The sequence below is a fragment of the Nelumbo nucifera genome, chromosome 8 (assembly GCF_055504915.1).
Source record: "Nelumbo nucifera cultivar China Antique chromosome 8, China Antique-T2T, whole genome shotgun sequence".
In the NCBI taxonomy this organism is placed as follows: domain Eukaryota; kingdom Viridiplantae; phylum Streptophyta; class Magnoliopsida; order Proteales; family Nelumbonaceae; genus Nelumbo; species Nelumbo nucifera.
The window spans coordinates 48685295-48806968 of NC_142656.1; the positions used below are offsets into that span (position 1 = coordinate 48685295).

The 121674-nt window shown below is 40.5% G+C and overlaps 10 protein-coding genes, 1 long non-coding RNA gene, 2 other non-coding genes and 1 pseudogene across 13 annotated transcripts; 10 read left to right on the forward strand and 4 right to left on the reverse strand.

Annotated features, from left to right (window-relative positions):
* The first annotated feature begins 12209 nt into the window (after positions 1-12209).
* Positions 12210-13136, forward strand: LOC104611759 (uncharacterized). Its single transcript, XM_010278957.1, has one exon. It carries the CDS (start codon positions 12210-12212, stop codon positions 13134-13136), a length of 927 nt encoding a protein of 308 aa, XP_010277259.1.
* A 3374-nt stretch (positions 13137-16510) lies between these two features.
* Positions 16511-17143, forward strand: LOC104611758 (uncharacterized). Its single transcript, XM_010278956.1, has one exon. The coding sequence runs from the start codon at positions 16511-16513 to the stop codon at positions 17141-17143; it is 633 nt and encodes a 210-aa protein (XP_010277258.1).
* A 9009-nt stretch (positions 17144-26152) lies between these two features.
* LOC148789986 (uncharacterized) lies at positions 26153-26665 on the forward strand. The gene has a single exon (XM_088893836.1). It carries the CDS (start codon positions 26153-26155, stop codon positions 26663-26665), a length of 513 nt encoding a protein of 170 aa, XP_088749962.1.
* A 3308-nt stretch (positions 26666-29973) lies between these two features.
* LOC104611755 (uncharacterized) lies at positions 29974-30897 on the forward strand. The gene is made up of 2 exons (XM_010278954.2): positions 29974-30467; positions 30531-30897. The coding sequence occupies exons 1-2, from the start codon at positions 29974-29976 to the stop codon at positions 30895-30897; spliced, it is 861 nt and encodes a 286-aa protein (XP_010277256.2).
* Positions 30898-47570: 16673 nt separating this feature from the next.
* LOC104611753 (uncharacterized) lies at positions 47571-48887 on the forward strand. Its single transcript, XM_010278952.2, has one exon. It carries the CDS (start codon positions 47892-47894, stop codon positions 48798-48800), a length of 909 nt encoding a protein of 302 aa, XP_010277254.1. The 5' UTR covers positions 47571-47891; the 3' UTR covers positions 48801-48887.
* Positions 48888-50015: 1128 nt separating this feature from the next.
* LOC109115786 (uncharacterized) lies at positions 50016-54133 on the forward strand. The gene is made up of 4 exons (XM_088893837.1): positions 50016-51050; positions 53431-53618; positions 53816-53870; positions 53978-54133. Exons 1-4 carry the CDS (start codon positions 50157-50159, stop codon positions 54131-54133), a joined length of 1293 nt encoding a protein of 430 aa, XP_088749963.1. The 5' UTR covers positions 50016-50156.
* Positions 54134-57509: 3376 nt separating this feature from the next.
* Positions 57510-58439, forward strand: LOC104611751 (uncharacterized). Its single transcript, XM_010278950.1, has one exon. The coding sequence runs from the start codon at positions 57510-57512 to the stop codon at positions 58437-58439; it is 930 nt and encodes a 309-aa protein (XP_010277252.1).
* Positions 58440-75000: 16561 nt separating this feature from the next.
* Positions 75001-75072, forward strand: TRNAQ-UUG (transfer RNA glutamine (anticodon UUG)). The gene has a single exon. It is a non-coding gene; the product is annotated as a tRNA-Gln (tRNA).
* Positions 75073-75494: 422 nt separating this feature from the next.
* LOC148789987 (uncharacterized) lies at positions 75495-77500 on the forward strand. The gene is made up of 3 exons (XR_016079875.1): positions 75495-75630; positions 75707-75902; positions 77160-77500. It is a non-coding gene; the product is annotated as an uncharacterized LOC148789987 (long non-coding RNA).
* A 3501-nt stretch (positions 77501-81001) lies between these two features.
* Positions 81002-83526, reverse strand: LOC148789988 (protein FAR1-RELATED SEQUENCE 5-like; annotated as a pseudogene).
* A 2879-nt stretch (positions 83527-86405) lies between these two features.
* On the forward strand, positions 86406-87326 carry LOC104611750 (uncharacterized). Its single transcript, XM_010278949.1, has one exon. It carries the CDS (start codon positions 86406-86408, stop codon positions 87324-87326), a length of 921 nt encoding a protein of 306 aa, XP_010277251.1.
* Positions 87327-91324: 3998 nt separating this feature from the next.
* Positions 91325-92167, reverse strand: LOC148789989 (uncharacterized). Its single transcript, XM_088893838.1, has one exon. It carries the CDS (start codon positions 92165-92167, stop codon positions 91325-91327), a length of 843 nt encoding a protein of 280 aa, XP_088749964.1.
* A 1168-nt stretch (positions 92168-93335) lies between these two features.
* On the reverse strand, positions 93336-93407 carry TRNAQ-UUG (transfer RNA glutamine (anticodon UUG)). The gene has a single exon. It is a non-coding gene; the product is annotated as a tRNA-Gln (tRNA).
* A 13984-nt stretch (positions 93408-107391) lies between these two features.
* LOC104611748 (uncharacterized) lies at positions 107392-108312 on the reverse strand. Its single transcript, XM_010278946.1, has one exon. It carries the CDS (start codon positions 108310-108312, stop codon positions 107392-107394), a length of 921 nt encoding a protein of 306 aa, XP_010277248.1.
* Positions 108313-121674: the final 13362 nt, after the last annotated feature.

Below are 121674 nucleotides of genomic sequence, written 5' to 3' on the forward strand. Positions count from 1 at the left end.
AAGAGCCCCAACAATACTTTGATACTTAGTAGGATCAATAGGAGGAGAACCATCCTGTCGAGTGAGCTTGGGATGATCTGCCATAGGTGAGGAAATAGGTTTTGCAGCATCCATGTGAGACTAATGCTAAAAATCAGTGATGTATTGGCATTGACTGAGGAATAACCCCATTAGAATGTCGAGTAAACTGAATACCAAGGAAGAAGGCAGTAGGACCCAGATTCTTAAGAGAGAAATGTCGAGAGAGCTGCTGAATGCTGCTATGGATAGCACTTTGGGAGTTCCCAATAAGTAAGACATCATCCACATAAATAAGCATATACAGAGTAACGTTCTTGGAACAGAACACAAAGAGAGAAGTACCAGTTGTAGAGGCTCTAAAACCCATTTGTGCTAACTAGTGAGTGAGACGAGCATACCAAGCCCGTGGTGCTTGTCGAAGTCCATAAAGAGCTTTGTGCAATTTGCACACATTGGTTGGCCTAGAGGGATCTTCAAACTCCTTGGGCTGTTTGATATAGATATCCTCACGAAGTACCCCATTCAAGAAAGCATTATAAAAACCAATCTGATGTATACACCACTGATTCATCACAGCAAGAGAGAGAATGGTACGGATGGTTACAGGTTTTACAACCAGGCTAAAAGTAGCTATAAAGTCAACCCCAGGGATTTGAGTAAAACCATGTGCTACCAATCATCCTTATATCTGTCAATAGTACCATTTGCCTTCTGTTTTACCTTATAGACCCATTTGCTCCCTACCACATTCATGTCAGACGAGTAGGGAGCAAGACTCTAAGTACCATTAGAAATAAGTGCATTAAATTCCTTAATCATGGCATCATGCCAATGAGCAGATTTTACTACTTGTGAATAACTGGAGGGTTCTGTAGTATCATCTTGGGACAGAACTAATAGTGATTGTGGTAAGGGATACCTGGTCATGAAATGAGAACGGGGAGGAAGAGATCCATCCATGGAACGAGTGACCATAGGATGTTGGCGAGAATGATGAGAAGCAACTAGGACTCTTGCAGCAAGAATGTCCTGCATAGGACGTGTCCCACGAGGTCCAACTTCAGGAGAAGACATACTTGTGGAGGAAGTTGCCGAATGGTGGGGCCTGTCAGTCGGTGGTGGAAGATTTGAATTATCCTATATCAGGGAGGTGGAAGCTGGGGAATCTGTAATGGAAGCCAAAGGTGTAGCTGGAGGTGCAGGCGGCAGTTGCAGATAAACCCCAGTTGGCTGAACTGATTCGGTGGAAGCAGTCACTAAGTATTCAAGGAAATGATGCTCATCAAAGATAACATGTTTGGAGATGTATTCTTTCCCAGTTTCAGGGTGCAGATGGCGATACCCTTTTTGTTTGTCGCTATAGCCAAGAAAGAGCATTTCAGGGAACGAAAATCAAACTTGTGCCGATTGTACGGACAAAGTAGTGGATAGCAAGCACACTCAAAAATTTTGAGGAACCTGTAATCTGGAGACTTGTTTCGGAGAGTAGCAGTAGGAAGCCGATTAATTAGGTAAACTGCTGTAAGGGCAGCATCTACCCAGAAGGAGAAGGGGAGCGATGATATGACAATGTTTCCGTTTAGCACAACCATTCTGTTCATGTGTGTGAGGACAGGCGAGTCGAGGAGCAATGCCAACGGAGTCCAGGTAAGAAGAAAGTTTCTGATATTCTTCACCTCAATCAGATTGCAGAGCCTTGATTTTGGGATTAAATAAATTTTCAACATGATGCTTAAAGGATAAAAATACATCAAAAACATCTAATTTCCATTGCAATGGAAATAACCAAGAAAATCTACTATAAGCATCAATGAAAAATACATAATATCGAAACCCTGCATTAGATAAAATTGGGGCTGGTCCCCATACATCTGAAAATATCAAATCTAGTGGACGAGAAACAACTGAAGAAGACAAGGGAAGAGGTAACCTATGACTCTTACTGACTTGACATGACTCACAAAGTAAATTAGAGCTAAAACAAAATTGACCTTCATAAGGTAGACCGAATTGAGTGACAACTTGCTTCACAATTCGCATGGTTGGATGCCCAAGACATTTGTGCCAATCATCAACAGAAGCATTTTCGCCGATCAATGCAGAAGACTGATTTGTATTGATCACCTCGCCCAGAAACTGATACAACCCGTCTCTACTGGTTCCTCATAATAGGATGTTCCCCGTATAATCCTTCACAAGAAAATAATCGCCATGAAATTCAAATAATAATTTGTTATCCCGAGCAAATTTCTGAATAGATAATAGATTTTTGGAGAGCTCTGGTACATGAAAAATATTATTTAAAGAAAACTGACGAGTAGCTGTATGCAGAATTGAAGAACCAATATTCTTAATTTCCAAACCTGAACTGTTACCAACTTTGACTTGATCTGACCCACCATATTCAAATCGAGTTTGCAGATTGTCGACATCAGGCGTCATGTGATGTGTTGCACCACTGTCTGGGTACCAGGTTGGATTGGACGTAGATTGAGAGGGAACAATATTGTTGTTGTAGGCTACGAGTTTTGCCTCCTCATTCTTGTAGTTGAGGTCATATCGTCAGCGACATTTAATCACCCCATGTCATGGCTTATTGCACAACTGACAGATAATTGTATTTCCACGTCCTCTACCACCATTATTCATGCGGTTTTCTAAAGAACCACACCCCCTGCCTCTCCTGTGGGTGTTCCCGGAAGGGGAGTCTGATTATTATTTTTAAAATTAGCCATATTGGCCACAGGGGGTGAATCAACTGTGGTAGCATTCTATTCTAACCAGCCCTCATGGCCAAGAAGAATGCCTAAAACATCATCAATATTGAGGTCCTCTATATCGAACCTATTAGTAATGGCAGTAACAACAAATTCTTATTTGGATTCTAATCCAGCCACTATATAAAGAATCAAATCACTCATCTTTACCGGTTCTACAGCTGCAAGGCTATCGGCTATGGATTTAGCTTTTCGAACATATTAAAAAATAGAGACATACCTCCTTTTTTGAGACTCTGAAGTTGTCTTCTGTATTGCATCAGCCTGGACCATGAGTAATTTGTAAAGGATTTCGCCAGAGCATTCCAGACGTCACCAAAAGATCAATGTCCTACAACTTGAGCAAACACATTCTCCGTGAGCGATGTAATGATTTAGGATAAAACCAGTTGATCTTTCTCAAACCACTCAATATCTGTTGGATTGAGAATCATCCGACTTCTATCTATCGGATCTAGTATATAATGAGGAGGTGCAATGATGGAACCATCTATGTACCCCATCAGTCTATTGGTGTTGAGAACTAGTAGCAACTATGCCTTCCAGAGCAGGTAGTTGTCGTTGGTGAGCTTGATAGGAAGATAATGAATCCCACTATGGGGAACTGAATTTGAATCTACTGTGTTGTTGGAGGCTGATGCGCCTGTTGATTGTTGTAACACAGAACTGAAGCCTCTGGAAGCCACAGAATCGATAGAGCTCTAATACTAAGTTAAAATCAAAGAACACAAATAATGTTTGGGCATAGTGAATTGGCCATTGGCCTTGAACTGTATTTATAATAGAAGAGTTCTACAATGAGGAAACTCTATCTTAGATAAAGTCCTAGATAACAATAAACAAAGATAGCAAACAGATCTAATCTCATTAGGATAACAATTACCCTAACCCTCTAAGGATAATTGTTATCCTAAGGATGAAGTCCTAAGGATATAAACAACTGGGTATATAGGATATATCTAATAACCTCCAAGAAATCTTCTATGAGACAACAATAATTTGGATTGAGAGAGACAAATATGGAGAAAATTTTCTGCATGTATTGTGCGTTCTATGCAAAAGAACAGTTCTTATTACTTTTAGTCCTCATTTGCTTTCTGGTATCTCGCTCATGGAGGTAAATTGGTCAACTGGGTAATTGAGCAACTTCCTCCTGTTGTCATACCACTATAATGGGGTTCATGGAAGACAAATTTTTTGGAGAGTGTCAATTACCCACCCGATACTCTCTTACCCACCTGCTGAAAACATTAATCCTCTCCCTCTTCTGTCTTTACCGGGGTAAGTAGAACCGCGATGGAATGCTGGCACCGAAAGTTATTTTGGCAATTATAATTTGCAACACAAAATTCTTAATCTACAATGTTTGCGATTTAGGCTCCATTTGGAAAGAGTACAAATATAAATATGTAGAACGCAGAACCTTGTATTTTGTATTATTTTATATGTATTTGTACTGTACATATTTATATTTGTACTCCTTCCAAATTAGCCTTAAAATATTTTTCGCTTTTCAATAAGGAGGTCTATCATTACGAAAGAGATGAAACTGAGTTTACAGATGGCAATACATGATTTGAGTCATGTAGTTGGCCTACCTACTTGGTCTTAATTTCCAGGTTGAATGATCCGGTCGCATTCACTACAAGAAAAGCTGCCGCTAGAGTTTTTACCGGCAGTCGGTAAACTGCCGCTAAAAGAACTGTTGCTAAAACGTTCTAGTGGCAGTTATAATGGCTGCCGGTATAAATGCTCAACTACCGCTAAAAAGGTATTCGGTTGCCGCTAAAAGTATATTATTTTAGTGGCAGCCGCAACTGCCGCTAAAAGTATTTTTGTTTTACAAATAACCAATTTCTTTTTACTAATTTTTTCAAACTACCTGTTTCTCTATATTCATTTACACCAAAATAAAATACAAAAAATAAAAAAAAACATCAATTACAAGATAGTTTGATCAACATCAGAATTCACCCCAAAAATTTTTCATTAATAAATATGAAAAATAATTTATTGATTGATGTTTGTATTGGGGAGATTTTCTCCTTGGTCATGTACAAAAGTAAATTTATATATGCATTGGAGTGGCAAAGTAGATGCTTAATTTGCAAATTGATCGAGTTGAAGAGATTGATTCAATGTCAATGTGCTTTCCCTGCAGGCTGCTTTGAAAACCAGAGATTTTAAGCTTGAATACTAGTCCTTTCTCCCTTCAACGGCTTTGAAATATATTTTGCCTTCCCACTTCTTTGTAACCACTAATCAGCAGTGTGAATTAATTTAGACTTGGGATCTGGCGATGTTGCAGCAGAGAATGTCAACCAAGCTGCAGATCTGTTAATTCGATCTCTTGATTGACCTCTTCAATTGATTTGAGGCTCCTGCATTCCTCTCCTCTCATGACCACTAGCCACTCAAATTGATCTTCATTGCAAGCTGCAGATCTTCAATTGATTTGAGGCTCCCGCATTCCCCTCCTCTCCTCTCATGATCACATGCCCCCAGAAAAATGAAGCCATTATCGAGACAAAGGTATACTGCTCTCTGACATTACCTGATGTGCAATATTTTCCAAATAAACAACCAATGTAAGCATTAAACCTTTCCATAAGAACAAAACCCACAAAGAGAATAAGTTAGGTAGGACATGCTAGAGCAGGAATAAGTATGCTGATGGAAGGTTGTGGAGTGGCTGAGGTGAATCACTAATTGTTTTTTTTATTTTTTTTTGGTGAATAAGTGATTAAGGAGATTGTGAGCTCCTTAATTATTTTACCCACTATAAGATAAACAAAATTATTTCAACCACTTCAGTCATTATCAACAGTAAGAAAAAACATGACGACAAACAAAATTATTTAGGAAACCTCACTCCATGACTCAAAAAAACAAAAAAGAAATATAAGACTAAGTTTTTCTAGGAAATGCATTATGCTTGCCAGTCATCTCTTATCTCTCTCATCAGCACTCTCTCTCTCTCCTCCCTTCTATCAACCACGACTCAAATCTAAGGTTCTAACTAATGATGGCTCCAGCCATTCTTGGGCTTGGGAGGGGTAGATTGGATATGGACCAAACTTTTGGCATTTTATGTACAAAGTGGTCCCTCACAACAGAGAAATGATAGAGATGGATTAATGAATCTATTATTTATCTATTTATTCAATGATTATTGGTTACATCAAATTCTACTGTTCTATTAATCTTTAATTAGGTTCAGATTTGGATTTTTCTTTTTGGGTAAATCAATCTTTTGTGGTAAAGGGTCCATACCTGACAGCCTGATTTAAGTGTTGGGAGAGTACAAGAATTACAGAAACAGTGACAAATATCAGTTCTCATAGGTAGACAAAAATTACATCATCATCATCATCATGTTCGGAAAATTATCAATTCTCTAGACATGGATTAGTGACTAGTCAACATGCCAGGTCCACAGTATATGTTGTCTTCTACAAGATGCAGCTGGATGGTTGTCATCTCCATTGAACATTCAAATCAATCTCTGAACAAGTTATATCTCTGTACTCAAAATAATTGAGGATATTTTGATCCTGAAATCCTTTCATGAACATCACCTGAAAAGAGAGAAAAAAAAAGAAACATTCATGGCTGAATTCCCATAGAAGTTTACATTCTTTTCCAAGAATGTAACTGAAGATTGATTGGAATTATTCTCTTTTGGGCAGTGAAAAGCTCAACTCCATGATCTCAAAGATGCAGGAACTGGGGCTACTAATCAGGAAAATGATCTTCCAGAGCTTGGGCTTGGAAATGTACTATGATTCACATGCGGAAAGCAGCAATGGCCTGGGATGTCTAATGGAAAATGAATCACTGATTGCCACATAATTCTCTAATCAACTTGCCACATAAATCATCTGAAACACCACCTGATGGTTGCTTTGGCATTTTATAAGAAAAATGGCACTCATTGTGTACATTATCTGTTCATATCAGTGCAAATGCAACCAAACACAGCCTAAGGAGAAAAAGAAAAACGTCTCATAGAAAGTGTCATTCAAGAATCCACCAAGTGCTCAAGTCCAACATATACATTTCATTCATTTGTAAGAGTTCATGTTAACTATACTAGAATCTATCCCCCTGATCCAATTGAGCAGCCCCGCCCCTTGTTCCACCAACTTTTAGTCTAGCCAAGCTCTTGCCAAGCCAGATAGGAAAAGAATAAGAATTAACAAACACTCCAACAATATATTGAAAGTATGCATGAACTCTATGTTATCAACCAGGGTGGGATCTGTACCTTTCCTATGTCATTAATAAACAATATACTACAATTTTTGAAAATTTGGGTGACATCTTTACAACTAAAATATATACAATTTCAGGGATATTTATAGCAGTTTTCACATAGAAGCCATTAGAAGGATTCATTATGCTGATATGGAGAGGAGCCTTGTTGAAAAAAATCAGCCTAGGAAGAGTTGGAAAAAGGATTTCATTTATTTAAATCTAAACTTACTTAAGGAGTTCATAGGCCACTTCCGAGATAACTACTACAGCTGCAGACAACCAAGATAAGTTAACTGTGCAACTGACTGTTCAAGAAAAGAGCCACTCAGTTAGAACAAAGGAATCCTGTCCTGGAGCCCACCTTTTTCCATAATGGAATTGCTTCCTGAAGATATGTCAAGGAGAACTGTACCATGTGATGACCTTAACAGTTGAAAATAAAATGACTGCTTTTTGTTTATAACAATTACTACAATAGGTAAAGAATTAAATGTATTCTCATTTGTATGATCTCTATGTTACAAGAGAATCAAAGTGGGATTAGATAGATGATTACCATGGCTACAAAAATACTGGCTGTTCCTAGAACTCTAAAGGAGAATCTTACCTCTGTTAGAAATCCAATGATAAATATAGAAAATCCCACTATTGTGGATGATAATGACTTGCTTACAAAAGTTGATAACATGAAGGCAAAACCAATCTAGCATCAGAAGTAATGAGTTAATTCCAAAAAAGAAAAAAGAATCTTATGGTTGGGCTTGCTTGATAAACGACAACATTGATAACCGCAATTTAGAAAGCATAGAAAAACTAACCATATTGAATTGGAAAAGAACTGTGAAAATTGATGAAAGAACTACAATCAAGGAATCCCAAGTGAGCCATGACAACCAGTAGGCTGATTCATAGAGACCTATCAAAGATGGCAAAGTTTGAGTTCTTTGTCAGTGATCAAAGAACTAATCTAGAAGACAAAACCGAACATGGCAATTGCAAGAAAAAATGTTGGTCTAGCTGTCCCTACAGTAGAGAAAACTTCAACAGTAGGGTGTGCAAATTCCTTAAGCCCCATAACCGAGCTAAAATTTGGATCTGTACATAAATTGATGTCCAAAAGTGTTAGAGTCAGAGATAGAAGGAAGAGAGGACATGCTATGGGATCATTTCTGAGGAAAAAAAGAAAAAAAAAAAACATAGAATGGTATGGAATAGGTACCTCCAATTAGTAACCTGGCAATTTCATGCTCTACAGAAATTTGAAGTGGAACATAGTCCTAGTCAGCAATGTGCAAGACCTGAAGAATAGAACCTAGTCCTAGTCAGCAACCAATAAAACAATAGTGGTTTAATAATTTAAATTACAAACTGAGAGAACAGTTGAAATTGTTGGGTATGATCTATGAAGAAGGTATGCACATCCCTTGCACCTATATTTCTTTGAAGAAATACGAGGAGAAAGAGGCACGAGAGAGAAAAACCATCTCCAATTCACGAGCGAAACCAATGTTTCTAGTGGCAGTTGCCTTTTATTCATTTCAAAAACTGCCACTATAAATGATATTTCCTGTAGTGGATGACAAACTGAGCATGGGGTAGATGAAATATAGGATAGACAAAGCCAGAATACCTACATAGATCAAACCAACAAGTATAAGGATTCACAAACCAACTTTTTCTTCGTCCAAAGTGTATCCAAGAATTCACAAACCAATAAGTAAAAGTGACACCAGATAGTTAATACTTATATGCATGATGGGATCACTAGTTTCTTCAGTTGAGGGTGGAATCAAATAGACACGCCACATTCTGAAAAGAAAATTTTGGCAGAAAAATACAAATTCATGGGTATAAAACATGATTTAGATTTATGAAATGAAACTTTTAAACCAAGTTTATATCATATACAGGATTCGTTTTAGCAAGCAAGATGTATGAACATGTCCTTTCCTTTCCCAAAAATTACCATGGTGATGTAATAGTTTTGATAACTTGTGAAACTTAATGTGCACAATTTGGATATATTACCATAATTTATTGGTAGACAACAATATGATAGTATTATCATTTTCTTTTATAAATGCTAATTTACGAGAAAAAAGTGGAAGAAATACATTCATGCTACAAGCAAATACATTTTACTATGGAAGGTGGCAGTCTTCTTCAATTGATTTAAATACATACATAACACTCTTATGCTGCTATGTATTGAAGAAGGTAAAGTATAAGTATTAAATTAGAAAAGAAGAGAAAGTGATGTAACATAGGCAAGCCTCGATCACAAGAGAATCAAGCCCAAAAAGTCAATAACCGGGCAATCAGCTGAGTAAACCAAAATAAACCAAAGGATACACCACCGAAAAACAGAGACCAAAGGAACCAAGGAGCAATATGATTCTCCCCTTTCAGATAATAAACTTTCTAGCTCACCCACGAACTTCTTCTTGGCCAAGATTTGAGCTTGTTGATCATCCAACAATTTGGTTCCCAACAATTCTTAGGCAGTTTCCTCTCCATTTGGGAAGGAGATTCCCAATGGCTTCTCTAAGCAGAGAAGAAAATCCACAATTTTGACATAATTAAACTGTTATCAAATATGATAGATGTCTTCAACATCAATTTCTACCCTATTTTTCTCCAAAACCAAATTGTGATGTCTCCTACTATTATTATAAGAGATTTTTTTGTCAACATTAATATAAAATTGAAAGCAGTCTTTTGAGATACAATGGTCATTTTTTTTCAAATTCTTAAAATCAGGAGAAATAACCACCCTCTATTTAACTTGTAAGTTCCATTGATAACCTTTTTTTATGACAAAGCTAGTGCAATTGGTGCAATAGACTTGTATTATTTTTCTAAATTAAACCATCTTTTTGAAACTTTAATTCTAACCAACAATATAATTGAGCAATGAAACATGAAAGAGCCTAACCTGCAAGCATTACTTGAGAAAGATTGCACTAGGCATGTGCATTTGGAACTTCTCTATCTGTCAATCACATGCTTTGGCAATGCACACGTCGGTAGGACAGTTGATAGGGCAACTAATGCTAAACTGTAAGATGTGGTTTAGCGTGGAACTTGCATGTATATAAGGAATATTTGAAATGAAACAAATCATCTAGAGAAAGTAAACATGAAGCCATAGCCAGAATTTTTTTCCCTGTAAATAAATTGAAATGAAGAAGATCAAGAAAGTAGGAGTTTTACTCACTCAAAAAATCTGGAGTAGTCGTATGAAGATGGTAGATTTTTCATGCAAGGAGACATCTGCTGCTTAACGTTCGTTTTCCAACAATGAAATTCTGATAATTTCACAGAGGGAATTTTTACTTCAACTGGTGGATATATATAATTGGCTTCGCACAAGATTGTTCCATCTCCATCGATCTATTTGATTTCTTGTTGTGATCTACAGAATCAAAAGCTCAAGATTTCTTTATATTGTTCCTGCCCCAACAAATCATCGAGCTTCAGTTTGGGGCAACCATCAATACGTAATGTTGTGAGATGCAACATAATCTCCACTACTAACCTCGAATCAAATGACTCCAAGTTGTTCATGTCAGAAATCGTTAGCAGCTTCAAGTTGGGGAAAAGTACCCAACTCCCACTCCCACCCACTCGATCAACACTACCACCATCTTCAATTCCGTAAAACTCAATACCCATACATTTCACCTCATCCATTTTCCAAATGTGAAGTTCTTCAAGTGATACTAAAGACAACTGTGTACATTGTACAGCAAGAGAAATTCCTAATTAATAGTTTAAGTTGAACATATACCAACTTTACTAGCTCCAACAACAAGTTTTCAGATTTTCGATGTACATACACAAAGAGAGAGATTTACCTGCGGATGTGCCAGAGAGAGATCGCGAGGGAGATAGAGGGATTTGTTGATATGCGACTGCGATCGAGTGAGAGAGAGAGAGACGACTGAGCGAGAGAGAGCGAGCGAAAGAGGGACAACTGAGAGAGAGAAGGAGAGAGACGACTGAGTGAGAGAGAGAGAGCAAGAGAGGGACGATTGAGAGAGAGAGAGACGATAGAGAGGGACAACAAAGATTGGGCAGGAAGAGGTGCGAATGAGAAAAAGTGAAAGTAATACCCGCGCCTTGTAACTAGCAGCAGTTGAGTGATTTTAACGGCAGTTTTCATTGACTGCCCCTAAAAATCAATATTTCTAGCGGCAATCGCCAAATAGCCAAATCCAAAACTGCCGCTAAAAATCTATTTTCTTGTAGTGATTGTAAATGGGCATTTTATCATAAAGAAATTACTTCAGCTGACCTTAAACTACGAAGTGGAGACTTCAACCCTTATAATTTTGACTAACTTACAAAATGACAATACATGACCAAAGATCATTACAGATGAGTAGTTATTTAGTTGAATAGATTATATATTCTGAATCGCAATTTATACATAATTTTTGTTAATTAGCATCCATTACTGCATATATAGGTCCTAATTAATCATGAGTCTAATTGTATGTTGAAGTATTCTTCTATGTTTTGGCCAATGACCATATGGACCAAGACAAGCTCAAGACATGCCAGACTTGCACAATCAATCTCACCCATGATCTTGAATATTATTCCATTTATCTCAAAGCTTTCGGATCTTGTTTCCCATGTGGCCAAAGTTGTTTAATTTAATTGTTCATTGTTGTTGATGGCCTACTGGTCCTCTAGGTTGAGACAAATATATAGAAAGCCACATTTTGTTAGATTGGGAAATTAATGGCATTAGGTCGACCCCAACAGCAAGAATAATAAAGTAGCTGGGAACGGTGGACTGTTGGGAGACAAGGGGATGGTATACCAGTTAATAATAAGCTTACTGTGCATATACAAAGTGTCCTTCAATCACGTACCCACAGGAATGAAAGAACTAAAATAAGGCTGAAACTAGGGAATTGTAAGCCAGAAATGTGACATGCGTACTGATATCACATGCTCGTTATATGGACAGGATGATTCCAAGTCAGAAGGATTCTCCTTGTCTCTCCTCTTATAATCCTTGTATGTGTATCTATAAATAGTTCAAAGGGTCTAGAGAGAAACATCAATCCTTTCCCCAATCTAAAGAGATTCTCTCTAAAGAACCTCTACGCAGTGGATCTGTTGCAGAGAAAGAAGTAAAAGATGGCCGATTCTACTGCAACAACTGAAAGTCGTTGTCATGTTCGCTCCATTAGCATGCCCTCCCGATCCCATCCTACTGCAACCAACATTGAAGAAGAGCTTAACAGGCTTAGAGCCTTAGAGTCTTTGTCATCAACAGCACAATCAGGATCTCCATTGAAGGAAGAGTCGATCAGTGTTGCACTATTTGGTCTTGTTGAGTTGTACAAATGTGTGGAGTCTTTTCTTCAGATGCCCCAAACACAGCAGATCATGGTCCAACATCAACTGGAAGCATTGGTGGATGAGTTGATAGAGGGACCAGTCACATTGCTGGATATAGGCGGCACTACAAAGGATATTTTGCTTCAAATGAAGGAAAATGTCCTTGATCTTCACTCAGCACTTCGCAGAAGAAAATTTGAGGAGATGCTGGGGAACAAGGTCGGTACATACATTTCCTTCAAGAAAAGGGTGAAGAAGGATGTTAGCAGCTGCCTTAAAATGCTGAAACGTCTGGAAGAGAAGTGTGTAGTCTGTCCTCTCTTAGATCTTGATCATGACTCAGCAATGGTGGTTAGGGTCTTAAGAGAAGTCAACAGTGTTGCAATTTCTGTCTTCCGGGCTATCTTGTCATTCTTGTCAACGCCAATGTCAAAGCCAAAGGTCGGTAGGTGGCATTTGGTGTCAAAGCTGATGCACAGAGGAGTAGTAGCTTGTGACAGACATGAGGAGAGCATGAATGAGGTGGAATCTGTTGATGTTGTACTCTTTGCCTTGACTCGCTGCAATCCAAGCAAAGATGCCGAGGTTGAAAGTTCACAAATGGTAGAGAAAAGGTTGAAGGATCTGGAAGATAGCGTTGAAAGCCTCGAAGAAGGATTGAACTTCCTTTTTAGGCGTCTGATACAGACCAGAGTTTCTCTGCTCAACATCCTCACCAACTGAAGATTTTTAACTATTTTGACCACTCAAAATTAACATGGGCAACCACATTTTTAGGGTTTGCTTATGTAATTACAGTATATAAGAATCCAAATGTACAGGTTACAATGTTATACATGATAAAGAGTAAAATAATTTTATTCACGTTTTTCTTGTCATTCTTTATTGTCTAAATTTTGGGTTTTTGGTTCTGTTGATAAATAGGTCATTTGCAATTGATCTAACCCTTTAGCAAAGACAATGCAAATATTTGCCAATACTCCCACATATCAGACCTCATTGTGGTGGACACATGTTTCATTATTGGATGCAATTCTTTTAGATGGTAGAAGTTTGTGTTGTTCAAAACCCAGAAATATAGATACAAATGTCACAAAAAAATGAATGAAAAATAGAGATAAAGAGAAGCAAGCAAAGGGGACACACAAATTTATGTGGTTCGGCTTATAGCCTATGTCCATGGGCGAAGGAGCAGAGATCCACTTTGTAATCTGTAATGGTAAGGAATATAGAGCTGTGCACTCACAACTACCTCACTCATAGAAAACCTTAAACGGCAAATACACCAAAAGTCTTACTCTTTTCTCACAAACCAAAGACTAAGTATACGAGAAGAAAGCCCCCAAAATATATAACTCTTTGTATTCAATTAGGACCCATAAATTGAAAATAGATCAGGTCCGTACCACCGTGGGGGTTCTGCCCTTGCACCCCCAACGTTGATTTGCAGTGGAAGTGTTGGGTTTGGGCCAAGTGGCCTATGGTTCCACCATAAATCACTATGCAATTTTGCCTTTGGGTTTTTCTTAACTTAATTCAAAATGGGTTCATGAAGCCAATCGCAACAAAGAATTCAAGGTGGAATCATAACAAATCTCCACTTTGACCTAAATTCTCTCAAGCATCACAAAATGGAAATCTCCCTTCATCTTCTACAACAAAATCCCCAAAGGGAAAACTCAAATGCTGCAAACACCATTCAACCATTCAAGTCCAAGCAATGCTTGAACTTAGCCATACGAAAATGACTTTTAGTGGCAGTCAAAACTGCCACTAAAGGTGCCTAAAACTGTCTCTAGTGACTTTATCGCTAGCCGGCAATCTGTGGCTAAAAGAACTGTCGTTAGACGTTCTAGCGGCAGTTTTCTCAGTTGCCGGTACAAATGTAAAATTGCCGCTAAAAATGTTTTGAGCAGTGCGACTGTTGCTAATTTTGAAACAGCTGCCGCTATAAGTTTGGCGCACTTTTGTTTTAGCGGCAGCCGCGGACTTCTTTAGTAGCAGTCACTGCTAAATCTTTCTTTTTTCATAGAACCCATTTTTTTTTTTGAATTACTCCTTTGCTTCAAATAACTAGTTTTGTCTACATTCATCTAAATTAAAATGAAGTACATTTGAGTCACAAAATACTTTCCATTCAAAATATTTTTCTACCAAAAGAAATAATACATTTGAATCACAATTTAATACATCTTAGATTCAAATTGATACATTCTCTAATACAAATTTCATCATCCATTCTCTAATACAAATACATCTAATACATCTGAATCCACCCATATTTATCCAGTCAACAATATAGCTTGGGGACAATAGCCCTTTGTGTCCTCACCAAGATGTACATCATTGGGCACAAGTGTGGCCCCATTCTCTCCAAGCGCATATGGATGCCAAAGGCCTCTGATCTTAAGTACAAGTGCTCCAATATCCTGGAAAGCTGTCACAGATCTAGAATTAGCAGGCAAGACAACAGGTTTATTCATAATTCTGGTTCGGTAAGCTTGATGAACATAGCTTACAAATAAAACCAGATGGAAATAAGCAACAAAGTTTATGGAGTAGTAAGTACCATAGAGGATTGTTGGGGAACCTGCAAGATCACGCACTTGATGTTGTAGCTGGTTATCCATCTTTTAGTCTCATTGGGTCAACTGCATGAAAAGAATTTCTCCTCAAGGTTTGTGTCCGCTTGCATCTTTACCTTAAACCTGGCAAGATCGGTAATTTTCCCCATCATGAGCAAGTCATTGGTTTGAGTGGGGCAAGCAATTCAAGAGCAAGCTATGCAATCTGCATTGTATTACTTATGCATATTGACAAAGCAATTAAGGAATAGAATTTGACCCCACTCTCTTCTCTCTATGTTATAAGAAACTCTACTCAATAATTTGTATAACCTCCTTTTTAATTAGATCATTTTGAGGTTCACGTTCTAGTGCTAGTTACAATTTAAAGTGGTATGTCCATAGACTCATGAAACCTCTATAGATAATCAATATACTAAAAAGAAGATAAGAATGACTCTGGTCGATTGACTTTCTGAAAATGTCGGCCAATTTCCAGTCTGGTTTGGCTTAGTTAATGGACAACACATGTAATAAAACTTGATCAAATCTTTCTGAAAATGCCTCTTCTTCCTTCTGCAGTTGTGGTTGTATTTCATTTCGGTTTTCTTGTTTATGTTTGGTTTGAAGGAAAAGGTAGGGAAAGGAAGGGAAATATAGGGAAACCTTTATAAAACTTGTATAGGTTTCCCTGGTTTTCCCTTCCTTTCCCTACTTTATCCTTCAAACCAAACACAACTTTAGGGGATTTGCTAGTAGCCGATTGTGGGATGCCATCTCATCACCTTTAACCAGCCATATCTCTTTTTCATCTTAGACAAAAGTTTCTTTCACTTGTTATCACAACAAACATTTGCATTTTTTAGAGAATGACAAAGAGAAATCTCACACATGATATCTTGATCCCCATCTATACCAAAATATTTAGATCTTGTTCCCTTTGATCATGTATGCCAAAGTTGGTTAAATTTTGTTTATTACGTATGGTTGGTCGGTTAATGGTCCTCTGGATTGAGACAAAATATGGAAATAATCAACATTTTATTAGATTGGAAAATTGGAATAGTTTCCAACACCAAGAACAACAAAGTAGCTGGAACGGAGGTGTGTTGGGAGACAAGGGGATGGTATACCAGTAAATAATGAATAAGCCACTATATACATAAGGATTATACAGAAGTGTTCATCACATAGGCACATGAATGAATGAAATAAAATAAGTTTAATTGTAACTTTAGAATTAATTTGTAAGCCAAAAATGTCGGTGAAAGCAACCAGACTGATATCACATGGTTGTTTTGTATACATGATGATTCCAAGCCAGCAAGGTTCTCCTTGTCTAGCTCTCTCTTATTGTCCTCGTATGTGTGTCTTTAAATAAGATCGATCAACTAAATTAAGGGTTTGTAGAGAACCATACTTCCTCTAATCTGGAGTGTTCCTCTCTAAAGAATCGTTATCATCAAATCTGAAGAAAAAATGGCAGATTAAAATGCAATTCATGAGAATCGTTATCATGTTCGCTCCATTAGCATGACCTCAAATTCTTATCCTACTGCTACTAGTATTGAACAAGAGCTGAGCAGGCTTAGAGCCTTAGAGTTGTCAACAGTACCAGGATTCCCATTGAAGGCAGAATCAATCTGTGTTGCTGTGTTGGGTCTTGTTGAATTGTACAAATGTGTAGAGAATTTTCTTCAGATGCCACAAACGCAGCAGATCCAGGTCCACCATCAACCAGAGGGTTGGGTGGATGAGTTGATAGAGGGGTCAGTGACATTATTAGATATAGGTGGGACTGCAAGGGACATCTTGTTGCAGATGAAGGAAAATGTAAAAGATCTTCAATCAGCATTTCACAGAAGAAAATTTGAAGAGAAGGTGTTGGGTAACATGGTTGCCTCATACACTTCCTTTAAGAAAAGGGTAAAGAAGGATGCTGGCACCTGCCTTAAAACATTGAAACGACTGGAACAGAAATATGTAGCCTGTCTTCTCTTAGATCATGATTATGACTCAGCAGTGGTGGTTAGGGTCTTAAGAGAAGTAAGTAGTGTTGCAATTTCTATCTTTCGCGCTCTGTTGTTGTTCTTGTCCACACCGGTGTCAAAGCCAAAGGTCGGTAGATGGAGTTTGGTGCCCAAGTTGATGCAAAGGGGGGAGTAGTAGCTTCTGAAAACCAAGTAGATGTTTGTATGAATGAGTTGGAATCTGTTGATGTTGCACTTTTCGTCTTGTCTCGTTGCAATCCAAGCAAAGATGCTGAGGTTGATTGTTCACAACTAGCACAAAAGAGGTTGAAGGATCTGGAGGTTAGCCTTCGATTCCTCGAAGAAGGATTGGGCTTCCTTTTTAGGCGCCTGATTCAGAGCAGAGTTTCTTTACTTAGCATCCTCACGAATTGAAGATTCTCTAATAGTTTTGATTACTCAGACCCAACATGGGTGACCACAATTTTGTATTGTTTGTACATTATACATGAATCCAAATGTACAGATTGCAATTTTGTACAAGATGAAATTGATTTTGAATCAATCAACTGAAGTTCTTATTATTATTTGTCCAAAATTATTGGGTACTGGTTCCCTTGACTAAAAAAGTTCATTAGAATAGTATACTAGTCCTTTAACAAAGAATATGCAAACATTTACCAAAGTCCCACTTATCAGACCTCAATAAACTGATACCAGTTTCATTTGGATTCATATGTTTGTTTCACAACGATTTCTTTTATTTTATCTAAATCGGAATATAGAATGCTAGAGATAAATCCATGTCATCAGCTGGATAACAATAATAAATTGTTATCTGTAGACTTATCAACCCCAGATAACCATTATCTTGTTGTACTTATCAATTTATTTGTACACATTTGATTTTGAATTTTTAAATTCTTTATCTTTATATATATAAACCTCTGTAAACTCAGCAAATTCTTCAATGATAATTACCTCTTCAATTGAGTCTCACATGGTATAATAGCGTTAAAAGACTAACGTCATGTCTACCCAAATCTCTTCAATCAAGTCTCAAGGTGAGTCCTCTTCGAGAGTTAATGGATTGGTTACTCTATCTATTTTCATGAATGTTATCACAGTTCGTCTAGATAGATACAATTATATTCTATGGTCCATGCAAATTCTCCCTGCATTCAATGGGTATTGCCTCATTGAATATATCGATGGATCTCTGCCATGTCCATCAATGTTTATGTAGCCTGAACAAATGATCAACAGGTGAACCCCAAATTCGTTTCCTAGTATGAACAGGATCAGCTCATATCGAGCTGGCTTCTTTCTTCTCTCTCAAAACATGTTCTTGCGCAAATTGTAGGCTGCAAAACTTCTAAGGAAGTATGGGATCGGCTCAGTTGCTTATTTTCCTCCACTAATAAATCTAGAATCCATGATTTGAAGCTGGAGCTAGCACATATAAAAAAAGGCAACCTATCAATTGCAGACTATATTCAGAAAATTATAGGCATTTCTAATGCACTTGCTTCTTCTATTTATTTTTTATCAGATTCAGACCTTATTCACTATCTTCTCGATGGTTTACCACTAGAATATGATACCTTCGTTATCACAGTTACTGCCCGATTGGAAAATTTGGCCATGCCAGATGTGCAAAGTCTGCTTCTTACCTTTGAGAAGCGATTAGCTCAGCATGCTATTTCTATTGATTCTCCCTCTGCTCATTTTGCAAGCAAAAACGGGGGGAATACCACTATACAGTCATAACAACATTACTCAAATAAGCCGCGATAGTCTTCTTCCCTAGACAATAAGAAACATCCTAACAACGGTTCTAAATGACCCAATGGTAAGGATACTCCTGTTATTTGTCAGATTTGTATATATGTTGGACACACTACTGCCACTTGGAGGAAATATCTGGAGCTTCTAGGTGTCAAGAAGTTTTCCAACAAGAATGCCAATGTTGCCTCTCGCACTACCTCATCTGCTAGTTCTTTTCATGACTCCATCTAGTATCCAGATTCTGGGGCTACAAATCATCTCACTACAGATCTCAATAACTTATCCTTGCATAATCCATATAATGGTTCTCAAGAAGTCACTGTTGGTAATGGTATGCATTTACCCATCTCTTATATTGGCTCTTCCACTATTCACACCTCTTCTAGATCATTCGATTTACATAACATTTTACATGTGCCTCGGATCACTAAAAAACATTTTACATTGCCCAAGGTGACGCTGAAGAAACACTTCCTAGGGTTCAACTTTATGTTGTACTTCCTAAGTACTACATAGGTCTCACTAAGGTCCGAGGTGTGCTGGTCGGCTTGCAAGCTCTTCACTACCATGTCTTCAACATAGGCCTAAACCTTTCTTCCCATCTGGAAATTGAATACTTTGTTCACCAGTCGTTGGTAGGTCACTCTAGCATTCTTTAGTCCAAAGGACATGACCTTGTAGTAGTAGGTGTCATGCTTAGTGATGAACGAGGTATTTTCCACGTCCTTGGGCTGCATCTTGATCTGATTATATCTGGAGAAGGCGTCCATGAAGCTTAACAACTCGTACCCTGTAGTAGTCTATCATTGGCAAAGGAAAGTTGTGTTTGGGACAGGCTTCGTTGAGGTTTGTGAAGTCAATATAGATCTAGCATTTCCCGTTAGCCTTCTTAACCATGACCACATTGGACAACCAGTTAGGGTAGTGTACCTCTCGGATGAAGCTGATGTCGAGTATTTTGTCTACCTCCTCTCTGATGGCTTTCCAACGCTCTTGTGCAAAATTCATCTTTTCTACCGAATTGGCCTATAGCTCGGGACCACGCTGATCCTGTGAGTAATGACTGAGGGGTCAATTCCTACCATGTCAGCACCAGACCAAGCAAAGACGTCAACATTAGTTTTGAGGAAGCTTACCAATTCGAAAAGTGTGTCTAGAGGAAGGTGGGACCCATCACGCACTATCTTCTTAGGCTCAGCCTTGTCCAGGGGGACCGAAAGGAGGTCCTCAGCTGGCTGGCCTTGGCTCATTAGTTCGACCCTAAGGTCAAGCCCTTCCAATGGGAAAGCTTCATTATTTGTTGGTTCCCCCAGATGACTCTAGCACCACGCTTAGTGGAGAACTTCATGGCAAGGTGATATGATGAAATGGCCATCGTGAGTGGATGAAGGGTCGGCCTCCCAATGATGGCATTGTAAGGGTAGCCTATCTTCACGACCAAAAGCTCGACCATCCTAGTCACCTGCCGAGACTTTGTCCCTATCGTGACTAGTAGGGTGATTCTTCCTTCTAGTTTAACGACAGCTCCGAAAAAGTCGACCAATGGCACGTTAATTGGCTGCAGCTCATCTGGTGTTAGGTTCATCTTCTCAAAGGTGTTGTAAAAGAGAATGTCTGTCGAAGAACCGATGTCAATGAGTATCCTCTTCACCATGTAGTTGGTGATGGTCATGGCAACCACCAGCGTGTCATCGTGGGGCACTGAGACCCATTTAAGTCATCATTCGAGAAGGAGATGATGTCGTCTCGCTTTGATTTCTTGGTTGTCGGACCTTGGATTCTATGCTACCTGGCATATGCCTTTCAGGTTGAGACTGTGCCCTTGGCGATGACATCAACAACCCTTGCCAGGGTGTGATACTACAGATGTTATTGTGAGGACGAGGCGTTAGCGTCACCCCCCACAAACTTCTTCAAGTAACCTCGACAAATGAGGGACTCGATCTCATTCTTGAGCTCGTAGCAGTCCTCGGTGTCGTGGCCAATGTCGTAGTGGTACTTGCAATATTTCTTTGGATTACCCCTCTTGAGGTTTCTCTTCATTTTGGTTGGCCACTTCACGTATTCCTCCTTCCCTACTTGCATGACGGTATGCGTTCGGGTGGAGTTGAGTAGCGTATACTTGCTAAAGGAAGGGGTCGGCGGCTTCTTGTCAGCGTTCTTGTGGCTATGGTTGTCGTTGTGGCCATCTCTATCCTTTCTCTTCTTTCCAAGTTTCCTCGTCTGGGATCAGCCTCGTGTTCTTGGAGGCGCTCGCCGGCCGAGGCCTCCTCGGCGGCAATGTACTTTTACGTCTCCTTCAGGAATTCCACCTTGTTCTTGGGCGGTGTTATGGAGATGGACCACTTGAGGGGTCCGAGTTGGAGGATGTTGATGGCGGCGTGCATGAAGACCGAGGGGTGGAGTGTCTCAGACTTCGAGCTCTTCCTTTTTGAAGCGATCAATGTAAGCTTGAAAGCTCTTTTTGCTCCTTTGTTTGATCCACAAGGGTGATATGATGGTCTTCTAGCTCTGTCGGTTGCTCATGAAGTAGGAGAGGAAGAGGTTGACAAATTGCTCCCATGAATTGATGGACCAAAGAGGAAGCATGGAGAACCATTTGCGCGCCCCTCCCTTGAAGGTTGCATGGAAAGCTCGTCACGTTAGGGCATCGGAGTACTCGTATAGGAACATGAGTGCTTGGTAAAGTGGTAATTCGGGTCGGTGCTTCCATCATATATTTCCAATGTGGGAGCCTTGAAATGAGTTGGGAGAGGCTAGCCAAGGATCTGGAGGTTAGCCTTGAAAGCCTCAAAGAAGGATTGGACTTCCTTTTTAGGTGTTTGATACAGACCAGAGTTTCTCTACTCAGCATCCTCACCAGCTAAAGACTTTTAACTGTTTTGTCCACTCAAAATTAACAAGGGCAACCACATTTTTAGGGTTTTCTTATGTAATTACAATATACAAGAATCAAAATGTACAGATTACAATTTTATACATTAGAAAGAGGATAATAAGTTTATTCACATTTTTCTTGTTATTCTTTACCGTCTAAATTTGGGTTATTGATTCTCTTGATAAATAGGTCTATTACAATTAATCTAATCCTTTAACAAAGACAATGCAATTATATGCCAATAGTCCCACATATTAGACCTCATTGTGGTGGACACAAGTTTCATTATTGGATGCAATTCTTTTACATGGTAGAAGTTTGTGTTGTTCAAAACCGAAAAATACATATACGAATGACACCCAAAAATGAAAGAAAAATAAAGATAAAGAGAAGCAAGCAAAGAGGACACACAAATTTATGTGGTTCAGCTTATAGTCTACGTCCATGGGAGAAGGAGTAGAAATTCACTATGTAATCTGTATGGAAAGGAATATAGAATTGTGCACTCACAACCTCACTCATAGAAAATCTTGAACCATAAATATACCAAAAGTCTCACTCTTGTCTCACAAAACAAATACAGTATACAAGAGAGAAAGCCCCCAAAATACATAACTCTTTGTATTCAATTAGGACCCATAAATTGAATATGGATCAAGTCCATACCACCGTGGGGGTTTTGCCCCTGCACCCCCAATGTTGATTTGTGGTGGAAGTGTAGGACTTGGGCCACCCATAAATTGATTTGTGGTGGCCCATGCCCTACTCTTCCATCAAAAACCACTATGTAATTTTGCCTTTGGGTTTTTCTCAACTTACTCCAAAATGGGTTCATGAAGCCAATCTCACAAAGAAGGTGGATTTTAACTCCACCTTTACTAAACTTTGTGTTTTATCTATGTCACAAGAAATGGAAGACTTCTTTTTGAGGTGAAGCCGTGGTTTTAAAAGGTGACTGAGGCGAGGCGAGAGGCATATGCCTCAAGGCGAGGCAGCCAAATTTTGCCTACCCTCAGTAGCCTCCTTTTGAGAGCAAAGGGCGTAAGCCTCAGTTTGGTGAGGTGTAGGCCTTTGGCCTTTCACCTCAATTTACATGAGGCGGTAGCTAGCCTAAAGTTAAAGGGGTTTTGGGTGGGGAAAATTGGATTTTAGTATGGGCAATTTTGGAAAAAAGTAAAAGAAAAAGTAAAAACCCCAAAATGAAGGGTTTCTAGTGACCAAACTCTAATTTCTCTATTTTTATTTTTCTATCAAACTCAGGAAGAACAAACTCTTTTTTCTTCTACTACTCTCTGTTCTATCTTCTATATTCTACTTCTCAAGCCAAACTCTAGATTCAAGAAGACAAGAATATTGGATGAAATCAAATATGTGACTGCATACTCCTCCTTTTCCTCCTCCTCCTCCTCTTTCTTCTTCTTCTTCTTGAATCTTGCGTACAGGTTCTCCTCCTCCTTTTCAATTTTTTCTTTCTTATTTGTCTCAAACTATCAGCTAGGTGGAGTGGCAGATTTGTGGGAGGTTAGAGACTCAGAGGTGCTGGCATGCTACTTAAGTGTAACTGATGAGATGCTTGATACATGTTGCCATGTTGTCATAGACTCATAATATATATTGAATCTGGATCCATTTTGTCATCTTCCATAAACAACTCTTGTCACAACTATCAATGAAGTTTTATCATGACATTCATGGAAATGATTCTAATTCATTTCAAGATTTGTCTAAAACTTTTCGAAAAGATTTTAATAATCAATAATACAATTGTTGAACAATCTGGAAAAGATCTAATTCATAGTTCATACAAGTAATCTTGAAAAGATTTGAACAATCAACAATTGTTGAACCAATGATACATCAAGTGACAAATAATTATATAAAACTTCAATTATTCATTTTTTCATAATTTTTAAGTTTTTAATTTGAGGCTTACACCTCACCTCTTTAGCACCCAACTGCCTCACCTTCACCATTAACCTTTTAAAACCTTTGATGAAGCATAGCATATTCATAAAAAACAACATCTTTGCAAACTATAAATTTTGGTAATTTAGGATCAGGACACCACAACCTATATCCCTTCACACCTAAAATATAACCAAGAAATATACACTTCTTGGCCCTAGGCTCAAGCTTGCCTTTATTAATATGTGCATATGATGGACAACCAAATATTTTCAAATATGAATAATCAGGAGGGTTACCACACCATACATCTTCTAGAGTGTTACACTCAATGGCAGTAGATGGAGATTGATTTATCAAGTGACAAGCTATATTAACAACTTCTTCCCAAAATTCATTGAAAAGACTAGTGCTTGACAACATGCACCTTGCTCTCTCTAGTAGAGTTATGTTCATACGTTCTCTAGTTCCATTCTACTGTGGTGTTTTGACAATAGTACAATGCCTTATAGTGCCTTCATTTTTGTAGAACTCATTAAATTCATTGTCACAAACTCTAAACCATTATTTGTACTTAGCCACTTGACCTACTTTCTTGTTTGCTTCTCAAGCAAGGTTTTCCACTGTTTAAAAGTCACAAATACATCATTCTTATGCTTCATAAAATAAACGCATACCTTCCTGGAGTAGTCATGAATGATAGTAAGGAGATAATGAACGCCACCCTTTGATGGAAATTGTGAAAGTTCCCAAAGGGTTGAGTGAACATAATCCTAAGTACCCTTCATTTTGTGAACAACAACTATATTGAAACTAGTTCTTTTCTATTTCCTGAAAACACAATGTTCACAAAAATTAAGCTTTCATGTACTTTGGCCACAAAGAAGACCACTCTTGCTTAATACAGTTAGTCCATTTTAACTCATATGTCCTAGCCTCATGTGCCATAACTTGGTGGTGTCAGACTCAGATAGTGATGATGTAGAAATTGCAACTGAATTTGTGATATTTGTACCCTATAACACATACAAATTTCATGTTTCCATGCCTTTCATCATAACAAGAACACCCTTACAGATTTTTAGAACTCTACCTTCAGCTAAATATTTACACCCATTTGCATCTAGAGTGCCAAGAGATGGGATTTTTAATTAACTCCGATACATGTCGTATATTTGTTAATGTTCTCAAAACACCACCATGCATTCTGATTTGAACTATTTCTTTTCCCACAATTTTACAAGAGGCACTACACGTACAACTCTACCATCAACTGACTCATAGGTAGAGAACTAGTCCCTATTAGGACAAATATGGTAGGAACAACCCGAATCTAGAATTCGTTCTCCTTGGATCTAGTTCTCATCCCTTGCTACACTAGCCTCTATAAAGTTATTTTTTTGCTTCTGATCTTTCTTCTTTTCATTCTAGTTTTTGCTTTTTAGCTTATAGCATTCTGACTTAATGTGCTCTTTCTTGTGACAATAGTTGTAGGTCTAGTTCTTATTTCTCGATTTTGATCTAGACTTTGGTTTACTATTTGAGACCTTATCCTTAAACTTCCCTCTTCATGATAACATGTTAATCTAAATGGATCAATTAATTGAGTTACTTCATTGGATAATAGAAGCATCATAGACTAGTGGGATGTGCCTATCATACAATGGAAGACTCTTCCATAGTACCTTAAGGATTTCGATATGACGGGTAAGCACTTACCGATTAGAAATGTTTAACCTAAAATGGCTATGAACCTTTTCTAATGGAGGCCAAAGAGGAAGGTCCCGAGACAAGCATGGGTAGATTCATGATCCTTCACAAAAAGTGATGGGGTTATGCAGCTGAAACATTTTGCCCCATGCACCTGTGTAATTCCTCACATTTCTAGAGTCATGAATAATGTCTTCATCCCAGAGATAGAGAGAAATCTCAGAGATGAACAAATGCAAATGAAACATAGATAAGATTCCATTCTATGGTATATAACATGAAACAATAATTAGTTTGTAGACTAATTACTCGTTCTATTTGTCAGAAATGACACATAGACCATTCACTAAATTGCTAGATGATAACAAACTCAAAGGCTACATAGACAGGATTTGCAACCTTAACTTGGTGCTCACATCCAAGAAACTACATAAAATTGTCATTGAAAAGGCACCGGAACATTCCAATGGAATATATTTTGAGGCTAGAAAGAAGGAATGTTAGGAATGGAAAGATAAGAACTCTCTTACCCATTGTTACATCATCGTATCACTAGACAACTCTATTTAGAGACAATTTGATAAAATAACAATATGTAAAGAAATTCTGGATAGCATGAAGGCCATGTATGAGGAATACAATCGTTCTACATGATAAAAGGTCTTCAAATTGTTGATGACCACTAGGATGTCTGAGAACCAACCAGTTCATGACTATGCCATGAAGATAATAGGGTTCAAATATGAACTATAGGCTCTTGGCTCCAAATTAGATGATGATATAAAAACAGATGCCAAAGAACAACAAAACAGACCCTTGTCCACCATCAACTAGATGGATGGGTGGACGAGTTGATAGAGGGATCGGCCACCTTATTGGATATAGGTAGCTCTGCAAGGGACATCTTGTCTCAAATGAAGGAAAATGTGCAAGATCTTCAATCTGCACTTCATAGAAGAAAATGTGAAGAAGGATGCTAGAAGCCTTAAAACGTTGAAACAATTGGAAGAGAAGTGTGTAGCCTGTCCTCTCTTAGATCTTGATAATAACTCAGCAGTGGTGGTTAAAGTCTTTAGGGAAGTAAACAATGTTGCAATTTCTATCTTCCGGGCTCTCTTGTCATTCTTGTCCACACCAGTGTCAAAGCCAAAGGTCGGTAAATGGCATTTGGTGTCAAAGCTGATGCATAAAGGAGTAGTAGGTTGTGACAGCCAAGAGGAGATCCTGAATGAGGTGGAATCTTTTGATGTTGCACTCTTGGCCCTGTCTCGCTGCAATTCAAGCAAAGATGTTGAGGTTCAGAGTTCACAAATGGCACAAAACAGGTTGAAGGATCTGAAGGTTAGCCCTATTGAAAGCCTTGAAAAAGGATTGGACTTCCTTTTTATGCGGCTGACAGAGACAAGAGTTTCTTTGCTTAACATCCCTATCCACTAGAGATTCTTCAATAGTTTTTACCACTCAAACTCAACATGGACAACTACATTTTTAAGGGTTTGCTTATATAAACATTATACAAGAATTGAAATGTATAGAGATCAAAATATTATACATGATGAAGTGGATCACAAATTTGTTTACATTCTTCTTGTTATTCTTTGAGATCTAAATTTTGTTTTTTTATTTTTTTTTTCATTTGAACAATTTGCTTATTAGAACTTATTAGTCCATTGACAATGGGTATATACGCACTATTTTGGAAACTTCCGCTTTCCAATTCTCATTGCTTTTGTTTTTGTTTTGAAAAACAAAATCAATTTGTCGAACCACCCCTTAGATTCATCTTAGAATTGGCATTCTTTGTAAATGGTTTGAAGATTGTTGCCCATATAATTGAATTGGGAAGTCTTTGCAATAAATATCAGTGTTTGACTATGATAACGGAAATATCATGTGTTTCTGATAGGTAAGGCCTTTTCTACTTTTTGGATGTTTTAATTTTTAGGACTGTTATTTGGGATATCTAATTGGGTTAAGCCCAATATAACCAAAGGATGTTCCAAAGTTCCCTAAACCTTATCAGAAACCACATTAATACATAATGAAACGGTTTGGTCTTGTTTGATTTACATGTCAAGTGGTTTGCTTTGATTTGGGAATTTTTCAAACTATAATTTATTAGTTTGGTCTGAAATTAATCTTCTCTAAGCCGCACTGAGTGAGACCGAGAACACCCGTAATCCTGAATAGGGGTGTGCTCACTGTGTGTTTACAATGATTTTGGATCTCCCACCCACAAATTCATTCCACATGCCTACCCATAGGACACTACTGCATGCGTTAAAAAATATTTTCCTTGTTATTCATGAGGTTGCCAACATATGGAGATGATGTCTTTTGGGTAGGGATGTGAAAAGATTTTGTGGGTAGGAGATCTGGAGTGATATAGGATAGACTAACTCAATCAAGAATGAACTCACCAGTCATCCATACAAGCCACAACAAAATACCAACAAAATAGTCCAAACCACAACAAAATACCCACCAAACAATACATAGACCACACAAGCCAAATACAAACTAGAACTCGAGCCACTAAATGTTTGAGCAGGGATACCACCCATACTCGGGTTTGAAAAAGAATGCAACACTACACAACCTCTACCTTGAGTGCTGCTTCTCCCTCGATTCCGAGGCTTCACTACAACACCATCTTATAGATCTATTAGCTTCTTCCCTCTTTGGCATTCCGGAAGACAATCTTAACTATCAAAGCACACCATTCTGAATCATCACCACTTATATATCGAGTCTAGAGTTGCCTCCTGCTCCTGTTGGGATTCTAGGGAATTCACTCCTATCCATATCCTAGCCTGTCCCTGGTTGGGTATCACTATCAACCACCATCCCCGACCTAATGGGATGGGAAAATTTCCATTCCTAAATACATGTTTTAGTGTTTGCATCACAAAATTCACATTCTACAATGTTTGCATTTTAAAAATTTTTCTTATTTTCAAGGAGCTCTATTATTAGAAAAGGATGCAAACTAGGTTGAGGGATGGAAATTCATGATGAGTCATGTGAATGGCCTACCTTTTAGTCTTTCTAGGTTGAATGATCAGGTCGATTGGAAATGAGCATCTAATCATAGGGGTGAGCATTCGGTTTTTGCAGTTCAAAACTGAACCAGAAAAACCGAAATTTTCAAAACCAATTTAACAAGATGGCAAACCGAACCAAAACCGAAATATGTAAAAACCAATTAAATCGAATTGAAATTTTTTTCAGTTATTTCAGATATTTCGGTTAAAACTAAAATTAAGTCAAGCCTTTTGTGTTCTATCGAAAATAGAGAAGAAGAAGAAGAAGAAGATGCCCTCAGCGGTAGCTGGCAGCCGACAGGGGCAACTGGTAGAGGCAAAGCAGATGCAGAAGCAGCCGGCAGCCATCACACTCGGCGGTGAGTAGTTACTCAACAGGGCAGGGAAGAAGACGCCCTCAGCTGGTCAGCCCCTCACCTAGCAAGCAGCAGCATCACAGTAGGCTAGCGGCCAACCTATTCTTTCTAAATACAGAGAGATTAGAGTCTTTAGAGAGAAACTAGAGAGACTGAGAGAGTCAGAGAGATATAGTAAGAGAGAGAGACGATTGAGGAAGGAAGATGCTTAGACTTCGGTGCCAGCCAATGCCCAATAGTTTACTTGTCGTTCACTCTTTTGAGTTTTGCTTTTCTTTACTGGTCTATCACTTTTTTAAGTTTTACTTTTTTTATTGGAAACTTGGCATTAAATGAAGTTATGATGTATATTGCATAATATCTTAAATATTGAATATAAAAATATAAATTATAATATAAATAATATTAAAAATATATAGCTATACAATTAAATCAGTTTTTTCGCTTAACCAATTTATTAACTATGATAACCAAAACCAAAAACCAAAATACAAAATAACCAAATAATAAAACCGAAACTAACCGAAAAACCAATTAGACCGAACTAATTAAACCAAAACCAAAATTTTATTTCGGTTTTTCGATTTTAACCGAATTATGCTCACCGCTATCAAATCATAAAGAAATTACTTCATTTAACCTTCATCCATAAACTACACAAAATGTCGACTTCAACCGTTATAATTTTGACTAACTTACAAAATGACAATTCCGGACTGCCAATAAAGGTATTCCGGACTTGATTACAAAATCAATCTAACCCATGATCTTGATCCCATTTATTTCAAATTAAAATTTTTGATCTTGTTTCCCATGTGGCCAAAGTTGCTTAATTTGCTTATTGGTGTTAATGGTCTGCTGGTCCTTTGGGTTGAGACAAATATAGAAAGACACATTTTATTAGATTGGAAAATTAGTGGCATTAGGTCGATTTCCAACAGCAAGAATAATAAAGTAGCTGGGAACGGTGGTGTGTTGGGAGACATGGGGATGGTCTACCAGTTAATGAATAAGCTTACTGATCACATAGAAGTGTCCATCAATCACGTAGCCACATGAATGAATGAACTAAAATATGGTTGAAATTTGGGAATAGTAAGCCAGAAATGTGACAACATCACCGAGTATAGGAACAATTATATTGATATCACATGCCCATTATATGGACATGGTGATTCCAAGTCAGCAAGATGCTCCTTGTCTCTTCTCTCATGATCCTTGTATGTGTTGCGTTATAAATAGTTCCAAGGGCCTAGAGAGAAACATCAGTCCTTTCTCCAATCTAAAGATCTTCTCTCTGAAGAACATCTACCCAGTCGATCTGTTGCAGAGAAAGAAGTAAAAGATGGCTGATGCAACTGAAATACCCGAAAGTCGTTATCATGTTCGCTCCATTAGCATGCCCTCCCGATCCCATCCTACTGCAACCGACATTGAAGAAGAGCTGAACAGGCTTAGAGCCTTAGAGTCTTTGTCAACAGCACAATCGGGATCTCCATTGAAGGGAGAGTCGATCAGTGTTGCACTATTGGGCCTTGTTGAGTTGTACAAATGTGTGGAGTCTATTCTTCAGATGCCCCAAACACCGCAGACCTTGGTCCACCATCAACTGGATGGATGGGTGGATGAGTTGATAGAGGGATCAGTCACATTGCTGGATATAGGCAGCACTACAAAGGATATTTTGCTTCAAATGAAGGAAAATGTCCTTGATATTCACTCAGCACTTCGCAGAAGAAAATTTGAGGAGATGCTGGGGAACAAGATCGCAACATACATTTCCTTCAAGAAAAGGGTGAAGAAGGATGTTAGCTGCTGCCTTAAAATGCTGAAACGTCTGTAAGAGAAGTGTGTAGCCTGTCCTCTCTTAGATCATGATCATGACTCAGCAATGGTGGTTAGGGTCTTAAGAGAAGTCTGCAGTGTTGCAATTTCTGTCTTCCGGGCTATCTTGTCATTGTTGTCAACACCAATGTCAAAGCCAAAGGTCGGTCGATGGGATTTGGTGTCAAAGCTGATGCATAGAGGAGTAGTAGTTTGTGACAGACATGAGGAGAGCATGAATGAGGTGGAATCTGTTGATGTTGTACTCTTCGCCTTGTCTCGCTGCAATCCAAGCAAAGATGCCGAGCTTGAAAGTTCACATTTGACAGAGAAAAGGTTGAAGGATCTGGAGGTTAGCCTTGAAAGCCTCGAAGAAGGATTGGACTTCCTTTTTAGGCGTCTGATACAGACCAGAGTTTCTCTACTCAACGTCCTCACCAGCTAAAGATTTTTACCTGTTTTGACGACTCAAAATTAGCATGGGCAACCACATTTTTAGGGTTTGCTTATGTAATTACAGTATACAATAATCAAAATGTATAGATTACAATTTTATACATGATAAAGAGGATAATAATTTTATTCACATTTTTCTTGTGCCAATCAATGGAAACATAGAGTTTTTTGTCTATCTTGTGCCTTTTCCTACTTTTTTCTTTCTTACTTTTTCTTTTTTGTTGTGCTAGGGGCTGATGCCCCTCCCCCCCTCGATAAGTCGCAAGTAGTAGAAAAAACTCGTTGTTTCTTACTTAGCTGCTCGCTTTGGGATTCAAGATAAGGAAGTTAGGTTTAAGGCCAATTTTCACCACCGAGGGCTCGAGGACCCTTTCCTTAGCAAGAGGGAAAGGGAGGCAATTGCCTTAGCTCACTTGGTTGATTCTTCATCCCATCGTGGTAGTTAGGCCAAGGCCAAGTGATAACTCTGCATTTTGATGCCTTAAGGGCATCAATTCAGGGGTATTTTCGACCTTAGAATAGTCAATATGTGTCATTTTCCCAATTAAATGCAATATTATGGCCTCTAAGGGACTTTGTGCAAATTCTGGGGAAAACTGAGAAGTTTTTATGTCTGAAATGCAGATTTTGGGAATCTGGTGTGAAGTCCAGCTGAGAGAGGGGGTGTTTTTGTGAAAAACTGAAAGTAGAAGGTCGCCTCCTAGCTGCTAAACCCAATTTGGCGCCCCTCCAACTATATTACCATGCTCCCCATGCCTTAGCAAACTTTAGGGCACCTTTTAACCCATTCTTTTCACTCTTAACAAACCCTAGCCGCCCCTAACTGTTAAATCCTCACCTTCCATCCCTTCTATTCTCCACCATCCATTCTAGGGCACTCCCTTTTTAGCATTCTAACCCTAGGAGCCACATCACTTCTAATCTTCACCATTCAGTCTTTAGCCATTAAATATCAGCCATACATAATATTGGGTGCTTTCTCCTTTTCATCTCAACCTTAGGATCACCCTAAAACCATCCTCATCCTCCATTAAAAACCCTAGGGTGCCCATATCTTTGCTCAAACCCAACTACCACCCCATCTTTCTCTCTAATCCTAGTTGTATCCACTCTTCTCTATAAAAAGGACCCAAGGGCTCATAAGAAAGGGTTGGATTTTGCCCCCAGGTAAGACGGAAGCCTGATCTTCAGAAGTTCAAGGTTAGAGGAAGAGGAGAACGCCCAGGCAAGAGGAGGGGTTCCTACTTGTAGTTCGCCAACACCACTACTGCCACCTCTGGAATCGGATCCCAAGCACTTTTACTTTATTTTAGTTTTAATTTTTGTTCTTTCGATTGCAGTTTTGTTATTTACTTTCTACAATTTATTTCCATTCCGTTTGATTTTCGTTTTGTTTTCTATAGATATGCAATTCGGCCAGGTAAGATGGAAGGCCTAGCTCAAGAAGTTCGAGTCTCAAAGAAGAGATCCGGAGACTGCTACCTCTGACCGGATTACAGATTTTTATTTCGTTACTTTTTGTTTATTTATTTATGTTGTACACTTTTAACTTTCAATACTGATCGAATTCTATATTTTTCTTAGTTTAATTAATTAATTTTTATATTTTTTGCACTTCCCTCTTGTGTTCTATTGTCCGGATTTGAGTGTATATTAATTTTTCCCCCGCTTCCCTATGGATACGACCCATTCTCACCCATTTATTGCGTTAGTATTTGTTTGAGAGTCAGATAATATTATAAATGTTTAAACTGATGTTCCGAAGTGGTTAATGGCACGCTTTGGATCACACCAAGTTTTTGGCACCGCTACCGATGAAGCACGGAGAACAATTTTTATTTACTTTTTTCGGATCTATTTCATTATTTTTTACTTTTCGTTTGATTACTTGATCCATTATCTCATTTTAATTCTTGTTTCTCTTTGATTCTGCATGATGGAATAGCGAAAGGTGGGGTACCGGAGCATTGCGGGACTGCGGGACGGAAGAGAAGAGAAGAGAAATTGGATTGCGGTTCAAGTGTAGTCGTTCCATTTTATTTTTAATTTTCTTATTTTTATTTCCAAACTCTTTTTTGGTAGAATAGTGATTTTTTAATTTTTAATTATTTTTTGTTTAAAAAAAATCTGATTTATTTATTTTTATTTTATTTTCTATCATTTTGGCTGATAATTATTGAAGTGCTTCATCTATATATTTTGAACTATAAAATATGCAAAAAAATATGTATATTTTTTTAATAAATCACTAAATAATGTTGATATTTGAGCTTACGCCTTTTTAAACCTCACACGTTGAAGCTTGAGGCTTACACCTCATTCTAACAAAGGATTAAGCCTCAAACCAAAGTTTTGAGGCTTAAGCCTTAAGGAAAAACCTGTGTATGTTGCCTCAAGGCATACACCTCACGCTTCAAGGCTTAAGCATTTTAAAACAAAACACATAAGTGCCACTTCTACAAAAAGAGTGGGTATTAGAAAAACAATTATTCTCGGTATATGGACTCCTTAAATAAGAAGAAAAATGTATATTCGAAACTCTTGTCATTTATACTAGTATGTTGGTAACTTTTGCATCCTAATGTATTAACCTTGGACCCTCTACTCATGTATGTAATACTTTGTAGGAGTTCAAAGAAAGTAGAAAATTATGTGATGATGTGGTCATTCTTTACATGGGAACATTTGCAACTCTTGTAACTGTTACTATATGAACAATAGCCTTAGGATTTAGGGTAAGAATTTTAACACTTAAAGATTGTCTTTAGGTACCCTTGTATAGGAGAAATTTAATTTCAGTCTCTAAGTTATGTAAGGATGATTATTCTAGATTGTTCAATAATAAAGTCACTATTAAATAGTTATTACATATCTTCACTAATCCTTTAAATCCATAGTTACATGATGACTCCTTGCCCGTCGTTCACCTAATTTGATGTAGGGATGGAAATTTTCCCCATTTCCCCAATCCTTATGGGGATCCCACCTAAACAGGGTGGGAGTGGGGAAATTTTCAACCCCATTGGTGGAGATGGGGAGAGCACTCCCTACTTCGTGGGGACCTTGATCCTTGCCCCGTGGGATCCCCATTAATATATATCTATATATGTATGCATAAATTTATATATGTATACATGTACACATGTTTATATATTAATATTTTAAAAAATATGGTTGAATATGTTTAAATCTTTTTTAATAGAACTATAAATTTTAATTATTTTATTTTAATTTTTTTAAATAAAATAAAAAACAAAAATCTAATGATTGACATTATGAAAAATCATGGGAAATGGGGATCTCCCTGGGGGCGGGGATGGGGATAACCTTATTCCCATTAGCGGGGAAGGGGATGTGGATGGAGAGAGCCTCATTTTCCCCACCCTGCCCCGTTGCCATTCCTAATTTGGTGATATTAGGCTTTTCTCATACCTTTATTTACAATATGTTCTTCATATACCCAACTTCAAGTTTAATGTCCTTTTTATTAATAAATTAATACACTTTATTTCCTAATCAATGAGTTTTATAAAACCTTTCAACAATGATGAAGATTGGTTGGGGTAATCAACATGGCAGGTCATACTACTTGTTGGTCGATCTACCATATGCCTCATTCCTCACAATCTTCGTAAATATGGAATTTTTGTCTTGGCCATCCTTCTGACATACAACCTTCACTTTAATCCTCCATCATCATGCCCTTCCTCCCTATACGCCCTCCATCACTTCTTATTATATCAACGAGTACAACCATCCCTTATGGCCTTTTTAAGGTCCATTCACAACTGTCTATAACAAAAATCATTATCAACCACTATGAAGGATCCAAAGTGGGGAGACGCCATGGCTATTCAGATCTGAGCTCTTGAATAGATGGTACTTAGACCATAATTGATGTCCCACCTAGAAAATGACTGATAAGTTGTAAGTGGGTGTATAAACTTAAATACAAATCTGGTGGCTATGTGGAACAGTACAAAGCGTGCCGTGTTGTAAAAGGTTTCACTCAACTATATAGAGGGACAAGACTGCAATGAAACTTTTTGTTCTAATCGGCAAACTAACTATGGTGTGTGCTTTACTTGATATTGTTGTAGACTTTGGCTGGTTTCTTTATCAAATGAACATAAATAATGTGTTCTTCCATGGTTATTTTGATGGGGAAATGTAGATATACATTCCACTTGGTTTTGCCAAAGAGGGGGAACAAAGTATGCAAACTTCACAAGTCTCCTTATGTTACCTAGGCACCTAGAAATTGGTTTGTGATGTTGTTCGATCCGAGGTGGTGTACGAACCGAGGTTGTAGTCAGATAGTCCTTGCCAACAGGGCGGAGCCGAGGTGGAAGGACGGAGCCGCACTTCAAGACCTGTGATCAAGAGAAGGATGTCAAAGGCCCGAGGAGTTATCCCTAGGTAGATACTCCAATGCTCAAGTCAGTAGAAGGTGGTGGATGGCCGGGCCAAGCAATGAGGGTGTTGGTTCGAGCAAAGTAACAGTATGGGTGCCAGAAGTTGGAATCCCTTACCTTGAACGGGAGATACCTCTTTATAGCTGAAGGTCCATATCCTGATCAGATTAAGCCTCCGGGGGTATCGGGATGAGGTTAACTGCCGAGCTCTTAGGGATAGAGTCCTGATCCCTAGTGGAGTTGTCCCCATCCCTTCTCCTATTCTTGGTCGTGCTTATCCGTATTATGTGGAACTGACGTGGCTGAGAGGATAAGGTGGGGGCTATGGAAGTAGCGTAGAGCGGTCGTGGCCGTGGAGACGGTGTATGTCGCAGAGCTGGCAGGGCGATGCTGATGTGGCCGAGGTGACTAGGCAGTGACTGGGCGGCCATGTGGCATTTAAGGCTAGCTCAACCATGAACACCACTCCCCCATTTCTAAAGTCGAGGAATGAAGTGCTCGGCTGAAGTGTAGTGCGGGAGAGTTGCTTTAGTCCTCGACTGAGAAACTCGAAGTTGAAGTCTGGTTGAGCGTCTAGTGCACTTAGTATTCATCGGCGCTTGTTAGAGCTTGGAGTCCGCACAATGCGGGATGCAGCTGAAGAGTTCTTTGATCATCGGCTATGGAACTTTGAGAATTATAATTTCGGAATCCGAACACCAGTCCCCCAGTTCCGGAGTTGAGGAGAGGAGTGCTCGGCCGAGGCACTGTGCAGTCGTTTAGTTTGGTTAGGCACTGAGGAGCTTTTAGTTGGTCTTCGGAGTCTGAGCTTCTCTAGTGCTCGGTTGTGCTACGTCACGGAAGGGCTCTTCGTTCTTTGGTTGAGTAATTTAGACTCGAAATTTCGGAATCCGAACACCACTCCCTCAATTTTGAAGTTGAAGGGAGGAGTGCCCGATCAGGGTGCAATGTGGGCTCTTCGGTCGGGGGCCGAGGTCTGTCGAATTCGTTGTTGGGTGCATCGAGGAGGTCTAAAGGCATGATTGGACCAGTGCTCTTGGGCAGACCAAGGAGGTCTGTGGATTTGGTTGGACCGGTGCTTTGGGATGAACCAGTGTAGTTAATACTTGTACCATTGCTTGTCAGGAGCGTTGCTTCGGTTCCCGAGGTTTCACGCGTGCGGTGACAGTCACATCGATTGGTCTTCCCGAGCTTCATTAGAGGGGCACTTGATCTCTACTGTTAATCTGGCTTCAATTTGCGCCTCTGGAGGCAATAAAAGAGGAGGAAGGGCATTTCTCCTTCGTCATTTGCGAGAGAGATTGCTTAGGGAGCTCGGCAAGGGGTTGTTGGCATTGTTCAGTTTCTCCTCTAATTCCGCGGCTTCAAGTTCAGTAAGATGTCTTCCTCGTCTTCCTGTTCTTCTTCTTCTTCTTCTGTTTCTTCGTCTAGTTCTAGTGGTACCAATTATGAGTCTGAGGCCAAGGAATTTGAGGGGGTAGAGTTGGGAGGATCCGTCGAAGTCAAGAAGTCCGAGGTTGGTCCTTCGAGCGTGGAGATAGAGCTTCCCGTGCGGGCTGGTCGTCGGTTTAGGACCACCCCTTGCAGTCTGACTCCCGAGAATATGGCTAGGATCCGAGCCCTGTACAACATTCCCGAAGAGTTTGAGATGAAGTGTCCGTAGGCCGACAAAAAGCCTACGGATGCTTGGCCGAGCGAGGTGTGTATACACTTGATCATGGGTTGCCAAATGTACACTTGGTCATGGGTTGTTTTTCCCTTATACTAATGATCTCACTCTCCAAGCTATTATAACTCCGTCTAGGGTGGTTGCACTACTTGACACATCTCCAATCTCATGGAAATCCAATAAACAGGCCACGGTATCCTGTTCTTTTGTCGAGGCTGAATATCGTTCCATGTCCTTTGTTACGTGCAAAATACAATGGCTAGTCTATCTCCTAATGATCTTGGCATTGGCATCGGTCCTCCCTCAGTTACACTGCATTGTGACAATCATGTCAATAATCCCATTATCATAGAAATTCGGTCTTTCACAAATGCACAAAACATATATAAATAGATTGCCACTTGGTTTGTAAGAAGATGCATTCTAGACTCATCATCTCGTGCTACACTCCTCGTCAAATTTACGGTTGGCCGATGTGTTCACAAACGGTTTGGTTTAAAGATACTTTTCATCAGCAACATACACCCAAGTTGGTTCATACGATTAATTCTCCAACTTTAGGGGGAGTATTAGATTTCTATGCGCATGAGAGATTCACGTGCATGAATTTCCTATTCATACCCAACATTTATTTGTACATTAGTTAAAGTAATAGAAAAAAAAACAAAATGCAAACACATTCTTGTAGAGATTACATGACAAGTGTAAGAGTTACATGATAGACTTAAACACTATCCAGGAGAGGTTGGATAGATTCAAACCTCTTTTGACTTATCCTGGCCGATCTGAAGTAGGAGTCGTAATACGCCTCCTCAAACTGAACGGGGCAACGTGAAGCTTGGTTTTGGTTTGTAGAAGCTCAAACTAGTTGGTAGATAGAGACATTGTAAGGCATCAACAATTTGATCATTGGAGGGAATGTACTGAATTTGAAGTTGCTTCTTTGTAGATAATTCTCTAAGAAAATTATCACACCAATGTTATCACACCAAGCAACTAGAGTAGAGATCAAATAACCCAAATCACGAAGAAGTGACTGAATCCAAAGGACTTCAGTGATAAAGTTAACTAAGGCACGATATTCAGATTCCATTCTTGAATGGGCAATCATTGCTTGTTTCTTCGAACTACAGGCAATCGGATTAGAGCCGAGATCAACAGTAGCATTGACGCAGTATGCGTTTGACAACACTCCAATGCTCCTCAGTTGGATAATGTAAGAACTGGCAGACTTTGTTAATTGGAAAAGTGACATCTGGCCTAGTTAATGTGACTTACTAAAGTGCACTGACAACACTCTTATACTCCATAGGATCGACAAGAGGAGAGATAGAGAACTTGGGATGTTTGAGAGATGTTACCATAGGAATGGACATAGGCTTAGTGCCATCAAGATGAGGGTGGCGCAAGAGTTCAGCTATATATCGTTGCTGAGAGAGAAAGAGGCTAGTGGAAGAAAAATGCGCTATAATACCTAAGAAGTAGTGTAGCGGTCCAAGATCTTTCAACAGGAAAATAGTGGATAGAGAAACAAGAAATTTATCAATGGCAGTAGCAGAGTTCCCAGTGAGAATCAAGTCATCAACATAAATAAGCATAAATAATTTGACACCACCAAGATCATAGGTCAAAAGAGTGGGATCAATAGTTGAGCGACGGAAACCCATATCGGTGAGACAACCACTAAGCTGGGAATACTGAGTTCGAGGAGCATGCCAAAGGCCATAGATAGAGCTGTAATCAGATTGGATTCAGATCAAATGTAGCAAAATCCGTATCCGATCCGATTGTTGAGAAATTCATCTGAATCCGATATAAAATCCCCTCAGATTTAAAGAGTTGGATTCAAATTCGAATCCTAACAGACTCGGATCAGATTTAGATTTAATCCAACTCTGCTCTAAATTTTCTAAAATACCAGAAAAATTAAAAATTTATTTATTTTTCTACTTATATATATAATAAATTAATATAAATATAAAATACTAAATTTATTACATATATCAATTCATATATAATATAATATATAGAATAGATTTTTATAATTTTTAAATATAATTATATAAAATTTATATATTAAAATTAATAAATAATATAATATAATCGGATTCGAATTTTAATAAGATCAGATGGGGTCAAATCCGAATCTGATTCGATTAATAATCGGATGTAGATTGTAACACCTTAATCCGATTTAATTACATAAATACATCATTCAAATCCGAGATAATTAGATCGGGCCTCGGATTTCCAGGTACCACTGACAGGCCTAGCCATAGAGTGTCTTATGAATCTTGCAGACATAGTCCAACTGAGAGGGATCCTTAAAACCCCTTGGTTGTCGAACATAAATATCCTCATCAAGAAATCCATGTAAAAATGCATTATTAATATCTAACTGCCAAATGGACCATTAGCAAGAGAGGCAAGAGCCAATATAGTGTGAATAGTCACCGGTTTCACAATTGGACTAAATGTATCAAAGAAAATCATAGCCTGGGATTTGATGAAAGCCTTGAGCAAAAAAAATGCATGACAGAGATTTGAACATGAATTTGTGATTATTGTAAGGCCAGAGAAATGGATAATAGGCACAACTGAAGCACTTCAGCATAGAGTAATCTGACGTATGCTAAAATAATAGTTCATAAGGAGATTGACTGTTGAGTGTGGAAGTGGGCAGTTTGTTAATCAAATATACTATTGTCTTAGCCACATCATCCTAGAAGGAAAAGGGGAATTTGGAGGAGGCCAATAGAGAGAGGGTTGATTCAATTTTGTCTGTGCTTACATTCCACGGTACCATATATTCTGCTCATGAGTGTAAGGGTAGATTACTCGATGGGTGATTCCCTATGAGAGTAGGTACTTTGACAACTATCTGTATTCTCCTCCCCAAGTAGATTGGAAGGATCAAATTTTAGTGTTGAATAAAACTTCAACATTCCTTTTAAATTTTAGGAAAATATCAAAAACATTAGATTTGCAAGCCATAAAGTAAATCCAAGAGAATTTTGAATAATCGTAAAAAAATAAAACATAATATGAATGTCCACTATTTGATTGAACAAGGGCTGGTCCCCACACATCTGAGAAAATCAAACCTAGAGGACGCTTGGACTAAAAAGAAGATGACTATAAAGAAACCCTATGACTCTTATTCATCTAAAATGATTCACAAATCAAATTACCAGACTTATTTGAACTAAAGGGAAGATCATACTATGAGATAATCTCTCTCATGATGCGAAGTGCTACATGCCCCAACTAGGTATGCCAACTTTTTACTGAAGTTCGTTCGCCCACCAATGCTTGAGGAACTTTATCTAAAAATGTAGCTGAAGACAAGAAGCAATACAGACGATCACTACTGGCCCCTCGAAGATGAATTCTCCATGTATATTCCTTCACAAAACAATAATCACGATGGATTTCAAAATATAAATCATTACCTCTGGTAAAGCGACTAATTGAAATCAGATTCTTGTAGATATCAGAAACATGACAAATATCATTCAAAGTAAATGCATGTTGATTAAATAATAAAGAAGAGGACACAGTGTGTGAAATTCACAGACCATGCCCATTTCCATCATTAACCTAATCGGAGCCCATATATTCTAACTAATTTTGTAGTAGGGCTGTTCACAGGTCGGGTTGGGTCAGTTTACTACGGTTTTTCCAACCGACCCGACCTGGTCGGATTACCTGACATAGAAACCGAAACTGACCCAGTGTTAAGCAAAACTGACCAAGTTGGTTTGAGTCGGGTTGGGTCAGTTTTGGTCGGTTTCGGTTCTAAGTTCATCCCTATGATAAAATCTTGCTAATTTTAAAAACAGTCATAAATTGAACATCATTTCAGCCATCTACTATGATAAAATTTAAATGAAAAGTTAATCACAAAAGTTGATCATTAATCACTATTCACTAATCCAAAGTTTCTTGCAACCATTCAAAAACTAGGTGGCCTAATGGGCTTTGGAACTTCATGTTTGAACTAGGAATTAAGTCGATTCGGTTCGGGTTGGTTTTGGTTTTCTTGTGTGAAAACCGAAACCAACCCGAATCATCGGTTTAGGAATTTGCACAACCCAAAACTGACCCGTGCTGATGAAAACCCAGCCGACTCGGGTTGGGTCGGTCCAAGTTGGTCGATTTGGTTGGGTTGGGCCTTCTTATGAACAGACCTATTTTGTAGGTTGTCAATATCTAGAGTCATGTAGTGTCTAGCTCAGGAATCCAAATACCAAGTTAGATCGAATGACTGGTTCTCGTTATGTGGTCTGAACCGATATTTAAAGGTATTGACGCTTCCATGAAAGTCTACCAAATCACTCACTGAAAGGATTATTATCATTTTAAAAACCAAAGACATACCTGGCCTTACGACACTGTAACACACTATAGCCATTCTTATTGTAGATTTGACAAACCACTCCTGGATCTTAGTTCTCACGACCACCACCAGGGAACTGCTATTGATTATTAAAGTTGTTTTGTTGGTAATACTATTGATGAGTGAATGGGGTGGGTCCTCGACCTCTAGCCCTATTGTAACCATATTTGAAGTTGGGAGCAAACTGCTGAGGGTATTTACCTTGTTGAAATTTTTTATTCTTTGTTCTAGCAAAATTAGCATCAACAGAGGTATCATTTTGATGATTTGATGATAAATAGAAAAGATAGTAACAGGATTAGTAAAGTATGCGATAGAGAAATAGAAGAGAGAAAAACTCAATAGCTTGTTTCTTCTGTTTCTCTCAAATGTAACTTTGCAATACAGGATGAGATATTTATAGTAGCTAGAGTCGGTAGAAGATGAACCGACTCACATTTGTGGTGCCTTGACATTCATTAGAAAGAGACTCATTTTGGAAAGTGACTTACATCGGAAGACGACTCGACTTACATTGGAAGAAGACTCGACTTACATTAATTTCTTTGCTTCTCAAGGATGACTCGAGAATTCTGATTTAATGTTTCTGAAAATGTGTAGCAGCATTTAATACTCCTCCTTGGTGCACATTTCAGCAATTCCAATCATGTTTCGTAATAATTCGAACTTGTCTTTTGGTAGTGCCTTTGTGAATATGTCTGCTAATTGCTCTTCAGACTTGCAATGTCTGAGTTCTATTTCTTTGTTTCCTTCAACTTCTTTGATAAAGTGATACTTGATGCCTATATGTTTGGTTCTGCTGTGAAATATAGGATTCTTTGCCATTGCTATAGCTGATCTGCTATCACAGTAGATTTCTATAGCCCCCACTTGTGGTTCTGCTGTAATATATTCCGCTTCAGCTGATGATTGGGCAACTATTGCTTGCTTCTTTGAAGCCCAAGAAAATATCTCTGATCCAATTGTGAAAGCATAACCTGACGTGCTTTTCATGTCGTCTACTGATCCTGCCCAGTCACTGCCTATGTAGCCAATGAGTTTTGAGTCATGTGTGACTGTACCAAATTCCATAGTTCTTTGTACCTTGCAAGTATCTTAGTATTCTCTTATCTGCCTTTGGTGAGCCATCTTCTTTTTTGAATGCTTTATTATTATCTAATGGAGTGGATACTATTTTGCAGCCCTCCATTTTGAATTTCTTCAAAAGAGTCTCTGTATACTTCTTTTGTGAGATGAATGTCCCATCTTCTTCTTGAGTTATTTCAATCCCGAGAAAGTAGTGCATTAGGCCCAAATCGGTCATTTCAAAAGTCTTCATCATGTCTTCTTTAAATTCCTTGACCATCTTCTCATTATTTTCTGTATAAATGAGATCATCAACATATAGAGAGACAATAAGTGTGTCATTTGTACCTTGAGTCTTGATGTAGAGTGTTGGCTCACTATTGCTCCTCCCGAATCCTTGCTCCGAGAAGTAACTGTCAATTCTGTTGTACCAAGCTCCCGGATCTTGCTTTAAGCCATATAATGCCTTCTTTAATCTGATAACTTTATCTTCTTGTCATTGCACCACAAACCCTTGAGTTTGCTCCACATAGATTTCTTCCTTAAGATAGCCATTGAGGAATGTTGACTTCACATCTAGTTGAAAGGTTTTCCATTTCTTTTGTATAGCTAATGCAATCAATGCCCTGATTGTGTCAAGGCATGCAACTGGAGCAAATGTCTCATTGTAGTCAACACCATATTATTGTGAGTATCCTTTGGCAACTAACCTTGCTTTAAGCTTCTGGATTGAGTCATCTGAGTTAAGTGTTGTCTTATAAACCCACTTAACTCTAATAGTGTCTTTGTCTTGTGGATGATCTACAAGCTCCCAAGTCTCATTTTTCTCGATCATTTTTATCTCTTCATCCATAGCTTTTCTCTATTTTTCTTCCTTAAAAGCTTCTTCAAAGCTTTCTGGCTCCATGAGCATCAAGTTGCATGTTTCATATATTTCTGTTAAGGATTTAGTTCACCTTGGTGGTGAGTCTAGAGGAGACTCTAAAGCTTGTACCTGTTCTAATTGTGTTGTCGGTTGAGTTGGTGATCTGGTTTGATCATAGTCTTCTTCAATTTCTCACCTTGGTAATAGGGGCATGTTGATACACTTTCTTTTAACTTCTTTTGTCTCCCAATTGTATGCAGCATCCTCGTCGAATCTTATGTCTCGACTGATTATGAGTTTCATTGTTCTTAAGCTATAGACTCAATAGCCCTTTGATTGAGTGCTATAGCCTAAGAAGATTCCTTTCTCAGTCTTCTCGTCCAGTTTGCCTCTTTTCTCTTGTGGAACGTGAGTGTAGCATATGCAACCAAAAATTCTGTGATGCTTTGCTAATGGCTTTTACCCACTCCAAGCTTCAATTGGTGTCCTATCTTGCACAGCTTTAGTTGGACATCTGTTGAGCAAGTAGACAATAGTGCTTACTGCCTCTGCCCAAAAAGTTTTGGGAAGACTCTTTTCCATGAGCATGGCTCTTGCTGTCTCCATAATTGTTCTGTTTTTTCTTTCGGATACTCCATTTTGTTCTGGAGCGTATCCGACTTTGAGTTGATGCACCATGCCTTCATCTTCACAGAACTTGTTGAATTCATTAGAAGTGTATTATTTGCCTCTATCACTTCTTATTGTCTTGTTGTGACCACTTTGCTTCTCGACACGGGCTTTGAATTTCTTAAAAATATCGAAGACCTGCCATTTCTCTCGCAAAAAATAAACCCATGTCATTTTAGTATAGTCATCAATGAAGAGAATGAAGTACCTATTTTGATTATTTGATGGAGTACGCATTGGACCACAAACGTCTGTATGAATTAACTTTAGTGGCTCTTTGGCTCTCCAATCCTTGCCGAATGGAAATGGTTGTCGATGTTGCTTCCTAAGCATACACCCTTCACAAACATTGTTGAGCTCCTTGATAGCTGGTAGGTCACGCATCATGTTCTTCTACTGAAGAATCTTTAATCCATGGAGATTAAAGTGTTCGAACCTTCTATGCCATAACCACAACTCGTCCACTTGTGCTTGCATTACTATATTACTTGTGTCTCTCCATTGTATGGGAAAGCATCTATTTTCTTTCATTTTTGTTTTTGCAATTTCAAGAGATTTGTCTTGCTTGTCATAGATTGTGCAAGAGTCTCCCTCAAAATGTAAAGAGTATCATTTTTCTATCATTTGACCTATACTGAGTATATTTTGATCAATGTTGGGAACCAAGAGTACATCATTTATGTATTTCTTGCCTTGTCTGGTGTCAATAACAATGGTGCCTTTGCCAGTTGCTTCCATGAAGTCATCATTACCAATTTTGACTTTTGTCTTGATTTTATCAAGACTATAAAAAATGCTTTCATTTTTAGTCATGTGGTTACTGCACCCACTATCTAGATACCAAGTATCCTTTTTTTCTTCTATTGCAGATTGACAGACATAGAAGAGATTATTTTCTTCATTTTTCTTTTCTGAAAAATTAGCTTGATGGAATTTCTTCAAACGACAAGCTTTTTCAACATACCCGAATTTTTTACAATTTTGGCATCGTGGTTTTCCTTTAAACCATCAATCTTTCTCCAAGTGGTTTTTTCTTCTACAAATACCACATGAAGGATATTTGTCGTTATTTTCTTTTGGTTTTCCTTGTGACTTTCTCCCATCAACTTTTGATTTATGAGACCCCTAATTAACTTTAGACTAAAAGGCAATTTCAATCGAATTTTCATTTTGCCTATCTCACCTATTTTCATGTGCCTCGAGAGAGCTCATTAATTCAGTTGGTGATAGAGATTCTAGATCCTTTGTTTCTTCTATCACAGAAATTATTGCATCATATCTCTCTGTACAAGAAATTAGTATTTTTTTGACTATTTTCTTGTCAAAAATAATTTCCCCATAGGCTCTCATTTGATTTACTATTTCTTTTATTCTAGAATAGTAATCTTTTGCAGTCTCATTATCCTTCATCTTAAGATTTTCAAAATCTCTTCTAAACTTCTGCAATTTAATAGTGCGTACCTTGATAGTTCCTTGGAACTTCTCCTACAGTGTGTCCCATGCTTCTTTTGCAGTTGATGCGCCCATAATTCGAGGAAATATATCCTCAGCCATTGCTTGCTTTGCTTGCTGCAAGCAAAATAATGCTTGACAATCCTTTTGTTGATTTTCTTCATGGATCTTCTTTTGATTTGCTGAGAGAACAGAAGTATCTTCAAGAATGTTGAAACCTTCTTCAACAATTTTCCATAGATTTTGTGATCGAAAATAGGTCCTCATTTTGATGGACTAGAAATCATAATTTTCTCCGTGGAAAATTGGAAGAGAAAGAGTACAGCAGTTGGAGTCGGTATTCATAATGGTTAGAAGGAAATACGCCCAATGTTGATCAAACAAAGCTCTGATACCACTGATGATTTGATGATAAATAGAAAAGATAGTAACAGGATTAGTAAAGTATGTGATAGAGAAATAGAAGAGAGAAAAACTCAGTAGCTTGTTTCTTCTGTTTCTCTTGAATGTAACTTTGCAATACAGGAGGAGATATTTATAATAGCTAGAGTCGGTAGAAGATGAACCGACTCACATTTGTGGTGCCTCAACATTCATTAGAAAGAGACTCATCTTGGAAAGTGACTTACATCGGAAGATGACTCGACTTTCATTGGAAAGTAATTCACATTGGAAGAAGACTCGACTTACATTAATTTCTTTGCTTCTCAAGGATGACTCGAGAATTCTGATTTAATGTTTCTGAAAATGTGTAGCAGCATTTAATACATTTAAATAACGGTTCTGCTAGCTCTTAAAGCCAACTTTCATGGTTGAGAAGAGGTCCAAGAATATCTTGAACATAAAGTCTATCAACATCAGTCTGATTAGTAATAACAGTAACAATTGATTCATATTCACTATCAAGACCAGCCAAAATAAAGAGAACAAGATCAGAATTGAATACGGTTCTAACACAGTGGAGAGGTTGTCATCGATGGATTTAGCTCATTGAACATAAGCAGATATGGATAGAGAACCCTTCTTGAGATTCTGGAGTTGTCTTCTCAGTTGAAGGATCAGTGGGTGGAGTAGCTTATTGTTAGGGTACCCCAAACATCTACCGAGGTAGAGAGACCCACGACTTTTGCCATGACACCTTTGGAGAGTGAAGAAATCAGCCAACTCAGCACCAACTGATCTAGATTGATGCATTGTTCAAATTCTGGGTTTGGAATAGTTCCATACCGTTTGCATTCTGAATCTCCTTGGGTGGTGGTTGCTTCTTTCCTTCTACTAGATCCATCAAATGGTGATGTCGAAGGATTGGTAGAAACTGGGCTCGCCACAACAAATAGTTGTCGCTGACTAGTTTAATCGGCAAATAATGCATGACATTATGAATCAATGGAGTAGATGAAACTCCGCTTGAGACTGCTGCTCCATCACTGGTCCTGGAGACCGAGTTGTTACTTCCTTGAGGACCGCTCGCCATGAGCTCTGATACCAAGCTAAAGTACTAGAAAAACAAGACAAAAAGCAAACACAAGGAGAAGCTAAAGTAAAAGAAAAACAAGACAAAAAGCAAACACAAGGAATAGAATAGTTCTAGGTTTCGGTGATGATTAGTGTTAGAGTTACACAAAAAGCAAACAAGACAAATATATGTATTTCAGACTTTCAGTAGGATTACAATTCTTGTAGAGAGTTACATGATAGACTTAAATACTATCCAAGAGAAGTTGGATAGATTCAAACTTCTTTTGACTTATCCTCGTCAATCTGAAGTAGGAGTCCTAATAACATATCTTTGTTATCTTTCTTTTCCTTTTTCCTTAGGAGTCCTCATCGATGGCTCTCCTTGTACACCGATTAATTAAATGAATAAAAAAGCTTTACTTTTTCACAGTACCCATCCATTATTGAATAGCTCCAAATCATGGATCTAGATAAATAAAGCATTCTATTATATTTAATTTGGCCAAAGGCCACATTGAGCAAAACAAGCCAAAGACATGCCAGAGTGTCACAATTAAGCTCACCCATGATCTTGATCCCCATCCATCTTAAAGCTTCCAGGTCTTGTTCCTGTGTGGCCTTGGTTAATTTATTTATTGCGATTGATGGCTTACTTGTCCTTTGAACTGAGACAAATGTGGAGAGCAAGATTTTGTTAGATCAGAAAATTTGGAATAGATCCCAACACGATGAACAATAATATAGTTAGAACGGAGGTGTGTTAGGAGACCAGGGGATGGTATACCAGTTAATAATGAATATTCAGCTACTATATATATACACATGCTTGATGATTATGGAGACATGATTTCCTGCTCTCAAGATTCTTCATTTCTCTTCACTTATTGTCCTTTGTGTTTCTATAAATAGATCAAGAAGAGGGTCCTGCTCTCAAGTTTCTCTGAAGAACATCAAATAGGTCTAGCTGTTTAAAGAAAGAAGAAATTAAAAGATGGCCGACACCAGTGACCGCTATCATGTTCGCTCGATTAGCATGCCCTCTCGATCCCATCCTACTGCTCCTGGCATTGAAGAAGAGCAGAGAGGGCTTAGAGCCTTGGAGTCTTTGTCAACAGCGCAAGAATCATCACTGAAGGCAGAGGCAATCTGTGTTGCATTGTTTGGGCAGGTTGAGTTGTATAAATGTGTGGAGAGTTTTCTTCAGACGCCACAAACACAACAGACACTGGCTCACCATCAAGCAGATGGATGGGGGGACGAGTTGATAGAGGGATCGGTCACCTTATTGGATATAGGTAGCTCTGCAAGGGACATCTTGTTTCAAATGAAGGAGAATGTCCAAGATCTTCAATCCTCACTTCGAAGAAGAAATTCTGGGGGGGTGTTGAAAAACAAGGTTAAAACATACTTTTCCCTCAAGAAAAGAGTGAAGAAGGATGTCAACCGTTGCCTCAAAATGTTGAAACGACTGAAAGAGAAGTGTGTAGCCCGTCTTCTCTTAGATCTTGATAATAACTCAGCAATAGTGGTTAAGGTCTTAAGGGAAGTAAACAGTGTCGCAATTTCTATCTTCCGGGCTCTCTTGTCATTCTTGTCCACACCAGTGTCAAAGCCAAAGGTCGGTAGATGGCATTTGGTGTCAAAGCTGATGCACAGAGGAGTAGTAGCTTGTGACAGCCATGAGGAGAGCATGAATGAGGTGGAATCTGTTGATGTTTCACTCTTGGCCCTGTTTCGCTGCAATTCAAGCAAAGATGTTGAGGTTGAGAGTTCACAAATGGCACAGAAAAGGTTGAAGGATCTGGAGGTTAGACTTGAAAGCCTTGAAGAAGGATTGGACTTCTTTTATAGACGTCTGATAGAGACTAGAGTTTCTTTGCTTAACATCCTCACCCACTAGAGATTCTTCAACAGTTTTCACCACCACTCAATCAACACGAGCAACCACATTTTAAGGTTTTGCTTATGACATTATACATGAATTGAAACGTACAGATCAAAATTTTATACATGATGAAGTGGATCACAAATTTATTTACATTCTTGTTATTCTTTGAGATCTAAATTTTGGTTTCTTTTTCCTTTTTTTTTCCCTCTTTGAGATCTAAATGGGGTATATATGTAAGTATTTTTGAAACCTTTACCCGGGTCCGAAAAAGGACACAACACTACACAACCTCTACATTGAGTGCTGCTTTCCCCTCGGTTCTGAGGCTTCACTACAACACCATCATATAGATTTATTAACTTCTTCCCTCTGAATCATCACCACTTATCGAGTCTAGACTTACCTTCTGCTCCTCTTGGGATTGTAGGGAATCCACTCCTATCCATATCCTGACATATCCCATCCCCAACATGACGGGGTCGGGCAAGCCAGGTACCTGATTGGGATGGAGAAAATTGCCATCCCTAAATACATGTTTTGGTGTTTGCATCACAAAATTCACATTCTACAATGTTTGGTATTTAAAAATTTTTCTGCTTTTCAAGAAGAAGCTCTACCATTACAAAAGGATGCAAGCTGGGTTGAGGTATATTCATGATATATTTGAGTCATGAATAATCAGGTCGATTGAAAATGAGCATTTTATCATAAAGAATTTACATCAGCTGACCTTCCTTCTTAAACTACAAAATAATTTCGACTTCAACCCCTAATTAGAATTTTGACTAACTTACAAAATGACAATTCCTGACTGCCAGTAAAGGTATATGCCGGACTTAATTGCACATTCAATCTCACCCATGATCTTGATCCCATTTATCTCAAAGCTTTCGGATCTTGTCTCCTATGTGCCCATTTTGTTATATTGGAAAATTAATGGTATTAGGTCGATTCGCAACTGCAACAATAATAAAGTAGCTGGGAACGGTGGTGTGTTGGGAGACAAGGGGATGGTATACCAGTTAATGAATAAGCTTAAATACTGAGCATATAGAAGTGTCCATCAACACGTACCCACATGAATGAATGAAATAAAATAAGGTTGAAACTTGTGAATTGTAAGCCAAAAATGTGACAACATCATCGAGTATAGGAATAAGCATATTGATATCAGATGCTCATTATATGGATATATGGTAATTCCAAGTCAGAAAGATTCCCCTTGTCTCTCCTCTTATAATCCTTGTATGTGTTTCTATAAATAGTTCAAAGGGTCTAGAGAGAAACATCAATCCTTTCTCCAATCTGAAGATCTTCTCTCTGAAGAACATCTACCCAGTGGATCTGTTGCAGAGAAAGAAATAAAAGATGGCTGATGCTACTGCAATACCCGAAAGTCGTTATCATGTTCGCTCCATTAGCATGCCCTCCCGATCCCATCCTACTGCAACCAACGTTGAAGAAGAGCTTAGCAAGCTTAGAGCCTTAGAGTCATTGTCAACAGCACAATCAGGATCCCCATTGAAGGCAGAGTCGATCAGTGTTGCATTATTGGGCCTTGTTGAGTTGTACAAAAGTGTGGAGAATTTTCTTCAGATGCCCCAAACACAGCAGACCTTGGTCCACCATCAACTGGATGGATGGGTGGATGAGTTGATAGAGGGATCTGTCACATTGCTGGATATAGGCGGCACTACAAAGGACATTTTGTTTCAAATGAAGGAAAATGTCCTTGATCTTCACTCGGCACTTCGCAGAAGAAAATTTGAGGGTTTGTTGGGTAACAAGATTGCAACATGCATTTCCTTCAAGAAAAGGGTGAAGAAGGATGTTAGCAGCTGCCTTAAAATGTTGAAACGTCTGGAAGAGAAGTGTGTAGCCTGTCCTCTCTTAAATCTTGATCATGAATTAACAATGGTGGTTAGGATCTTAAGAGAAGTCAGCAGTGTTGCAATTTCTGTCTTCCGGGCTATTTTGTCATTCTTGTCAACGTCGATGTCAAAGCCAAAGGTGGGTCGATGGGATTTTGTGTCAAAGCTGATGCACAGAGCAGTAGTAGCTTGTGATAGCCATGACGAGACCATGAATGAGGTGGAATCTGTTGATGTTGTACTCTTCTCCTTGTCTCGCTGCAATCCAAGCAAAGATGCCGAGGTTGAGAGTTCACAAATGGCACAGAAAAGGTTGATGGATCTGGAGGTTAGCCTAGAAAGCCTCGAAGAGGGTTTGGACTTCCTGTTTAGGCGCCTGATACAGACCAGAGTTTCTTTGCTCAACATCCTCTCCCACTAAAGATTCTTAACAGTTTTGACCACTGAAACGTAACATGGGCAACCGCATTTTTAGGGTTTGCTTGTGTAATTATATGATACGAGAATTGAAATGTACAAATTAATTACAATTTTTTACATGATCAAGTGGATAATAATTTTATTCACATTCTTCTTTCTGATATTCTTTGAAGTCTAAATTTTGGGTTATTGGCTCTCTTGATCAGTAGGTCTATTGCAATCAATCTAGTCCTTTGGCAAAGACAATGCAAACATTTACCAATAGTCCTACGTATCAGACCTCATTGTGGCCAATTCCTTTCAAAAATAAAAGAAAAAACCCATATCATTTTGGAAAGCGATGCAAAAAGGATGGTAGAATGCAGCACTTAATTTGAACCTAGATCCCCATTGAGAATTCTCAATATCATTAAGGATTGCCATGCTTTACTTCATAATTTTGTCTCCTATGAGCTACATTTATTAATTATACATCTCTCACATGTAATAGGGCTGGTCCAATTTGCTGTTAGGCAAAATAGATCAATGACCTGGTCTACAATTCCTCACTTTCTGGGGTCTTTGATCAGAATGAGATGTAATCAGTTGAACTGATGAAGGAAATTTGCCTTTTTGGATTTTTTTTTTTAAAAAAAAGGAGAATAACAAAATCTACAAATTTCCCTCATTTGTCTCCCGGCACAGCATGGCCATTGCAACTCACTCCTTATTTATTTTTCTTTTAAATGGGCATCCTCTACCATTTAAGGGTGTCAATGGACTGGTTTTAGATTGAACGCCATCCAGTCCAAAATCAATTTGGACGGATTGGATGGACTAACAAGATATATTGGATTGGATCAATCCAGTCTAAAATATTTATTAGACTGGATTGGACCTGGTCCGTCTATAACAAATTAATATTGAATTGGGTTGGATTAAGCCAATATATGGTTTATTGATATAAGATAAGAATATATGTGTCAATGAGCCAGGTTTAGGTTGAAATCCAATCTAAATCAAAATGAATTTAAACAAATTGGACGATCCAGACATTAAATTGGACCTGTCCAAATTGGTCCAAAACATTCATTGGATTAGATTGGACCTGATCCATATATAATGGACTCACATTGGACTGGATCGGATTGGATCAAATCCAGTCCAATTGACACCCCTAGTACCATTGACCATCAATTATAAATTCATAATAGTTGGCAATTGAGGTCTAGAGAGATAAAAAAGACCAAAATATATGTCTAGGTGAGGATCCTTATGGAAGAGTAAATATTTTATATGTATGCACGAGTGGCATGTGGTTCCCTTGTCTCCCTCATATGACTATAAGATAAATGATTATATCTTCATCAAGATTCAATAAAAGAAGGTCACATATATGATCAGTGACTACACGGATCTTGTTTAATTTGGTTGTTCTGAAAACCCATGTCTATATTGTAATGGACAATATTTTTGATAGATTACCAATTACCCTTCCCAAATAACACCCCAGCTCCCTTGCAGAAATAAATTTTTCATTAATACAGAAGATTATAGTATCACATGGGGGCACACATTTATGAAATAACTAAAGGTTTTTGTTGGCTAAAAATGTAACAGCAGAATCACCGAATATAGTGAACAAAGCAATATAATACTAACATCACATGCTCACTATTATCCCAACACCCAAGATTCCCTTTGTCTCTTCTCTCGTTGTCCTTGTATTCATTGCTATAAATTGATCTATCAAAGGGTTTTTAGAGCACCATCGATCCTTACTCTAATCCAAAGAATTTCTCTAAATAAGAACATCGAGGCATTTCATTGCGAAGAAAGAAGAAAACATGGCTGATACACCTGCTATACCAGAGAGTCGTTACCATGTTCGCTTCATTAGCTTGCACTCACAATCCCATCCTAATGCTACCAGAATAGAAGAAGAGCTGACCAGGCTTAGAGCTTGGGAGCTGTTAACATTAACACATAGAATCATCCCCACCAAAAGCAGTGCCATTTTGTGTTGCTTTGTCAGGCCTTCTCAAAGAACCATTCAACCTAAAAGCTTAAACTGTTAAATGAGGTCTTTAAATAGGTTTTATTCTCTAACATGCCCCCTCACACGAGGGCCATTGAACTTGAAGTGTGGATAGCAGAGACCCACGCCCACCCATACCTTATGCTGAAAGTTAATTAATTATAATGGGAGTGACAAGAATTGAACACTAAACCACTTGGTCAAGTGGCTTTGGTAACATCTCAGAGAACCATTCAACTTAAAAGCTTAAATTGTTAAGTGAGGTCTTTGAATAGCTTGATATTCTCTAATAAGCCTTTCCAACTTGTACAAATGCATCGAGGATCTTCTACAGATGTCACAGACTCATCAGGCCCTGGTCCAAGATCAACGTGGGACATGGGTGGATGAAGTGTTAGATGGAACAGTCACACTGCTAGACATGGGGGAAACTGCAAGAGACATCATGTTACAGATGAAGGAAAATGTGAAAGATCTTCAGTCAGCTCTTCCTAGAAGAAATTTTGAAGAGGGCGTGTTGAGGTAACAAGGTTGCCTCATATACTTAGTTCAAGATGACGATGAAAATGGATGTTAGTCACTGCCTCAAAATGCTTAAACGACTGGATGAGAATTTTGTAGTCTGTCGCCTCATGGATCTTGACCATCACTCAACCATGGTGGTTAGGTTCATAAGAGAAGTTAGAAATGTTTCAATTTCTATTTTCCATGCTCTCTAGCTTGTCATTCATGTCCACACCGATGTCAAAGCCAAAGGTCAGTAGATGGCAATTGGTATCAAAGTTGATGAAAAGGGGAGTAGTAAGTTGCGAAAGCGAAGAGGAGAAGATGAATGAAGTGGCATCAGTTGATGTTGCAATCTTTACTTTGTGCCACTACAGCAGCAAAGATGCGCTGAGGTCGAGCTGTTGCAAATATCACAAAGAAGGTTGAATAATCTGGAGGTCAGCATTGGAAAACTTGAAGAAGGATTAGACTGCTTGTTTAGAGTCCTAATCAAGAGCAGAGTTTCCCTGCTTAACATCCTCACCCATTAGAGATTTCTTCAACAGGTTTTGATCACTCAAACCAAACATGGGCATCCGCATTTTAGAGGATCTTATTATGTTAGCTATTGAAGAAAATGTAAATTATTTCAGTTATATACTTTCTGAAATGGATAATGAAATAGTTAAACATTTTTGCTTTTACTTTTTATCTAAATTTTGTCATATTGATTATCTTGAGCAAAAAGTTTGTTAAGATTACAATGTGCAAAAGCTTATCACCAAAGCAAATCTCCCTTAATAGACCTCTATTTGATGGATAGCTAATTCATTTAAATTCATTTCTTTAACTTGGTAAAAGCATTGCAGTTGTCTTGCCATTAAGGGTGTCAATGGACCGATTTTGGATTGAACTCCATCCAGGCAAAAATCAATTTGGACGGACCCACAAAGCATTGAATTGGACCAATTCAGTCCAAAATATTTATTAGATTGGATTGGACCTGGTCTGTTCATAATAAATTTATATTGGATTGGGTTGGATTAAACTAATATATAATCCATTGATATAAGATAAGAATATAGGTGTCAATCGATCAGGTCTGGGTTGAAACCAATCTAAATCAAAACGAAGTTGAACAGATTGGATGGTCCAGACATTAAATTGGACCGGACCAAAATATTCATTGAATTGAATTGGACCTGGTCCATTTACAATGCACTCACATTGGACTGGATCGGATTGGACCAAATCCAGTCCAATTGACACCCATACTTGCCAACAAACGATTTGAGCATTTTTGCCCAATTAGTGGTAAAAGTGGCATCATAGTGACGTTTAGAATGAATAAAAACTAGTAATATTTAATATCACATGGTCGGAATAATGCCAATGCAATTTATAGCTTGATTAAGGATTGATTATTCAAATTGGCCACTCTTGTATTTTCTAGGATCATTTACTAGAATACTCCCTATAGTTTCATAGATTTATTTAAACCTACCCTAGAGTTTGCATTTTACTAAAACACCCCCTCATATTTTGCAAGCTATCTACATAACCAACCTTTCATTAAAAGCTATTTTTGTTTGTCATATGAAAATAGCAACATGGCTGTTTATTCCAAAATAACCCCCAGACTGAGTGGAAAATGTTCAAGAGTATGGATCCATGGTTGTTTATTCCAAAAGTACCCCAACACTTTTTCTGTATATAGAAAACAAAATTGAACAAGTAGAGAAAATTAGAGTGGTTGTCCATGTTTTACGAGGGCCAGAAATGGCATTTTTGTTTTTAGTTTCTTTTGATTAAATTTATTTGAATGGATGTTAGTGTTAAAACTGATATTTTCCACTTTCATCTAATGGAAGGTCTATTAAGCAAATTGATTGCTAACTACAGGCCTAAGGATGTTTTAATTAGTAAAAACCAAACTGTAGGGTAGGTTTTAGTAAATTCATGAAACTATATGAGGTGTTTTAGTAACTGGCCCCGTTTTATATGTATTTGTATCATACATATTTGTATTTGTACTCTTTCCAAGCCAAGCATAAGTGACAGAACAATATAATATCAAATGGTTGATTTGATTCTTGTCAAGAGCTTCTAACCCTAATATCTTGAAAGGGAGACAATAGATGTCCACCTTGTCTTAACTTCCTGAGGCTTGAGTTTGAACTTGAGCTCAATATTCAAGTTAGAGACTTGATGAGCTCAAATTCAGTTCAACTTGAAAACTCATATGTCCAAGCTCAACTCGACAAAAATACATGAGGCTCGAGTTCAAACTTATGCTCAATTTGAGCTAGAGATCTGACAAGCTCAAATTCAACTTGACTCAAAAGCTTATATGTTCGAGTTAATCTTGACTATGAGTTCAACAATGGCAAGCTTCAAATAAAAAATAAAACAAGCTTACATGTAAATATATATATATATATATATTATATATATATATATAATTATTTCCTTTTATACATATAGAAATTAAAAATTATACATAAAAAATTAAAAATTTTACATATATATATATAAGAGAGAGAGAGAGAGAAACAGAAAGATAGTCCATTAGGTTCTGTTTGATTGCAGTGCAATTTTATTTGCACTAGTACAAATGCATGGGAATGCAAATGAAAAAAAATACAAATTCTCATTTAATTTTACTTTGGGTTTTACTTTATTCTGTTTCATGTCTTAATTTACTTCCTTTGTACTATAATTAAACAAGAACTAAACTTTGAAACAAAAATAGGTCAGAATTTACATTCAAATCATTTGTACTGTCATAATTTTGCATCAATACAAATTTATTTGCATTACAACCAAACACAGCCTTAGTAAAAATTGCAAAAGTGCACATTCTCATAACATAGCACTGTGCAGCTAAAAGCATCAATAATGAAAATTGTCGCAACAGCATACAACGCTAAAGAACATCGCTAATTAAGAGCCAATATGACTCCTCAAGTCCTCATATTATTAACTTACCTGAATCAAGATATCAGGCTGTGTTATATGTTTGGCTTGTTTTAAATCAATGGAGACAAGCTCACAACAAGCCAATCGTGCATACAAATACAATAAATGCTAATTTTGTCGGTTACAATAAATGCTAATTTTGTTTGGTTCCTGGGAATAGGGGTCTGGAATTGGAATTTGAATGGGCTATTTTGATTCCAACTGTTTGATTAGGCAGAATCGGAATCTTATTCCCATTTTTATTGGAATGGCATTCCCCCAATTTGAGGGAATGGCCATTTCCTGCCCCTCCCTTGAGAATGAAATCTCATTCCTGTTGATTTTAAATCCCATTCCCATTCTTGTCTGAACCAAACAGATTATGAGAATGGACCATTCCGATTCTGATTCTGGAGGATTTGAATTTCAATTCCGATTGTAAACCAAACCGACTCTCAATCTTTATACCTAAACCAAGTTATGTTAATTAAATTCTTAGTATTGTTAGTTATTTAGATGGTTCAGGTTAGAAGACAACTCGAATATATAGACAGCAATGACGGAGTTATTACAGAAGATAATGTAAGATCTACAGAACTATTTTTGTTAATTTGTATTGGATGTTGATATGATGCAATGAGTGTAGAAAGAGTTCAAGACTTAATAATGAGCACACATAGAAATTAATAAGCATCACATCAGTGCACATTCATGAAATAAATAAAGCGTGAGATTTGTAAGCCAAAAATGTGAGCATCATCGAGTAGAGAGAATAACCAATAAACTATCAACATCACATGCGCATTATTTGCATAGACAACGCCCAAGATTCTTATTGTCTCTCCTCTCTCATTGTCCTTATATTTGTTGCTATAAATTGATCAATCAAAGGGTTTGTGGAGCACCATTCTTCGCAATCCAAAGAGTACTCTTCCCTAAACAACATCTATGCAAAGAAAGAAAGAAAAGATGTCTGATAAACCTGCCATTCAAGAGGGTCGTTGCCATGTCCGCTCCATTAGTTTGCCTTCCCGATCCCATCCTAATACTATCAGAATCGAAGAAGAGTTAAGCAGGATTAGAGCTTGGGAGCAGTCAACATTAAAATCAGATTTAGCCCATCCAAAGGCAGAGTCAATTTGTGCTGCTTTCTTGGGCCTTGCCGACTTGTACAAATGCATTGACGAGCTTCTTCAGATGCCACAGACTCAACAGGGTCTGATCCAAGATCAATATCAGACATGGGTGGATGAGGTTTTAGACAGATCCGTCACTTTGCTGGATATAGGCAGCACCTCAAGGGACATCTTGTTGCAGATGAAAGAAAATGTAAAAGATCTTCAGTCAGCTCTCCGCAGAAGAAAATCTGAGGAGAGGGTATTGGGTGAGAAGGTTGCCTCATACACATCCTTCAAGAAGAACATGAAGAAGAAGGATGTTAACCAATGCCTTAAAATGCTGAAACGCCTGGATGAGAAATGTGTAGCCTCTCCGCTCTTGGATCATGACCATCACTCGGCGAAAGTGGTAAGGTTGATAAGAGAAGTCAGCACTGTTTCGATTTCTATTTTCCAGGCTCTCTTGTCGTTCATGTCCACACCGATGTCGAAGCCAAAGGTCAGTAGATGGCAATTGGTATCAAAGCTAATGCAAAGGAGAGTAGTAACTTGTGACAATCAAGAGGAGAAGATGAATGAGGTGACATCTGTTGATGATGCACTCTTCGCCCTGTGTCGCAACACTTCAAGCAAAGATGTAGAGGTCGAGCTGTTGGAAATGACGCAGAAAAGGTTGAATCATCTGGAGGTCGGCCTTGAAAGACTTGAAGAAGGATTAGACTGCTTGTTTAGATGCCTCATCCAGAGCAGAGTTTCGCTGCTTAACGCCCTCACTCGCTAGAGATTTCTCCAAGTTTTGATCACCCAAACCCAACATGGGCATCCGCATTTTAGAGGATGTGCTTATGTCAGTTATATCATTCATGAAAAAAAATGTATAAATTGTAATTATATACATTCTGAAATGGATAATGAAATCATAAACATTTTCCTCGGTACTTTCTATCCAAGTTTTCTCATAATGGTTATCTTGAGCAAAAAAGTTTATCAGGATTACGCCAGTGTTCTTACAAAATGTAATATTTAGGTCCTGTTTGTTTTTCGGTAAGTTATTTATCCAGGTAAATGCACTTATCCGGTATGTGTTTCCCTGGAAAGACTTATTCGGGTAAGTACATTTACCCATGTTCTTTTATTTTCCATGTAAATGAGGCAATGGCCATTTTAGCCATAAAAGTCCATTATTAAAAGGAGCATTTTTGTATTCAAGCATTGGCAACTTTCCTCCCCAAGTGGGAAAGTTATTTACCCACGTATTAAAATAAACTTTCTTTGGTTCCTGATGGTGCGCGATCTTGGCACTCCTAACTGGCAGAGGCTGCACTTCTAGCTGGCGTTGGATGAGGTACCAGCGAAGAAGAAGGTGAAGGATTCCCGGGGAGCTTGCCCAGCGGGAACACTCCGATGCTTAAGTTAGAACTCGGTGGAGAACTAAGAGAGTTGCAAAGAAATAAGGGCTAAGAGTGAAGATAAGCAATTGCAATTACCTTTTCCCTTGGGGGTTGGAGCCCTTATATATTAATGCCCTGTCAAATCAGGTGTAACTGCCTCTGATTCTCTGCCGCAGTCGTTATTTGCCAGGGCTGAGCAGGTGGGCGTAGGTAACCGTCACAGGGTACGGACCTGCCAGTCGAGATACGTTTTATGAAGTTGGCAGTCACAACGCCGCCTGATGAGAGACGTGGGTGCAGGCCTCTGGATTGGTAGGTGTTGCGTCGTTAGACAAGGGACATGGGAGCAGTCTAATGGGCACGGTCTTGTCAGATAAGAAGCTTCCTAAAACCCTCAGATTGCTCAATAGCGAGCTACTTTGTAGTGAGTTGCCTGGTAGCGAGCTGCCTTGTAGCGAGCTGTTAGGCTGGGTTTTAGTGAGCTCGTTACGCCGAGTTGTAGCCAGGCTGTCATGCTGAGCTGTCACTTACGTTGAGTCATGTCCACGTGTCGCCTAGTCAGGCGATCGGGTCAAATTACCCTCCATCAATTGCCCCCCACTCCTTAGGCTAAGGGTCTTGCTCTAGCACGGGAAGTTCACGAAGTGACGGGTGGATTTGACCCGTAAGTCAAACTACCTTGACCGACCGCGTGAGGTATACGTGCGGATGTCACGCGACTTATAGATTTTGTTGGCGCCAAAAAATGCACTAAACTGTCTTCGGTCTTGGAGGACGTGCTACCGGATTTATTATGAGCCATTAGATTAGCCTTAATCGAGACCATTGGTTTTTTGGCACAGTGGCTATAAATAGGAGGGCCCCAAGCCTCATTTGTTTTTACGCCAACTTGCCTTGCTTTCGATTTTAAGGTCGCGCCTTCGCCTTGATTGCTCGAGCTCTCCCCGTTCGCGTCGCTTTTTTTAGTTCACTCTTTCCGGTGAGTCCTCTACCTTGCCAAACAATGTCTGGGTATCCGTACGACGGTGTATTTTCCCGGGATAGTAATCAGGATGAGGCCCCCTCGAGCTCGGGGGGAGCTTGGGGGTTCCCTGAGGGGCAAGCTCCGGAGGCTCTGGAAGCCTGTGGTAACTTGGCTTCCACTTCCCAGAGTCCGAAGCCTGTGGTAACTTGGGGGTTCCCTGGTCTTCTAGTACGATCTCCCTAGGGAGCTCACTTATAGCCTCCCAACCAACAACTATCCCTGGGAGCACAATCATTACAAGATCATGGTCTTTGAGGAGCAGCTCGTGGCTGGTCTTTGACTCCCTCTGCATCCTTTAATAGTGGAGGTCCTCACCCATTTCAACGTCATCATAGACCAATTGCACCCGAACTCTGTTCGGAACATGGTGGGGATTATTTCTTTGTTTTTTGAGTACTATCTTCCTCTATCCCTCGACACTTTTGCTTCCATTCTGTCGATCAAGAATGCCTCCCCCGGAGCCCCTTTAGATAGGCGCTCTTATTACTTTTCCCCCCATCCAGACTTCAAGCTTCTCCACGAGTTTCCTAACAGGATTCCGCCCTGGAAGCGGGGTTATTATATAGTTCGGAACCCCGAAGGGTGGCCCTTTTTGACCCACTTGAGGGCCGCCATTCAGGATCGGGGCGTTAGCTTGGACCCAAAGGTTCGGAAAATGCTACAGTCCTGGGCAGAGGTCGGCATCCTTGGTTCAGGTTACTTGGCTGAGGACAAGCTCGTATAGACCGGCCTGAGCCCCGGTAGGTCACCTTTAGATCTTTCTCCCCCCCCTTTTCTTTTGCGTTGGGCTAATGCATTTTATTTATTGCAGCCAAAATGTCAGGTGTGGATGCACGTCATCTCTTATCAAGCTCCCAGAAGCGCAGGGCAAAGAGGTCTCGCCTGGACCGGGCATCTACTTCTAGGGCCGTCGAGTTCGAGGCCGCGGACCCGTCTTTTGTTCCGTCGTCAGAGATCCCACCCACGTCATACGAGGGAGTAGTCGCGGAAGGCGGTGAAGAAGAAGAGGTCCCACCTCCGGGGCAATACCCTCCGGCCGCGCCATCTGACCCCTCCGCCTTTCCAGCGTTCCCTACCGAGGGGCGGGATGAGAGCATCACCAACTTCCTGCTGGCCTTGTGGAAGAGTCGGGATTCGATCTTCCACTAGGAGATCACGGCATGGTCTAGAATTCACCCTAGGCGGCTCTTGGGGCTGGCCTCGTCCCACTGTATGGTGGTAAGTGCCTGCTTTTTCCCCTTCTCTTTTTGTTTTTTCTTTTTTTTTTTACTTACCCTAGTTTTCTATTGGCAGGTGAACTCCACCCTCCACGTCATGGACTGTTAGACGGTCGTTCACTCCCAGGACGCCCGCCACCAGAGGACGGAGGTGCGGAGGCTCCAACGCGAGCTCGACCGGGCCCGGGGTGAGGTCCTCCAGGCTCAGAAGGGGAGCGAGGCCCAGGGGCTGCTTGTCCAGGACCAGGAAGCGCGGATCTCCCAGTTGACCGAGGAAACCGCCCGTTATAAGGAGGAGTCCTCGAGGGTGGCCAAGGAAAGGGAGCGGCTTCATCAGCAGTTTCAAAATTTGGTGACCACACTCCATAAACGGACTCGAACCTTCGATGCTTCTGTGGAGGAAGAGCGGGTCTAGGCGGTGGACCGCTTCAAAGAGTCCCTGGAGTTCCAGGACCTCCAGGTAGACTATGACACGAAGTCCTACCGCTCGGGGTTCAAGCTTTGTCAGTACCTGGTCTGAAAAAAGTTCTTCGGTCATAGTCTTGATGGCATTACAATGAAGGACCTGGCCCCGAAGACGTTGGACGCAGCGGAGGAGGAGGAGCCTGACTCCCTGGAGGAGACAGACGAGGATGTGGAGGCGGCGGACCCTTGATGCTGGGGTTGTTCTTTTTTCTTCTGGATTTTGGCATGCATGTTCCCGGGTGGCTGGGCCCAGTTTTTTCTTCTTTTTTCTTTTTTTCTTGATGTATCCTCCCGGGCCGTTAGGCTTGGTTTTTTTTTTATAAGAACCTCGATATGAAATGTTTGTTTTTGTTTAGAATGGTTCCTTTTTTATTCAAGTCATGTAGGTAGGTTGCCCGAGCTGTCAAGCTACCGAGCTGGTAACAAGCAAGGGTAACTGGAGAATTGTTGCAAATTACACGAGCTACCCTGAACCATCAGGCTACCGAGCTTAGTTCGCCCACGCCGAAGAGGCGACTGGGACTTAGAGCGCCGAGGTCTTTCGTTAGCTCGGTGTTTTAGCCCTTAGGCTGAGGGAGTGACTTATAGTCCACTCTCCTAGAGTTTGCCCATGCCAAAGAGGCGACTGGGTCTTAAAGTGCCGAAGTCTTTCGTTAGCTCGGTGTTTTGGCTCTTAGGATGAGGGAGTGACTTATAGTCCACTCTCCTAGAGTTCGCCCATGCGGAAGAGGCGACTGGGTCTTAAAGTGTCGAAGTCTTTCGTTAGCTTGGTGTTTTGGCTCTTAGGCTTAGAGAGCGACTTGTGGTCCACTCAGTTCGGTAATTACAGGTAATATTGTCTTAAGTTGACAATGTTCCATGCCCAAGGGACCTGCTTCCCTTCTAGGGTTTTGAGCTCGTACATTCCTTCTCTGTGTACCCACTTTACTCGGTAGGGTCCTTCCTAATTTGGCCCGAGCATACCAACACCGGGCTCAGGTATCATAACTTTACGAAGAACCAGGTCTCCAACACGGAGGTTCCTTTTCTTGACCCTGGCATTATAATACCGAACTACCCTCTGCTAGTAGGCTGCGGTCCTAATGTATGCGAGGTCTCGTACCTCATCAAGTAGGTCGAGGTTGGTGCATAGCTCGTCTTCATTTGCTTCGCCATTGTATGCTTCCAGACGTAGCGTGGGAACCTCGATCTCGGTTGGGATGACTGCTTCGGTGCCATACGTAAGGTTGAAGGAGGTCTCGCCTGTTGCGGTTCTTACCGGGGTTTGATAAGCCCATAGTACGCTGGGTAGCTCGTCCACCCACAGTCCCTTAGCTCGGGCTAGGCGTGCCTTCAGTCCGCGGAGAATGGTTCTGTTTGTGACCTCCGCTTGGTCGTTCGCTTAAGGGTGTGCCACCAAGGTAAAATTTTGTTGTACTCCCATATCTTTGCACCAGTTCTGGAATTTAATGTCCTCGAACTGCTTGCCGTTGTTAGAGATGAGTACTCAGGGTAGTCCGAAATGGAAAACTATATTCTTCTAGAAGAAGTTCTGCGCATTCCGCGTTGAGATCGTTGCGAGGGGTTCGGCCTCCATCCACTTAGTAAAATAATCAACTACTACCACTAAGAACCTCCTCTGTCCTATCGCTGGTGGAAATGGTCCGAGTATATCAATCCCCCATTGTGCGAAAGGCCACGGGCTGGTGAGGTATTTTAAGTCGGCAGCGGGCTGGTGGTGAATGTTGGCGTGCTTCTAACATTTGTCGCACTTTTTGAGGAACGCGGTCGCATCTGCCTTGATCGTTGGCCAGTAGTATCCCTGTCGTAGCGCTTTCTAGGCGAGAGCCTTGCCCCCCAAGTGTCCACCGCACAAGCCCTCATGAGTGTCGCGGAGCACGAGCTCGGCCTCGGAAGGTCGCAAGCAGCGCAGATAGGGGAGCGTGTAAGATCTTCGATACAGTTGTTCGTCTATCATGACATATTTGGCTGCCTAACGCTCTACCCTTCTAACAGCATTACGGTCTGCAGGGAGGGTCCCGTGTAGCAGGAAACTCGCGAGCGGATCGATCCAGCTCAGCTCTGCTTGTACGACAGGACCGACCTCCTCTGCCCCCCGAGAATGCTAGGCCGAGCCAAATTCTCTATGTACACGGTTCTCATGGTATTATCACTTGTGCTGGCTAGTCGGGACAGGGCGTCGGCCTCAGCGTTCTCAGATCTCGGGATTTGCTTGATGAAGTGGGGCTGCAAGTTGAGCAGAGCCTATCTTACTTTGGCTAAGTAGGCAACCATGGTTGGCTCGCGAGCTTCATATTCACTTGTGACTTGGTTAACCACGAGCTGGGAGTCACTGCAGATGATGATGTGCTTGGCTTTCACTTCATTTGATAGAGCCAACCCGGCTATTAATGCCTCGTACTCCGCTTCATTGTTCGACGCAGCGAACTCAAAGCGTAGCGCATACTCTAGTTTCGCACCGCTTGGCCCGTACAGAACGATTTGAGCTCCGCTGCCCTGCTGATTTGACGAGTCATCCACGTGAAGATCCAAGGCTCCTCATCCCAGTTCGGGTTTAATCTAACTAGGAGAGAAGTCGCGCTGGTTGTTCCCTCGCGGTGCTCGGGCTCGTCCGGCTTGGGGACTTCGGTGCTGAAACTATCATTCTACGACAAAGTCAGCCAAGGCTTGGGCCTTGATAGCAGTTCACGACTTGTACTAGATGTCGTACTCATTGAGTTCGATGGCCCACTTCGTCAACCTACCAGACACCTCGGGCTTGAGCAAGACTTGCCTAAGAGGCTTATTGGTGAGAACAACAATAGTATGAGCTTGGATGTGCGGATGAAGCTTTTGAGCTGCAACAAGTAGAGCATATGCCAACTTTTCGATCTCTGGGTACCTCGTTTCTGCCCCCTACAACACTTTGCTAACATAGTAGATAGGCCGCTGGACCCGATCTACCTCTTTTATTAGTACCAAACTGACTACCTCGCCACTCGCAAAGAGGTACAACTCCAAAATATCCCCCTCCTCGGGTCGGGTCAGAACCAAGATACTGGCGAGGTACCTTTGAGCTCGTCAAAAGCGAGCTAGCACTCTTCGGTCCACTCGAAGCCTTTGCTTCTTTTAATTGCCTTGAAGAAAGGCAAGCAGCGATTTGCCGATCTGGACATGAAGCGGCTTAGAGCGGCTATGCGGCCGTTCAACCTCTGAACCTCCTTCAATTTCCGGAGTGGTCTCATATCTAAGATTGCCTTAATTTTTTTAGGGTTAGCCTCAATGCCACATCGATTAACGATGTAAACTAGGAACTTACCCGAGGTGACACCAAAGACGCACTTATTAGGGTTTAACTTCATATTAAACTTGCGCAAAACTACGAAACAGAATGCAAATCTTTTATTAAATCATTTGAAAACTGAGTTTTGACGACCACGTCGTCTACATAGCATTCTACTTTCTTGTCGATCAACGACTCAAACAATTTGTTTACAAGTCTTTGGAATGTTGCCCTAGCATTTTTTAGTCCGAAGGGCATGACCTTGTAGTAGTACATGCCGAGCTCAGTTATGAAGGTTGTTTTTTCTTCATCAGTAGGGTCCATTCTGATCTAGTTGTAGCCCGAATAGACGTCCAAAAAGCTCAGCAACTCATGCCCTGAGGTCGCGTCCACCAAACGGTCGATCCTAGGGAGTGAGAAGCAGTCCTTCGGGCAGGCCCAGTTCAGGTTTGTATAATCGGCGCACATGCGCCATTTACCGTTAGCCTTTTTAAACAGAACGGGGTTGGCCACCCAGCTCGGGTAATGGACTTCCCTGATAAAATCGGTTGCGAGGAGCTTCCCGACCTCCTCGTCAACTGCTTTCCAATGCTCCGGGGCTCGGTTGTGTTCAGTTTGTGAGTGATGATGCTAGGGTCTATGTCGGGCATCTCTACCGCGGACCATGCAAAAACATCTAAATTTCTAAGTACGAAACTTACGAGTTGAGATCGCAGAGGCTCCTCGACTGAAGCGCCGATCTGAAGTGTCCGAGTTGGGTCCTCTGTCGAAGTTGGCACGGAAACAGTCTCTTCCGTATGTGCAGCTCGCTCTTCGCAATGCTCCACAGGTCTCTCTAGCTCGAGGTCGTCTGCCACCTTGGCTTTTCCTTTGAGAGCGGTGACATAGCACTTGCGAGACTCGAGTTGGTCGCCTCCCACAACCCCAACTCCGAAGTCCGTGGGGAACTTCATCACCAAATAATAGGTGGAGACCACCGCACGTAGAGCATGAGTGACAGGCCAACCTATTATAGCGTTGTACGGGGAGGGAGTCGCGACCACCAACAAGTCATGGTTGAGTCTCACTATGCTAGGCTAGGTGCCGACCTCCACAGGTACAATGATTCTCCCCAAGGGCCTGACTTCCTCTCTGCTGAAGCCCACCAAGGGAGTACTTGCGGGCTTGAGGTTGCTCTCTTGGAGCTGAAGCTTATCGAGCGCGGCTTTGAAGAGAATGTCTACCGAGCTGCCGGAGTCGACGAGGGCGCGCTTCACCTCGAAATCATTGATCCTTATCTTCACGACAAGCGCGTCATCGTGAGGGTAGTGGACCCCACGTGCGTCGTCCTCAGTGAAGAAGATCGGTTCCTCTGTCCTTGGCTGCTTCGGGGGGTTCTGCTCTTCCCTTCCGATCTCACGAGCTGAGGTCCGAGCTGAGGCCGAATTGCAACCCGCAACAATCGATCCTCCGGTGATCATGTGTATGGTCCCCCGAACTGGCCTCTCTTCGGGAGGTGGCCTCTACGGCTACTTGCCATGCCTGCTGCTAGATTCGGGGGCATCTCTGCTGCCTTGCTCGCCCTGCCGACCTGTTTTATTGTCATTCTGTACAAAATTTCTTAAATATCCGCGACGGATGAGCTCTTCTATCTCATCGCGGAGGTTCTTACAACTTTCGGTACTATGACCGTGATCTTTATGAAAATTACAATACAAATTTTTATTTCTAACACTCGGGTCCCCTCTCAGCCGAGGTGGCCACTTCACGTACGAGGCGTCCTTGATCGCCATGAGAATCTCAGCCCGCTTTGCCTTCAGAGGTGTATAGTCGGTCCTTTCTGCTAGAGGAGCTCGGAAAGGCTGACCTGGCCTTCCTCCCCGAGCTGGGTCTTTCTTCTTCTTGTTGTCCCCATGGATCAAGGACTTAGCTTCTCTTTTTCTCTTTTTAGGCAAACTTTCATTCTTCTGGTTAATCTCCTCCTCCGTCCCTATGAACTGGTCCGCGAGCTTGAGGAACACGGTTACAGTCTTAGGCCGGTTGACAACTACATGCCACTTAAACTCCTTGTGTGTTATGCCTCTCTTGGCTGCTGTGAGGCGCACTGCGGGGTCCAAGTCAGGTATCTGTAGACAAGCATCATTAAACCGCTTGATGTAGCTACGAATAAACTCCCCTTCCCTCTGGACTATGCTGAGGAGACTTTCTTGGGTTCTCAGGCATCTTTTGCTAGTGACGAAGTGGGAGGTGAAGACCTGCACAAACTGCGCCCAACTTTTTATTGTCCCGGGCGCGAGGTTCCTGTACCACGTGCGGGCTACTCCTTTGAAAGTGGTAGAGAAGACCACGCAGATGCAAGACTCGCTTGCCCTTGCCAGGTGCATCTGCAACTGGAAGGCATCCACGTGATCATTCGGGTCAAATGATCCGTCATACTTGTCCAGGGGAGGTAATTTGAAGTCCTTGGGCATTGGGACGGCCAAGAGTTCAGGAGACAGAGGGGATGGTACAGAGAGGAGCGGAGTGGTTTTCACTTCGTCCGAGCTTACCTCTTCTTTTTCTTTGAGTTCAGGCAAGTGGTGTGTCGCAGTTCGGCGAGCTCGGCGACGCCTCCTCTGCTTCTTTGCGGGCTCTGCATTGGTGCTACTCGCTTCTGTGTTGTCAGGAATGGCTCTTGTAGGGAGTGGCTCGGACTGCTGATGACGACTGTGGATCGGTCCTTGCCTGGAGTCCACGACTAGGACATCGAATCGGTTCTCAAGGAGAGGGGCCACGAACTCAGAAAGCTGAGGTGATGCGGATCTGGGAGGCTGAGAGTTCCCCAACTTGACCGCACGCAGAGAGCTGGGTGTGATCGGATTCTCCCTCCTGCCGCAGGACAAGACTTGGCTCCTAGGAGGATTCTGGGCTCGGGAGGTCTCTCCCCGGCGAGAGGGGCGTTCATTCTGGCGGTGAGGCTTTGTCTGCTATGGGGCCGGGTGCCGTGGTGGAATCAGCGGCTGGTTCAGAGGCAATAGGGGGAACTGCTGCTGATACTACTGCTAGTAGACATGGTGTAGAGCTTACTGCTGGTACAGCTGAAGTTGTTGGACTTGCTGTACTTGAGCTTGTATGGCTCTCATGCAATGCATCACATCTTCAAGCTGGTTTGGTCCAGCTACTAGGGGAAGAGAAGGCTCAGTGAAAGTGGCGCCTATTGCGGAGGGGAGCGGAGCGCTCACTGGTGCCGCGATCTGAGGCACGCTCAGCGTCGGGATCCCATCCATAGAGAGAGGGAGGGTGAACTGTCCGACACATACTGTAGGGAGTTGAGGTTCCGGAGAAGTGTTTGCGCTTGAGTTGCGTCCGGCGTTGCTGGAGGAAGCCATGGATACAGAGGTTGCAAAACTTGGTGGAAAAAGGATTTTCGATGCGTTTCCCACAGACGACACCAAATGATGGTGCGCGATCTTGGCACTCCTAGCTGGCAGAGGCTGCACTCATAGTTGGCGCTGGACGAGGTACCAGCGAAGAAGAAGGTGAAGGATTCCCGAGGAGCTCGCCCGACGAGAACACTCCGATGCTTAAGTTAGAACTCGGTGGAGAACTGAGAGAGTTGCAAAGAAATAAGGGCTAAGAGTGAAGATGCGCAATTGCAATTACCTTTTCCCTTAAGGGCTGGAGCCCTTATATATTAATGCCCTGTCAAATCGGGTGTAACCGCCTTTGATTCTCTGCCGCAGCCGTTATTTGCCAGGGCTGAGCAGGTGGGCGTAGGTAACCGTCACAAGGTATGGCCCTGTCAGTCGAGAGACATTTTTTGGAGCTGGCAGGCACGACGCCGCCTGATGAGAGACGTGGGCGCAGTCCTCTGGATTGGCAAGTGCTGCACCGTCAGACAAAGGACGTGGGAGCAGTCTGACGGGCACGGTCTTGTCAGATAAGAAGCTTTCCGAAACCCTCGGATTACTCAATAGTGAGCTACTTTGTAGCGAGCTGCGTGGTAGCAAGCTGCCTTGTAGTGAGCTGCCTGGTAGCGAGTTGTTAGGTTGGGTTTTAGTGAGCTCATTACGCCGAGTTGTAGCCAAGCTGTCATGCTGAGCTGTCACTTACGTTGAGTCATGTCCACCTGTCGCCTAGTCAAGCAGTCGGGTCAAATTACCCTCCATCAGTTCCCACATAAATCTGAAAAAGAACATGAGTTTCTTGGTCAATTAATGGGAATCAAAATCCCATTGACCAACTTTCCTCCTCTCAAAATCCAAAAAAAAGAACGCCCGTTAAAACTTGAACCAGATACAAATAATTCATCTGGCTCGGTTTCACATCCTCTATTTGCAACTATGATTTGGCACTCCTGCGTGGTGCACGATTTTGAATTTTTCTATCATTTGCACTCTTTGGCTCCATTCTCTTTCATATAAAGTGGGGAGCATATCATTTTACCACTGACAAACAAACAAAACAACATCAAATCTGAAGCAACAGTAAACAGGAATTTCATTCCCCTGCATTTAATTTGGTGAAAGCATTGGTGTTATCTTGACAAGAGATGATGATTCAGGATTCTTGCCCAAATTGTGGTAATAGTGGCATCTCATGCTCAGAATGTGAAGCAGGCAATGTTTTGTGAGACCATCTCATATTTCTCCCAACTTTCTCTTATTGACAGAGGCTGCAGGTACATAAAGAGCCTGCAATTGTTTGAAACACGGTGATGAACCACATGATGCCTCGTACTGCACATAAGCATCTTGGATTAACACCATGATATGTGTCCAATTACTACATGGAAATTTCTTAACAAAATTTGTGAAATTCCTTGGGCTGCGTTTGGTTGTGATGCATATTTATTAAATTTGTACTAGTACAAATGCATGGGAGTGCAAATAAAAAAAGACAAATTCTTATTTAATTTTGTTTGGATTTTACTTTGTTCTGCTTCATGTCTTAATTTGCACTCAAATCATTTGCACTGTCAAGGTTTTGCATCAGTGCAAATTTATTTGCATTGCAACCAAATTTATTTGCATCACTGCCTCTGTTTTACTTTCTATTAAATCAAACAAAGGCTTAGTGATGATCATAGGTATCTTGCATTCCAAGGGATATGAAACAATGTCTACATCATATGTACACAAGAGAATTTTTCAGTAGTAAGTTGTAATCAATTTAGGAAACCCTAGAGAAACTTAGCCAATTTGATGATAAAAACTATAGCTCTGCTCTTGGATTATAATCTTTGATTGACAACAATAAATCTTGTGTTTTCTCTTTTTTTTTTTATTTCTTTAATCTCGCATAACACTTGATCAGCTACCAGATTGTCCCCTCCAGTAAAATCATGAAACGAAAGCTATAACTCAGTCTTACATAATGACATGGCATTTGGTTTGGTTGATAACAAGGCAGGTGGAAAATTTCTAGGAGTCAATATCACTAATTGAGTTAGAATCAAGGTATCATTCAATGCTTTTTGTTTTTCCTGTTTCACATCAATATGGAGACAAAATGACAACATGGCACTCGTGCATGCATACATTATAATTTAATATATTTTTTTATTATTTATTTTATTTTTGTAATTATTGCAATATTATTACTTATTTATTGTGTTTTCATTATTAATATTTTTTTAATAATGTGTATTTTTAATACTTATTGGAGATTAAACTATTGTTATTTATTAGATATTAGACTATTAATTTAGCTGAAATTAGAAGTGTTCATCAGGTTGGTTCAGTTCGGTTCGATGGTAGGCTGTTTGACCAACCAAATTGACTTGGTCAGGTTGGGGAAATGGTCACTCAAAACCGATTAACCATTACTAAAAACCGGCCAACCCAGATTGTATCAGTTAGGGTTGTTTTTCAGCTTAGTCAGTCGGTTCAAAAGACATAAACTTAAACAATTAAATTGAAATTATAAAAAGTATAGTGGCATTATTAAAAAATAAATTTAAAAATTAAATTTATGATATAAAATATTTTAGACTAAGAAATATGGGAATTTCTCCACTTTCCTATATTAAAAAAATATATTTATTTTGATCGGCTTACAAATGGCCAAAGCTAACCAGAAATACTACAAAACAAATATCAATTTGATGAATTACCCTAGCTAAAATAAATTATTGCTATTTATGTATTGTAAAAAAAATTATTGGAGGTAGTATATAAAATATAAATAATTATTAATTTTTTAAAATTTTAAAAATATAAAGCAATTATGTACTCTTATGTGTTTCTATTATTTAACTTTCTTTTAACAAATCCCGTACATCGCACGGACTCCCACTAGTTTATAGATCGAAAGAGATAAAACCAAATTATTCACACTCTCTACTATCCTAAACTAACTCAAACAAAAGTCTTATCTCAACTCAATCGCTTTCAATCTTATCTTTATCTCATAAGGTTTCCTAACCTTATCTCATAATATCCCCTAACACTAACCAATACATACCTATATGTTGCAAAATTTGTTACTGCTCAGTGTAAATGAACCATCGTCAAAGCATTAGGGTTTAGGAATGTTCAAAAGAAAACAATTTATGGGTTAATTAGTCGAAGATTGGTTTAGGTTTCAGCCCTAACCATCTATATTCAAGTTGAGGTCGGCTTAAACCCAACCCAAGTTTGAACAACAAACCAATCTTTGTGTCAGTTCATTAGACTTCTTAGGGCCCATGACTTCAATACTTCTTAGTGCTGAGTAGGTGTTACGCAATCCAAGGGATACGTTATAAATCTATATATCGTCTGTAGATGAGCATTCTCACCAGGGGTGGCAAATAGGTGGGTTGGATTGCGTTGGATTGGGTAAGGGTTGAATACCAACCCATCCATTTTGACCTACCAACCCACCATAATTCATCATCAATCATTGTTAAAGGGTCATAACCTACCTAACCTCACTTATAAATACAAAAATGGGTCGGGATGGCTCATATACCCAAAATAATAAATTTTGAGAGAATAATCTCTCCCAAGACTACCATGTAACAAAAATGAGTTATGTCAACCCGTATACCCAAAAATGCAAAAAATATAGATAAATGCTGAAAAAGCAAAAAAATACCAAAAATTGTAGACAAATACAAAAAATATGAAAAATACAAAAAAACTAAAAAAATATAGAAAATTCAGAACTTTTGTAGAAAAAACCAGAAAATATGCAAAAAAAATACCAGAGAATTGTAGGAAATGCATGAAAAACACCAAAAATGCAAAAATTATGCAGAAAAGCACCAAAAATTGTAAAAAATGCAGAAAAATACCAAAAAATTTGCAGAAAATGCAAAAAATGCAAAACTTTTATAAAAGTTCTTTTGCAAAAGTACTTTTATGAAAGTACTTCTACAAAAGTACTTCAATAAAAGTGCTTTCATAAAAGTACTTTCATAAAAGCACTTTTATAAAAGTGCTTTTATGCTTTCATAAAGTGCTTTTATAAAAGTGATTTTATGCTTTCATAAAAGTACTTTAATAAAAGTGCTTTCGTGTAGAAGTACTTTTGTAAAAGTGTTTTCATAAAAGTACTTTTATAAAAGTGCTTTTATGCTTTCATAAAAGTGTTTTCAGAAAAGTACGTTCATAAAAGTACTTCCATAAAAGTGATTTTATGTAAAAGTACTTCTATAAAAGGGCTTTCGTGTAAAAGTACTTTTGTAAAAGGGTTTTCGTAAAAGTCCTTTTCATAAAATTGCTTTTGTGAAAGTGCTTTTGTATAAAATTGCATGTGAACACAAAAGTTAATAAAATCTATATGTGGCATGGTGGTTTGGAAGTTTAATGAGATATGGCTACACTTGGAGGCATGAGTTTGAATCACTGCAACTTCTAATTTTTGAGATTTGGCGAGTATAGATAGAATTGACATTGACCCAATCCGTCCTGACCCTAATGGGTACCCTCGACCAAACCCCTTGACCCTAATGGATTACTCAACCCATATTGACCCACCAATAGATTGGGTGGGTTTGGGTGGGTTCCAAAGTGGGTGGGTTGGGTGGGTCAAATGGGTTAGGGTCGAGATTACAAGCCCTAATTGTCATATTTAGTTCTACTCAATTTTAGGAAACCACAAACTTAACTAATTCGGTGATAAAAGCTATGCCTCTGTTAGTAATGTAATCATTGTTTAAGAATAATGAAATATTGCAGAAGTTCATTCATGGGTAGGGGGGGCAACGAGTCGAGCTTTTCACGAGCAGCTTGAACTTTGCTCTGCTCAGTTTTAATTGAGCTTTGAGTCGAGTTCGAGCCTAATTTGCAGGCTTGATTAATAAACGAGTCGAGCTCGAATATATATATATATACATATATATATATATATAATAAAATTATAGAAAATAATATATATAATAAAAATATAACAATTCTTATTTTTTAAATACAAAATAAAAAATATTTTTATATATAATTTTTTATTTTTATAAAATATTTTTCCTCAAATCGAGCTCGAGCTTATGAGTTTTTGGCTCAAGCCAAACTCAATGTTCTAGCTCGAACCGAACTCGAGCCATATAATACCTTGATGAACCGAGCTCGAACCTTATACTATTCGGCTCGGCTCGGCTCGAATCCACCCCTATTCGTGGGTTCCAACACAAACTGCCAAACCACATTAATGCGGTGTTTGAAATCATACTATATTGAGTTCAAACCACGCCACACCTCATTCAGACGTTCGGTTGTGGTGTGGCATGGTTTGAACTCCACTATATCGTGGTATGGTTTTTATCTCGCCCAAATTATTGGCTATAGACTTTTTTCGTGGCCTCAACCACAATATGGGATACTAATAGCCCCGGTGTTGGTTATGGTGCTTTGCAAGTTCATTTTTAATATTTTAAATTATAGTTTATCAATTTTATTTTATCATTAGCTATTATTTTATTAGTTCTTGTGTTTTCAATGAATTATTAATCCAGCTGATTGAACTGTTCAAACCGTCACCCAATCATGATTTGATCAAAAACCGTCTGAATCAAATGATTGGACCATTCGACCTGGTGGATGCTTGAAAACCATTAACTTGGTCAAAACAATCGGACCGTTGACCCATTCGATCCGGTGACTGGGTCAGGTTACACACTTATTGTGTATGCAAACCTCGAGAGACCATAACTTTATACTCTGATGTCCGATTGAGATAATTCTTTTTTATTTTGGATAATTTTTCGATATCTATGCATTCTAAGATGCCTTAGGCACCTTGCCCCTCTATTTTTGCCAAACCCCCCTCGTTGCGTATATTAATTACTAAATCAATTTAATTAGCTTATCACCAAAGTGCCCTTATTAGAGCTTGAATTTAACTAAGAATTGGTCTATCCAGTTATAACACATAGTAGTGTCCAATAACTCCGAATAAAGCCTTATGTTACTCTCCTTGAGAAAATAGTAAAATTATGATGCTACTACAAATCAATAATGTGTAAACCTCATAATAATTAAATCAGTATCAATATGTCGTCAATGTTTTAAAAACACACCCAGAAGCGAACCACTTTACCCACCGTTTTTCGGGACAGTAGTTTGACCACCCCACTTTTAATGGATGGCCTTTTGGAATTTAAAAAAACAATCTAAAAATAAATAATGATAAAAAACTGTTGCCTGAGTTAAATAGGTCCACGGTTTGATCGTCCAAGTCAGTAGGTCATTGATCAAGTCAATTATTTTTGGCTAAGGATAAAACAGAATCAATTTCGTGGATAACTTTTAGGCCAAACGGTCCGACCATTAGGGTCAAGGATGATTCCAAAACCATGGTTTTTTGTTTATTTTGTTTTCCATCAATGAAGAGAATTGATTGTCAATAACAAGCCACTTGTACATACAAATATATTATAGATGCTACATTTGTCCGTCTCCATTTTCTGCTTCATATGTCGTATCTTTCTAGGTCTCATTCCTTACATCTGGATCAAGTTGTTGGAATTAATTTTTCGGATATAATGCTTATTGGTTCAAATCTCACCTTCACCATGGGCATTTTGAACTTTACAATTAAAAAATGGTTCTATGGTGTAGTGGTTAGCACTCTGGACTTTGAATCCAGCGACCTGGGTTTGACTCCCGGTAGGACTTTGTAGTGCAAATGATTTGGGTGTAAATTCTCATTTATTTTTATTTTAAATTTTATCTTATATTGTTTGATTGCAATATAAATGAAGTAAAATAAGACCTGAAATAGAACCTAAAATAAAATTAAACCAAAATCTGCATTCTTTTCATTTGTACTCCTATGCATTTGTACTAATACAAATAAGATTGCACTATAACCAAACACAGCCTTTGGTCCAATTTTCAACCAAATAAATCAGTGGCTCACTCGTAATGTAAATAGACAGGATCTAGCTGAGGTTCTCGGGAGCCCGGATTCAGTGGACCCTTGGGTTCACACAGCGCGTGAACCCTCCTCCAATAAGAGACGTGCACATCGCCCCTTCGAGTCTATCTGGTTCAACCGGGCAGAAAAAAACAAAACCAATTGAGTCTCCTCTATTCCCCTTCGTTTGAACTCCCTCTCTCCCCCATTTTCACCCAAGCCCTAGTTCAAGAATACAAGGACACCGGTGGCATCCTCATTGATTCATCGACCTCCAACGGTGAAACATTCTACCAGTAGCGAGCAAAAACCCTCCAGTGAGCATCTTCTCCTTCTCCGGTTGACCTGGAACCCTGTGTTTAATCTCAAATGTTATCTTCTTCCTCTCTACAGGTCACTGGCGGCATCCTCACTGTTTCACCGACCTCCGACGGCTTGCATTCAACTGGTGACAAGAAAATAACCTCCGGTAAGCTTCTTCTCCTTCTCCAATTGACCTGGCATCCTCATTGATTCACCGATGGCGTCCTCACTATTTTCCTAACATCCAACGGCTAGCATTCAATCAGCGACATGCAAAAAACCTCCGGTAAGTTTCTTCTCCTTCTCCTTTTCCTGGAACCATTGTAGCTAGTCTTGTAGACGTTGCCCCCTTATAGAGAGTATTTATGGTTAGGGTCCTGAGTCATGAACATGTTAGGGTGCTAAATTCTTGATCTTAAGATTCGAATTGGGCAGAAATTTGATATTGCAAACCCAAAAACAAGAAAACAGGATTAACTTGGTTTATTTATCTAGCTATTTTGGTAGCTCCTATGGGTGTCATGCTGGAAAAAAGAGCAGTTTCTTACTTTCTTTGAACTAGAAAACCAGTTGGTTGGTTGTTCAAAACAAGTATCATGGCCTAGGACTAGAGTATATCCTCAGTCATGTGACGTCTAACACTAGTGATGAGGATATCTACCGGAGCTGTACCTAGGATTTGAATACCATCTTGACATGATTCAAGATGTGGTCCCTGGGGAAATAACAAAACGGGTCATGGCCTAAAGTATCAGGCAATCCCTTCAAGCTCTAGTATACTAGCATATTTGTGTGGGGTTAGTTTCCACAAAACAGGTCATGGCCTACAGTATCAGGATAGAATTGGACCCCTACAATTATTACAAATAATAGTAAGTTCAGGTGAAAGTAATATGAACTTATCAACAAATTGGACCCCGCTGCATTTATCACAAATACAAGTCAATTCAGGACAAAACAACAAAGTAATATGAACTTATCAACAAGGTGGTAAGGAGAGATGGAAAAGCAAAGCTTATAAAGCAGGAAGTTGATTAACAGCATCCAAATGGCTGGTAGGTGAAAAAGAATGACAATAAATAGAGCTTAATCTGTGTGAATGTGCATAGATATGTTACACGGATTTAGACTAAAATGAGAGAACCACGTGAATGTGCATCCAAAAGGCTATTGTTTATCTTTTTGAACAAGTGTAATGCTATAAATGCATCATTAGGTGTGCTGGTACTTAGTTCCTATTCATGCCTAATTTAAACAAGTTTATCATCCTCTAAATTGTTTACGTGTTTTCTGATACAAGGAATGAGGTTTGAGTCAACTTGTGATCAACCATCCCATAGAGAATTAAAATACAGTCCAATGCTTTGTGATTGCGGATCGAAGGAGTTGTATAATTTGGGTATCAAAGACAAATCAAAATTGGAATAGATTGCTTTACACTTGTCCTAAAAAAGTTGCAAGTGGTATAATAAATTCACATGTTTTATGTTTGTGACAATATTGATGTTTGAATGATGTTGACTTCTTTGTTGCATTTATGTAGCCAAACAAACCAAATGGGAAGCATTGTGATTATTTTGCATGGGCAATTCCTGAAAGTTTTGAAGATGACACTATTTCATCCATGAACAACCAAGAAGATCTAGAAACCCAAATTGATGAGCTTGACAAATTGGTGGCTGACATGGATAATTGTTTGAGGATAATGGAGTCGTTGCTATCTTCCCACAAATTTCATATTGAGGGGATCAGTACCATGTGTTTCACAATCATTATATTTATGAATGGAATTCTTCTCGTGTACATATATAAAGAGTCCTTATGTAATGTATTTGGACCATTGTTCATCTAAACTTTAAACATTAGACCCGATGCTTAATTGCTTATTGGATGTGCTTATTTGGACCCTTGTTTATCTAAACTTTAAACTTTACGCTTGATGCTTAATTTATTATTATTATTTTTTTTATGGAAGATGCTTAATTTCCTATTGGATGTGCTTATTAGGTGGGCCTCCACCTAATACTGAAGCTATTCTTGATGATACCTTCATATGAATTCCAGATCTTGAAATACTGAAGCTATTCTTTATTGACAGAACCTTGAAATGTTCTTAGTCAATATTTGGCATGACATAGGTTATGTTTAGCTTCCCATACAAGCTCAAAGATGTTGCAACGAATTGATCCTCGTGGATTAGCATAAGATGAAAGTTGGAGTGAAATGGTAATTTTGTATGTAAGGACAATTAGTTGAGTGCTGAGGAAAAAGGATGCTAAGCAAACATGAAGATAATAGCCACTTGGCCATATTCCATTATAACTTATCTAAGCCCATGGCTTAAGATAAGTTAAAATTCTATTTTAACCTTGAACTTGCAGGTTTGAGCATTATTGGAATGTTAAAATTCTGAAACTATCATCACCAAAAAAAAACAAAAAAAAAAAACACTCTGAAACTATCATCACCAACAATAAAATCCTGCTCATGATTTTATGGATTCAACATTAGACCATTCTTTTTACTACCTACCTCTTTATTCATCCATGTGTAAAACATCAAGGATCTAAGCAAATTGAAATTGGTTGAGTTGATTCTCTTCGAATTTTGTTAACGACAGACTAGGTGCTTAAACGTACCCATATCTATCTAGTTTGAACCATAGGAATCCAATTTATGATAATGATATATGTGACCAGGTCTATATGCTTATTTTTCAATTTGGAACCATGTCTATCCTGACCAATCCTTGCACCGTGTCCTTCAATGAATTTGTTTCACTTCAACGTAAGAAGCACTATTTGAATCTATTTACTAAAAATTACATACATAAGTAATACCATCTTTTGTCCATGATCTCTTACAAGTTCCAAACATACTTTTAAAATTTTGAAATAGTTACAAGTTCCAATTTCCCTCAACACATTTAAACTAACAATCAACATATAACAATTCGGTCCTTTATGTCTCCATCCAATCTTGAGTGGCTCCATGCATAAGTTTAACCTACAACGAAAGTAACAAAAAATGAAATTAGAACTCAAATTTGGTTTCAAAAGTAACAACTCATCAATTAGAGCTCACCTATCCAGACAATGTATGGTCAAATTTTACATACGTTTGGGCCTAGGGCTAGATACCCTAGACTCCCCTAGCATTTGTTTTCGTCCCAACTGCTAGATACTACACTTCCAAAAGTATATGCGTTTGACATACTAAACAGTACTCAAATTTTGCAGTGTTTTGGGACTAGGGCTTCATTACCAGCATTTATTTATCCTAACCACTATATAATTGTCAAAGTTTGTTCTCACCAACGGCTCATAGAACTAGGGACGGCAATTTTCCCCATTTCCCCAATCACCGTGGGGATCTGCCCTGAATGGGGCAGGGATGGGGATGATTTCCCCCCCGTGGGGATGGGGATGGGGAAATTTTTATCCCTGTTAGTGGGGATGGGGCAGGGATGGGGAGTTGTATAATTTGGATCCTCACTAATATATATGTATATATGTATGCATACGTTATATATGTATATATGTACACATACATCTATATATTAATATTTTTAAAAATATGGTTGAATACGTTTGAATCTTTTCTAATAGGATTGTAAATTTTAATTATTTTAATTTTATTTTTTAAATAAAATAGAAAATAAAAACAAAATGGTTTACATTATAAAAAATCACAGGGAATGGGGATCCCTGCCAAGATGGGGATGGGATAACCTTGTCCCCGTTAGCGGGAATGGGGATGGGGATGGGGAGAGGCTCCCTATCCCCGTCTCACCCCGCTACCATTCCTACATAGAACCCTCTCCTATGTACCCCATTTTTCTTATAACAAGTCACTTTAAATGTAAGTGTAGGCGGAGTGTAAGGCTGGGGTGAGGAGTGGTCCTATGTACCCCATTTTTCTTAGGTCAGGGTTGCACGATAGGAGAGTTAGAGCGTATTCGAGAGTATTGGATGGTAAATGCTTAGGATCAGATGAGTCCTAATGTGAGGAGGATCTCTATTTATAGAGGAGGTCCCGAGATCCTAAAAAGTAGGAGATGAAGATATTCGCTTCATATCGAGGAAGGGAATATTTGATTCGCTGTCAATTATTGGATGTGCTAATAGGGTATCACCACGTGTCTCATGGGGATCTTCTCAATGATTGGATTTTCTTATCCTTGAGATCCCTCATTACTTATGTGTGCTACTACCTTTTTTACGTGTCATGACTAATCCTATGTGGCAATAGTGACATCACTGTTCGATGGTCGATACTTCGTCGATTCCACGTGGCGGATCGTAAAGTCCTTTGCTGTCGTGGGTTTAGGTGTGTCCGGGCAATGTGGGCCTCGCCGTGGGCTCGGCCTACTATCCTTTCTAACCTGTCATCCAGAGCGGGCTCATGGGTTGTGAGTTCGTCGCACGTCACAGCAGGTGTGGCTCCATCGCACACTTAGGTGTGCTTGGGTCTCTTGGACGAGTGTTTCTAATGTTTATTTAGGTTCGGGCGTTGACTAGACTTGGTGGACCACGGGTTTATTGCAGTTTTGCTTAATGTGTTGCGGGTTCATCACAAAGGTGGCGATGTACTACAAGTTCATCACAGCATGGGGGTTGATTGCAAGCTGTTCGTAAGTGCTTATGTGGTGTTACTCTTGATGTCTGAGTGTTCTTTGATGGTCTTGGTGAGCTGTACATACTTACATTAAAATATTTATTCATTTAGGTGAATGACAACATGAACATAGTGGCAAAGATTGAAAATGAAACACAAAATGCATAAGCTCTTCTCTTTCTCTCATAAAAATATCACAGTGACAAGGAATTTTCTTGCTAGCAAAAACCAATGTCATGATTCTTCTAGTCCCATTCATATAACAATATCTCACTTAAAGTCCAACACAATCACTTCATAAATATAACACTAACTCAACTCCATCAGTAAAACAATCAGTTCATATAACAAGGAGTCACCATCCAATAAACAAAACTGGAAATCAAATATTCCAGCAACTCCAAAATTCTATCGACTGCCGATCCCATATAGATGGGATAAGGCTTAGATGATGATGATGATGAAGATGATGATGATGACTGCTTTCACTGTGGTTTTCAACAAATAGAAGAAAAAATGATTTTGTAGACTTCACCTATGGCTTTCACTCACCAAGATGGTGCAAATGTCTATCTCCAGAAGCTGATTGGTTTTCGTGATCCAGATTTGTGCAAAATGCCATTAAGGTGCATTCAAGATATTTCTCTACAGCAATAGATAACAAAATATTGAGGAATATGGAAAACTGATTATGGGTTTCTGAGTAGCAAAATAAGCAAACTTCACTTGGCTCATTTAATTGTCAATTGTGCCTGAAGTTATTGACTCCTATAACAACTCTATCATGGTTATTGGCTTATGAGAAGCAAATTGATTATGTTCCAAAACATTTGGTAACCCAATGGTGTCAACATTCATTGCATATGGTTGACATGTAAACTGATTAAGATCAAGTGTACTTGTCATGATTGAACCAACACCGTATGATTCCTATTAAACAAACATATAAATCAATTAAGAACTAAAGTTGTAATAATAAAAATAACTAAATAATACACATGTGATTTGATATAATACCGAATAAAGATGAGCTGGAGGTTGAGCTTCCATTATCAAACTAATTGAAATTGGTGGATGGGGTTGTGAATTCATTTTAATTTTCTTTCTTTTCTCAAATGGTTGCTTTTTCTAACTCCACCATCACGACCATTTTTGCCACTCTTAGGCTTCTTTTCAAATCCTCCTACCTTGTTTATGACATCATCAAATGATATTGCATTTTCTACTTCCTCTTTATCTCCTTCTTCTTGCAAATCCTTAACCAATTCACATGATCCTAGTTGACTTCCATGTTGTGTATACAAATCTTTGTCCTCTCTAATATTTATAGAATGAGCAGTTTGTGTACCACCTGTAATTCCAGCTTCCATTACTTTCTTGACTCCAATGCAAATCTTTTGAAACCCATTCAATGCATACTCGCAAGTTTTTTCATTTTCTGTAACCTTATTTGATATGTCCCATGAAATTCTCACCAATTCAGTTGCCCTCGTAGTATATCCATGGTTAGGATCAAGCTTAATTGCATAACCAGGATAGTTTATTACAGTTCTATTTTATGCATTTCTTGTCCATCGTTTCAAAATATATTGGGAGGGAAGATGCACTATCTTATTTTCAGAAAGCACTTTCAACCCGTAACCACAAAGAAATCCAACAAACTCAAAATTTCTATAACTAAATGAGATTGACAAATTCAATGGTGAAAATATTACAACATACTCATGCTTCTTGCCATACATGCTTACAGTCATCTTAATCCCTTCATCAACCTTAACTTTATTGTCTACAAAATAGATCATGGAATTATGGTACTCTCTGTCAAATTCCTCAAAAATTGTGGGAGTATAAACATCTGTAGTTTATTGAAGAATTGGCACTTGTACATTTTATTTTTGGTGCCTTTCTTTCACGACTCTTTCAAAATAGTCCAAGAATCAGGATATACTTAACAATGATTTCAAATAACCCCTTAATAAACTATTTATGCTTTCACTCCTTTGAGTGCTTTCCATGTTTGCAAAAAAGTGGTTCCTCCCATAAACCAATGCCCTTTCGACCATGTGTTCTCTTTCAAATTATAATTACAATGCATTTCTTTCCAAGCCGTGAGAAAGTCCTCCTCTTCTTCTTAATCATATATCAATCTATTAAAATCATTCTCAAAATGTCTTGGAAACACAAAAAACATGCAAAAAATATTTAATCGCATTCCGACAAATGTGCCAATTACAAAGGTGATGGTTAACCTCTAGGAAGACGTATTGTATGGCCTTTGCCATTGCCACACATTGATCTGTTAAGATTGTTATTGGCTTTTTTCCACCCATTACAATCAAGAAAGATTCAAAAACCTATTTAAATGATTCGACAATTTCATCATACATTAATGCGGCCCCAAATATAATTGTTCGTCTATGGTGATTAACACCAACAAATGGTGCAAATGGCCGTTGATCTCTATTAGTTCTGGAGGTGGTGTCAAAGCAAACTACATTACCAAAAAATGATAGTCAGATACCATGCTTGCATCAACCCAAAAGACATTTGTAATCTGATCTGTGCTATCAAGTTCTATGGAGTGCAAGGATGAAGAGCTCTCCATCTGTAATTTCTCAAAAAATTTTAAAATAGCTCCTACACCTCCCTTTTCCATTTTGTTTTGTCTCTTTGTGCGCAGGTAATTATGATAACCAACATGAGTGAAACCCCAGATTTTTAATTCCTCCCACTTGATTGGACATATACTCTATAGTGGCTTTTGGAGCTATACCTGACTCGTCAGCAATAGCAGGCTAAGTAGTTTGGGCCATTGTCATTCTCCTATGTGACCTTAACACTTATGTCTTGCTTGGAGTTATAATCTCATGATTGTGTTCCTTTTTAAACCGCGTGATGCAATATTGATCACTTTCTTTTAAAGAAGCAAGCATGTGTGCCTGACATCCAATTCTTGTATCATCACGATGATACTTCACATTATCTCTTGGTCTGTTTTTTCCAATAACCCTGAGTAGAACAACAAAATGTCTTATCTCTTATTAACCCATTGTTTTGTGTTCCTTGCTCTTTCGAGTACTAAATCCAATTCTTTTCACATATTCATTGTAAAATAGATATACATCATCCAAATTATCAAAAAGCATGCCTAGCTTTGGCTTCTCTATAGTGCTTTCTATTTCATCCCCATTTGTGTCATCAAATAGTAATTTATGGGCAATGTGACAATCTTTATTTGCAATATTTTCATCTTCACTATAGAGCCTAATACATTCTTCATCTTGTTTGTCCATTTCATCTGACACATTGAGAATTTGTACATGAAGATGATCACTACATACTCATCCAAGGGGCCCTGTTGGTCCTTCCATGCCATATATGCAATTATGGCATTGGCCCCTTCCTCAACCAATTGGGAATCGAGCTTAGTAACCTTTAACTTGACTTCCTTAGATTTCTCTCATACTGCCTGAGCCCTCCCCATGAATGCCTTCACCTCAACCTTCAGGCTTTCAATCTTAGCCTTCTCGGTCTCCTCCTCCTTTAACATCTCATTGAATTGCGTCAACAACTAGGCAAGGTGGTCACAGGTAGTGTTCACAACGAAGATGCCTTGCAAAAGAAGATCACTAAGGACAATAAGGAAAAATAAACCAAATAATGTGATAGAAGAAAATCATACCGACCTTATTGCTTTTACATAGGCACAACACTAAAGAACCTTAGTAAAGTAAGACCTAGCCTCCACCCAGTTCATGGGAAGGTAGATCCCTTGGGCCTACACCTTGGCCACGTGACTATTCTTCATAGAATTGACCTCAACAATAGGGGTAGGCCACTCTAGCACAAACAACTACATTTTTGAAAACCTAAGGAACCAACTCAAAGGTCCCCATTCCAATCCGGTCGTCATCTATGATCTCTATGTGTTCTTGAGCAATTGATTGGGTGACGACTAGGGGGGTTACCACTTACCTCGACTTTGTCTTGGTGCACTTCCTCTTCCTCCATTACTCAATTAGCCCACAGTTATCAGCCCTATCTACTTCAAGTAAGAAGAAACATCAGTATTAGTACAAGTTTTGTTCACTCAGGGTACATTCCTACCTAAGTATACCCGATTCAACCTAACCTCAACCAACTTGGACTTCAACATGAATTCTTTCATGTTAACCTTAGCACTTACCAAACTCTTGAAAACCATATGCTCTATACCAACAAGCTCAGACTCCCTTCAGCTAGTCATAGGGGTGAACCATCTTGTTGGCAACCTTTATGCCTCTAGCTCGATAACATAGAAAAATTACTTTTGCTCTGGGCTGCGAAGTAATACCACCCCTAAAAACCATGTACCTTTGCTCTAGGCTACAAAGTAATACTACCCCTTAGACTGATTATGTTTCTTTAGCGCAAAAAGGCCTAGAAGACCCTAGGGAATAAATTAACATAATGGATTCAAGTTGCATAGATTGTAGATATAACGAAGCTCATTGAGTTAGGGACCAATTCAAAACTGATCACTATGATCCATTAGGGTCTAAGCTAGTTGCTCATCTATATGGACCTATAATACGACTTTAAGGTTATCCTCATATCCGAATGGAGTCATTGCAATCTTCCCACAAATTTCATATTGAGGGGATCAATACCATGCATTTCACAATCATTATATTTAGGATTGGGATTCTTTTCGTGTGCATGTATAACTAGTCCTTATGTGATGTATTTGGACCATTGTTCACCTAAACTTTAAACTTTAGACCCGGTGCTTAATTGTATTTTGGTTGTGCTTATTATTTATTTATTTTTTATGGAAAATGCTTAATTTCTTATTGGGTGTGCTTATTATGTGGGCCTCCACCTAATACTGAAGCTATTCTTGATGATACCTTTATATGAATTCCAGATCCTGAAATACTGAAACTATTCTTTATTGATAGAACCTTGAAATATTCCTGGTCAATATTTGGCAAGACATTGGTTATGTTTATCTTCCCATACAAGCTCGGAGATGTTGCAATGAATTTATCCTCTTGGATTGGAATAAGCTGAAAGTTGGAGTGAAATAGTAATTTTGTATCTAAGCACAATTAGTTGAGTGGTGAGGAAAAATGATGCTAAGCAAACATGAAGATAATAATAACCTCTTGGCAATACTCCATTATAACTTATCTAACCTCATGCAGTGAGGAAAAAAACACATAACACACACACACACATATATATATATATATATATATATGAATTATCCTTTACATAAAATTTAAATTATTATTAAACTCAACACATAATACATTAGTTCAAGACGAAAAAGATTGGATTTAACCTAATACCATATTCTATCCATACTTGAACGGGTTCCAAAACCTATATCTGCCCCCAAATCCATTTTTTTTGAAAATAAAGAAAAAATTTCCCTACGTCGTAATTAACTCACAAAAGCAAACGACGGCAATAAAGGAAAGAGCACTATATCTGAATCCCCACCCCTCAGCTAACTGTTGGTCTCCCTCGGCCGGTAATACAACTCATAAAATTTAATCGGAACCAAAATATCGACCAGTGCTTTTTCTTTTATATTTATTGCTTGGTTTTGCATCAATGGAGACCAGCTGATAACAAGCCACTCATGCATACAAATATAATAAATGCTAATTTTGTCGCTCTCCATCTTCTCTATCTTCTATATTTTTCGAGATCTCAACATTTACATCTAGAATAAACTATTTGAATTAATTTCTCAGTATTATTAGTTATTACTGATGGGTCAAGTTAGATAATTTGAACAGACAGCTGCATGTGAAGGAATTGTTAAAGAAGATATTGTGAGATCTGCACAGAGTATAGCGTCATGGCTGTGCAGACAAGGATAGAAGTGGACCTATATCATATCAACATCAAAATTCCATGGTTAATAATTTCACCATTCGAAAAAAAAAAGAGATTGCTGGCCAACATTGTGACAACATAACCGAATATAGAGGAAGAATCACATTAAATTTACTTGCTAGTCACGTGGAAGTAGTAAGGATGCCAATTTCCAAAGATTCTTGTTGCCTCCACTCATCTGTATTTTTTAATGTTTAATCTTGGTTATAAATAGATGATCGAACCAGAAACTTTCGCACTGCAGAAGATTTTGAATTTCTAGCTTCACAATGAGAGAAAAACAATGGCTGGCTATTATCTTGAAAAATCTGAGAACCGGTATCATGTTCGTTCAAATAGTTTGCCTGCCAGATCACACCCTGTCACTTCTACGATCGACGACGAGTTGAACAAATTAAAGGCTTGGGAGGAATTGTCGACATCCAGCTCAAAGGCAGAGACCATATGTGTTGGTCTTTCTGGCCTTGGAGATGTGTATGAATGCGTCAAGGATCTTCTTCACTTGCCTTCCACGCAACAAGCCCTCTTCCAGTTTCCAGACCAGAAATGGGTTTCTGAAGTTCTAGATGCATCTGTCAAATTGGTGGACGTGTGTGGAACTACAAGGGACCTGCTGTTGCTGATGAAACAAAGCGTTCAAGATCTCCAATCTGGTCTTCGTAGAAGAAAATGTACTGAAGAGTCAAGCCTCCAATTCTGCATAAATGCTTTCATCTCTGCAAGAAAGAAGATGAAGAAGGATATTATCAAGGGCCTAGAAGCATTGAAGCAAATGGAAAACAAACTTGGATCTTCTCCACTGATTGGTGTAGAAGACCATCTATCAATGGTTGCTAGAGTACTAAAACAAGTGTGTGTTATCACCATCTCCATCTTCCATTCACTCTTGACAATCATGTCCGTGTCCATGTCAAAGCGGAAATCTAGTGCGTGGATATTGGTTTCAAAATTTGTGCACAAAGAGCAGACAACTTATGAAGGCAATCAGAATAAGAATGACGTAGAGAGTGTTGATGCTACGATCCATGCCATAAGCAAGAGAATTTCAAGGAAAGATTGTGATATTGAGAAGAAGATGGAAAAAGCAAAGACAAGGTTGGATAGTTTGGAAGTCACCATTGAAGATCTAGAGAGTGGTTTGGAGTGCATGTTTAGGCACTTAATCCAGATGAGAGTCACCCTCCTTAACATATTGGCTTACTAAACATTTCTTCCTGCAATTTTCCCAAAATCTGACCCAAGGTTGGCATCTACATTTTAAAGGATTTTGCCAACGGGTTATATCATATGTTTTAAAAGCTACTGCTTTGTAGCTTATTTATACACATCATCAATGAAAGTCTATAGTACATCATTACAAGATAATGCAATACAATTGTTTGACAATAATTGGTTCTTTTATTCTTTTGATTTATTTTTTCAGTGCACTAATATAGATTTTAATTCAAAGAGCTGCTGAAATTTTTCGATGAGTTTCAGTCTTTTTTTTTTTTTTTTTTTTTTGACATGCTTTCAGGTTATAAATTGAATTACCAAAAAAAAACAACAAATTTCCCCAGAATTTGTCAACTTGCTATGGAATGTATTTCCTTTCTTTTCCAGTTGCTATTTATTTATTTTTTGATATGGAGCTTATATTTTCTGGTAAACCAAAATTAAATAATTGAGGAATTGAAACTATAACAATAATATGAACTTTGAATTCAACCAATCCAATTCCATGAGAATTTGCCATCTTTATGTGATGAGGCAAATTGAGGCCTTTTCATTCGGTAGCATGCTTCTCTAGAATGTATTTGTTGAACATTAATTTGTAATTTATGAGAAACAACTATATATGAACGTGGGAGAGTTAAACAAGAAAGTTTCTTCAATTACTGAAAATTTTCGGAAGCCAAAGGTTGTGCCTTTCCATTGTTATCTTATGATATATATATATAAACTCGATGGAGTTTTTTGCTCCCCAAAACTTTCTAAAAACCTTACGTCCTAAATGCAATGCAACTTCTATCTCCAAAAGACTTCCTAATCCAAAAAGAATATCTTCCTAAAAACAAGGCTGCTGAAAACAAAATTTCTAAAACACAAAGCTTCCTAACTGTACAAAAAATATACAGATCTGGGATCTCCTAGGACTCTCGCGAATCTTGTCCAATACTCCCCCTCAAGGTGGTGCATGAGGATTGCGAATGCCCAACTTGGGAAGGAAAAAATAAACTGTTTTTGTCCAAGAGCCTTTGTGAAAATGTCGGCAAGTTGTTCACCGGTACGTACAAAGGAAGGCGCAATGGTGTCGGCTTGGAGCTCATTGTGAATGAGATGACAATCAACTTCAATATGTTTGGTTCGCTTATGGAATATAGGGTTCGCAGCAATGTGCAGAGCAGCTTGATTGTCACAAAACAAGCGTATAGGTTGAAGATGAGATATACCCAAAGACGACAACAGACTTTTTAGCCACTTCAACTCACAACTGATAGTAGCAATTGACCAGTATTTATCCTCGACAGAGGAATAGGAGACAGTATGTTGTTTCTTATTCTTCCAGGAGATGGGGGAATTTCCTAACATGACAAAATACCCAGTAACAGAGCGACGAGTTAGAGGACAACTCGCCCAGTCATAATCACAATAGGCATAACAATTGCAGATCACTATCAGAGCGCAGAAATATCCCTTGACCAGGATGTCCTTTTAGACAACGAACCACACGTAATGTTGCATCCCAATGATCAACACAAGGACACTGCATAAATTGAGCCAAGACATAAATGCAATAACTGAGCTCCGGCCATGTAATAGTTAAATAAATCAAACGGCCCACAAAACGTCGATATTGTTTAGTGTCATCCAGGAATTCTTCGTCAGCAAGGGCAAGTTTATGATTCTAAGCAATAGGACAGTGAGCAGGTTTGGACCCCAATAAGTCAGTTTCTGTAATAATATCAAGCGCATATTTTCTTTGGCAAAGAAATATACCCAATGATCCGCAAGTCACTTCGATGCCCAAAAAATATTTAAGAACACCCAAGTCCTTCATGTGAAAACACCGATTCATATACTGTTTAAATTTGTGTATGAACTCCGGGTTATTCCCACCAACGATTAAGTCATCAACATAAACCAGGATGTGCAAGACAAGCCCATTCTTGCGATATGTAAATAAGGAATAATCGAAATAGGACTGATCAAACCCAAAAGTTTTCAAGGCAGCACCTAATTTAGAGAACCAATTCCGGGGGGCTTGCCGTAGACCATACAAAGATTTCCGGAGTTTGCATACCTTTCCGGTCCCGGAGGAGGTTTCATATAGACCTCCTCATCATTACCCGTGTTTTGATGTCCTTTATCGATCGTGTTGCTCCCCCTGACTTCTTTATGAGGTGAATCAGATACCATGTTAGGAGGAGTGGTCGCAGAGTTCGGTGGTTGGATAGTCCCGGATACAAAGATTTTTGGAGTTTGCATACCTTTCCAGTCTCGGAGGAGGTTTCATATAGGCCTCCTCATCATTACCCGTGTTCTGATGTCATTCATCGATCGTGTTGCTCCCCTTGACTTCTTTATGAGGTGAATCAGATACCATGTTAGGAGGAGTGGTCGCAGAGTTCAGTGGTTGGATAGTCAAAGGCAACCCAACATTTTCCTTGGCTATGGGAGGACTGGTTACTGAGGGTTGATGTTCCGGAGTGGCAAAGGGAAACTCGGCCTCACTAAACACCATATCTCATGAGACGAAATAATCATCAAATTCAAGATTGTATAATTTCCACCCCTTTTTCCCAAAAGGGTACCCAACAAAGACACATTTCCTACTCCTAAGCGGCAAATTTGTCACAGTCCCAAATATGCGAAAAACACAAGCAACCAAAAACTCTGAGATGTTTATAAGGACTTTGTCAAAATAGCATCTCGTAAGGTGTTTTACCACCAAAAAGGGTCGAAGGTACCCAGTTAATCAAGTACCCTGCGGTCAAAACACACTCACCCCAGAAATTGATCGGAAGATGAGCTTGAAACCGGAGTGCTCTGGCCACATTCAAAATATGACGATGCTTTCTCTCCACGCGACCATTTTGTTGTGGTGTTCCAACACAGGAAGTTTGAAATAAAATTCCTTGCTCGTCAAAATATGATTTCAAGGATTTAAACTCTTTTCCATTATCACTTCTCACCACCTTAACCTTCTTATTAAATTGTCGTTCAACCATTGTACAAAAATTTTTGAGTGTTCGACCAACTTCACTTTTTTCAGCCAGCAAATAAATCCAAACCGCTCAATAATAATCATCAACAATTGTTAAAAAATATACAACACCACAAGATGCAGGTACTCTATAAGCACCCCATAAGTCACAATGAATCAATGCAAAACAATCAGTCACTTTATTGCCGCTTTGAATGAAAACATCTCTAGTTTTCTTTTCCTTCAAACAAACATCACAGGTTTTGTTCTTACTATTACTGATATTAAGAAGCAAGCTAACCGTTTGATAAGAAGGGTGCCCCAATCTCCGATGCCACAAATCGCATGACCCAATTCCATCTGTCTTGTAAGCACAAACCGGCGCCACACCCTTGAAGACATAGACCCCATCAAGCTGTTCACCCGCACCAATCAGAGTCCTCAAGATGCGGTTCTGTATCACACACAACTTATTAGTAAACGTCACAATACAATCTGTGTCACGAAATAACCGACCTACTGACAATAAATTACAATTGAGTTTTCGGACAAATAATACGTGCAGCAATTTAAAATTATTTACAAGTTCAACAGTGTCTTCTTTCACGGCCTCGGTGTGCGTACCGTTGGGTAACCTAACAGGACAAGGTGCAACATCATAGGTGTCGACGAGCACATTTAAATTCCCTATCATGTGGTGTGACGCCCCAGGTCAATAATCCATTCAATGGAGTAATTCTTACCAGAGAGTTTTTCATTAGACCTGGTTTTGTAAGCATTAAGCATGCTTACAAGAGTCTGCCATTGCTCGTCATTAAGCCCGCTCAATCCGGTCCTGTCTCCGTCAATTACAGCTGCATTAGCAGCCACCTCACGCCACGCTGATGACTGAGCAGCATGAGCTTTTGTCGTGCCTCGGCCACATCCTCCTGAGGGTCCACTCCCTTTTCCTCGTCCTGCTCCACACCCGGTCGATGTATCGCGGGGTCTGTCTCCCCACCATTCATGGTATCCAATTAATTGGAAGCAATTCTTTGCTTCATGGCCAAATCGACCACAATTGTTTTGTCTTTTAAAGCAGCTTTACTGTCTCGCGATGTCTGCGAGGCTTGTGCTGCAAAACCAACTGCATCTGCCCGTTCCTCCTTACCTCGTGCCAAGGATCGATGTCGATCTTCTTGTATGATCATTGAGTAAACTTTGTTCATATTTGGAATTGGCTCCATACTCAATATGTTGGAACGCACAGTTCCAAATATATCGTCATCCAAACCCATCAGAAATTGGTGGATTTTCTCTTCTTCTCTTTCTTTAACCAATTCGGCTACCGCTCCACACCTGCACCCGTATGTACACACGGGTACCTTAGAGTAGCTTCCTAATTCGTCCCACATTGCCTTCAATTTTCCATAATATGCAACCACTGTCTGTCCATGTTGTTTGCAGTTAGCAAGCTCGGATTTAATCTGATAAATCTGGGGTCCGTTGCCGATCGAGAATCGTTCCTTCAAATCACCCCAAAGCTCCTTGACCATCTCCATATACGTGATAGTTGAACGCAGTGATGGATCGACAGTATTGAAAACCCAAGCCACCAACATCGAGTTCACAATCCACCATAGATCGATCTCTGGAGTATCGTTCTCCGGCTTTGTGACTTTGCCTTCGATGAAACCGATTTTGTTTTTGGAACGAAAAGCAGTTCTCATCGCCTTTGCCCATTCATCATAGTTATCTCCTCTCAATACCACCAGACTGATAATAATTCTAGGATTATCTGATGGATGCAAATAGAAAGGAGATGACTGTCCAACAGACTTACTCGAGCTCTCACCGTTCCTGTCGTTGTTGACAGCCATGGTGACCGATCAGCAAGACTCGTCTGAGATGTTCAAGCAAATGGTCAAAGATGGCTTTGGTGTCGGTGTGATTCCGTTGCTCAACGTCAGCAGTAATATCTTACCCAAGGTGATTGATTATTGCAGGAAACACGTCGAGTTTGATTCCAAGAAGAAGATGGACGATCCTAATGAGTCTCACGAAGAAATCAAGAATTGGGACTCTGAGTACATCAACGTCGGTGTTGATGAGCTTTAACATCTTATAATGGCTGCCAACTACCTTCATATCAAAGGGTTGCTGGATTTGACTTGCCAGAAGGTAGCTCTGATACCAAGAAAAATTTCGGAAGCCAAAGGTTGTGCCTTTCCATTGTTATCTTATGATATATATATATACAAACTCGATGGAGTTTCTTGCTCCCAAAACTTTCTAAAAACCCTACATCCTAAATGCAATGCAACTTCTATCTCCAAAAGACTTCCTAATCCAAAAAGAATATCTTCCTGAAAACAAGGCTGCTAAAAACAAAACTTCTAAAACACAAAGCTTCCTAACGTACAAGAAATATACAGATCTGGGATCTCCTGCTCCAAGTTTGGTTCGATCCTCAATTACTCTCCAAGTTTGGTTTCAATTTTTCTATGGTGAGTACTTTGATAATAGGATTCTTCAAAAGGCTCAGCTTATGTTAGGAAATTTGTGAGAGATAGTTGAATCTGGCTATCATGAACCTCCAGTTGTAGCAAATGTTGAAGCATGGACAATATAACATTAAAATGAGTATAAGGAGAACAAAAGAAAAGATGCAAAAGCTCTTCTCAATCAACAACATAAAGTCAGTGTTATGGTTGTGTCTTGAATTCTTTGTGGCGATCCACTTCATAAATCTGCTCCAAAATATGTTAAGAAAATTTTAAAGACAAAATTTCATAGTGGTTTGTGGTGGAAGTGTAGGCAGTGATACGGACCTGATCCATATCAGCTTATGGGTCTGAACCAAGTACGCGTAGGCTATAAGTTGAATCATGTAAATTTCTATTTTTTTCTTTCATTTTTGGGTGTTATTCGATTCTGCATTTCTAGGTTTTGCGCAACAAACTAGTATCAAGTCCCTGATCAAAGGTTAAGGGTTCATTATTTTTCCTATTTCTTCTTTTGCATTTCAAAATAAATTAATAAGAAACAAGCTCCTACCGGGAGTCGAACCCAGGTCACTGGATTCAAAGTCCAGAGTGCTAACCACTACACCATAGAACCACTTGTGAATGGAGAGTTCAAAAGGCATTTCAATCCTCAGAAAAATTGTAGAAAACATTGTGTATTAAGGGTAGAACCTAGGTTTATTGGAGGAAATTAGAACCCACATATGGGAATAGGGCCTAGACCTGTTCACATGTGTCTTGTTTGATACCAGAGGCACGCACCATCAGATGGGTGCTAGACTCCTAACTGTAAGATCAGCTAGACAAAAATCTGCATTCAAAAAGGTTATAACTTAAAACTATTATCATATTCGATTTGGCCAATGAAGAAAATTTTTTTCAAAGACTAAAGACAAATCAAATTGTTAAAATATCATTTTATTATTGTAATTTCTTATGGTGATATAGTTTAAGCTCACCCCATGGTGGGGTCTGATTCTTAAAACATATTGTTTATCTCTTTGCGGGTCTCATTATATGTTGCTAATGGGAAGAAGCGAAAGAAATCTTAGATGGTTCAAAATTATAGATTGTTTGTTGTGTATCTGGGAGCAACAGTTAGGACCAGATCAAGTTAGGAAGTATGACCTTGGTTAGCTGAGAAAGCATGGATTGGAGAGAAGTGCCAGAAATCAACCAGCTAAACAATGTCATACCGTGTGCTCTTTAACATTCATGTTTAGGAGAGAGAGAGAATGCATGGATTTGTCAAAGTGGGATGAATCCAACAATCCTGCAAAATTTTTTCATCAATCAAACACTGAGAAATAAATTCCGCAGGATAACTGGTTTCAGCAACCAAACACAAGTGACAATATTGAGAAAAAAACAATTCCCTTCTCATTTGTTTGCAATGTAATTTCACTTACACTAGTGTAAATGCAGGAGGTGCAAATGGATAAAGTATAAAATAGGAGGTACAATGATGTAATCCCCACACTATAGGAAATAGATCAGTAGAGGTAGGAGTAAGTTTGTATTTGGAAGGAGTGTCGTAGGACTAAATGATGTAGTCCCCACTTTATATGAGGGGAAACAAAGATAGGATAAAGGTCGAACAAATTTGACATTGGTTTTTTAGAAGCAGAATTTGCACTACAAATGGGTGAAAATGGAACAAAAGAAAGGTGCATGTAAACCTTGAATCAGGTAAGAGTGCAAAGCATAGTTATGAATGGATGTGAAACAGGACAAGGTGCAAATTAATTTTGTATCTGGTTTAGATTTGAGAGAAATTTTCTTACCACACTAATAGCATGAGCGAGGTCAGGTCTTACACATACCATAACATACCTCTCCTAAGATAGCTAGAGCTTCTTATTTTTCTTGTCACAATGGATTCCATACCGAGAATCTATTTTTCCAGTCCTAAATCCTCTATAGAATGATCTAGCTCAACTCTTTTGATAACTTTTCAATCATCTTGGCCTCATTACCAACAATCAATATTTCCTCTACATAAAGTAAAAGAATGATAAAAGTTATATAAAAAAATATATTTTACAAAAATATAGTGGTCTAAGGTAGTTTTGTTGGACCCATGTTCTACCATAAATTATTCAAACTTATTGGACCCAAAGCTTTGGACTTGCTATCAAGCTTGGACCTAACATCTTTGGGAACGTCATCTAGATTTTCCTCTCCAAACTCCTTCAAGAACCTCACAATTTAAAGCAGTTGAGGGAAAGAGATTGATCAAACCCACAATAGTCCTCATGGCTTTTCCTTAAAAAGGCTTAGGTAATTTTGAGTGAGAAAGCATGCACCTGATACTATCTATAATATTCTAAGCTTGCTCAACTCTTCTTCAATTCTGCTAACATTAGGATGGGATCGGGAGGGCAAGCTAATGAAAATCCTAGCTATAGAGAATAACCCTTTGCATTGGGCAAAGAATGGTGCTCTGAAAACCCTTCGATTGATCAATTTATATTGACAAATACAAGGTCAATGAGAGGAGAGACAAAGAGAATCTTAGGCGTTGGGAATTGATGAGGGCAGATTTGGCCCTCCAGTTAAATTAAGACACATGGCACCTTGTGACAACTAAGCAAACACCCAGGCAACAACTTACCAAGTTGGTGTCCCCCCCCGGGCACCGGTCTGGCTGGCCTGGCGCGACCAATACGCGGCCTACGGGCGGCCTGCACGCGGCCTGGCGCGGCCTGCACACGGCCTGGCGTGGCCTACACGGCCGGCGCGCGACCTGCGTGTGACCAGGCGCGGCCTGCGCGCGACCTGGCCGGATCAGCCAGCCACAGCGCCGACCTGGCAACCTGGCCCGGACACAGGCGCCGACCTGGCAACCTGGCCCGGACACAGGCGCCGACCTGACAACCTGGCCCAGGCGCCGACCTGGCCGCCTGACACAAGCGCCAGCCTAACAACCTCGAGGAGTTCATCACCGTACCCCGGTTCTGACGGGATATGACGTCTTACCGTTTGAAGGCTTTTCACTCACCTAACCCGCGAGGGCACCATTATATAAGGACTCCGACCCCCAAAGCCAAGGGGGAGAGAAAAAAGGATGGTAACCCCCGCTCTCTAGCTCTCTCATTTCTCTCCAAGCCCTCTGTAATCAGAATGCTAACTTAGGCATCAGAGATTTCCCGCCGGGAAAATACCCCCGGGCCCTCTGATTTAGTTCTCGCAGGTCCCTCAGCTTCCACCGCCTATAAAGTAGAGAAAATCACCTCACACGGAGGGTAGTCGAGTTGCGCTGCACCAGAGAGCTCCACCATCCTCTGAGTTGCAGGCCGCCTAGGAGCAAGTCAAGTGACGAGTCCACCAGCCAGTTCGCCACCAGGGAGTTCACCACCAGGCAGCTCGCCACCAGGCAGTTCGCCCCCAGGCAGTTCGCCACCAGGCGGTTTGCCACCAGGCAGTTCGCCACCAAGCAGCTCGCCACCAAGCAGCTCGCCACAAGGCAGTTTGCCACCAGGGAGATCGCCACCAGGCAGTTCGCCACCAGGCAGTTCGCCCCCAAGCAGTTTTCCACCAAGCAGTTCGCCACCAGGCAGCTCGCCACCAGGCAGTTTGCCACCAGGCAGCTCGCCACCAGGCAGTTCGCCACCAGGCAGGTCACCACTAGGCAGGTCACCACCAGGCAGTTCCCCACAAGGGAGATCGCCACCAGGCAGTTCGCCAATAGGGAGTACCACCAGGAAGTTCGTCACCAAGTAGTTCTCCACTAGGGAGCTCGCCACCGGGCAGTTCACCACCAAGCAGTTCGTCACCAAGCAGTTCTCCCCCAGGGAGTTCGCCACCAAGTAGCTCATCACCAAGGCACGTCACCACCAGGTCAAACAACGAGGTACTTAACCAAAAAGTTTATACATCACAAAAAATGGTACGAGACCAAAAACGGTTACATCAATTGGCGCCGTCTGTGGGAACACGCTACGAAAAGCTAAGTTCTCATCCTACAAAAGCTAAGTTCTGATCTTACCAAAGCTAAGTCCTCACTTTTTTGAAACTATCACTTTATAGTTTACATTTTTTATGAACTCAAAAACTATGTAGGGAGCTAACAGACTAAGTAGCTCTACCAACCTTACTTTCAATTCAGATAATGCCTCATCAGTCCTCTCCGCAAGGTCCCCCCTACAAAGATGAGCTCTTCGTGGCTTCCGCGGGAATTGACGGCTAACAGACTACATAGGCACCCTTATCGGTCGAGCCTTCCAAGGCTCCCGTGTGAGCTGGCGACCTAAAGTTAGTAGTGCTGCCCCCGAAGGTCGAGCTCCTAGTAGCTTCTTGTAGGAGTGGGTGACCGGCATTACGAAGCTGATGCAGCACAATCATAGCTCGACACCTCACAGGCAAAGCCTATGGGCCACATTACTTCTTAAGACCCGGTCGCCACTCCGGCACGGGAAAGTCAAAAAAGAGTAGACTACGAGTCACTCCCAAAAGCCTACGGGCCACATTACTGCTTAAGACCCAGTCGCCTCTCCGGCACGGGAAAGTCAAAAAAGAGTAGACTACGAGTCACTCCCAAAGCCTATGGGCCACATTACTGCTTAAGGCCCAGTCGCCTGTCCGGCACAAGCAAAAGTCAAAGAAGAGTAGACTACAAGTCACTCCCAAAGCCTGCGGGCCACACAATTGCTAAATATCCAGTCGCTTCCTCAACAGGAACAAAATCAGCAAAATTGAAGTATAAGTTGCCCCAGAGCCTAAGGGCTACACTACTGAACTGGCGGAGACCCCCTCGTCTTACTGGCAACTCGCCACATACAGGGAGCTCCCAAAGCCTAAGGAATTGGATTAACACTTACTAGCTCGTCGACTTACGGGCCAAAAGAAATCTACTCCCTTCGTTGAGTTACTCTCAGCTCGGGAGTGGGGGGCAATTGATGAGGGCAGATTTGGCAATCCAGTGAAATTGCGACACGTGGCACCTCGTGACAACTAGGCAAACACCCAGGCAACAACTTACCAAGTTAGTGTCCCCCCTGGGCACCGGTCTGGCTGGCCTAGCGCGACCTGCACGCGGCCTGGCGTGGCCGGCGCGCAACCTGCGTGTGACTAGGCACGGCCTACGCGCGACCTACGTGCGACCTGGCGCGGCCTGCACGCGACCTGGCTGGATCAGCCTGCCACAGGCGCCGACCTGGCAACCTAGCCCGGACACAGGCGCCGACCTGGCAACCTGGCCGGGACACAGGCGCCGACTTGACAACCTGGCCCAAGCGCCGACCTGGCCGCCCGACACAAGCGCCAGCCTGACAACCTCGAGGAGTTCGTCACCGTACCCCGGTTCTGACGGGATATGATGTCTTACCGTTTGAAGGCTTTTCACCCACCTAACCAGCGAGGACACCACTATATAAGGACTCGGACCACCAAAGCCAAGGGGGAGAGAAAAAAGGATGGTAACCCCCGCTCTCTAGCTCTCTCATTTCTCTCCAAGCCCTCTGTAATCAGAATGCTAACTTAGGCATCGGACAGTCCCCGCCGGGAAAATACCCTCGGGCCCTCTGATCCAAAACTCGCAGGTCCCTCAGGTCCTGCCGCCTACAAAGGAGAGAAAATCACCTCACGCGGAGGGTAGTCGGGTTGCGCTGCACCAGGGAGCTCCACCATCCTCTGAGTTGCAGGCTGCCTAGGAGCAAGTCAAGTGACGAGTCCACCAACCAGTTCGCCACCAGGGAGTTCACCACCAGGCAGTTCGCCACCAGGCAGCTCGCCACCAGGCAGTTCGGCACCACGCAGTTCGCCCCCAGGCAGTTCGCCACCAAGCAGCTCGCCACCAGGCAGTTCGGCACCACGCAGTTCGCCCCCAGGCAGTTCGCCACCAGGCAATTCGCCACCAGGCAGCTCGCCACCAGGCAGTTCGCCACCAGGGAGATCGCCATCAGGAAGTTCGCCCCCAGGCAGTTTGCCACCAAGTAGTTCACCACCAGGCAGCTCGCCACCAGGCAGTTTGCCACCAAGTAGTTCTCCACCAGGCAGCTCGCCACCAGGCAGTTCGCCACCAGGCAGCTCGCCACCAGGCAATTCGCTACCATGCAGCTCACCACCAGGCAGTTCGCCACCAGGGAGATCGCCACCAGGCAGTTCGCCACCAGGCAGTTCGACAATAGGGAGCACCACCAGGCAGTTCGTCACCAAGTAGTTCTCCACTAGGGAGCTCGCCACCGGACAGTTCGCCACCAAGCAGTTCTCCCCCAGGGAGTTCGCCACCAAGTAGCTCATCACCAAGGCACGTCACCACCGGGTCAAACAATGAGGTACTTAGCCAAAAAATTTATACATCACAAAAAATGGTACGTGACCAAAAACGGTTACATCAATTGGCACCGTCTGGGGGAACACGCTACGAAAAGCTAAGTTCTCATCCTACAAAAGCTAAGTTCTGATCTTTCCAAAGCTAAGTCCTCACTTTTTTGAAGCTATCACTTTATAGTTTACATTTTTTATGAACTCAAAAACTATGTAGGGAGCTAACAGACTAAGTAGCTCTACCAACCTTACTTTCAATTCAGATAATGCCTCATCAGTCCTCTCCGCAAGGTCCCCCCTACAAAGATGAGGTCTTCATGGCTTCCGCGGGAATTGACGGCTAACAGACTACATAGGCGCTCTTACCGGTCGAGCCTTCCAAGGCTCCCGTGTGAGCTGGCGACCTATAGTTAGTAGTGCTGCCCCCGAAGGTCGAGCTCCTAGTAGCTTCTTGTAGGAGTGGGTGACCGGCATTACGAAGCTGATGTAGCACAATCATAGCTCGACACCTCACAGGCAAACCCTACGGGCCACATTACTTCTTAAGACCCGGTCGCCACTCCGGCACGGGAAAGTCAAAAAAGAGTAGACTACGAGTCACTCCCAAAAGCCTACGGGCCACATTACTGCTTAAGACCCGGTCGCCTCTCCAGCACGGGAAAGACAAAAATGAGTAGACTACGAGTCACTCCCAAAGCCTATGGGCCACATTACTGCTTAAGGCCCAGTCGCCTGTCCGGCACAAGCAAAAGTCAAAGAAGAGTAGACTACAAGTCACTCCCAAAGCCTGCGGGCCACACAATTGCTAAATATCCAGTCGCTTCCTCAACAGGAACAAAATCAGCAAAATTGAAGTATAAGTTGCCCCAGAGCCTAAGGGCTACACTACTGAACTGGCGGAGACCCCCTCGTCTTACTGGCAGCTCGCCACATACAGGGAGCTCCCAAAGCCTAAGGAATTGGATCAACACTTACTAGCTCGTCGACTTACAGGCCAAAAGAAATCTACTCCCTTCGCTGAGTTACTCTCAGCTCGGGAGTGGGGGGCAATTGATGAGGGCAGATTTGGCCCTCCAGTGAAATTGTGACACGTGGCACCTCGTGACAAATAGGCAAACACCCAGGCAACAACTTACCAAGTTGGTGTCCCTCCCCTGGCTGGCCTGGCGCGACCTGCACGCGGCCTACGGGCGGCCTGCACGCGGCCTGCGCGTGGCCGGCGCGCGACCTGCGTGTGACCAGGCGCGGCCTGCGCGCTACCTGGCCGGATCAGCCTGCCACAGGCGCCGACCTGGCAACCTGGTCCAGACACAAGCGCCGACCTGGCAACCTGGCCCGGACACAGGCGCCGACCTGACAACCTGGCCCAAGCGCCGACCTGGCCGCCTGACACAAGCGCCAACCTGACAACCTCGAGGAGTTCATCCCCGTACCCCGGTTCTGATGGGATATGACGTCTTACCGTTTGAAGGCTTTTCACCCACCAAACCCGCGAGGGCACCACTATATAAGGACTCCGCCCTCTAGCTCTCTCATTTCTCTCCAAGCCCTCTGTAATCAGAATGCTAACTTAGGCATCGGAGAGTCCCCGCCGGGAAAATACCCCTGGGCCCTCTGATTCAGTTCTAGTAGGTCCCTCAGTTCCCGCCGCCTACAAAGGAGAGAAAATCACCTCACGCAGAGGGTAGTCGGATTGCGCTGCACCAGGGAGCTCCACCATCCTCTGAGTTGCAGGCCGCCTAGGAGCAAGTCAAGTGACGAGTCCACCAGGCAGTTCGCCACCAGGCAGTTCGCCACCAGGCAGTTCGCCACCAGGCAGTTCGCCACCAGGCAGTTCGCCACCAGGCAGCTCGCCACCAGGCAGTTCGCCACCAGGCAGTTCGCCACCAGGGAGATCGCCACCAGGCAGTTCGCCCCCAGGCAGTTTGCCACCAAGCAGTTCGCCACCAGGCAGCTCGCCACCAAGCAGTTTGCCATCAGGCAGTTCGCCACCAGGCAGCTCGCCACCAGGCAGTTTGCCACCAGGCAATTCGCCACCAGGCAGCTCGCCACCAGGCAGTTCGCCACCAGGCATTTCGCCACCAGGCAGCTCGCCACTAGGCAACTCGCCACCAGGCAGTTCGCTACCAGGGAGATCGCCACCAGGCAGTTCACCCCCAGGCAGTTCGCCAATAGGGAGCACCACCAGGCAGTTCGTCACCAAGTAGTTCTCCGCCGGGAGCTCGCCACCGGGCAGTTCGTCACCAAGCAGTTCATCACCAAGCAGGTCTCCCCCAGGGAGTTCGCCACCAAGTAGCTCATCACCAAGGCACGTCACCACCGGGTCAAACAACGAGATACTTAGCCAAAAAATTTATACATCACAAAAAATGGTACGTGACCAAAGACCGTTACATTAAGAATGATCATGTGTATGCAAATAATGAACATATATATGTGATGTTAGTATTCTATTGATTATTCTCTCTACTCGATAATGCTGTCATAGTTTTATTTATTTCATGAATGTGCCCATGTGTGATGCTTATTCATTACCAAGCGATGTTGATCTCCTTGTCTCCCAATGCACCATCCCTCTCTATTGAAAAACTGCATTGGTAAGCAACCAAAATGCCTAGTAGAACAACAATACATGTGCAATTAAGGAAAAAATGAGAAAAAAAAATAAGAAATAAGCTATTTGACTTCTTACTGTTGAACCATTATGAAGACAATATAATCTTTTTATCTTAATCTCTCATGTGGGAGAACAAGGCACTGACATGCTACTCGTGCATACATATAAAATATTTAGTCTTTCCATCTTCATCTTCATTTACACATTTCTATCCTCTTGAATCTTTATAGACCTCAAATAAATTTATAATTAATGGGTCATTAGTAGAGACCGTGCCCAACGGAGCGGAGTCGCAACGACGATCGTGTGCCTGCAGATGAGGGAAATTTGAAGATTGAAACAATATAACCCAATAGGATTAATGGTGAATGGCAGGGTAGTCACATGGTTATCATCACACGTTCTCTCCTTTCTTTCTCTGGAACGTTTTGCATGGTCTCAAGGATCGATGCTATCATGTACCTACCCTCCATTGATCTGCCCAATTGAAAACTATGGATGAGCCTTCTTCCCCAAATAAGGCTTCATCCTGTATCAAATCCAGAAATGGAGATTTTTTTCGTTTTTATTGATTGATTTCAATCCCCAAATAAGCTGGACCTTGATCCAAATTATGGGCTTTTAGAATTGAAGCTTTACTTTAACGTGGACTTTGATGCAAATTATAACTGAAACTTCCTCTATCGCAGCTGTCTATTCACATTATCTAACATAGGGCTCTGAGCATTTGGTTTATTTTATTAAAAACTGGACCAAATAAATACAAAATTTTAAAACCAGAGTTTTAAATGAAAAACCAAACTTGACTACCTTCGTCAATACAAGATAAAAGTATATGACTTCAGCCTTCAATTGGTTATGAGTTATTTTTTGATCAAATGTTATGGGTTTTAGAGGTATAAATCTGGCCGTGCCACCCACGGCCCAGCACGACTTTCGACCGGTGCCTAATGGCATGGCACAACAGCCCACGGACCGTATCAGGCCCGGCATGATGATCCGTGTCGTGTTGGGACTGGGGTTTGAAGTTCACAGGCCAGCAGTCCGGCATGGTACGACATAATCAAGCGGGACGTGCCGCCCATGGCCCGCATGCCGGTACAGCCCATATATACTATTTATATTATATATATATATATAATATTTACATATTTTATATATTTATATAATATATATATATATATATATATATTTATATAAATTATAATTATATAACAATATATAGTATATAATATATTAATAAAATAAACAATTATTTTGAATTTTATTATACTAATTTATTTAATTATTGTATATATAAGCAATTGTATACATCAAAATTCATATAAAATTAAAATTTTAAGTTTTTTTCAATTTTTTTAAATAAATAGACAAAAATAGCTTTAACCCGGTCCATGGCCCGACTTACGCCAAGGCTTGGCCCATGGGCAAGCTCAGCCTATGACACGGCATGGGCCCACATGGGCCTGGGCCATGGACCGTTTTGGGCCCACCCCCAAAATTTTCACTAAGGAGGGCGACACGGCCCATAATGGCCTATGGGACAATACGGCACGACCCACTTTACACCTCTAATGGATTCATTATTTATCCCGTTTCTTCTTTTGCATTTCAAAATAAAGAGATCCTATCAGGAGTCAAACCCAAGTCACTGGATTCAAAGTCCAAAGTGCTAACCACTACACCATAGAACCATTTTTGAAAAATTGAAAGGGGAGTTGAGAAAGGCCGCAGGTAATATTTGAACCAATAACCATTTTATCTGAAAAATTAATTCAAACAACATGGTCCAGGTGCATGGATTGAGATTAGAAAGATAGACATGTAAAGCATAAAAATGGAGACCAACAAAAGTAGCATTTATAATATTTTTATGCACGAGTGGCTTGTTTTCCCCATTGCGGCAAAACAATCCAAACATAAAACACAAGCAACATCTTGACTCTGATTCTAAAATCTGAAGTGTACACTTTATTGAGTAAAGTTTTAGAATGATATATAATTTTACTATTCCTGGAGCAGAGTAAAGGCTGTATTCTAATATGGTTTGCAACCCATAAGCTGAATATGGATCAAGTCCATACCATGCACCAATGCTTCCACCACAAATTACTATGAAATTTCGCCTTTAGAGTTTTCTCAACTTATTTTGGAGCGGATGTATGAAGTGGATTGCAACAAAGAATTCAGACACAACCATAATACTTTATCTTGATTGAGGACTTTTGCATCTTTTTCTTTTGTTCTCCTTATATTCTTTTTATTATTGCTAGTAATTAAGCACATGCTTTACACATGAGAAATTTTTCTTCATATTGATTACTTAAATTTTAGATATATCACAGTTAAGATAGAAATTGAAATTTAACAAAAGTAACAATATGATTAAAAATTAACTTAAATATTTATTATTCAATTATGACATCATGGGTTTTTTAAAAAAGTTGGACCATTAACTCACCATCTAGATAAGAAAATAGCATTATTTTTGGATTAGTTTTAAATTAGGAAAAATTATAGTCAGAGCCAGGTATACATTTAAAATTAGGCTACAAGTTGGTTCATAAACCTACATAATTTTGACAACTGACTCTACATTTCAAATTATAAAAACCCTTTCTATGTCATCGGAGGCTTATGTGGTTGTTGCCAACATGGGACTCTTAATCCATGTTGGACACAACAAAATGCTTATACTAAAATTGCCCTTTAATGTTGAGTGATTGAAAAAAAAAAAGGTTTTTAGTCTCTCTCTCTCTCACCATCTCACTCACAGTTATCTTTATCTGCTCAACGACTATGTGATTTGAAAATAAATAAAAATGGTTTTTGGTTTCTGTATTTATGTTCTCCATATCAATTTCTCACACACACACACACTCTCTCTCTCTACCTATCGTTCTCTCTCAATCTCTCTCAATTTCTTTCTTGGTTGATCTCTCCTTCTCCCTTAATTTCTATCGTTCTCCTTTAGTTTCTCTCTTGCTCCCTCTCTTGTTTGTTTTATTTTCTAAGACACTTATGTGGTATTAATCAAATCTTATAAAAGAACATTAGACCAACTTTGTATGATTCAAAAATTATTACACCAATTTGATAAAAATTTACAAGAAATTCTTAGCTATGAAATTTATACCAATTAGAGAACAATAGAGATTGAGGGAGAAAGAGATATTGAATGAGAGAGAGAGTGAGAGAGAAGAATGAGAAAATAGGAAAATATTTTTATTTCCAATTGGTTTTAAATTTTACATTCTATTTGCATCATTAATAAAAACATTTCTTATTTATCATACTTATTATTGTTTAATATGTATATTAAAAATGTTTCCAAATTTTTTAATTTCTATTTTTTCATTTTATCTATTTTTTTAATTTTATTATTTAGTCGTGGCAACATGGATTAACCCATTTGACCCAAAATGATTTAATTTCTTATTACCACCTAGATGAAAATACTATTTTTGCTATGTAGATTTTAAAATTATAAGCTTTTATGTTATTGGAATTATTAATTTATTAAGTAAGGATTTAATTAATAGAACTTAATGATGAGAAGAAACAAAAATGACTTAAATATATGATTCAATGAATATTGATGCAAGTTAATAACTTAAATGTTGGATTAAATGAGAGAGAATTGAATGAATTGAATATCTTTAAATTACCTCTTTTCAACTCATTTAATATCAAGAACCAATTACCCTATTTGCCCTCCTTTTTTATCAATAAATTTAAATATAAAGGGATAAATTTTGTTCTTCGAAAATTCCAGAAATATTCTTGAGGCCATTAGTGCTTTTTAAAGTAGTATAGATCAATGTTTTTGAACCTTCATTGACCCGGACGGTCGGACAGTTCGGCCCGAAAATCGTCCAAGCAACCGGTTCCATTTCACCCCTAACCCGTTCTTGGGTCAAAAACCGTTGACTTTGTCAGAAAACCACTGACCCGGGCAATTGAACCGTTGACTCGTTTGACCTGGACAACGGTTAACATTATAAAGATGCAAAGAAACACACGCTCAGATCTGAGTTCATGTCTCAGATCTGTGGAAGAAGAAGAAGAAGAGGAGGAGGTTGTAGAGAATCTCAGATCTGTGGAAGAAGAAGAAGAAGAAGAAGAAGAAGAAGAGGAGGAGGAGGAGGTTGTAGAGAATTTCATATATGAGATCGGCGAACTCAGATCTATGTGTTTCTGCTGCTTCGCCATCGTCGTCGTCGTCACCATTATCGTTGCCAGTGATGTCGAACCATCCTCCTCTCTTTTTTTCTTCTTCCCTCCTTCCTTTCCTTTCTCTTCTTTTCCTTTTGTCCTTTATCCTTCCTTACTTTCTTTCTCTTTTTCATTCTCAGCCGACATCTCTTCTTCACTCCAATTCTCGTTTCTCAAAATTCATATGAAATATTTGCCCTACACCTAATATACAAACCATCCAAACTGTTTGACCCAGACGGTTGAACCACTGACCTGGAAACCGATAGCTAGAACGGTTCCATTTCTGGGTCGGTTTTTAAAACCTTGGTATAGATAGATTTAAAGTAGTATAAATATTGTCCATGCTTCAATATTTGCTATAACTGGAGGTTCATGATAGCTAGATTCAACTATCTCTCATAAATTTACTAACATAAACTGAGCCTTTATTTGAAGAATCCTATTATCAAAGTACTCACCATAAAAAAAAAAAAGAAAAAAAAAATTGAAACTAAACTTGGAGAGTAATTGAGGATCGAACCAAACTTGGAGCGTAATTGAAGAAACTTTCTTGTTTAACTCTCCCACATTCATAGTTGTTTCTCATAAATTACAAATTAATGTTCAACAAATACATTCTGTGGAATTAAACAGAAGGTTTTGTAGCCTTCCGAAGGAGAGAGAGAGCTATACAGTTAGAATTGTAGCTTTGGAAGACATGCTACCCAAAGAAAAGTTTTAGGGAGCAAGAAACTCCATCGAGTTTGTATATATATATCATAAAATAACAATGGAAAGGCACAACCTTTGGCTTCCGAAAATTTTCGGTAATTGAAGAAACTTTCTTGTTTAACTCTCCCACGTTCATATATAGTTGTTTCTCATAAATTACAAATTAATGTTCAACAAATACATTCTACAGAAGCATGCTACCGAATGAAAAGGCCTCAATATGCCTCATCACATAAAAGATGGCAAATTCTCATGGAATTAGATTAGTTGAATTCAAAGTTCATATTATTGTTATAGCTTCAATTCCTCAATTAATTAATTTTGGTTTACCAGAAAATATAAGCTCTATATCAAAAAATAAATAAATAGCAACTAGAAAAGAAAGGAAACACATTCCATAGAAAGTTGACAAATTTTGGGGAAATTTGATGTTTTTTTAGGTAATTCAATTTATATCCTGAAAGCATGTCAAAAAAAGAAAAAAAAAAAGACTGAAACTCATCGAAAATTTTCAGCAGCTCGTTGAATTAAAATCGATATTAGTGCATTGAAAAAATAAATCAAAAGAATAAAAGAACCAATTATTGTCAAACAATTGTATTGCATTATCTTGTAATGATGTACAATAGACTTTCATTGATGATGTGTATAAATAAGCTACAAACCGGTAGCTTTTAAAACATATGATATAACCCGTTGGCAAAATCCTTTAAAATGTAGATGCCAACCATGGGTCAGATTTTGGGAAAATTGCAGGAAGAAATGTTTAGTAAGCCAATATGTTAAGGAGGGTGACTCTCATCTGGATTAAGTGCCTAAACATGCACTCCAAACCACTCTCTAGATCTTCAATGGTGACTTCCAAACTATCCAACCTTGTCTTTGCTTTTTCCACCTTCTTCTCAATATCACAATCTTTCCTTGAAATTTTCTTGCTTATGGCATGGATCGCAGCATCAACACTCTCTACTTCATTCTTATTCTGATTGCCTTCATAACTTATCTGCTCTTTGTGCACAAATTTTAAAACCAATAGCCACGCACTAGATTTCCGCTTTGACATGGACACGGACATGAATGTCAAGAGTGAATGGAAGATGGAGATAGTGATAACACAGACTTGTTTTAGTACTCTAGCAACCATTGATAGATGGTCTTCTATACCAATTGGTGGAGAAGATCCAAGTTTGTTTTTCATTTGCTTCAATGCTTCTAGGCCCTTGACAATATCCTTCTTCATCTTCTTTCTTGCAGAGATGAAAGCATTTATGCAGAATTGGAGGCTTGACTCTTCAGTACTTTTTCTTCTACGAAGACCCGATTGGAGATCTTGAACACTTTGTTTCATCTGCAACAGCAGGTCCCTTGTAGTTTCACACACGTCCACCAATTTGACAGATGCATCTAGAACTTCAGAAACCCATTTCTGGTCTGGAAACTGGAAGAGGGCTTGTTGCGTGGAAGGCAAGTGAAGAAGATCCTTGACGCATTCATACACATCTCCAAGGCCAGAAAGACCAACACATATGGTCTCTGCCTTTGAGCTGGATGTCGACAATTCCTCCCAAGCCTTTAATTTGTTCAACTCGTCGTCGATCGTAGAAGTGACAGGGTGTGATCTGGCAGGCAAACTATTTGAACGAACATGATACCAGTTCTCAGATTTTTCAAGATAATAGCCTGCCATTGCTTTTCTCTCAATGTGAAGCTAGAAATTCAAAATCTTCTGCAGTGCAAAAGTTTCTGGTTCGATCATCTATTTATAACCAAGATTAAACATAAAAAAATACAGATGAGTGGAGGCAACAAGAATCTTTGGAAATTGGCATCCTTACTACTTCCACGTGAATAGCAAGTAAATTTAATGTGATTCTTCCTCTATATTCGGTTATGTTGTCACAATGTTGGCCAGCAATCTCTTTTTTTTTTTCGAATGGTGAAATTATTAACCATGGAATTTTGATGTTGATATGATATAGGTCCACTTCTATCCTTGTCTGCACAGCCGTGACGCTATACTCTGTGCAGATCTCACAATATCTTCTTTAACAATTCCTTCACATGCAGCTGTCTGTTCAAATTATCTAACTTGACCCATCAGTAATAACTAATATTACTGAGAAATTAATTCAAATAGTTTATTCTAGATGTAAATGTTGAGATCTCGAAAAATATAGGAAGATAGAGAAGATGGAGAGCGACAAAATTAGCATTTATTATATTTGTATGCACGAGTGGCTTGTTATCAGCTGGTCTCCATTGATGCAAAACAAAGCAATAAATATAAAAGCAAAAGCACTGGCCGATATTTTGGTTCCGATTAAATATTATGAGTTGTATTACCGGCCGAGGGCGACCAACAGTTAGCTGAGGGGTGGGGATTCAGATATAGTGCTCTTTCCTTTATTGCCGTCGTTTGCTTTTGTGAGTTAATTACGACGTAGGGAAATTTTTTCTTTGTTTTCAAAAAAAAATGGATTTGGGGGCAGATATAGGTTTTGGGATTTTACAACCCGTTCAAGTATGGACAGGATATGGTATTAGGTTAAATCTAACCTTTCCCGTCTTGCATGTTGTTGGAAGGCATATGAAACTAATGTATTATGTGTTGAGTTTAATAATATTTTGAATTTTATGTAAAAGATAATTGATATATATATATGCTGTGTGTTTTTTTTGCATATTTTAATTAAATAATTAGAAACTTTTATATTTGTTTATGTTATTTTACTTGTTTATTGTTTATATATAATAGTAAACAATTGGAAATTAGATTCAGGTTCTAGACCCCACGCACCCCTCTCTCCAATACAATGAGGGTAGGGTAGGAAAGGGTTTTGCGTTTTCATGTGCAATAAGGGTTTGGAATATATATATATATATATATATATATATATATATATATATGAAAATCCAACCTGCTATTTGTTTTGGGGAGGATACGGGTTGGGAGGTCTAGGGAGGCAGGGAGGGTGTAGAATTTACAAAACCCACAAGAATCTCACATGCCCTAAGCCAATGCTAATAAACAAATCTACCTAACTTATTGGGTGAAAACAAAAATAGGCCTACACCAAGTAGAAAAAACTATATACATTTTACAAAAAGAACCAAGAGGAAAGAAAGCACCAACACCATACTAATTCAAGTCCCCCTCAAACCAAAATATTATCTCTTCTTACCTTTGTCACCTAGTGATGGCAATTGGGCGGGTTGGGTTGGGTTTCGTTTAGGTTGAGCTTCAACCCAGTCCATCTAACCCGCCAACCCATTAATGACCCAATTATATAAAATTAAATGGGTTGGATTCAACCCAAACCTGCCTTTACTCAATCCAACCCGCCCAAACCCATTAGTCTTATATTTATGTACTTAAAACTAAAAACTAACTCCCACTTAATAAACAAGTTGGCCATAGCTTGGTGGTAACAGTAGTTGTTATTTACATAAGTGTTTTAGGTTCAAACCATAATACATGCATATTATTTTTACATAAGTGGCAAAGCCATTGACTATGTTCGGATTTTAAGTTTGACCGAACCATTTACATTCAAATCGGTTAAACCAACTTGAACAATCTAACTAGAGTTGTCTTCAAGATAATCACATCAAGAGTGGTTGAAACGTTTGGATTAGGATCAGTTCGGTCACACCAGATTGGATAGGTTCAGTCAATAGCAGATTGACTCAAACCGGCCCATATCATGTTGTGCGCAGGTCAAGGACCAAATCGACTAGTTTGAAGCAGTGCAAGGGGCATGTCAGTCCAAATCCGGATGAGGTTGCACATATTCGGATCGGGTTTATTTGGATTTATGTCAATTTGCGTGAAGTGGGTTGATTCAAGGAAAACTAATTTTAGTAATTAATTAATGCATTACTTATAAATTATTTCACTCAAATGAAGAAAGTTAAAAGAAAAATGCTAAGGAATTCATACTTGTATGAATTGTATTTTTAGTGGTTAACCCAAAGGTTATTCATAACCCAACCCAACCCAATCCATTTAAATTGACCTAATGAGTAATCAACCCATTTCCAACCCGCCAAATAAATTGGCGGGTTAGATTGGATAGATATTGGGTGGATTGGATGGGTTCAACGGGATGGGTGAAAAATTTCCACACCTATTGTCACCTCTATCTCTCCCTCTTATGTTTTTGGGGCCTCATTATTATTGTAAACTGAACTAGAAGCAGGGAGGTCAACAGAGTTCTCATCATCACTATTAGATTATGCCCCGCTTAGGAACTAGCTCTTCAAACAATTCACACGAAATTTTACCAACCTACAAATTAGATGGATGCGTCAGGTTAGGAATGCATCTCTGGATTTAAAAACATCACCTCTTTCTTCTCTCCATTTCAAAGAATCTTGCTATAAAGGAGTTATACGCTTAACCACCGAGTCCACCGAAACTCTAGGTTGAGGAGAGACTGGTTTCTTTATTCTCCTGTGACTCTCTCTTTTCGTAAGCGCTCTAAGTCAAGAATACAACCCAGTAAGCAACTTATTAAAATGTTGCAATATATCAAAGAAATTAATATTGAGTTTTTCCTCATGAGGAGTTGGCCTCGTCAAGGACAATGGATATTGCCGTATAGCCACGGTATATTAATCGTTGCTAATTAAAAATTTTATTGCAATAGATTTATTTTGTATTGTTGTCATAAATTGCTATAACAATGATTTTATTCGTGACTATAGAATATGGGCTATTGATGAACAAATAGAAATAGCAATGGTTTCAAGTAAAACAATCGTTAAAAGTATTAACTATTCTTTTGTATTGCCACGGGGTATTTTACATTAATGGTATTTATAAAATTCTTATAGCAACGGTTATGGTTAAAAACCGATGTCGTAGAATTGTCGTTACAAAATATAACTGTTCCTAAAACTGCTATTGTATGGCACTTTTAGCAACGGTTTTATCAAAACATTGCTACAGTTTTTTTCCCTTTTAATTTTTGAATTAATGCCATTACAAAAAAATTAATTTCACCTATATGATAAAACCTGTACAAACTTACACAAAATATTCATAGTAGTATTTGTTCAATACACATATTTAATAAATTTTTTATCACCAAAAAATAAAAGAGAATTAACAAAATTATCCTCATTGCATCTGAATAGTTGTTTATATGTGCATCATATTCAAGACCTTCTCTTTGGATCATAAAGTTCAGTTTGTCAATTTCAACAAAAATGAATACATAAGAATTGATGTCAATAATTAGCTATATAAATTAAATTATGTAAGAGTTTTATATGCATTATATATATATATATACTTACCATTGATTTAACCCATGCGATGTGAGATCAATTGCATCTCCAAGAGTTTCCATATTACCACATTTCCTCAACAAAACTAAGTTATTAATCATTACTGATTTTAAGGATATCTCACACCATCCATGACCAAGTGCTTCATCACCCACCACATTTTTAGGATCTTCATTAACAAGTATACCTCTTGTCACCTTTTTCTTACCATATCCTCGTTAAAGAGCTTCACATGTTTTAATGCATACACAATAAATCATTTTAGGATTATAATAATATTTTTCAAGAGAAATAACATTTATTTTATTATACTAAGAATACCTCATCCAAATTTTCATTTGCAGGTCAAATGAATTATTGTTGCCCACATGTGAAGGAATGCTCCCAACTTGTAGTTCCTAATGGTTAATGGCATAGATATTAAATATTGTTTACTTATAATAAATTAATATTTTATAATCATACCTTTACCTCATATAGGGTCACCACTACATTATAGCTACTAACAGAGAAATGCATTTGGTGTGGAGAATCCAAAGGAACATTTTCAACATTTTGGGCCTTGATTACAATAAACAAGTATCATTATCATATATTGTCAATCCAATTGCTATATGTATAAATATTTTAGTTATTGTAAGAAATAATACTTATTTGTCTACCTAGCACGAGATTCCATAATCCAAAAAAATTTGTAGCCATATTTTTCATTTTTCCCTCTAAGTCATTGATTTTGTCTTTTAATTGTCGATTTTTAATCTCCAATTCCATATTCAAGACATGTCTCGTTAGTTCAGATCCCCATAAATCTGTTGGAGTTGGACCTGATCCCATCAAGCGCACTCGATCACACCTTTCTGGTTCACCGATGACTTAAGAAAAAATATCATCTTGGGCGATAGTACTTCTTCTCTCAAAAAATCCTTCATTATTTTGTTGAGAAGATGCAAGCTCATTAACTTTGACTACAATATATTAATTAAACTATTTATTTATAGAATTATATGCAAAGTTAAAAAACACCAGAAATAAAGAAATCCAAGTATATACCATAATCTCTATAGATGCATCATCGATAGGTCTGCCATCCTCACAATTATGTGTTTTTTTAAAAGAGTAGCCCTATCTAATACTTCCCTAAACCTCTTCTTCCTATTTTCATATATACAACATTAAGACCTTTTGGATAGCAAATTAATTTTGATGGTTAGCCGGAAAATATAAAATTGAAATTTACCTCTTTGCGAATCAGTGCTAAACTTTTTGTTCCTGTACAAGGGTCAGATCAGTAAAAGGGTCATCCAAAAATATTCAAGATTTTTTGAGCATGCTGAAGAAGCAGAGGAAGAAGAGGTAACCTATGACTTTAAACCTATTGATTATCATTTTTGCTGGCCATTTGATTTCTTGTACTACTTTCATTGAAAATGTGTATGAAGCTTCCTTTTGTGATTTCTACTCGTTTGTACATGTAGAGATATTGTTGATTGGGTTCCTAAGGTTGTTGTAATCAGAGTACACTACAGATATAAATTGGACTAAAGCTTATGGAGTTCCTAAGGCTGTTGCTTGGGTCAATGATGAACTTAGGAAAGGAACTGTGCTATCACCAGAGTTTGTTGGATTTATTTGTTGGGTTTTATCTAAGGAAAATCAGCATTGTTGATTAGTGTTAATGAAGGCTTCGAATCTATTGCTATGCAATTGGTGATCAGGCATTAGAGGTAATCATACTTATTGATGGTGCGCAATCCGGTGGGTCCTAGCTATCAAGGATCTTGCCTCGGGCTAGAGCAGAAGGTGCTTGAAACGAAGGGGAAAGAGAGTAATCTCTGGGGAAGAACCCGATGAGAATGCTCTGAAGCTCAAGTTAGTATTTCCTCAAAGGCAAGATAAAACCAGATGGCACAAAGTTCACATACCTCTTCTTGGGGGGAAGAGGGCCTTTTATAACCACTTCGCGCACTCACTCCTAAGCTTCTGTTAGGTCGGGTATGATTACCCCTGCACTTCTGCCAGTTCGGGTGTCATCACCTCTGTTGGGGCAGAACCGCCACTACTCTCTTTGTCGGAGCCATCTCTATAACTGGAGATGGCGGTGGCAGGTGGCGGTGGCAGGTGGCCGTTGAAGTGCGATTGTCAAGCGTCAGATCCCAAGTCAGTCAGGTGCGCCGCCTCAGGATACGAACTCCTTCAGTGTCAGGTACGGTACGGTTGTTCAGTTCGACGTCCTTGAGGTGAAGTGTTGGAGTGGTGTGCGAGGTGAAGTCTTGAGTTCGGATGGAGGTGTGGCCCGAACTGCCATGGGACGGGCCAGTTCGGGTTGTTTCGTAAGGCTCGGGGCCTAAGGGAGAGCTAGGGCTCCTTGCGGGGAGTTCGGGCTCTTTGTAGGGAGCTCGGGCTCCTTGTAGGGAGTTCGAGCTCCTTGTAGAGAGTTCGGGCTCCTTGTAGGGAGTTTGGGCTCCTTGTAGAGAGTTCGGGCTCCTTATAGGGAGTTCGGACCGCTGGTTCCTCCTTTCGGAGCTCACATCTTGGGTGTGTTGTTGTGCCAAGCTGTTGCCTTTGCCACGTGTTGAGTGGTTATGAGGTCGGGCCAAATCTTCCTTCATCAATTGCCCCCCACTCCTCGCGCAAGGACACTTGCCCTTGTGCGGGGAGTTCGCGAGGTGGCGGGTGGATTTGACCCGTACTTCAAACTGGTTTTGACTGATAGCGCGAAGTGCGCGTTCGTTAGGATCTTTCCGGGTTTCTCGAGCGCCAAAAAGTCGGGAAACGCACCAATCCGTCTATAAATGCTGACAGACGTGACAACGCGCGTAATTTCAAAATTCAAAAAAGCGCGCCGCTGAGAGATGTGACAGCGGGCGTCTTTTCAAATTTGAAAAAATGTGTCGCTACCGCCTTTAATGCGGGGAGACGTGCGCTGGCGCTCTTTTAGTTTCAAAAGACGTGCGGCCAGTCACGTCTCGGTCTCAGGAGACGTGCAGTCAGTGCGACTGCGAGCCGTTGGATTCGCTTTGATCAGAGCCGTTGATTTTTTGTTACTGTGGGTATAAATAGTGGGGGACCCCAGTCACTTTGTCACTCCTGCGTTTTTGCTTCTTGAGCTCGCGTCCAATTTTCAGCTCGCGTTCAAGTTCCCGTGGTCCGCTTGCTTATTCCAGGTGAGTACTTTCCTGGAATCCTTCTCCTCCCGATGTCTAGCTCAGGTAGCTCAGACAGTTCTTCGAGTGGGTCAGATGTAGGTTCTAAGAACCAAGCTGCATTCCCCGACAGCCCTAGTGAACCCGAGGTAGAGCTTGAGGAAGAGTTCGAACCCATAGGCCGAATCGCCTCGGGTAGTTTGGCGTCCTTCTCCCGTCGAGGTCGGACGTTAGACAAGTTTGGCCCCTCGACCATGACGCCTGAGGGGTTTCACTCCCTTATAACCTAGTTTAACTTGCCTAGGGAGTACACTTATTTTATACCCTCGAGCAGTTTCCCTTGGGAACACGGTCCTGATGAGATCGCGATATTCCGAGAGCAGCTCGCTGTCGGGTTGCGCCTGCCTTTCCACCCCTTATCGTCAAGGTTATGAACCACTTCGGCGTTACCGTCGGCCAACTTCACCCGAATTCTATTCGTAACTTGGTGGGGACAATCTCCCTATTTTGCGAATAGATCTTGCCCTTAGACTTGGAGATTTTTTCTTCCATTCTGATGCTTAAGAAGCAAGCGGGTTCCCTTCCCGGGCGTAGGCGGAAGTATTACCTGTCTCCTCACCCGGGGTTTAAGCTCTTACACGATCTTCCCAATAAGGTCCCGGCATGGAAACGGGACTACTTCGGGGTGCAAAGTGCATTGGGGTGGCCGTTCCAAACCGGGTGGGGGATGGCTGCCCCTGACGCCGGTGTTACGCTTGATAGGGAGACGGCGAAGGGCCTCTGGGAATGGACATGGCTTGGGCTAAAATGCCACCATTATCTGACGAAGGCTAAGCTCATCGAGGCCGGTCTGAGTTCGGGTAGGTTCCTTACTCAGAGACTTGCCTTTTGTTTTGTTCTGTTCTTTCGTTTTCCTGATGTCGAGCTCTTTTTGTAGGTGTGATGGACTCAGAGAAGACTCGTGGTGGGAACCTGTTTCACACCATGAAGAGGAGGAAGTGAGTCGCCAAACGAACTCGTGTCGAGCTGCCCCGAGATCCAGAGCCCGAGGTACCGGACTACTCGTCAGTGGATCCGTCCAGGGAACCCGAGATGGCCCCTCCAGTACAGGAAGTGGCAGGGGTCCCTTATGCCGAGGCTACTTACACGGGGGCTCCTGCTTACTCTGAGTCTGCTTATACACGAGCTGGGCCTTCAAGCTCGGGAGCCCACGGCGAGTTCAGGAGTGTGTTGTCACCGAACCACACTCTTCAGAAGAGTAGGGAAGCCACTTATCCTGAGGAGGTCGCGGCATGGACCAAGCTTCCTTTGAACCAGGTAGCTTGCCGTGCTGCCACTCATGCCATGGTGGTAAGTCAACAATTTCTTGTCAGGCTCTTTGCTTTTATCTTTCTTGCTATCGTTCTTTTGATCATTTGTTATTTTTCCTTTTGGTAGGTGAATTCTTCTATCCATGCCTTGGCGGCCCAAGTGGAAAGGAGCTCGAGACAGGTGCGAGCTGCCGAAGAGGCTTCCCGTGCTGCTGAGGCGGCTTCTCGAGCTGCTGAGGCGGCTTCTCATGCTGCACAGGCCAGGCTGGCAAGGTCTCAGAGAGATACCGAGGCCATGGGAGTTGTGGTGAAGCATATGGCAGACCTGAGGCTGGATTTGCAGCATCAGGATGAATAACTCCAAGAGGATATTAGGGAGAGGACGTAGTGCTTTTCTCAAGGTATTGAGGATGCCAAGAAGAAGGCCGTCGATGACTATCGCCTCGTCGCGCTTTGATGACCTGATGGTGGGCGCATACAGAAGGGGATTTAAACTAAGTCGGTGGATGATCCGGAATATGTACCCCGAGCTCGATATTAGCGCTATAACCACTTCGCGCATTACTCAGGAGATGGCCAATGCTGCAGATGATGAATCTGACTCTGAGGATGAGGCAGGTCCTTCGGGTGTTGTTGAAGTGGCTTCTGATGATGACGAAGTGCCTCCGGGCCTGTGAGCTCGATATGTATATATATATATATATATATATTTTGTTTTTTGGAAATGTACACTCCCTTATTTTGCAATGGAATGACTTTCTTTTGGTTTAAGTGTTGATCGCTCTTTCTCCCGAACTGACCGTATTTGCTGAACTGACCATATGCCCGATATGTTTTTTGCCTGGGTTACTGCACTCGCGCGGCCTGATTTGGTGTTAATACTTGGCCTTTGAGATGCCGATGCCCCTATTAGTTCGTTGTCAGCACTTTGCCTGAGCCTTTGGTTGGCACTTTTTGCCTTTGCTTGCCTATGCCGAGGTTCTTTGTTAGCTCGACATCCTAGCCCTTAGGCTCTGGTAGCGACTTTGTCCACTTCGCTTGGTGGTCTATAGGTAGTATCGCCTCAAGTTAACGGCGTTCCACACTCGGGGTACTCGTTTGCCCTCTAAGGTTTCGAGCTCGTATGCCCACCCGAGTGCTCTCTTTACTCTGTAGGGCCCTTCCCAATTCGGTCCAAGTTTGCCCATGCCGGGCTCGGGTGTCGTGATCTTACGGAACCAGGTTGCCAACGCGGAAGTTCCGCTTCTTTACTCTGCCATTGTAGTACCGAGCTACTCTTTGCTAGTAAGCTGCGGTCTGGATATACACGAGGTCTCTTACCTCATCCAGTAGGACGAGGTTGGTACGTAACTCGTCTCCGTTTGTCTGATCGTCATACGCTTCTAGTCGCAGTGTAGGTACTTCAATCTATGCCGGGATTACCGCTTCAGTGTCGTAGGTGAGGTTAAAGGGGGTCTCTCCAGTGGCAGTTTTTTTCGTAGTTCGGTGAGCCCATAGAACACTCGGTAGCTCGTCTGCCCACAACCCTTTAGCTCGGTCTAGTCGCGCTTTCAGTCCGCGGAGGATAGCTCTGTTCATTACTTATGTCTGACCGTTTGCCTGCGGGTGTGCGACCGATGTGAAGTTCTGTCGAATTACCATATCTTGGCACCATTCCTGGAACTAGATATCCTTGAACTGCTTGCCGTTGTCGAAGATCAGTACTCGAGGTAACCCGAAGCAACATACTATGTTCTTCCAAAAGAAGTTCTGTATGTTTCGATCTGTAAATGTTTCCAGAGGTTCAACTTCTATCCACTTTGTAAAGTAATCTACCACCACCACTAGGAACTTCCTCCCACCTGTCGCTGGCAGGAATGGCCCCAGGAGGTCGATGCCCCATTGCGCAAAGGGCCATGGACTGGTGAGGTACTTGTGGTCGACGGCAGGCTGATGGTGGATATTGGCATGCTTCTGACACTTGTCGCATTTTCTGACGAGCTCGACGGCCTCTACCTTCATCATTCGCCAGTAGTACCCTTGTCGAAGTGCCTTTTGGGCAAGGGCCCAGCCTCCCAAGTGTCCGCCACACAGACCTTCATGAGTGTCGCGGAGTACGAGCTCGGCTTCAGCAGGTCGCAAGCAACGCAGGTAGGGGACAGGGTAGGACCGTCGGTACAGCCGTTCATCTATTATGACGTATTTGGCTGCCCGGTGCTGCACCCTCCTGGCTGCATTGCGGTCCGTAGGGAGGGTCCCATCTAGCAAGAAGCTCGCGAGTGGGTCAATCCAGCTTGGCTCTACTTCAAGGACGGGAGCGACCTCCTCTGCCCCAACGAGAATGCTAGGCCGAGGTAAGTCCTCTATGTACACGGATCTCATGGCACTGTGACTCATGCTGGCTAATCGGGACAGGGTGTCGGCCTCAGTGTTCTCTGACCTCGGGATTTGCCTGATGAAGTGTGACTAGAAGTTGAGCAGAGCCTCCTTTACTTTTGCCAGGTAGGCGATCATAGTTAGCTCGCGTGCTTCGTATTCGCCCGTAACCTGGTTGACCACAAGCTGGGAATCGCAGCAAATAACTATGTGTTTTGCTCTTACTTTTTGCGCTAGGTTCAGTTGGCTATCAGTGCCTCATACTCCGCCTCGTTGTTGGATGCCGCGAACTCAAAGCGTAGTGCGTATTCCAACTTCGTGCCACCCGGGCCGCGTAGCACTATTCCAGCCCCGCTGCCCTGCTGGTTCGAGGAGCCATCTACGTGAAGGATCCAGGGCTCCTCATCCCAATTCATATTTGGCCTAACCAGGAGAGATGCCACAATGGCTGCTACTTCACGGGGTTCAGACTCTATTGGCTTGGGAGCTCCGGGCTCACCCGAACTGGGGATCTCGGGCTCAACCGGCCAAGGGACTTCGAGGCTGAACGTGCACTCGGCGATAAAATCTGCTAAGGCTTGGGCCTTAATAGCAGTTCGTGGCTTATACTGGAGGTCGTACTCGCTGAGCTCGATGGCCCACTTCGTCAACCGACCGGAAACCTCGGGCTTAAGTAAGACTTGCCTCAAAGGTTTGTCAGTCAAGACGATGACAATGTGAGCCTGGAAATATGGGCAGAGTTTCCGAGCTGCAATTACTAGTGCGTATGCTAGCTTTTCTATCTACAGGTATCACGTCTCTGCTCCCTGCAAAATTTTACTAACATAATAGATGGGTCGTTGAACCCAATCTACTTCTTTTATTAGTACCAAACTGACCACCTCGTCGCTTGCCGAGAGGTACAGTTCTAAGACCTCACCCTCCTCGGGCCTGGTTAAGATCGGCACACTAGCGAGGTAGTTTTTTAGCTCGTCGAATGCGAGCTGGCAGTCTCGGGTCCATTCGAACCCTTTGCCTTTGATTGCTTTAAAGAAAGGCAGGCAGCGGTCTGCCGACTTGGACATGAAGCGGCTCAGAGCGGCTATGCAGCCATTTAGCCTATGAACCTCTTTTACTTTTTGGGGTGGTCTCATATCTAGGATGGCCTTTATCTTGTCCAGGTTGGCCTCAATACCACGCCGGTTGACGATGTACCCTAGGAACTTACCCATGGTGACACCGAAGACACACTTGTTTGGGTTTAGTTTCATGCTAAATTGACACAGAATTTGGAAGACAGAATCTAAGTCTTGTATTAATTCCTGTGAAAACTGTGTTTTAACGACCATGTCATCTACATAACACTCTATTTCCGTGCCAATTAAGGGCTGAAACAGCTTATTCACAAGTCTTTGGAAGGTCACCGCAGCATTCTTCAGTCCGAAGGGCATGACCTAGTAGCAATACAGGCCGAACTCGGTTATGAAGGTGGTTTTTTCCTCATCGGACTGGTCCATCCTGATTTGGTTGTAGCCCAAGTAGGCGTCCAAGAAGCTTAGCAACTCATGTCCCGAGGTCGCGTCCACTAGGCGGTCAATTCTGGGGAGGGGGAAGCAGTCTTTCGGGCAAGCTCGGTTCAGGTCAGTGTAGTCGACGCACATGCGCCACTTGCCGTTTGCCTTTTTCACCAGCACTGGGTTGGCTACCCAGCTCGGGTAATGAACTTCCCTTATGAAGTCTGCAGCGATGAGCTTTTCGACCTCCTCGTCGACCGCCCTCCAGCGTTCTGGGGCTAAGTTGCGTTTCTTCTGTCTAATGGGTCTGACTACAAGGTCAGTATTAAGTTTGTGAGTTATAAGGTTGGGGTCAATACCGGGCATATCGGCCGCAGTCCATGCAAAAATATCTAAATTTTGAAGTAAGAAACTCACCAGTTCGGTTTGTAGAGGTTCCTGGACGGAAGTACCGATCTGTAGCGTCCGAGCTGGGTCTGTAGCCGAAGTTGGGATCGCGACCGTTTCTTCTGTGGGCACAGCTCATTCCTCGCCTTGCTCCATAGGCCGCTCCAGTTCGAGATCGTCGGCCACCTTGGTTTTTCCCTTCAGGGCGGGAACATAACACTTGCGGGACTCAAGCTGGTCGCCCCACGCTACCCCCACACCGAAGTCTGTAGGGAACTTCATTGCCAAATAGTAGGTGGAGACCACTGCTCGCAGGACATGCGTGATTGGCCGCCCTATTATGGCATTGTATGGGGAGGGGGTCGCGACCACCAGGAAATTGTGGTTGAGTCTCACCGCACAAGGCCATGTGCCGACTTCCATAGGTATTGTTATTTTCCTGAGGGGCCTGACTTCCTCTCCACTGAAGCCCACCATTGGAGTGTTCACGGGTTTCAACTCGCTTTTCTGCAGCTAAAGCTGGTCAAACATCGACTTGAAGAGGATGTCCGCCGAGCTGCCTGAATCCACAAGTACGCGCCTGACATCGAAGTCGTTGATCCTTAGTTTTATGACAAGCGCGTCATCGTGGGGGTAGTGGACCCCTCGCGTGTCGTCTTTCGTGAAAAAAATTGGTTATTCCGTCTTCGGCCTCTTTGGAGGGTTCTGTTCTTCTCGGACTGCTTTGCGAACTGACATCCGGGCTGCTGCCGAAGTACAACCTGCTACCACCGAACCTTCCACTATCACGTGGATGGTTTCCCGAACTGGCCTTTCCTCCGGAGGCTGTCTTTGCGATGGTTCGGCTGGCTTGCTACTGGATTCGAGGGTATCCCTTCCGTGCTCCCCTTGCCGATCTGTCTTATTGTTATTATTATTATTATGCTGTACAAAATTTCTCAAGTATCCGCGATGGATGAGTCCCTCTATCTCATCCCAGAGATTACTACACTGTTCGGTACTGTGACTGTGATCTCTACGGAAACTGCAGTACAAGTTTTTATTTCTCTCGTTTGGGTTCCCTTTTAGA

Bases quoted from the DNA above. Each gene is read 5' to 3' on its own strand.
- LOC109115786 (XM_088893837.1), top strand. From the start codon at position 50,157: ATGGCTGATGCTACTGCAATACCCGAAAGTCGTTATCATGTTCGCTCC. The intron at 51,051-53,430 runs GTTTCTTTGCTC...GATCTTCTACAG, and splicing joins GGCGCCTGATACAGACCAGA to ATGTCACAGACTCATCAGGC. The intron at 53,619-53,815 runs GTAACAAGGTTG...CATGCTCTCTAG, and splicing joins TTTGAAGAGGGCGTGTTGAG to CTTGTCATTCATGTCCACAC.
- LOC104611755 (XM_010278954.2), top strand. From the start codon at position 29,974: ATGGCTGATGCAACTGAAATACCCGAAAGTCGTTATCATGTTCGCTCC. The intron at 30,468-30,530 runs GTAAGAGAAGTG...AATGGTGGTTAG, and splicing joins CTTAAAATGCTGAAACGTCT to GGTCTTAAGAGAAGTCTGCA.
- LOC104611759 (XM_010278957.1), top strand. From the start codon at position 12,210: ATGGCCGATTCTACTGCAACAACTGAAAGTCGTTGTCATGTTCGCTCC.
- LOC104611748 (XM_010278946.1), bottom strand. From the start codon at position 108,312: ATGGCAGGCTATTATCTTGAAAAATCTGAGAACTGGTATCATGTTCGT.
- LOC104611750 (XM_010278949.1), top strand. From the start codon at position 86,406: ATGGCTGGCTATTATCTTGAAAAATCTGAGAACCGGTATCATGTTCGT.
- LOC104611751 (XM_010278950.1), top strand. From the start codon at position 57,510: ATGTCTGATAAACCTGCCATTCAAGAGGGTCGTTGCCATGTCCGCTCC.
- LOC104611753 (XM_010278952.2), top strand. From the start codon at position 47,892: ATGGCCGACACCAGTGACCGCTATCATGTTCGCTCGATTAGCATGCCC.
- LOC148789989 (XM_088893838.1), bottom strand. From the start codon at position 92,167: ATGGCTGTCAACAACGACAGGAACGGTGAGAGCTCGAGTAAGTCTGTT.
- LOC104611758 (XM_010278956.1), top strand. From the start codon at position 16,511: ATGACCTCAAATTCTTATCCTACTGCTACTAGTATTGAACAAGAGCTG.
- LOC148789986 (XM_088893836.1), top strand. From the start codon at position 26,153: ATGTGCAAGATCTTCAATCTGCACTTCATAGAAGAAAATGTGAAGAAG.